This window comes from Schistocerca cancellata, chromosome 4, assembly GCF_023864275.1.
Source record: "Schistocerca cancellata isolate TAMUIC-IGC-003103 chromosome 4, iqSchCanc2.1, whole genome shotgun sequence".
Taxonomy (NCBI): Eukaryota; Metazoa; Arthropoda; class Insecta; order Orthoptera; family Acrididae; genus Schistocerca; species Schistocerca cancellata.
In genome coordinates this window covers 79,589,311-79,733,489 of record NC_064629.1, presented here as the reverse complement: position 1 = coordinate 79,733,489, position 144,179 = coordinate 79,589,311, and the positions used below count along the sequence as shown (strand labels likewise).

The window sequence follows — 144,179 nt, the reverse complement described above, 5'->3', positions numbered from 1 at the left end:
CACAAAGCCTTCCATTTGATTACCGCAGATAACAGCGTTATCACTCTAAATCACTCGTTTCCATTCATCCATTGGCCGGCCGAAGTGGCCGTGCGGTTAAAGGCGCTGCAGTCTGGAACCGCAGGACCGCTACGGTCGCAGGTTCGAATCCTGCCTCGGGCTTGGATGTTTGTGATGTCCTTAGGTTAGTTAGGTTTAACTAGTTCTAAGTTCTAGGGGACTAATGACCTCAGCAGTTGAGTCCCATAGTGCTCAGAGCCATTTGAACCAACCATTCATCCATTGCCCAGTGGAGTTGCTCCTCAAACGTCGCTTAGCGTTGGATACAGAAATGTGTGGCTTACCAGAAGCTGCTAGACAATTCTACTCCATTCTCATTCACTCACTACACAGAATGATTGCGCAAGCTCGAACTCGATGCGACCACTCTCTACAATGCTCAATGGTCCATATGAGGTTCAGCTGGTGCTGGCTTATCTGCGGTTGTTCCTTCGCGCTTCCACTTCACTGTCGCATCGCCAACGGTCGACTTGGTAGCTTTAGATGGATGATGAGATTTGGTTTGGTTTGTGGGGCGCTCAACTTCGTGGTCATTAGTGCCTGTACAAAGTCCACATTTTTAAGCAGTCCAATTTTTTTCCCTGTCCAATCCAGTCACTGTCACGAATGATGATGATGATGATTAAATGATGAGGACAACACAAATACGCAGTCCCCGGGCAGAGAAAATCCCCGACACGGTCGGTAATATAACCTGGGACCTCGTGATCGAGAGGCAACAACGCTAGTCACTAGACCACGAGCTGCAGACAGCTTTAGATGGTATGACTTCTTTACATCCCCTGGCCACCAAAATTCCAAGACATGAACATTATTGACTATATCTGGGATGCATTGTAACGTGCTGTTCAGAAGAGATCCCCATCCCCTCGCACTCTAACGGATTTATAGACAGCCCTGCAGGGGTTTTTATGTCCCAGATGGAATTGTTACTCGAGTGACATTCAGTAATTAGTCCACGTTCCGAATCACTGCGCTCTCCTGAAACACCCATTCTACTGTTACTGCTTCTCTACGGATTACACAGTACTCCCCATTTCCTTTTACAATGGCGTGTCTGCCTCTCGTGACATCTAGTGGTCTATTCCAAATTACACCGAATAGCCAGAGAAACTGGTACACCTGCCTAATATCGTGTAGGGCCCCTGCGAGCACGCAGAAGTGCCGCAACACGACGTGGAATGGACTCGACTAATGTCTGAAGTAATGCTGGAAGGAATTGACACCATGAATCCTGCAGGGCTGTCTATAAATCCGTTAGAGTGCGAGGGGATGGGGATCTCTTCTGAACAGCACGTTACAATGCATCCCAGATATACTCAATAATGTTCATGTCTGGGAATTTTGGTGGCCAGGGGATGTATTTAAACTCAGAAGAGTGTTCCTGGAGCCACTCTGTAGCAATTCTGAACGTGTGGGCTGTTGCATTGTCCTGCTGAATTTGCTCAAGTCCGTCGGAATGCACAGTGGACATGAATGAATGCAGCTGATCAGACAGGATGCTTACGTACGTGTCACCTGTTAGAGTCGTATCTAGACGTATCAGGGGTCCCATATCACTCCAACTGCACATGCCCCACACCATCACAGAGCCTCCACCAGCTTCAACAGTCCCCTGCTGACATGCAGGGTCCATGGGTTCGTGAGGTTGTCTCCATACCCGTACACGTCCATCCGCTCGACACAATTTGAAACGAGATTCGTCCGACCAGGCACATTTTTCCAATCCTTAATAGTCCAATGTCGGTGGTGACGGGTCCAGGCGAGGCATAAAGCTTTGTGTCGTGCAGTCATCAAGGAAACACGAGTGGGCCATGTCGATGATGTGTCGTTGAATGGTTCGCACACTGGCATTTGTTGTGGCCCAGCGTTGAAATCTGCAGCAATTTGCGGAAGGTTTGCAATTCTGTCATGTTGAACGATTCTCTTCACTCTTCGTTGGTCCCAGTCTTGCAGAGTCTTTTTCCGGCTGCAGCGCTGTCAGAGAGTTGATGTTTTACCAGATTCCTGATATTCACGGTACACTCGTGAAATGGTCGTATGGGAAAATCCCCACTTCATTGCTACCTCGGAGATGCTGTGTCCCATCGCTCATGAGTCGACTATAACACCACGTTCACTTAAATCTGGATAACTTGCCATTGTAACAGCAGTAACCGATCTAACAACTTCGCGTGTCACTTGCTGTCTTATATAGACGTTACCGATAGCTGCACCGTATTCTGCCTGTTTACAGATGTCTGTATTTGAGTACGTATGCCTATACCAGTTTCTTTGGCGCTTCAGTGTACATAATGCTGCGCGGGTACCTGTCATCAGATGGTTTATTTACTCGTATTCTATTCACTACGTTGCTTGCAAAAGCGACTGCCTGCATGCATGTATATGAACATTGTCCTTTCAGATGGCACGAATCTAGAGCAGTGGTTCCCATCCGGGGGGGGGGGGGGGGGGGGGGGGGGGGTAACTACTCCCTGAGGGGTTCAAATGGCTTTGAGCACTATGGGACTTAACATCTGAGGTCATCAGTCCCCTAGAACTTAGAACTGCTTAAACCTAACTAACCTAAGGACACCACACACATCCATGCCCGAGGCAGGATTCGAACCTGCGACCGTAGCGGTCGCGCGGTTCCAGACTCCAGACTGAAGCGCCTAGAACCGCTCGGCCACAACGGCCAGCCCCTGAGGGGTAAAATGAAATTTTCTAAGGGGTAAAAAGAAGAATTCGATTGCGTTACGCTTACGAAACTAAATATTTTTTTAACGATGATTGTTTTTATCACTATTTTGTGAGACTGTAATGCTGATTACTAGGTTACCAGACCTTATCTTTTTTCAAACACGAGCATTAATCGGTGGGACAATTTGGTTGATGTTAAAGCTGACGAAACGAATGTATGAACATCTACGCTCATAGTCCACTTGTTACACATGAACTTTTTACTTTTGCCATGTATCTATGACAGCAAATTTGAGACGTATACATCACGTATGCTTTAATATCTCATCAAAATGCCTTCTCTGAGTTGCAGATAATTCCCGCAACGGACCAAAAAATTGCTTCATTATTCATTTGGCAACAGATAATCCATGTAATCGACGGCACTACATAGCAGTAACTACTTAATGGCTAAATTGCTGCATGAGCTTCACAGTGTTATTATTGTCATTATTATTATTAGGAGTAGTTGTCAGACATAAATCTCTGGCAGCCTAAGGTCTTCCAATTTCTACCAGTTCAGAAGTAAGGAGCCCAGCAATGTAGTAATTTACAAACAGTAAGTGTGGCGCATGTATTTTAATTCGGCTGCTTTTAAATCGGGGTGTAGATTGCGAGTGAAGCAAGAGTCGTTAGGGGGAGGACTGGTACAGAGGAAGCATATTTTGTAACAGGTGTCTACCCCGGTGTCCATAGTCAACTTTCTTTTCTGAAAAGGAGTTACAAGTAGCACTAGCGATGCACTGCTAAGTGTCTCATCATTCTATAAAAAAAGGTTGTTATAAATAAGCAGCGTCATTAGTTCCTGATGTAATAAAACACCTACAGAAACTATCTTTCGTCATTCCAAAAATAAAAGTGTTCAGACAGAATTTTTCTTCAGCCTAAAATTTAGTTGGCACTGATGTTGATGACGTTGGTGGTAGAGGGTGTTAGGCAATATCTGAATGGACTCATGCTTAATGGTCTCAGAAGGGTTTGGAAACGCTGTGCTAAAGATACAAAGTTGTTGTTTACAGGATGAGGAACACACACAAAAAGAAAATGCATATCAGCTTGCAAGTGTAAGGTGAAAATATTCGTACCCTGTCTACATCTACATCTACATCTACATGATTACTCTGCGATTCACATTTAAGTGCTTGGCAGAGGTATCATCGAACCACAATCATACTATCTCCATACCATTCCACTCCCGAACAGCGTGCGGGAAAAACGAACACCTAATGTTCGAGCTCTGATTTCTCTTATCTTATTTTGATGATCATTCCTACCTATGTAGGTTGGGCTCAACAAAATATTTTCGCATTCGGAAGAGAAAGTTGATGACTGAAATATCGTAAATAGATCTCGCCGCGACGAAAAACGTCTTTGCTTTAATGACTTCCATCCCAACTCGGGTATCATATCTGCCACACTCTCTCCCCTATTACGTGATAATACAAAACGAGCTGCCCTTTTTTGCACCCTTTCGATGTCCTCCGTCAATCCCACCTGGTAAGGATCCCACACCGCGCAGCAATATTCTAACAGAGGACGAACGAGTGTAGTGTAAGCTGTCTCTTTAGTGGACTTGTTGCATCTTCTTAGTGTCCTGCCAATGAAACGCAACCTTTGGCTCGCCTTCCCCACAATATTATCTATGTCGTCTTTCCAACTGAAGTTGTTCGTGATTTTGACACCCAGGTACTTAGTTGAATTGGCAGCCTTGAGAATTGTACTATTTATCGAGTAATCGAATTCCAACGGATTTCTTTTGGAACTCATGTGGATCACCTCATACTTTTCGTTATTTAGTGTCAACTGCCACCTGCCACACCATACAGCAATCTTTTCTAAATCGCTTTGCAACTGATACTGGTCTTCGGATGACCTTACTAGACGTAAATTACAGCATCATCTGCGAACAACCTAAGAGAACTGCTCAGATTGTCGCCCAGGTCATTTATATAGATCAGGAACAGCAGAGGTCCCAGGACGCTTCCCTGGGGAACACCTGATATCACTTCAGTTTTACTCGATGATTTGCCGTCTATTACTACGAACTGCCACCTTCCTGACAGGAAATCACGAATCCAGTCGCACAACTGAGACGATACCCCATAGGCCCGCAGCTTGATTAGAAGTCGCATGTGAGGAACGGTGTCAAAAGCTTTCCGGAAATCAAGAAATGCGGAATCAACTTGAGATCCCCTGTCGATAGCGGCCATTACTTCGTGCGAATAAAGAGCTAGCTGCGTTGCACAAGAACGATGTTTTCTGAAACCATGCTGATTACGTATCAATAGATCGTTCCCTTCGAGGTGATTCATAATGTTTGAATACAGTATATGCTCCAAAACCCTACTGCAAACCGACGTCAATGATATAGGTCTATAGTTCGATGGATTACTCCTATTACCCTTCTTAAACACTGGTGCGACCTGCGAAATTTTCCAATCTGTAGGTACAGATCTATCGACGAGCGAGCGGTTGTATATGATTGCTAAGTAGGGAGCTATTGTATCAGCGTAATCTGAAAGGAACCTAATCGGTATATAATCTGAACCTGAAGACTTGCCCGTATCAAGCGATTTGAGTTGCTTCGCAACCCCTAAGGTATCTACTTCTAAGAAACTCATGCTAGCAGCTGTTCGTGTTTCAAATTCTGGAATATTCCATTCGTCTTCCCTGGTAAAGGAAGTTCGAAAAACTGCGTTCAATAACTCCGCTTTAGCGGCACAGTCGTCGGTAACAGTACCATCGGCACTGCGCAGCGAAGGTATTGACTGTGTCTTGCCGCTTGTGTACTTTACATACGAGCAGAATTTCTTCGGATTTTCTACCAAATTTCGAGACAATGTTTCGTTGTGGAACCTATTAAAGGCATCTCGCATTGAAGTCCGTGCCAAATTTCGCGCGTCTGTAAATTTTAGCCAATCTTCGGGATTTCGCGTTCTTCTGAAATTCGCATCCTTTTTCCGTTGCCTCTGCAACAGCGTTCGGACCTGTTTTGTGTACCATGGGGGATCAGTTCCATCTCTTACCAATTTATGAGGTATGAATCTCTCAATTGCTGTTGCTACTATATCTTTGAATTTGAGCCACATCTCGTCTACATTTGCATACTCAGTTCGGAAGGAAGGGAGATTGTCTCTTAGGAAGGCTTCTAGTGACACTTTATCCGCTTTTTTAAATAAAATGATTTTGCGTTTGTTTCTGGTGGATTTGGAAGAAACAGTATTGAGCCTAGCTACAACGACCTTTTGATCACTAATCCCTGTATCAGTCATGATGCTCTCTATTAGCTCTGGATTGTTTGTGGCTAAGAGGTCAAGTGTGTTTTCGCAACCATTTACAATTCGCGTGGGTTCGTGGACTAACTGCTTGCTGCCTACCACCGGTTTTGAACAAGTATTTTTGCCAACATATCGAGGGAAGGTTGAAGTCCCCACCAACTATGACCGTATGAGTGGGGTATTTATTTGTTACGAGACTCAAATTTTCTCTGAACTGTTCAACAACTATATCATCGGAGTCTGGGGGTCGGTAGAAGGAGCCACTTATTAACTTAGTTCGGCTGTTAAGTATAACCTCCACCCATACCAATTCGCACGGAGTATCTACTTCGACTTCATTACAAGAGAAACCACTACTGACAGACACAAACACTCCAACACCAATTCTGCCTAATCTATCTTTCCTGAACACCGTCTGAGACTTCGTAAAAATTTCTGTAGAACTTATTTCAGGCTTTAGCCAGCTTTCTGTACCTATAACGATAAGCACAACTACAACAATTTACAACTACAATTCCGACTGTTCCTTGATCCAAGCACGTCCTGTATTTGCCATGCACCCTTTGAGATTGCAGCCCACGCCATACTTTCCCAAGGCCTTCTAACCTAAAAAAAAAACTGCCCAGTCCACGCCACACAGCCTCCGCTACCCGTGTAGCCGCCAGCTGAGTGTAGTGAACTCCTGACCTATTCAGCGGAACCCGAAACCCCACCACCCTATGGCGCAAGTCAAGGAATCTGCAGCCAACACGGTCGCAAAACCGTCTGAGCCTCTGATTCAGACCCTCCACCCGGCTCTGCACCAAAGGTCCGCAGTCGGTTCTGTCAACGACGCTGCAGATGGTGAGCTCTGCCTTCATCTCGTAAGCAAGACCGGCAGCCTTCACCAAATCAGATAGCCGCTGGAATCCAGAGAGAATTTTCACAGATCCAAAGCGACACACGTCATTAGTGCCGACATGTGCCACCACCTGCAGCTGGCTGCACCCTGTGCTCTTCATGGCATCCGGAAGGACCCTTTCCACATCAGGAATGACTCCACCCGGAATGCACACAGAGTGCACACTGGATTTCTTCCCCTCCTTAGCCGCCATATCCCTAAGGGGGCCCATTATGCTCCTAACATTGGAGCTCCCTCTGTGATTGCCCGGACCTTGAAGGCTGAGAATCATCGTCTGAAACAGGGCAGGCAGCTGCATCTGGCTCAGCCAGAGACAGTACCTGAAACATGTTTGTCAGACGCACTAGGGAGGCTTTCTGATCAGCCTCCGGGGACGTCTTTCGCTGCCTGCCACGCCTTGGAACGACCTCCCAATCAACCACAGGCGAGGGCTCAGCCCCACTGTGGGCAGCAACCGGGGCAACCACAGCGGCAGACCGATCTGGGGACAGACGGGACGAGGTTGACATCCCCGTAATACCCAAGCCCGGCTCCCCACAGTGGTGCCCATTGGCAACAGCCTCAAGCTGCCCGATCGAAGTCAGCGCCGCCTGCAGCTGTGAGCGAAGGGATACAAACTCAGCCCTCATCCGAACACAGCAATCACAGTCCCTGTCCATTCTGATCAATGTTGAACAACAGTTACTGAAACACGAGTCCGTGCCTTGATAACGCAAGGGAAACATGCAAAGAATGTATGAACTAACCTATACAAATGCCTAACGACTGCGCTACAATCTGCCTGAATTTACGATTACAGTAACTAAAACTCGAAATTACACCTCCTATACGAAACTCACACGCAATGTAAGTAAGAATCTACGAAGTAAACACAGAAAAGAAGCTATATCCATATCTTTCTGCGCTGTCGATGTGCACCAACTGGGAGCTCAGGCCACCTGTCAGTGGAATACTGGTTTTCTCAGGTTAAATATGTCCTTATTTTTCGAAGCCGTGCCCTTCTAGGTCGATGCTTTTTTGTAATTTTTTTCCACTGCGTTAATTCAATCGCAGATGTCCAGTTCTGGGATGTCCATAAAATACTTGTCATTACACTGAATTTCCCATTGACAAGGTGGCCCATTGGTAAGACACTGGATTCGTATTCGGGGTCGGCAGTTCAATTCCCCGTTAGGCCAATCCGATACGTTTTCCGTTGTTTCCCCGAATCACATAAGGCAAATCCTGGGAGCGATCCTTCGAAAAGAACGCTGTCGATTTCTGTGACCATACTTCTCCAATGCTCAGCCTGTATTCCGTCTCGAAAAACTTCGTCGTGGAGGAGATGTCAAGTCCTAATCTTTCTTTGGGGTTTGTAAACTTCCTATTCCGCAAAACATAGTGTGAAAATAAAGAAAAAGGCGTATAATTCAGCGCCAGTCACCTGGATTTACTTAATTCACTATGAGTTTCGATGGTTAATCATCATCAGGTGGAAGGCGTCTTCTATCGGTTGTTATTGGTGGAAATCATTGTCGATATTGTGTACTGCATGTGAGGTGGCCACGAAGTTACGTTGTGATTTGCACTGTTTATAACATAGCGAATTTAGCCACAGAACTTATACATGTAATATAGCAGATGGTTTAAAGATATTATAGTTCAATTCTTTTATCTTGGCGGCTCGCGCATGCCCGCCCAGACGCGGGAGATTGCTGCGTTGCCAGTTGCACACGACGCACGCGCCAATAGAAGCAGCGCTATAGTATAGCATAGTTCGCAAGCTTACGTTTAGGGGGGAGCGCGCATTTCATGAAGTGAAGCCACCACGGCCGCATTAACCATTTCGCTGCTACAGAGACGTGCTCCCTGCATTCCGCGCTGTACGCGATTTTGTCACTGCACTGCTCGCCTGTGCAGACACATCGTGTTCCGACTGCTTTGACACTCTTACCATTCGATTCCACAAAAACTATTTGGCCCAAAAATTAGATTTTTACATGTCTTCTTGACTGATACTCCCCCCCCCCCCTCCATAAATGACTTAATTTTGTTTCGATGTTCAACGCAGTTATTATGCAGCATTAAATATAGTAAACCATTTTACGAAATGTTGAAGAGTTTGCAGAGGTAAAAGTCCATAGAGTATATTTTTCGTATGGTCGATTTTAGTTGCCACGATGTTGAGAACGAAATGTGGACAAGATACCTAAATTTCATATAAAATTACTACATGTAATGCTGCATAATAACTGCGTTGAACATCGAAACAAAATTAAGTCATTTATGGGGGGAAGGCATCAGTCAAGAAGACGTGTAAAAATCAAATTTTTGGGCCAAATAGTTTTTGTGAAATCGAATGATAAGTGTGTCAAAGCAGTGGGAACACCATGTGTCTGCACAGGCGAGCAGTGCAGTGATGACAAAATCGCGCACAGCGCGGAATGCGGGGAGCACGTGTCTGCAGCAGCGAAAGGGTTAATGAAGAGACAAAGCACTAGAAATTTCAAAAAAATTGCAATCAAATGAACATAATTCGTGAAGTAAGAGACTTCGATATTGTTTTTAAATAATGAAAATATTAGGCTGTACACATGGTTTGAACTCCTAACCTTTCGCTTAGAGGCCCAACACCTTAACCATTGCGCTAACGCAGCTCTTCGAACCATGGCATGCCATGAGGAGCCATGAGGACTGTAACACGTCACGCAAAATACTGACAAACACTGTTGGTATGACTATGAATTACTCACGCTTTGGCGCGTACAATAGGAAATAAACAATTACCGCTGTTCTTTATTGCAAAAAAGCGGTTCGTGAAATTGATACAAGCACCTTTCCTTGCTATCGCCTGAATTAGGAGTCTTATTGCTTGTTTGGTTTAATTAATTAATAGAATATGAAGCAATTGGTATAAAGAATGCTTTTTCCAAACTTTCCATAAAAGAAAGTCTGCTATCAAGACATTGCTTTTGTTCTATTACTTTATTTATGACTGGACATTTCTAACACTGAAGACACTCGTCCACACTATCCACTGCAGTCGAGATCTGGCAACGTCGTTCTCTGTTCATTGGCTGACTGTGTTTTGTGACGACAGATGCGCAGAACGAACCTAAACTCGGCCGCCAACATAAATGACGCGCACTTTAGAAGCAAAAAATCACGAGTCAAAGTGAAGCAGTATTTTAGCCGCATTCTGCTGCTGAAGATCGCAACTGCTGCCTGCTGTACATCAGTCAAACAATGTCGTTGTTACATAGCAAAAAAATTAGATTTTTCGCCAAACAAATTTAAAACCAAAACGTTTACATGACAGATTCATTGCAAACAGGACATTCATTAGGTGGTGTACGTACACTTCCTGTTTTACTGTGTCTCAGTGAAAAAGAGGATGTTTTATACACGTTTAGCAATAGTAGGAACTCATTAAATTACTTCTGAACGTTGCACCATTCAACTGTGTATTTCTGTTTTGTGTTTACCCAAACATGTTCCGACACCTACATTTTCACCTTCTGTCTGTCTCGATTTATTTCTGTAAAAATATTACACTAATTTCATGGCTATTGTTTTTTCTATTTTAGACTTAAACTAACACGTGCATTTTGTATTTTGTATGATTGCTCACCTGAAACTATGTTCGTTGTAAAAGTGCTTATGTATAGGTCGGCTTTCTATGCCTTTTTATGGAGTGATAGCATGTCATCTGGAAAATAGTCGTAAGAATTTGTTTAAACAGTTTTTAGTTTTGAAGCACTTTTTCGAGAGTGGAACTGTTGTACGTCCTGTACTTACATTTTCCGTACTGTTTGTGCAAACTTAGTGTGTTCCCTTCTTTGGTTGTAATTAATGCACTGTTTCCACATATTTTTAAACTTCACACTCGCCAACTATTACACGTATATACCACCTTATTCATCGAGGGACACTATGTTTTTGTATCTGATCATTTGCTCATCGTTTTGTTTCTGTCCCTTGTGGTCCTAATTTCGAATGTTTGGTGCGAGTTTTGTCGTGCGTGTGCGTGATAGTGGAGCTGAGGGGGGGGGGGGGGGGGGGGATGGAAGGGCATCGAAAAACAAGGGTTTTTAGTTAACTGAGTATTTTAATATTATATGTTTTCTTCGAGAAAATGTTTTTTTTATGATTCATTAATTGCTGCAGGCAACGTTTTGTTGCATAATGTTGAGCAATCGTTCAAAACATTTTATTACTTCTTCGTTCCTTCCAATCATAAACCTTTTTTGATATGGAAATAAACGGAAATGAAAGAGTGTCATACTTGGTTATTAGAGTGGATGTTCCAACTGTTCATACTTTAAATATCTCAATTTTCTCATTGCCGAAGTTTCATTTCCTATACAAACACTAGAAAAAAAATTCTGTTGTAACCCATCCCTTCTATGACATATATTTCCACAAGACCTCCGTAATATTTCCCAGGTGTTGTTTGACTCTTTGCAGAGTAATCAAAAAGAATCCCAGAAGACAATGGCCAGCCTTTCCGGCAGATGAAATCGATATTGCACGGCCAGCGACGTGCGCGCACTGCTTTGATTACTCTTTCATGTCTGGCGTCAAGGGCTGCTCTCACTTGTTGTCCGCGCACAGTTCAAAATCGGCTCACAAAATCAGTTTTATTCCATTTACAATAGACCAAAAATTTTAGAGAAATTCGTTCATTTACAGTAAACCAAAGGTGTTTTCATCTCCGCCTTTCATCAGCATTCGACAAACGCTGCACCCATCTGGCACAAACCTTCTTCACATAAAATGTACTGTACTCTTTCTTCTTATATACCTTTGGTATGAGCTATTTCATATACTTATAATCACCGAGTGCAGAACAGCATATTGGGCACTTTGTAGTTGGAGCATTTTTGGGCGTCTGTTATATTCATTGTCTCCAAGAAGTTGAGTTCTGCTGTCCATTTCTTCTCTCTTCATAAACTTTCGTTACTTTTGGATGAATTTTCGTTCTCGATAAACCGCCCAAAAGAAAAGAAAGAATTTTATGACGCATGACATTATAGTTTATCTATTTGAAGACCCACAACATTACCACTTTAAGAAATCGCATAAACAATACTATTTCACAAATTAAGTTAAAATTGGGCTTGCGATACTGTGCTACACGTATTAATATCACAGAAATAAAACTTCATTGACATCAACACCATCGCTTTGTCAGGCCAAGAACTTTCCACTTCGTGTTCGTACCACCGGAAATGGTTTTAGTCATTGTCTTTTTTTTCAGATTGTCTCTTTTTTTCATGTAGGGTACGCAATGCAGTTCCTTGACCTTGACGCTGACTAGACGCTTACATGGAGCTTATTCAAGAGTTATGTTCTATATTATGTGTGGGATAGCGTCCCAATTACGGTCTAAGAGATCGCCTTCCGTGTCCAATTTTCATAGCAAAGGACTCTGTCTTGCACAAACGCTAAAAAGTGGCAACGTAAGTGCTACGCTTTCGCTACTACTGTCTACGCGAATGTCGTTTTTGGTAAATCTGTGCAATCTCCTGGATATTCCAATTTGCTTCACTGTATGAGAATTTTATCTCAGCTTATTTCTAACACGAATAACAGGCTATTATGTAGTTCAACATTTAACACTAGTACCCCGTATAAAATATGACGTGTTCGCCTAAGACTAGTGTTCATGGTGGTCGCTAGCTGCTGGTATTTACTTCCCTTGTAGCTCACGTCATCAGACTGGATCCTTAACATAAATTAAACCCGTACTATCCTCACTTTTTTGAAAATAATTCTAAAAAGCCTACAGTTTTTCCCAATGTGTTATTTAATTGATTCTATCAATTATACCCGTATTGAAACTGCTGTTATATTTATTAAGGAGTGTGAAAACTAAATATGCCCGCGACCTAACTAAGGAAATCACAGTAACGCTGAGTACTGGTAACGGAACCACTGCACTAATGCACAGTCACTTATACGTTCCCATCGTGTAGTTGTTTAACTTTAAATGTGGGAAAATTTTACTGTTTTTGCTTCAGCAAATTTACGAATGTTTGAAAGTAATTCTCGAGTCTCCGTTGCGATTTTGTTGCTCGTCAAATACTGTCGGTGACGTCATTAGACAACTGACGTTCCCTTGAGTGTCCAAATATGGACAACTTATTGCATTGTACAAATAAATCATTTGACTATCGGCATTTCTGGTTCGATAGCGAGACTCAGTCCATGAAAGTTACCATCGATTAAACCTAGCTACAAGCGGATATGCTTCACATTTTCATTATCATTAGTTCTAGTATCACAACGATTTTTGGACTAATAATAAGAACTAGAGATTGACTAAAAGTTAAAAGTTAATTTTGCAGGCATTGGCATTTCAACTAACATAAGATCAAGAAGATTCATTCCAACGTACATTACACGGCTACTCTTCAATTTACAATTAAATGGCTGCCAGAGGGTTCTTCGAACCAACTTCAGACTGTATCTCTACCGCTCCGCTCGAGCTGCGCGTGGGAAAAATAAATACTTAAATCTTCCTGCTTCACATTTTCATTATCATTAGTTCTAGTATCACAACGATTTTTGGACTAATAATAAGAACTAGAGATTGACTAAAAGTTAAAAGTTAATTTTGCAGGCATTGGCATTTCAACTAACATAAGATCAAGAAGATTCATTCCAACGTACATTACACGGCTACTCTTCAATTTACAATTAAATGGCTGCCAGAGGGTTCTTCGAACCAACTTCAGACTGTATCTCTACCGCTCCGCTCGAGCTGCGCGTGGGAAAAATAAATACTTAAATCTTCCTGTAGGATCTGTCATTTCTCTTTTTTTGCGATGATCATTTCTCCCTGTATAGTTTGGCGACCATAACATATTTTCAAATTCACAGGAGAAGGTTGGTGATTGATTTTTGAGGAAAGGTCTCGCCGCGACGGAAAAGTCTTTGTTTTAGTAACTGACATCCCAACTCGCTTATCATATACGCAATAATACAAAACGAGCTACCCTTCTTTGAACTTTCTCGATGTCCTCCGCCAGTCCTATCTGGTAAGGATCCCATGTAGTACATCATTACTCTGACAGAGGTCAAAGAAGGTAGTGTAGACCTGTTGCATCTTCTAAGTGTTCTGCCAGTAAAACATAGACTTCGGTTTGCCTTCTCTACAACGTTGTCTGTGTGATCATTCCAATTAAATTTGTTCTTAATTGTAATGCCTAGGTATTTAGTATTATCGACAGCCTTAAAATTTTTGTGGCTTATCGTGTAACCGAAATTTAACGGATTCCTGTTTGTACTCATGAGGGTGATCTTACACGTTTCCATATTGAGAGAAAAATTTTTGTGGCTTATTGTGTAACCGAAATTTAACGGATTTCTTTTTGTACTCATGAGGGTGATCTTACACGTTTTCATATTGAGAGAAAAAATTTTCGGTAAGTTCCTATGGGACCAGACTGATGAGGTCATCAGTCTCTAGGCTTACGCACTACTTAATATAACTCAAACTAATTTACGCAGACACCCTCGCCCGAGGGAGGACTCGAACCTCCGAAGGGAAGAGCCGCGGAAACCAGGCGCCCCTAGACCGCGCGGCTACACCGCGAGGCCATATTTGAGAGACAATTGCCACAGTCGCACCGTACAGATTTCATATCTGAGTCATTTTGCGATTGGTTTTGATATTCTGATGACTTTAATAGACGATAAGCGGCAGCATCATCTGCAAAATATCTAAGAGGGTTTCACAGATTGTCTCCTAAATCATTTATGTAGAATAGGAGCAGCAGAGGCCTACAACGCTTCCTTGGCGAACGCCGGATATCACTTCCGTTTTACTCGATGATTTTCCATCGGTTATTACGTACTGTAACCAGGAAATCACAAATCCAGTCGCATAAGTGAAGCGATATTCCATAGGGACTCAGTTTGATTAGAAGTCTATTGAGGAACGCCTGCCGTGCGGAGTGGCCGCGAGTTTTGAGGAGCCGTGTGACGGATTGCGCGGCCCCTCCCGCCGTACCATCGAGTCCTCCCTCGGCCGTGGGTGTGTGTGTGTTGTGTAAGTCCAGGGACCGATGACCTCAGCAGTTTGGTCTCTTTAAGGGGCTCCGGAAAGGCTCAAAATCATGAAAAGTTCAATTTTTACTTTTTTGCGTTTTCTGAATCTGCAGACTATTACCTTTTAATAGATATATAATTTATTCAATTCCGAAGACTACAACTATTTTTAAATTTTTTTTTGAAATGTGTTCTACATGGGCGTGACCCACTGTGGCGCGGTTAAACTGCTGTCAAATGGTGTTATTATTAACGTCCGTGTTCATCAGGTACATTTTAGTGATGTGAGATAAAGTATGTGTTGTGGCTAACCTGTGATGGTTCAATATATATCGCTGGTGTGATTGTCGATTGTTTCATGTTTATTTACTCTGTCGTTATCTCGAAAATATTCGTAATTAATTCTGTTTCTTGAGTCTCTGTTCTGTTGAAGTATAATAATGAGTAAAAGTAAAGTTGCTGTTGCGACTTTCAATGATGGCAACATTGTAAGGTGCAAGGTATTTAGAAATATGGGAATGAAGATAGGTTCTAACATGGTACGAGCGATGCTTGCTTTAGACAAGGAACGGCTTCGGGCTGCAGACAGGGCTGTAAAGAGTCTAGAAATACAAGCAAGAGTAAACAGGAGGAGGAACAAGAGGAAGCTGGAAGAGGAGTTTGCAAAGGATGAAGATAATCCATCCTATGGACCTGGAATGCACTAAAAAGTTAATCCAATCTTTGTCGCTCGATTCCCAAAACTTTTATTTTCTCATACTAATTACATGTTTTCTAAGGATCTTCCAAACATATTTGTTTCAAACTTTCAGTAAATGTTACACGGTACCTTCTGCATAATTTAACACAGCCTTTTTCCAAAAAAAACTGTATATTTTTGAATATATAAATAAAAAATTGCAAAAAAATGTTGTGAATTTTCATTACAATTGAAAAAAAAATCATCTTTAATAACTGAACTAAAAGTTTGTAAAATCCCTGTGTTAAGTTGTAGCCCATATTCCAATAAATAATCTGTAAAAAGTTCAACTTCCTACCTCAAATACTTTGTGAGGAAAGATGTAATTTATAAGCGTTATTTTAACATTGCAAGTATAGGGCGTTCCGGAGCCCCTTAAGGAATTCACACACATATCAACATTCAAAAGCCTTATGGAAATATAGATATATGGAATCAATTTGAGATCCCCTGTCGGTAGCACTCATTACATCGTGCGATCAAAGAGGTAATTACGTTTCACAAGAACGATATTTTTTGTATCCATTCTGGCTGTGTGTCGATAGATCGTTTTCGTCGAGGTAATTCGTAGTGTTCAAACACAGTACATGTTCCAAAATCCCACTGCAAATTGGCTTTAGGGATACGGCTCCGTAATTTAGCGGATTACTCCTATTTCTTGTCTCGAGTATTGGTGTGACCCGAGCAACTTTCCAGTCGTTTGGTAGGAATATTTCGTCGAGTGAGCCTAGATGTTACAAACTTAACTCGGTTCACTCCAAGGAAATCTTCAACAAAAACTAGTGCGAGTAAGTCATCAGTTTTGTTATCTTCTTTCTCTTCTTCCTAACTTAATGCCATGACCCCAGGACTTAGTTCGTGACGCTCTTGTTGCTGTAGGTCTACAAAACGCATGCACTGCTGAGGTAAAACATTACGAGCAGCTGCCAGGTCACGTGAGCTGACGCCGACAGTGTGCTCCACGTGTTGCGTCGGTTTGGTGGCCGAGACGTTAACGTCAGTCCACCATCACGTTCCTCGAACCATTGTAGTGCGATACTCGCCTTGTGCAACGGATACCTGTCCTGCTGGAAGATGCCATTGCCGTCGGGAAAGACATAAATATGAATGGATGCAGGTGATCTGGAAAAATGTTCACGTAGCCCTCAGTTCTCATGCTACGCACCTTTGATTACTGCTGCAGGTGCTACGGAAGCCCTGCAGCCAGGCGACTAGCGCGAGTTCTGGTGTTCCCGTGAAGATAAAGCATTTTGGAATAGAATAACAGTTAGTTTACTACTGATTACGTGGTAAACAGGTGTATTAGTGTGCTTTTTAAGCGTACCATTAAAGGTTTCATTTTTCGTTACGTATTATAGCAGAAAACGCGAAAAGATCGTACAGTCGGGTTATAGTCGTATAACTGTAGCGTACCTCTTCATTATTTTACTCATATTTCCGGAAAGTAGCGCAATGTTGAAGTTGTTGTTGCAGAAACTTTGCACTGTTGTTTTTGTTTACAGGCAGTGCCTATAGGCCAAATTTGTGGAATAATATTTTCGTGTTTATCTGCAATTTAACTGACTTATTCTTAATAAACTATTGCGTTTATTATGAGTGAAAAGTGCTTGACTTGCTGCAGAATTGTTACGTCGGGGCTTTGGTGTGACGGCTGCTGTAGCCTTTTCCATGTGGGTGACTGTAGTGGCGTGGGTGTAGGGGAAGTTAATGAGACTCGTCAGTGGTTTTATAGGATATGTAGTAGAGATAGGAAGATACTACACAGGAGGGGAAAACTGCCGCCCTTCAGACAGACAAGGCCAGGGGAGATCTTGACAGGTTAAGGAGGGAGAAGGGTAAAGAGAGGTGGGAAGTGGCAACGGGCAACAGGAGGAACAGGCCTAGAACTTTGTCTGACAGCTTCGTGGTGAATGTGGGAAATAGAATTGACCTGTTGCTTCATTTAGAAGCTGGTAAGCCTCCAGCAGCTGCAGGTGTAGACAAGGCGCAACAAACTTTCAGCAGCAAATTGAAAAGTAAGAATGTAGGGAAATCAGTAAAGAGAAAGAAAGTGTTGTTGTTAGGTAGTTGCCGTTGAAGAGGTGTTGGCCAACTGTCGCAGGATGAACTACGATCGGGATATAGGTCACCACTTTTTTTAAACCTAGTGCTGGTCTGGAGAAGGTGACAGAGGATTTAGGGTCAACTGCCTATTGGCTTCTGTCTCGGGTTCTTCGGCCGACGTTCATGTAATGATTTTTCTGACGTTTCGCCAGCACGAGTGGCTGGCATTGTCAAAGCTTCACCCTCCATTGCCGGTGGTGAACTGGAGCCGAGCTTTTTTTTATAGAGGTGGAGCCCCTCCACGCCCACACCGGCATGATGGCCAACACAAAAGGTCTACTGCCATCTCTGCATAAGGGTTAGTATTCACTAAAGTGAGGTGTCGCAGGATGTGGGTACTGCGATGTTTGCGTACGTCTGGTTAGGATTAACCATTAATACGCGCTCATCTGGAGATAGATTGGTCGAAATCTGACGAAGGGTAGCGGTTTGAAGGGCAGAGGGAAAAAAGTGCCAAGGCAAGAGCCAAGGGAAAAAAACCTCTGCGAAAGTTAGGTCGGGCGGCAAGAGCAGTAGCGGTTGTCTTGCTGCCTGCGATAGGTTGTGCAAGGATAGGCTTTGTTAGTAGTGGGTATCATGCATGTCGATACCTTGACGTTGTGCGTTTGTGCTGCTCGGCGGCTGGCGCTGGGTGCTGGTACAGAGTCCTCGTTCAGCGTCCTGCAACCTGCAACAGTTATGTTTGTTATCAGTCTTGTGTCCGGTAGGTCATATACCGGAGGCACAGTGTGAGGGAGTGTTGGGAGATTGTTCGTGCATCTGTGGGCGAGCTCGTCGGTGTCCCTGCTGTGGCCTGTTGGTCGGCTCTAATAGCAGCTGGTAGTTGCCAGTCAGTGTTGCTGATATGCAGGGGCTTACCGACGTTTGTCGCTGTTTGCGTATGTTAGTTTACCATAGGTGGTTATGCCCTAGATAGCAGTGTCTTTGGTCGCTTGTGTTTCCACCTGTGGTTGTGATCGTAGTTTCCCAGAGTGAGGATGAAAGGATTGTTCGAGTGTCTCGAGTTCCTGTATAGTCGTGTGGCGTGTTTCTTGAATACTTCCTTGAGGGTATCAAGGCGGTATTCATGGTGAAGATCCACGGTGCGTGTGTAGCGTGGGGCATTGCTAATGATTCGTAGCACTTTGTTCTGTATGATCTGCAGGCGGCGCAGTCGTGTGGGAGCTGCATATCCCCAGACGGGAGCTGCGTACGTCATCAGATGTCTAATCAGTGTCATGTATAAGGACCTCGACACCCTCCTATTCAGTGTGCTTTCCCTGTTGAGCATTGGGTAGAGCTGTTTGAGCCTCGCGTGCGCTCGGTTGGCAACGTATTCGATGTGGTCCCCCCATGTAAGTTTCCGGTCCAGCCAGACACCTAGGTATCTGACTTTCTCTCGGAAACGTATTGGACGTGTATGTAGTGTTATCGGTTTACAGTGTTGGTGTTTGCGCAGTAGTTTCGGTCTGCGTGTGAACAGAACTGCTTCGCACTTGTCGACGTTTACTTTAATACGCCATCGCTCCAGCCAAGGCTCAGCTGTTCTGAGTGCTGTCTGTATTCGTGAGTTGATGTTCGACGGTTTCCAGTCTTGCGCGAGGATGGCTGTGTCATCCGCGTAGACGGCTAACGTCGTGTTTCGTGTCACTGGGAAGTCATTAATGTACAGGTTAAACAAGATGGGCCCCAGGATGCTTCCTTGGGGTACTCCAGCTTGGATACCGTGTTGTGTTGATTGTTTATCCTGCACGTTAGTGTTGAAACATCTGTTCGTGAGATATGAGTGTATGAGACGTACGAGTCCGTCTGGGAAACCAGCTTCGCTTAGTTTGCGTATGAGTCCGTTGTGCCAGAGACGATCGAAAGCCTTTTCAATGTCTAGGAACACGGCCCCTGTGGCTTTGTTCATGTTGTAGCCGTGTGTTATATGTTCGACTACGCGGAGGAGTTGTTGTGTTGTCGAGTGGTGATTCCTAAAGCCGAATTGCTCCGGTCTTAGGGTGTCGTTGGCGATGCAATGCCTAGTGATACGTTTTAGTATTACCTCCTCAACAATCTTGCTGAGCGAACACAGCAGACTGATGGGTCGGTAATTTTGTGGGAGGGAGTGGTCTTTCCCTGGCTTCCTGAACATCAGGACCTTGGCCGCCTTCCAAAAGTCAGGGAAGTGTTGGTGTGTCAGGATGGCATTCGTTAGGTGTGTGAGGTATTCTACGGCTTTATCCGTGAACTCCTGGAGGACACGGTTTTGAATGCCATCAGGCCCAGGGGCTTTTCTAGCGTTGGTGTGCTTGATAGCCCATGTGACTTCATTTGTGCTAGTACGTCTTATTTCGTCGCGCGAGGGCTGGGCTACAAGTCGTGTAACCTCCTGGTCCGTTTCAAGTGTGAATGCTGGGTCTGAAGGAACCAGATTCGGCATGAAGGACGCTGCAAGTGTTGTGGCCATAAGCTCTGCCTTCTCCGTCGCGGAGTAGGCTGGGCCGTCTGGTCCTTGTAACGTGGGAATGTAATGTTTCTCCCTGGTGAAGTGTCTGGCCAGCTGCCACACGCCAGGACGTGTGGTATCCAGCCGAGCGAGTTTCTGTCCCCATTGTTCGTTTCTGAATGTTTGGATTTTATTCCGTATTATGCCCTGGTGTCTGTTGACGTGCAGTTTATAGAACGGGCGCCTGGTACGCTGCCAGTATCTCCTGAGGCGATTCCTCATTGAGATAAGGCCCAGGATTTCCTGGGGCAGGGCCGTCGAGTGTTGTCTTGGTGTTGTAAATGGAATGGCGTCAGTCATTGCGTCTTGGACGGCAGTTGTGAGAGCCTCCACAGCCTCATCGATTTGCTGTGTGTTGTTAATTTCGTGGGTGTCAGGAATGCGACTACCAAGCGTTTCCTTGAACAGTGTCCAGTTCGCACGCTTGTAGTTAAGCATCCTGCGTGGTTCGATGTCCTGCGGTGTCTCTTCCATGTGCAGTATTACAGGCATGTGGGCTGAGTCCAGATCGTTTTCAACCGTTAGGTTGAGTGTGCATGTGATGCCCTTTATGAGGGCTATGTCTAACACGTCTGGCCTATGTCGAGCCTGTGTAGGCACGAACGTGGGAACGTCCGGCCCAAGTATAATGTAGTTTCGGCCTAGTGCGTGTTCGTACAGTTTCTTGCCGTTGGAGGTTCGTATTCGTGAGTTCCAATCGGGGTGTTTTGCGTTGAGGTCTCCAGCGGCTATTACCCGCGGTGCTATGTTGAGTACTGTGCTGATATCGCGTGTTACTATGTTTTTATGAGGATTGTATAGCGATACCAGTGTGGTGTTGGCTCCGTTGAACTTGACCCTGACGGCCGTAGCCTCTAGTCTTTCAAGTGCTGGGAGCTCGATGTTCGTGTGGTCTATGTCTCTGTGTATAATGATTGCTGTGCCGCCTCCCCTCCTGCCATCCGCTCGGTCGGTACGATAGACGCAATAACCTGGGAGGTTTAGTTGTTTGCGAGGCGTAAGCAGTGTTTCGTTCACAAGAGCGATTCGGATACCCTTTCGCTCCATGAACGCGGCCATCTCGGCTTTTTTGTTTGCGATCCCGTTGGCATTCCAAAACAGGATCTGTGTGATTGTGTTTAAGTCTGCGTTTCGGGGCTGGTGTGGTGTATTATCCATGTCGCGGCCGCAGGCTATATGTACCTGGCGCTCCAACGTCCGAGGGCTTCTCCGCGGTCATTTCCGGTGCGGTTCTCCTCTTGCTACCTGCGACGGTCGTTCGCTGCAGTACGGGAAGCCAGGATCCGTTTACCTTAAGGCTTTCCTCTTTCTTGTTGAAACTGTTCGCGTGTTTTTGTATTTCTACAGCTTATCTGAACAAGCGCGTGTGATAGTGCTTCTCTACAGCCAGAACTTCTGTGTCGGCGAATTTTATTACGTGGTCGGTCTCATTCAGTGCGTGCTCTGTCACGGCCGATTTCTCCACCTGCCCCAACCTGCAATGTCGCTTATGCTCCTTGATCCTGGTGTTAATTGATCGTCCAGTCATTCCGACATAAACTTTTCCGCATGTGCATGGTATACGGTATATTCCCGACATCGCAAGTGGGTCTCTTTTCTCCTTCGCCGATCTAAGACACCCTTTGATCTTCCTTGTCGGTTTGAAAATCGTCTTTACGCCATGTTTCCGCAATATACGGCCGATTCTGTCCGTCACTCTGGGAATGTATGGCAGAAAGGCCGTACCCGACATTTCTTTTTCTGGTTCCTTACTTCGCCGAGTGTTTGGCTCTGTTACACTTCTAATGTAATTTGTGGAGTACCCATTGCTCATCAGAACAGTTTCCAGGTGTTGCATTTCTCGTTTGAGGTGTTGCGGCTCACATATTCGTCCTGCTCTCGCTACGAGCGTACTAATCATGCCTCTTTTCTGGCTCGGGTGGTGGTTTGACAGTTTGTGCAGGCATCGGTCCGTGTGTGTCGGTTTTCGCCTTCCCTTGTGACCAGCACATCTAGAAATGGCAGTTTCTTGTCCTTTTCTACTTCCATGGTAAATGTTATGTTGGCATGGAGGCTGTTAAAGTGTCTTAGGAAGTCACCGAGCTGTTCTTCACCATGGCTCCACACCACGAAAGTATCATCGACGTACCTGTACCACACCTTAGGTTTGCAAGCCGCCGAGTCCAGTGCCTGTGCTTCGAAGAAGTTGGCCACCACTGGACTGAGAGGACTACCTATGGCGACGCCTTCCAGCTGTTCGTAGAAATCACCATTCCACGTGAAATAGCTCGTGGTGAGACATGCATGGAACAGCTTTTTGATGTCTTGCGGGAACATGGAACCGATGTGTTCCAGAGCGTCACTGAGTGGCACTTTCGTAAATAACGAAATAACATCAAATCTGACCAGGATGTCGTTTGGCGCAAGTTTCAGTTTCTTCAGCTTCTCAATGAAATGTCCTGAGTCCTTAATGTATGTGTCGGTCTTCCCCACGTGTGGCCGGAGCAGAGAGGCCAAGTGTTTTGCCAATTTATACGTTGGTGAGCCAGGAACGCTAACGATCGGTCTCAGTGGAACGTTGTTCTTATGGAAAGAGGAAAGCCTTCAGGTAAACGGATCCTGGCTTCCCGTACTGCAGCGAACGACCGTCGCAGGTAGCAAGAGGAGAACCGCACCGGAAATGACCGCGGAGAAGCCCTCGGACGTTGGCGCGAAGGTACATATAGTCTGCGGCCGCGAGCTCGGCTCCAGTTCACCACCGGCAATGGAGGGTGAAGCTTTGACAATGCCAGCCACTCGTGCTGGCGAAACGTCAGTAAAATCATTAGATGAACGTCGGCCGAAGAACCCGAGACAGAAGCCAATAGGCAGTTTGTCAACAAGTGGCCACGAAAGCCTTAACAATTTTGGATATAGGATCACTTTGCAAAGATTTCACTAAGGAAGTCACTGTGGTTATAGGGGGTGAGCCAGGTAATAGTATTGACAGAGATCCTGGTTGCAGTGTAGTGTGTGCCATGGCAAATATTGCATCAGCTTCGAAGCATGCTAGTGTTGGGTTTGTAGCTGTTCTTGGGCGCCATGACTGACCCCATTTGAACTCTTCTGTCAGGAGAGTTAATTTGGAGTTGGAACGGCTGCTTATATCGGGTGCAGGGTCACACATTGTTGTGGTTCCTGTTGATTCTCTCAGTAGGTGGTATTACACTAGGCATGGCCTTCGCCTCGACAGGAAAGGGAAGGGTAAACTGGCTGGGAAAATAGCAGGAAAGTTAAAGGGGGGAGGCTCTGTCATGAGTGATAAAATACCAGTGGTTATAGGGTTCAGAAAAGACCATTTTTCGGGTAGGGAGGACAGAAAGAAACCAAGTTTTACGAAAGGGTAGGATTGAGACAAACCTTCAGTTTGAGAAAGAAACTAAAAAACACAATTCTAGCTTATTACATCAACATAAACAGCTGTTGGTTAAGAATTTTCAATTATCAGTAGTAATTTCAACTCTACCCAATTTTAACTCAGTCAATGTGAAATGTCAGCTATCTTTATTGCATCAAAATATTCGAGGACTGAGAAGTAAAATTAATTACTTAATTATCTGCATAGATGAATTAGTGTCCTCAAACCCAGCTGACATAATCTGCCTCTCTGAACATCATAGGCTACTGGTATAGAGCTTTAAAGTGTTACAGGATTTAGGTTAGCATCTCACTTTTGTAGAGCATAAATGGAGAAGGAGGAGTTGCCACATTCATCAGGCACTGTCGTAAATTTTGCCCATAACAGCATATGGAAGCATGTGAAGCTGAGGTAGAACTTCATAAAAAGTCCTTCATAATATTAAGTGTATATCGAGCACCTGCAGGTAACTTTAATCTGTTCATAAACCACCTTGAAACTGTACTGGCCCATTTAACAACCATAAACAAAGAAATAGTCGTTGGTGGTGACTTCAATGTAGGTTTCCTTAAAGACTCTCCCAATAAGAACTTATTTGAGTCAGTAACACTATCACTCAACTTAATTCCCACTGTAAAGTTCCCAACTAGGGTAGCCAATTGATAATTTCTTTATAGAAAAGTGCAATGAAGAAAATTATATTACAAAACCAATAGTCAATGGTCTCTCAGACCATGACATGCAGTTCCTCCTGTTAAATGTTAATACTGAACAGAATATAAAATCTGTTAAATCTGAATTCACAAGGGTAATTAATAAGCCAAAAATTGAATATTTTAGGACACTCTTCAGAGACATTCACTAGAGTGATGTTTACAGTGCTCATGGCATGATTTAAAAATATAACACTTTTGCTAATAAAGTGCTTATCATACTTGAACGCTGTTTTCCCCCAAAACTAACCAAGGTCTACAAATAAGCCATGGATTACTCAAGGAATAAAGGTATCTTGTAAAACAAAAAGATAACTGTATCTGTCAATCCGAAACAGTTCTGATGTTGATGCTATAGCACATTATAAGAAATATTGCAAAATATTAAAGACTGTAATACGGACATCAAAGCAAATATATCTGCAAGGAAAAGATAGTCATATCAGATAACAAAATAAAGAAAATATGGGTTATAGTGAAGGGGGAGACTGGTAGAACCAGACATGAAGAGGGGCAAATAGCATTAAGAATAAATGATTCATTGGTGACAGATGTGTATAGGGCTGCAGAACTTTTTAATAAACATTTTATAACTGTTACTGAAAAAATGGGGTTGTCAGGTTGTGTAGATACTGCCATGGGATACCTCAGACCAGCCATTTCAAGTAACTTCCAAAATGTGATTCTTGAAGTTTTCCCGGCGTACTGAATGTTCGATGAGATTTCGGGATTGCACCCGGATCACGTTGACTTCTTGCCACGATATTTCGGCTCGCAATCGTCGAGCCATCTTCAGTTGAGTGTCCATCACTGGAGAATGCAAGTTCCCGGAGTCAACTTTATAGCAAAAAATTGGCGCGAAAACGCATGCGCATTGGCCTCCGTTACAAGAGCGTCCTCTATCGAAATTCGCGCTCTCTGGAGCTACTGTTCTATCTGTGGAGCGCAGGCGCATGCGTAAAGGTGAAAACTACATGTCTGCCCGCGTCGCTAAAAACAGATGTCAGATGTCGCCAAACGTGTCATTATGAATAAACTGTCAAATTTCAGTCCAATTTCATTTTTGCCAGCACCATCAAAAATTTTAGAAAAAGTAAAATACAATTGGCTTTATAACCATCTTATCACGAATAACATACTGTCAAAGTCGCAGTTCGGATCTCTAAAGGGTTCTGATATTCAGTAGGCTATCTACACTTACAGTGAAAATGTACTTAATTCATTAGACAAAAAATTGCAGGCAACTGATATATTTTGTAATCTGTCAAAGTTATTTGACTGTGTAAATCACAATATCCTTTTAAGTAAATTATAATATTATGGAGTAACAGGAAATGCTGCAAAATGTTTCAAATCTTATACCTCTGGCAAGAAACAAAGGGTGTTATCAGGAAAGAGACATGTATCAAGCTATCAGGCATCATCCAACTGGGAACTAATTACATGTGGGGTCCCACAAGGTTCCATCTTAAGGCCCTTACTTTTTCTTGTGTATTTCAATAACCTTTCATCAGTAACATTACCAGATTTCAAGTTTGTTTTGTTTGCCAGTGATACAAACATTGCAGTAAATAGCAAATCGAGTGTAGTCTTAGAAACATCGGTTAGTAAAATATTTGTGGACACTAATCACTGGTTCCCAGCCAATTCTTTGTCACTAAACTTTGAAAAATCACACAACATGCATAATCAAATGTTCAACGACATAAAGCAAAAATGATAGTTGTTATGAAAAGTTGCCAAATTTGACATTTTTCTTTGTTCCCGTGTAAAAATGTCGTAAATCAGAGAGCAGTAATTTACTAACATTGGTCACTTATAGTTACTGGAAGCTGGAACTAGGTTTTGACTTTTATTTCTCAAAACTGAGACTGGTGTATAGCATTAAAATGATTGTTGGTTTCCCATGTAAAGAACTATGGCTCTAGGTGTGGTAAACGAAAATACCCAACGATCTCCACTTCAGCAACAGTCTTCGTCGCCAACATGGCATTTCCCAACATAATACAACGGAAAAAAAAGCCAGAGTTGCCAACTTCACTTTTGTTTATTTGATGACTAGTATCGGGTCGGACTCATTTTCAAATATCCAGATAGTGAAACTGGTATTTCCCAAAATATAAGAAACGATCAAGATAACAAGCTTATACGTATAACAAAGCGCAAATGAACATTTACAGAGCATCAAATTGCCAAGCTCCGATCGTGCGATATGATGTGGAAACAAAAAAGAATTCAAGAATAACCCTTCTGTGGGCAATTAATAACATTACATGAGTTGTTCGTAGTTAAATGTACCTATATCGTCGATAGAACAGGAAACAGTTGTTAAAATTGACTTCAGTACCATAGTCAATGACTTTTTTGGCTCAAGGCAAGGAAATGCATAGTAAAATTATAATAAAGACACAAATACTGGAAAGAGATCTTTTCATAACTCTTAATCATGGCCATTTTTCTTTTATTTCTCATTATTAGCATACATTCTATTAATAATCTATGAGACTCGAATAACATCTGATCTTTACTATATGCCACGCTAAAACCGATGTACAGTAGCTGCCATAAACAATAAGATACAGATTTTGTTCCTGCGGTATCACGTACCAACTCACCCTCATGGGTCTTGAAATAGGTATCGGAATTTTCAAGTTTCCGTCAGATGTCAGTAGCTGTTGTGCGGAATCTGGTGGACCAATGGAACACGCCCACTGAGCCACGCGTCCAGTGGCTCCGTACCACAGGTGTCCTTTGCTGGCAGCCATGAGGTCACTCGCCTTGAGGTCCTCGCTACGTGACGCTGTGCAGACGTTGCCTAGTCACGGCTCTGAGTCCATCGTTCACACTATAGTTCAGAGAGCCTCTTTCTGGTCGACACTTAGAACTGGATTCTATTTCTTGCTGCACTATTTGTAATGAGGCTCCGCAAACTTGGAGAATACAAGTTAACTAAATCTTCTGTTTGTTGTGTTAACCTGTTCGCTAAACATTTCTGCTTCTGACCAGCATTCCTATGATGACAGTTGCCAAACCGCTCTGTAGCAAATCTCTTCTTACCACTGTGTATGAAGTCATATACAACAGTTCCAGTCTTAATAAAATTTGTATTTTATGTACCACAATAATGCATTTAATTTGTTGTGGCCGATATTTTGCCCCAGTATTGTTCATTTAATAAAATTTGCATAATCCAAAAATCTCAATAACAAAAATTGCAGGAAGGTAGTTTTGCCAGGAGAGGGGAGGGAAGTACAGCTTTCGCAGTTCTGTCAGAATATCTTTCTTTAATTTGATCCTCTAACTTGTTTTCAGCCTATATATGAAAGGGACAGTACTGACTTCTTTCAGAAAATAATATACTAGATATTTTAGAAGTGGTCCATCACAGCTTCACTTTGCCTTCCTTGCATATTTACTCACAGCAGTCTGTAATGAATTTTGTATAACTCTCATGTGTCTGTTAATCAGATCTGACAATAACAGCTTAGCTGGATCACCCACAGAGCAACAATAATCAGTTACGGGTCTTCCAATAGTCTTGTGAGCTACTTCTTTCATGAGGAAGCGACAGCTCCCAAAACACCCACGAGGTATTTCATTTCGCACAGTCACGTCCACATTATCATTCTATCCTGCATCGACGCTGGCAGTTCCAAGAATCCAGCTGAACGATGTCAGTGACTCTAACTGTCTATCCAAAGGAAGTGCCACAATGCTCACTCACTGGATTGACAGGGAGAAGTTCGACCGTCCAGATTTAAGTTTTCTGCAGTTTCTTGAAATCGCTTCTAGCTGATACAGGGGCAGTTCCTTTGAATGCGTCACCACAAATTTCCTACACATTTGCGTACAATTGGAGCTCATGCCCTATCTCTAAAGACCTCACCGTCAACAGTATGTTCCCCGGGCGCGGTGGACGAGCGGTTCTAGGCGCTTCAGTCCGGAACCGCGCGACTGCTAAGGTCGCAGGTTCGAATCCTGCCTCGGGCATGGGTGTGTGTGATGTCCTTAGGTTGGTTATGTTTAAGTAGTTCTATGTTCTAGGGAACTGATGACCTCAGATGTTTAGTCCCATAGTGCTCAGAGCCATTTGAACCATTTGAACAGTATGTTCAATCATTCTCTTTCTTCCTTGTGTCATTCTCTCCCAGTAATAATTTATCTTAGATGCCACATTCAAACAACAATGGAGCTCGTGACCACTTCCAAATTCGTGACTGGATCTCTGAAATCACTGTAATTACATTAGGTAATAAAGTTCAAATTAAATCACCTGGCAAGTTATGGATATGGCAATTAAATAAGACAATTGTATGAACCATTTAATTAATGCAGGAAAAATAGTAGCCAATACGAAAAAATGAAGATAGGCAAACCTAAGTTTATAGTGTGCTGGCGCACGCTTTCGCCAGCACACTGGTCGACGCTAGGAAACACTGTTTGGCAGGCGATGAACTGGGCGTGCCTATGATGAGAGAAGACCAAGACACGCCCCCAGGCTACGCGCCGATAACACCCCGTGGACAGCTGGGCAGCATGCATATAGGCTGCCGTCGCCGACCGAGCTGTCTCAATCGCTCAATCTCAATCTCAGTACACCAGTACATCCTGTCGGGACTCAGTTTGCATTGTACATCAATACGTCGCACTGTGCTCTAGATTTCCACAGTGATAGTCGTCGCCTCGCACCTTAGCTAACTTTGGTCATTGTACCTAGCTGTGATACGGACACGGACACGGACAAGATTCAAGAATTAGTACATGTTGATTTCTGTTAACCACAGAAATTCAGACTGGACATCTTTGAAGTTAAGTACTCAATTAGTTCCAGTAATAAAGTTTATTTTAACCATGTGTGCATTTTGTGTTGTAGTGAGAGGAAACCAGCCACCCCAGTATCATACCACCCTCTCATCATCCAGCCAGGAACCACAAAACATCACAGTAGGGCACAGCCACAATATATAGCATTTGTAGATTTATAATACACTTTTGACGATGTTGACTGGATTAAACTCTTTCAAATTCTGAAGGTAGCAAGTGTAGAGCCTTGTACCACAAGGAAGCAAGACAGAGAATGTTGTTACGGGTGGCTGGTATCCTCTTTCTACAACACAAATGCACACATGGATTAATATGGTTTCTTATTTAAATAAAAGATCATTATATAAGATTGACTTATTGTAAAACTAACACAGAGAGCATCCCAGAGAGCCCAGAGAGAATCCCAGAGTGCCCCAGAGAGCATCCCAGAGTGCCCCAGAGAGCTAAAACACCAAGAAGAATCGCTTCTCGGCTTTTGGCAAGATCAATGTGTAGTAGTAAGTATTAAATCATAAAATACAATACTAAGGCTATGCTAAACTGTCGTCTCTGCAATTGAGAGAGTATGTAGTCAGTAAACAATCGCTAGCAAAGTCGGCTGTACAACTGGGGCGAGTGCTAGAGTGTCTCTAGACTAGACCTGCCTTGTGGCGACGCTAGGTCTGCAATCACTGATAGTGGCGACACGCGGGTCCGACGTATACTAACGGACCGCGGCCGATTTAAAGGCTACCACCTAGTAAGTGTGGTGTCTGGTGGTGACACCACACTTCGCTGGTCTTTATGGTTTTCGGTTAGGTGGCGAAAAACCACGCGGGCACGCACCACTGAGTACCTCAATTGGTGGACGACTGTGTCAGAACCGCCAACAAAGACGTACAGTTGAACACCAAGGTTTTCGATTGTGATAGAGTCCATGTTTGCGATACAAGCTCTGCAGTAATAGTCCATTATAGTCACTAATCTGATTGTTATGCACTGTCGTAGCCTGTGACGAACTAAACCTGCTCTGCAAATGAACTGACAGATGCCAAACTGGATGACTGAGTGAGGTTGAGTGAGTGAGCGAAACCCTCCCGTCAGCATCGGTGACCTAAGTATATACTGTCGAGAGGGCTTTGGCGGCATGTTGCTTGTGGGCGTGTCTCTGGCCACTCTAGCGATACAGTGGTTAGCACACTGGACTCGCATTCGGAAGGACGACGGTTCAATCCCGTCTCCAGCCATCCTGATTTAGGTTTTCTGTGATTTCCCTAAATCGTTTCAGGCAAATGCAGGGATGGTTCCTTTGAAAGGGCACGGCCGATTTCCTTCCCCATCCTTCCCTAACCCGAGCTTGCGCTCCGTCTCTCATGACCTCGTTGTCGACGGGACGTTAAAAAACACTAACCTAACCTAACCTGACCTCTAGCGATAGGTGCACTCGATCCGGCGCCTGCTAATTGATCTTCGGACTTCGTCTTTGCCGGCTGGTGTGCTAGCGACAGCTTATGCTAGCACAGCAAGGACAAAATGCAGGGAGCGAAAAGTTATCTACAACTTGTAGGGAAACCAGACAATAGTTGTAAGAATTGAAGTATATGAAAGGGAAACAATAGTTGAGAAGGGAGTGAGACCAGATTTTACCCTCTCCCTGATGTTACTCATTCTGCTCATTCAGAAAGCATAAAAGAAATCAAGTAGAAATTTGGAAATGGAATTAAAGTTCAAAAAGAAAAAATAAGAAACAACGATTTGTTGATAAATTTGTGATTCTGTTAGAGACAGCAAATAACTTGCAAGAGGAGTTGAATGTAATGAACAGTGTCATGAAAAGAGATTATAAGTTGAATATCAATAAAAGTAAAACTAGGGTAATGAAATATACTCATATTCAATCAGGCAATGCTGATAATTACTCATATTCAATCAGGCAATGCTGATAAAATTCGATTAGGAAATAAACACTAAAAGTAATCTATGAGTTTTGCTGTTTGGGCAGTAAAATAACTGGCTATGGCCTATGTAGAGGGCATATAAAACGCAACCTGGCAATGAGAAGAAAAGCGTTTCTGAAAAAGGGAAATTTGTTAATATCGAATATAAATTTAAGTATTATGAAATGTTTTCTGACTGTACTTGTATGGAGTGTAACAATGTATGGAACTGAAATGGGCAGCAATTGTTTCAGACAAGAAGGAAATAGAAACTTTTGAAATGTGGCGCTACCGAAGAATTTTGAAAATTAGGTTAGTAGGAGTGATGGGTCAGTGCCGTTCCTGGCACACCCAGTACTTATACTGCAAACTGTACTTCCCTTCCCCTGGTCTTCTCCCTTCCCCCTCCCCCTCTTTCCAGCCAATTGGTTAGCTGGAAAAAGTTGGCACAGTCTATACTTATGTTGCAAACTGTGCTTCAGCTTACGTCGCTATCAAACAAGATGGCTGCCCCTATGAAGTCACTCTCAAAGCTCCCCTCTCCCTAACTGCCCATGACCAGATGGTTGGCTTAAAAATGGCGGGCAAGCTGCAGTCGCTACTTATCTACTATCACTTGTGTTCTGTTCACTACTGTGGAACATCCAGACAGAATAATAGGAAAAAAATGAGTTAAGGCGTTATCCTTGTAATTATTATTGCTGATGGTTGAGTCCAGTTGACCTACCAAACTAATTGCACTAACCCCAAATTTAAACGTTATCATAACATTACGCTATGGATCTATGTGACTAAACAAATGAGTCCAAATAATTTACCATGTTTCCACAATTACCCTGATTCTGACGAAGGAAAGCTGGGCCAATTGACCTACATACACATGACTTATGACTCCACATAGCATATCACACTAAGTGCATACCAGTATCACATTAAAAACTGCATGTACACATATGTACACTGCAGCTCACAGTCCACAATCAGTTTAAAATGCAAGATACCCCACTGGTTTTTAAAACAAACATCTACAATCACCACAGTTAGTCACGAAGCAAGGACTTTACAAATGGTTCAAATGGCTCTGAGCGTTATGGGACTTAACATCTCAGGTCATCAGTCCCCTAGAACTTAGAACTACTTAAACCTAACTAACCTGAGGACATCACACACATCCATGCTCGAGGCATGATTCGAACCTGCGACCATAGCAGTCGCGCGGTTCTGGGCTGAAACGCCTAGAACCGCTCGTCCATCGCGGCCGGCCCAAGGACTTTACACACTGCCTACACACACATCAGGTGCAGCTCGTTGAAAAGGGCCAGAGATGCCCAACCATACCACAATTTTGTGATATAATTTTATTCTGCGTATTTTTTCAGTATTATATTGAACAGTTTGAATATGATATGATTTTGGTGTAGTACGATTGACAGAGACCAGAGGCAATCAGGTGCAGTTTCCACTGCTCCATTGCAGATACACATATTGTTACTCTGAGCTGCCAGCAGCGGAGCGAAGCCTCGCTCACCCCTCCCCTCAGCCTATTCTTCCACAGTGTCAAACCTGTTTGCCTTTCCACATCCCATTCAGCCGAGGTCCAAGACCAGGATCTGGTGGCCCTTACTTCTTGCACACCCCCACTTCCGTAAACTGCAGTCACAGTGACATGACCAAGCCGTTTCCCTCTCTCTGCTTCGCTGCTTGCTGTAGCATAGCTTGGGGCCACCCTGGATGGGACCATCAGACAGACGAACTCACGCATACTCCTTCTTCCCTGCACTTAGTGAACTTTTTTTTCTCTGTCATGTTAGCACTCTCATACCTCTCCACACCTGTACTCAATATTAGGGGCCAACTGGCTTGGGCCTGTAGCCCAGATTTTCACCTGTAGGTCAACAGGATAGTTGCAAACAGCAAACGTGACCATATCTCAGTAGTGTGCCGTATTCTGAAGCTACGTGGTTGAAACTCAAGTATTCTTACAGCGATTTTAAAATTACTAAATCAGATTATTTGCTTAAAAAACCTTTAATTTATTAAGAATGTAAGAGAAGCTAGAAATCAAGCGGTCAGGTGCACATCAAACGAAAGTTTTATTCATGTCTGAACTCCACGGAAGGAAGAACACAACTTTCTGCAACACAGGGTTCTGCTAAAAGTCGTAGTTAACAGTAAGTGAAGAGAAACAAAAGTTATTTTGTTTGTATTGTCCCTTATTTGGTAGTGAAGCACAGTGGACAACAGTTGGCTGTAAGGATCTAAAGGATTTAAGTTATTGGATTAAGACACATGAGCAAAGTGAACCACATATAAAAAATACAAAATATCTGGCACAATTAATATTGTTGCTTACATAGATTCAGTGTATAAAATGTCAATTAGTAATCATAATGAATTGCTCATGACAAATATAAACCTATTAAATACAGTAGCAGAGTGCTTAACGTTTTCTCTGGAACTCTCAGATTTGTTAACACATCTAGGAAATATTAACAGTATGTTAGATGACAACTTAAACAGCTCCAGTTTTGCCAACAGTAAATATACGTCACACAATACACAAAATGAACTCTTAGAGTATTTTATGAAGTTTACATAGAAGAACTGTTTCTGTGCAGGTAGATAAAAATACAAGTATTGCGTGGAAACGTCAGTTTGTCATTATAGTGCCCTACATTAAGGGAAAGAAACCTGTGGAAGATTCCTATCCTCTGGCATAAACGACAAAAATGAATGTTATATAACAACAAGTCGGAACAGTTCCGTTATAAAGTTTATTGACTTTTTATCTGGATCCCACCAACGAAATTCAGCAAGAGGCACCACTAACATTAGAGATCACAGATAAGGTGTCACTAAAATTAAGTAGATAACACCTAGTTACACGTTTATCCAGTCGCTCTGCAGGATGTGTTAGGAAGTAACGAATGTGTCAGACTTGATGATTTTATAATAATCAACCACATCACAACTGTTTGGCCGGAAGACCACGAACAGCCTCTGATGATCTCATGCAAACTGCAGATACATGCCACGTCACCCAGCGCAGTGCAGTATACATGCAGAAGCCACAGGGTGCAACGGTCAACATGGTCCAAACACATTGGCTGTTGGAGTCGGAATGAATTGGCATAGTGCTTGCAACATCTCTCCTCCCCGTCCCCCACTGCTCACCAGTCCACACCAGTGCGCAGAGGGATCCAGCTGACCAATCATCAACTCTGAAAGTCGCCACCTCTGGATGTGGCGAGCCTGGATCGATCGTGCGCCCATGATTCATCACAACAGCGCGGTCCCTCTCAGATATGTTGCTGCCAGCACAAGCAGGTGTCCCACTCAGTCCATCAATTCTTACACCTATGATCTCATCATATTCCTTCTCATACATGTTGTGGCAGGTCTAACCCAGCTGTAGCACGCAAGTGGCCTTCAACATCCCTAACAAACAGAAGATGAAAGAATTTCCTAACCAATAGTCTTGGTACCATAATACAATGAAGAGCCAAATAAACTGGCCCACTTGTCTATAACGTCTACGGCTCCCGCGAGAAGGCAGAAGTGCCGCAACACGACGTTGTATGGACTCCACTAATGTCTGAAGTAGTGCTGGAGGGAACTGATACCATGATATGCTCAATAATATTCATGTCTGGTGAATTTGGTTGCCACCGGAAGTGTTTAAACTCAGAAGAGCGACTCTGTAGCAATTTTGGACTTGTGTGGTGCCACGTTGTCCTGCTGCAATTGCTAGTCGGAATGTCGCATTGTCCTGCTGGATTTGCTCAAGTCCGTTAGAATGCGCAATGGACATGAAGGGATGAAGGTGATCAGACAGCATGCTTACGTACATGTCACCCGTCAGAGCCGTATCTAGACGTATCATGGGTCCCATATCACTCCAACTGCACATGCCCCACACCCTTACAGAGCCTCCACCAGCTTGAACAGTCCCTGCTGCCCTTCAGGGTCCATGGATTCGTAAGGTTGTCTCCGTACCCATACACGCCCATCCGCTCGACACAATTTGAAACGGGATTCGTCCGACCAGGCACATTTTTCCAATCATCAACAGTCTAATGTCGGTGATGACAGGCCCAGGCGAGGCATAAAGCTTTGTATCGTGCAGTCATCAAGGATACACAAGTGGGCCATATCGATGATGTGTCGTTGAATGATCCGCACGCTGACATTTCTTGTGGCCCAGCGTTGAAATCTGCAGGAATTTGCAAAAGGGCTGCACTTCTGTCACGTTGAACGATACTCTTCAGTCGTCGTTGGTCCCATTCTTGCAGGATCTTTCTCTGGCCGCAGCGAAGTTGGAAATTTAATGTTTTAGCAGATTCCAGATACTCAGGGTACACTCACGAAATGGTAGTATGGGAAAATTCCTACTTCATCGCTGCCTCAGAGATACTGTGTCCCATCACTCGTGCGCTGACTATAACATCACATTCAAACTCACTTAAATCTTGATAAGCTGCCATAGTAGCAGCAGTAATCGAACTAACAACTGCACCAGATACTTGTTGCCTTATATAGGCGTTGCCGTCCGCAGCGCCGTATTCTGCCTGCTTACATATCTCTGTATTTGAATACGCATGCGTATACCAGTTTCTTTGGCGTTTCAGTGTATGTTATCCATTTATAGCAATATGGTTTCTTTCTGAGGGTGCATTCTTTCCTATAATTTCTAACGCTGACGTCAATAAGAACATTCCAATCCCTATAATATTCCACTGACATCACCTCCAATTTACCTTCCTATAATATTTTACTGCAATATTTCACTGCAAAGTAATTTCTAAGGACAGTTAATATTTACCACAGCATTCCTTAATGCTACAATATTTTGCACTCCAATTAACCTCAACATAATATATCACTGTGATATGTGTCTCTATAATTTCTAAAGGCAGCCAATAGGCTCTACAGCACTCCTTAACACCACAGAATTCCACTACAATTAGTTTTCCCATTGTTACGTAAGACACAGCCTTTCCCATACCATAATATTACGCTGTGACAATAAATTTCCCGGTTAACCCTCTAGCTTGATCGCTCAGCACCTGTGTCCCACAGCAGGGGTAGACGCCGGTGTGATCCCACAACACAAGCACATGGGCATGTGTATATATAAACTGCAACTGTGTCAAACTCAATCTAGTTCTAAACAGTTAAGCTGCATCATCTCAGTTGAAATCCTCATACAACTAATCTGGTGCCGAATGCAAGTGCACTTGTCTGCCTGGGGCAAATCAACTACACATTTACAAATTGATGCTCTGGAAGTGCCTATGACTGAGCCTACTACATTGGATATGCAATTAAATCAGTTGGCTGAAGATATTCGGTTGGGTGGGTGAGGATGAACTGGCACCACTAACCAACTACACTCGTTAATACGTGTCTATATATACATATAAAAAAAGCAACAACTCAACAACTTATATATGCACACACACACACACACACACACACACACACACATATATATATATATATATATATATATATATATATATATATATATATATATATATATATATATAATGTTATTTCTGGGAATTTTGAGTGATGTTTTGAAAGAAGCAGATATCCGCATAAAAGTGTAAGGACTGTAGATGGTATGGGCGTGTAACATATCTACACATACACATGTGTGCATGTGTGAGTGGATGTTTGTGCATGCAATTCATACATTGTCATCCTTTTTCAGAAATAGCGAGTCAATCCTTCTCTAGCACAAAAGGAGGGGGGGATTCGATTTTTTATGGACTGATAAACTGGGGCTAGCAAGAGCCCATCCTCTGACAATAATGTACCCAAGTCACAACAGGCCTTTGACACAAGTATGTCTGAGTGAATGAGGGATACACTAAATCACATATCTGATGATGACGGTGGTGATAATGAGATGCATTCATGATGGGCTGGTACTGAAACTGACGATGTTTCTTGTAAATGGCAAAAAAATTATTATACACCTACATACATCCAAAATGTTACTGTAATTTTATACTTTTGTACTTCGTTATTTTCATCCCCCGGAACGTCTGAGCCATCTCGAAGGGGTCCTGCAGCGAAATCAAAGTAGTCCAGTCCATCACACTTCCCATGGCCTGGCACATCAACACAGCCACAGTCCCTGTAAAATGGGCCTTCATTACATCAGCTGTCATGATCACCACAGCCATCAACCTCCACCACTAGTAATGAAAATACTGTGGCTGGCAGCAGTTTTCTGTCCCATGCTACTAAAAATGTTGACAGGCACCTGGCTAGTGACATGCCAGTTTTAAACTACTCAGTGCTTTAGAGGACAGGAACTCATATATCCATATGGGCAACAGTACAGTTGGAACCAAGATCAGAACCATTTCATGAATTTGTGTCTATCCATTCTGGAAAGGGAGTCTTACAGAATCCTTAGCAATCTGCACTATCCCTCCACTAAGTGTAGTGCACTGCTATTGTGTGAGCTCACATATCCTCCAAAACAAATCAGCGATGTTGAGGAGAAAAGCATTAGCTATATTTCGGCGGTGGGGGGGGGGGGGGGGGGGATGATGTGATATAGCAGATCAGCTCAACTGGTCAGTGGTTCTGAACTTTTACCTTGAGTGTCCTACAAGACCATTTTTCCAAAATGCAGGAAGGCATTCAGCCAAGTACTCTAGCTAGACATCCGTTCACATGTTTTTGACCTATTAAATGGAGCGTCCAGCTATATCCAGCTTCCAGAGGATATACCTAACAACCAAGACCAGAACAATTTGCCCATTAATGCCCAAAGTGATGAGTTTTGTTTTGCATGGACAGTCCTGATGGGCAATAGAAAATATAACAAAAATGTGTAGCGTCCAGGTAAATAATGTGTTGGTAATTATGTCTGTGGATGTTATAAAGTTGATAGTATTGATTTACCTATAAGTCTTCAAAGCATATCCACATTTGAGGGGTAGGATATTGACATATCAGTTCACATTTACAACCTGAAGGAATGCAAATCAGATGATAGTAAAGTTACGAACAAAGTCGTTGGACCTCTCCATTTTTCTGATTCCACCAGTCAACATAAGCAGCATGTACACTTTCTTCTATTCTTCCATGGCGAAAATCAACACTACTGCTGGATCAAGAACATGTCCAAATTTCTTTCCTCCCAGTTGAGTAAACATTGTCATAAATGGCATTATTGCCCTAGATGCTTCAACTCATTTATTTCGAGTAAGCATTTACCAAAGCACTTCATAGACTGGTCTTCACAGGCACCAGTGCACGTTGAAGGGTACAGTGAGGAAAACATGTTCTTAAAATTTAAGAATATCAATCACCAAGAGTGTGTCCCCTTTGTAGTGAATGCTGACTTTGAGTGCCTCCTTGTTCCTGTGCCACATGGTGAGGGTGATTCCACTGCCACCCATACCACCTTCACAGAACAGCGCAAGTACCATATGTGGTAGTGGATCATATTGTATGTTAGTATGACTCTAGTCTTAACCATTTTCAATCATATATTGGGGATAATTCTGTGAGACAGCTGTTCTCTGAGCTTGAACAACTTGCAAAGGGTGCTACTGAGATTTATCACACCGATATTCCTATGAGAAAATCACAGGAAAATGACGATTTATAAAAGAATGCAGTTAACTGTCATATTTGTGAGGTGCCATCAGTTTAAAAAGTGGGAACTACATGTAGAGTCCATTGTTATCTAACAGAGAAGTTCCACAGAGCAGCATACAATGCATGCAACTCGAACTAATAATGACCATGCCCCATACCTCTTTGTTTCATGATTTGTGTGGATATGATGCTCACTTCATTACTGAACACTTAGCTGATTTTATTGTCCTGCCTGAGAGCACTGAAAAACATATTTAATTTTCCAAACAAACATCAAGAACATTACACTCCACTTCCTTGACTTGCTTTGTTTCATGCATGTACCACTTCAAAAACTTCCTAAAACAATATATCATGATGATGTGCATCTCACTAGAACTGTGCATCCGGATGAAGCTCAGTTGTAGCTGGTCGTGAAGAAGGGGGTCTTCCTATACAAATATCTGGATTCTATTGAGAAACTCAAACTCTAACCACATTGCCCAGCATAACCCCATGTTCCAGTAATCTTACATGCAATGCAATTAGAAATATGGAGTATGAACATGTGTTGAACATTTGCAAGGAATTCGACATCTGTAATTCAAAGGGTTCTACAAAGTTTTACACGGACACAGATGTTCACTTGCTTACAGACATTATCAAGAAATTTTAGAGTGTATTCATGACCACACGCACTCCAGATCCTGCCTTTTAATACTCTGCACCCTGGCTTCCATATGACACAATGCCGAAAAAGACAGGAGTCAGTATCGAACGTTTGACTGATGTTGACATGCTGCTCTTTTTCATATGAGGGATACGTGGTGAACTTTGCCAAGATGTGCATAGGCATAAGGAGGCAAATAACCTGTGAATAGGTGAGAAGTTCAATGCATACAATTTATATGAGCATACTTTGGAACAACCTCTGCTAATCTGAAGGTTTCGATAGCTGTCCGATCCAGAAAGCACCGTATTCTATAAATTCAAAGATGTGGCTGCAGTTGCTGGTGTAGGATATGTTGTGGAGGCAGAACGAAGATATCCTAATAGTCTACACGTCATGTGCCGCGATTTCCTGTTCTACATCTACATTTATACTCCACAAGCCACCCTACGGTGTGTGACGGAGGGCACTTTACGTACCACTGTCATTACGTCCCTTCCCTGTTCCAGTCGCGTATGGTTCGCGGGAAGAACGACTGCCGGAAAGCCTCCGTGAGCGCTCGAATCTCTCTAAATTTTACATTCGTGATCTCGTCGGAAGGAAGGGGGAAGCAATATATTCGATACCTCATCCAGAAACGCACCCTCTCGAAACCTGGACAGCAAGCTACACCGCGATGCCACTTGAGTTTGCTAAGCATCTCCGTAACGCTATCACGCTTACCAAATAACCCTGTGGCGAAACGCGCCGCTCTTCTTTGGATCTGCTCTGTCAACCCGACCTGGTACGGATCCCATACTGATGAGCAATACTCAAGTATAGGTCCAACGAGTGTTTTGTAAGCCACCTCATTTGTCGATGTACTACATTTTCTACGGACTCTCCCAATGAATCTCAACCTGGCACCCGCCTTACCAACAATTAATTTTATATGATCATTCCACTTCAAATCGTTCCGTACGCATACTCCCAGATACTTTACAGAAGTAAATGCTACCAGTGTTTGTTCTGCTATCATATAATCATACAATAAAGGATCTTTCTTTCTATGTATTCGCAATACATTACATTTGTCTATGTTAAGGGTCAGTTGCCACTCCCTGCACCAAGTGCCTATCCGCTGCAGATCTTCCTGCATTTCGCTGCAGAACCAGATTACACAAAACAGCTCCATCCCCAGGCTGATAATGACGCTGGATGGTAAACAGAGGTACATCATGCATTACAGAAACCTCCATCAACAACTCAGTTTGGATGTGTAGCTGATTGGAGTCAGCCACACTATCTCCTTCGACCAATATCCCTGGTTAGAGGAATATACTGACATTAACACCAAACTGAGGGCTTTCGCAACATTTGATTCTAACAAAGATGTTTTTAAACTTATGAACAGTATGATTTTTGACAAAACAATGGATAATTTGAGAAACCGCAACGAAATTTACTTAAGAACGAAATGGGATGAGTGTTATGGCACAAAGAACTATATCGCAGGCCAAATTTTAAGTGGGCCATAATCTTCAACAAAGATTTCGTCAGTCAGGTGATGGCTAAGATTCCAGTAGACTTCGCAAAGCTTATTTATGTCGGTGTGTGTATACTGGACCTATCCAAATTCCGATTGTACCAGTGATTTCACAGAGCTAGAGTTAACTTCTATGGATACAGACAACTTCATCTATTGGGTGAAGGGTTGCGATAGATATGAAGTAATAAGGTGCCATCCCAATGCATTCAGCACATCTGGATACTGGCTCATAATCCTTATGGCATAACGCCTCTCAACAGTAAGCTTATCAGCCTTATGAAAGACGAAACAAATGGATTATTGATTGAGGAGTTTGTTGGTCTTCACTCAAAAGTGTATGTTCACTGTACAGTGACACTTGCCATTCAAATGCATACAAAGGGTGTATGTCGTGTGGCATTAATGGCTCTTGAGGTTGAAGACTGTTTAGAGCAGCTTCTCAGTGCCATTGGCGGTGCAACACATCCCCTTCCACCCGTGGTGCACCAAGTTAATACTCAATTGCAGGGCCATGTGGTGTACACCGTATCACAGCTGAAAACTGGCCTATTGTGCCATGATGATAAATAGGTCATTTGTGAGTATGGGATCGAAAACCTCTTGAACTCACAGTATTCACTCGATTAGTAGAGAGAAGGTGAACGTATTTACTTGTAAATTGTGTGTGTGTGTGTGTGTGTGTGTGTGTGTGTGTGTGTGTGTGTGTCAGTCAGTTTATTGCACACAATGTGTGTGTGTTCTAAAGAAATGTGTACTGTGTACACTTGTATGTGTCCGTCGAAAAGAAAACGTATGCTATGTACATATGTATACATGTGAATTTAGGTTTTAATTTTTGCAGCTGCTGCTAGTCATCAGTCTCTGATCTTTAGTGTAATCTGTCTTTTTAAACTGAAAAACATTTTTCAAATGAAATTGCAGCAGCTGAATTGTAAATTTTTCCCATTGCAACAACTGAAAAAGAATGATAATTTCTTTTTTCAAATGACAATGCAATAGTTGAATTGTAATCTTTTCCATGGCAACAACTGAAAAGAATGACAACTGTGAAGGCTTTAATGGGAAACACATTGAACTGCACACTACAGATTTTTTTTAATATTAGATCTTCATGCTAGTAGCCATCATTATTAATGTAAAAAATATCTCTGCACAAAAAGTTATATATATTACGAGAAAATTTTTAAGAACTCATGGTACTATTAGTTATTATTAGCATAAAAAACTGCTCCCAAAGAAAATATTGTATATGTTGTGAAAGAAATTTATTTTAAGAACATATTGTACAAAGTAATTGCTACCAAAGAAAATGCTCTGAATAAATGAAGAAAATTTGTTACCCTGTATCCTAGTTATTATTTACAAAACTGTACCGTCAGTCCTAAAGACCCAACCACATTGGCAGTTCTACCGCATGCAAATGTATAAAAAAGACACATATCAGGTGCGTGTATAGGAGATGTGACTAAGTTCACAAAATAATTATGTAAAAGTTATACTGCACACAGATATATATAAAAAAGACACATGTCAGGTGTATAGTACATGTGACCCAGTTTACAAAACAATTATGTCAAAGCTGTATAGTATATAAAGAGTGTGAGACAAACATAGACGTTCCTTTTGAACATGGGTGTCATTAAGGGGGTGTGGTTTAGAGTCCTGCATGACCGAGTAAACGAGCACAAAATACGAGATGGGGCGAGCACACCCTAACTGGATAGGCTGCCCGCACTAGTTCTAGTGACCGAGCATAGAAGCCGTGACCGAATACGTAGCACGCAACTTCAAACACATTACACGTGTCATTATCCGTGTGAGACTGCAGCCAGTACGGGCTTCTCATTTGTGGTGTCTCTCTCTCTCTCTCTCTCTCTCTCTCTCTCTCTGCAATCATGCAGTGCGAGGAAAACAGTGCAGTAAGATGTAAGATTGAAATCAATGTTTACACGTTGAAGAGACGGGAAGGTCTAAAAAGCCAAGTACGGAGCATAGTTTTGGTGGTTGTAGACGAAAACAGTGCGTCTACTGGGTACGTATAGTGCATAAACTGCTCCACATTATTGTGTTTCCAATCGCGAACCACTCTTTTAAAGAAACACAGTTGCAAGAAACCTCACAAAGATACAGCTCCTTCAGTAGTACCGGCAGTAATAAAAAATAGTATTACAGCAAAGTGTGTTGCAATGTGTGCTAAAGATATGAGACCTTTTAATGCTGTTTGCGGTGAAGGTTTCAGAGAACTAGGCCAAGAATTAATACATCTAGGTGCGCATTATGGAAAAGTTAACGTGGCAGATGTCATGCCACATCCCTCTAGTATAAGCAGACATGTCAGAGAACAAGCTGATGCGATACGAAACAGTATAATGCCTTCTGTTATTGCGGAAGTTATTAATAAAACATGTGCTGCGACAGTTGATATGTGGACTGATTCGCATAATCAGGTGCACTATTTGACGCTAACATTTCATTACATTAACACAGATTGGTCTCTTGTGATCAATGTTTTATTTACAACAAAATTCCCGGACGTTAGGAAGACGGGAGTAAATATTATAAACGAAAGTGCTCTATGAATTTAGCTGTGTAACGTACCCGTTCTTGGAAACGTTACTTTTGTATTAAAAGAGAGAGAGAGAGAGAGAGAGGCGTTGGATTTGTACAGTAAAGTACAGTGCAGCGAGGCGAGGTTAGACGCCAGCGGTGACCGGTCATGCTCGGTTATCCGCGTGTCCGGAATCCGGACAACAGACATGGCGCGAGTACGTGGCCGAGCCGAGTCATATGGGACCGGACACTAGCTGCTCGGTCCCCCCGTCAACAGGCGAGCCGTCACCGGTCAAAGATGGAGCGTTGCAGCACTCTATTAGTGTGGTTTAACGATAATGATGACACAGTTCATAGACTATTTACATGGAATTTTGCATTCCACTCAGCGCATGTTGATCTCTGGGAACAGGCAGCACGTGATTGCTGTGAATTTGAATGATGTGTTGAGGATCAGAGTAAAATTATATAACCTGTACGTCAAGAGAACCATACGTGTTTTGTCTGGATGAAGTCATAAACTAAACAATATTTCTCTCACCACATATATCATCATAGCCTTACCTGTTTAAGTCTAGAGGGGCTGGAAAAAATAGAATCAGGAAGAACTCATTAATAACACAGCGATTCCTTTAAAGTCAGTTACTTGCCACCCAGCTGGAAAGTAAGTTTACATTATTTGAAGAAGACACAACACTATTTTATTCATCTCCACACTGCTTCTTGAGCTGCCACAAGGCTGGACACCCATACGATACCAGCTGCATACTTGTAGACATTGCATATCCATGTGGTATTCTCGATGTATTTGACATACATGATAGTGTCTGTATGACTGAAAGTTTGAAGCAATGTCACCATATATAACATGATATGGATGATAATGTGCGATGTCACCAGGCCTCAATTATTCCCGATTGGTTTGAAGAACATTTTGGACAATTAGAGCGAATGATTTGGCAACCCAGATCGCCCGACATGAATCCCATCGATCATTTATGGGAGGTCAGTTCGCACACAAAATCTTGCATCGGCAACACTTTCGCAATTATGGACGGCTATTAAGGCAGCTTGCCTCAATACTTCTGCAGGGGACTTACAACGACTTGAGTACATCCCACGTCGAGCTGCTGCAATACGTCAAGCAAAAGAAGGTTCGGCATGATATTAGGAAGTATCCCATGACTTTTGTCACCTCAGTGTATTTCGGCAGTGTTCTGCTAAAGTTCGCACCTGCCAAGATTGTCTAAGAGCGCCAAGACCGTCACTGCTACAATAAAATTGCACAATTTCCCGTGAACAGCCTGACAACCAAGCAACCTAGCCTTTACTAAACATCGTAGTTTTCCCTTACACTCCGCAGTGGTAAATCTTCGGTTTAGTCGAATCAAAGACAATCATTTTTAGTTATGTACGAGAATTCTGTAATGAATTAAAATGCTGTACTTAGATTCCAGGAGGTTGCCCCCTCCTGCCCCCGCTCCCCCTTGAGGACGCAGGTTCAAATGGATGTAAGTTGCAGTAATTATGCAGTCTCCAGACACAAGTCCATGACAATAACAACAACAACAACAGAAAATTTCTAACCAAAACTTTGAGACTGGTCGTCTATTCCATTCGTTACTGGCAAAGAGAGAAAAAAGATTAAGATGTTACGACCCGTCAATGACGAGAGCATTGGTGATGGCGAACAAGTTCGGATTGGACAAGTATTGGGAAGCAAATCGTCTGTGACTTTCTCATGGAATCCATTTCGGGATTTCCATCAAGTGTTTTAGGCAAATCACGAAAACCTAAATCTGGATGACTGGACAGAGATTTAAACCTCGCTTCTCCTGAAAGCAACCCAATAGTTTTAACCACTCGGTGCACATCGGTGATGGGGTCTGCCCGTGAGAACATAGATATGTCGCGCGAGATTATTTTAAATTTATTTTCAGAGTGATTTTGCCCCCAAAAATAGGAATTGTCAGACTTGCTACTAACAATACAAAACTCTTGTTGCTTGGTGGTCGTTGGAAGCCAAGATTCAAAAATTAAAGGCGTGGTTGGGTCAGAGCTATGACCCTCTGTGTCAAGTAGCAAAGGCGGCCAAGGGCATTAGTATTGTTCACGTTCAGTGTTGTTACTTGTGTAGTAAGGTATAGAAGGCGTGTGAACTGTGTCAGTTACTGAATTATCACTGTGAAGGACACGGAAATGCCACGTACACTCCTGAGGCAGCGTTATCAGCATCTAACAGAGTTTGGGAAAGGCCACATTGTGAGTTTCTGTTGAGCCAAGTTACCAAATCGCACACTATCCAGATTTGTGAAGCATTCGGACGCGACAGTGGCACGATGTTCGACTGTATGAAAACTTGAGGGCAGGCAAACTCATTGTCAAGATTCTGGTCGGCCACGTTTGACCACTACAACGGAGGATCGCTATACTGTGCACCGAGCACATTGTAACCCCTTCACATCTCTGCCTGCCATCCGAGAACAAGTGAAATGAAATGATCGTAGGGCATTGCTGGCCAGGGGAAGTTCGGCCGCCGAGTGCGAGTCTTATTGCAGTCAACGTAACATTGGGCGACTCGCGTGCCGGTGATGAGGACAACACAACACCCACTCCACGAGCGGAGAAAATCTCCAACGCGGCCGGGAATCGAACTCGGGCCCGCTGCGTAGGAGGCGAGCACGCAACCACGCAGCGTTACAAAGCACCATCGACTGGACACTAGCAGCAGCCAGTCTAGCCAATAACCAGGCTGTTGACACCACAGTACAAGCCGCAGCGTTTTGAGTATTTCCGTCGCCAGGAATTGTGGAATGCTGACGAATGGTGCTGTATTTAGAGATTAATTGTGTTTCTGTTCTACCCCACATGGTGGCTAGAGTGGAGGTCCCATTTTCCCAATGTTTCGGTGAGTCACAGCAGTGTAATCCTGGCGTCGTAGTGTGTTGAACTATCGGGTACGGTTTCAGGTCACGGCTAGTAGTGAGCGAGGGAACTCTGACGGCACAACCGTTTGTCACGGACATTATGCAATGTGAGCATTGACCTTTTGAAAAATGACACCGCGATACTGTTGCATAAGAGGTAATACGTGAGACATAGCTTACCTCTCGTGTGACAGTACCTCGGTGCCATTTTTCAACAGGATAATAGGATAATGCTCGTCCGCACACGGCACGGGTAGTGTCTGCACGATGTCGAGGAGCTCCCACGACCAGCAACCCCCTCCCCCCCCCCCCCCCCAGATTCGTCCCCGATAGAACAGCTCGGACGGCAACTCCGTCCCAGCGGCAGTATCCGGGGCATCAAAAACCAGATACAACAGTTATTGTCCACCTTACCTCCACAAAAGGTACAACAGCTTCGTGATACTCTTCGCAGCCGAATCAGTGCACTTAGGCCAGAAGGGTTGCAACGTCATACTGATAAATGGGCTCGTACTGCCAAATTGTTTGTAAAACTGAGTCCATTTTTGTAATCGCCGAAATAACGTCACGTACCTTCTCAACCCATGAAGTTTCATTTCCTTTCCTCCCCATCTCCTGGATGTTTCACTTATTTGTCATGCAGTGTATGTATATGTGATTAGTCTTAACATTAACGAACATATTATTTCTCAGTTCTACTTATTGTACTACAATTAGAGACTGGGCTTTCTTGTAGAGATGCAGCTGTATTGCGCAGATTACTTTAGCGAGGCACTTAAGTAATAGAATGTTAGGAAAGAAACGTTAAATTCTTACTACCAGGACTAATTTCGGCGTAGCACTCAGTTGTAATATTACTGACTCCATCTATTCACCCTTCAGAACCTGAGACTGACTATACAACCATTGTGAGACTAATCGTATACACGGATAACCAAAATGTACGAATTAGATCTCGCCGGCCGGGGTTGCCGACCGGTTCTAGGCGCTGAAGTCTGGAACCGTGCGACAGCTACGGTCGCAGGTTGGAATCCTGCCTGGCATGGATGTGTGTCATGTCCTTAGGTTAGTTAGGTTTAAGTAGTTCTAAGTCCTAGGGGACTGATGACCTCAGAAGTTAAGTCCCATAGTGCTCAGAGCCATTTGAACCAATTAGATATATCTCTCTCTCTCTGTGTGTGTGTGTGTGTGTGTGTGTGTGTGTGTGTGTGTGTGTGTGTGTATGTGTGTGTGTGTGGGGGGGGGGGGTCTGGGTGTGTGCCTGTGTGTGTTTTATCAGGCCTGTTGTTTGCACATATATTTGCAGTCTCTGCAGTAAGGTTAATACGTGTGCAATGCATATCTACATCTTATCACAATGTGGCATAACGGTCGTCATTCGGCTCCAAGCAGTACTCACATTCTTTTACTTTCTTCTCTCATTATTCGATTGTGTTTGATTCAAAATTTCAAATATTCTTATTTATATAAGTGGAAAAAAGGGCCAAAAATAGTTAAAAGATTAATAAAACAATGGATACATTGTGGCATAATAAACTGGAAAATCACGCCTTTTAATGAAATGTACGGTAAATTCTTATCTGATAACAGGATTACATTTACTTTGAAGTCGACAACAATTTCCATAAATCGTGCCTGCAACGTTCTGACCTAAATAACTTGAGTTTCCAAGGTCTTATGGCAACAGAGGTTAAACGTGAACCGTTTCTGTTAAGCAATCGAAACTTAACCATTCTCCTCCAAGAAGCCAAAACAATTAATAAGTTGAGATACTGTATAATATTCAATGTTTTATTGAAACAGAGCATTGTAGTCAAATTGGCAATATCTGACTGGTCAACCACCTTTCGGAGTATTTATAACGTACTAAAGAGAAATTCGGCAAACTTTGTCTCGCAACCGGAACGATAATTAAAGGGGTATTAGCGACTGCTCGGAAGTTCTCTTTAATGCCTTTGTGCTGCGGCCGAGCAATCGAGCCCCAAATCCAGTGCGCTCGAGTTGAACACTAGCGCTGGAACCGGTTTTTGTCGCGGGGCTTAGCGCGCCTCTGACGTCACAAGTAAGTTGCCGATGCACCTGCCTCCTGCTGCAGAGGCGAAGAGCAGATGCGCCAGATCAGAGGACGCGAAATATACTTCACCCACCACGTCCGTAATTTTCGCTTACGCATAACCTCATTATCGATCATAGAGTCTCGAAGGTTGTTCTGTGTTCATAGTTCGTGATTATCGATCGAGAGACGCATTTCTGTACCTCAATAAGGCAACTAAGAGTGTGGTTACGACATAGGAGCTACGATTTTAACAAAACGAATAAATAAAAAACTTACGTCAGAAGAAAACTGCAAGAATCATTTCACAATTATTATTATATTCATTTTATTTATGTTTTGCTACTGGCATAAAACACCTCTAAAATAAGTTTTATTGCGGTTAGTACCAGTCCTATATCGCATACTGAACTCATACTAAATTTCAACTTCTGTTCTGAGTACAGGTGGAATATTTATCATATATTCAGATAAAATAACAAAACAGTGATAAAGTGGTAATTTCCTTAAAACTTCTAACCTACGTATCGCTCAGTTGTTCTGATTCTTATTAGGTCCCCATTTTACATAGCAACTCGAGTCTCCGTTGGAATTAAACAAATATATCTGTTTGAACCCTTGAATGAAACAAAATCAGAAAAGCAATAAAAATGGAAGCGTACGCGTTTTGTGTTTTCGGTCTCCTGTCTCTCCGTTACGGACGATTAACATTACTCACTTGATACAAATTGTACTAATTGTACCTCCGAAATTGCAAGACATTGGGCAAATGTGTAACAATAACTATTTTTCTCTTATAAATCAAAAACTACGCATATAAAAACTGTTTTCGTTTCCAGCGCTACTACAAATATCCTATGTTTTTATGCATGCCGGCCGAAGTGGCCGAGCGGTTAAAGGCGCTACAGTCTGGAACCGCACGACCGCTACGGTCGCAGGTTCGAATCCTGCCTCGGGCATGGATGTGTGTGATGTCCTTAGGTTAGTTAGGTTTAAGTAGTTCTAAGTTCTAGGGGACTTATGACCACAGCAGTTGAGTCCCATAGTGCTCAGAGCCATTTGAACCATTTTTTTATGCATACATGAGCTCGAAAGAGTCAAATAAAGTCCTTACACAAGTTTACAAGATTAGTAACACCATGAGTCACTGTCACAAGTGAAAATTATGTACAATATGGAAAACAAACACGTATGCGTCTGTTTAGTGCAATACATAACTGTCTGTGGTTCGCTAAGTAAGCTTTTTACCATGGCATTTATCCTACAAGTACCTCCCTCATCAGAAGTTTGGGGGCCCCCCAATACACAAATGAACGCCATCGACAACTTATTGTACTGCTTGCAAGATGACACAGTGAACGAAGAAAGAAGAAAATTTTAATCCCCTAAATAGTTAACTAATTTAATCGTTCCGGAAGACATAACACAACAATAAAGAAGTTACACAAATACTCATCACACTCAGCAGATGAAGCGAATGCTGAAAAGTAAACCCTTCCTAACCCAGCTCCTCAATAGCCTTAAGAAAGCGGACGTAGCTACAAAATCTGAGCTGGCGTTCGTTGTTTCATCTAGTATTTTCCGAAACATGTTGCACTCTCGGCAAACATTACAGGAGTGACAGCCCTGCGTTTACGAACATCAATGGAAAAGTTACCACGTAGTTTACATTTTGTAGGTACTTTCCACCTCAGGAGAGGTCTATTGCAGCCTCCTTATGCTTTGCTTTAGTTGTACCGTTAGCGGCGTGCGTGGCCTTATGTGGGCCACCGCGCTCCTTGCCCGCTTTCTCCTGTTGATTTTAACAGTCGCCCGTCAACGTGGTCACAAGAAAGCGCCTTTCTTCTCGTCAAAGACAGCTGAGGATTTTTTTTGAGTTCATATAAACGAACTCCCCAGTTCACTTCCTGTTAGGTCTTTCGGTAATCTCTGTTCGATACGTCTACCGATATTACCTTAATCTACATCTCTGCAACTACAACCAAACTGTGGAAAACACTGTGCAGTGCATGCCAAAGTGTACTTCAAGTTGTACCACGTAACATAGTTCCTTCATTCGCGAACTGGGCGCGGGGATAACGAATGCTTAGAAGTCTCTGCGCATGCTGTAAGCAGTCCCGTTTTGTCTTAGCGATCACTGTGGGCTGTGGTGCGTTCCTAGATTCCCCACTTAATATTACTTCTCGAATACTCGTAGCTACGCTTTCGCGGGATAACTGACTTGTGCCTTCTCGTATCCTGGCGGTACAGTGGTGAGCAGCGCTTGTTTACGCCTCTCGTCTCCTCTTTTCTATTAGCGATCGAGATTTTGAGATTATCTCTTCCCCATTGAAGAGTCACTTAGGCAGCGCTACGTACACAGTGACGCTGCTAGTGTAATCGTCTAGTTGTTCCAACTTATATAACTTCGTTGTAAATTTCACCCTCGAAATCCCTGTCAGGAACAAAACGCAAAATGGTGTAGGAATCGTAAAAAAATACGTAAAAGTTGTGAAACTCGTGAGTGACGGTGACACAAATAAATGATTTAAGTTTCAGACCAGTACAACTACATTATTCCGAAAGAAATGGTATTCTGTGCCACCACATAGAACAGCAAGGAATCTTCCCACGTATCAAGTAATACACGGTCTATTCACATTAACACGACCACCACCTACGTTCGACGGCAACATACAATAACCGCTCACAGACAGCAGGTGGCAGCACTAGCAGTGGAGGGTATTTAAAGCGTGTCGGGGGACGCGCCTTCGTGCGCTTTACCCACTGCTCAACCCTTCATCGCCACTTCCTCCACGCCACGGCCTCACCACGTATCTGTCCCTAGTCCGGCCGGTACTGGAATACGCGGCTGTGGTGTGGGGCAACGCGGCAGCGACGCACATTGCGACGCTCCAACGCGTACAAAATAGGGCGCTGCGACTTGCGCTCCACAAGCCGCCTCGCTACCCGGCGTGGCTGCTCCACGAGGAAGCTGGCATCCCCTTCCTGCGGGATCGCTTCCGGCAAATCGCCAGGGTGTTCTACAGCAATGCAGAACACTCTGGCAACCGCCTAATCCGTGGTCTGGGCCGCCAGGTCCACCACAGGCCGACGACTCGTTGGCCAGATCTACTGCGAGAGTAATATCTCGCAGCCTGCTGTCGCAACGAAGGGCGTCACAACAAACGACGCCCAGTGAGGACAGCTCACCACCTTAGGTCACACTGAAACATAATAGATGTCACCGCAGGAACAGCAGCTCCGCTGCTTAAACTGCCCCCACACCTGGCATAGGTAGCCAGAGTTTTTGGTGCGAGTGCGAGTGCGGTAAACAGCACTGTCGTTGTCGTAATGGGGAAAAGAAGCGATTTATCTGACATCCAAAATGCACGATCATTGGCTTTCGGGGTCGAGGTGGAAGCATTTCCAAAACCGCTAAGTTTGTAAACCGTTCGAGTGCCGCCGAGGTATACCGTGCATGCCAAAATGGCGCTACCCAAAACTGGTGGCGAGCTAACTGTGGTGCACTGTACACCATAATGACAGAGGTGAACGATGGCTGCCGCAACGTGTAAGGGCGAACCGACGTGCAACTGACCACCCAGGTGAACCGAGGGGCTACCAACAGTCTCCTCGACGACCATTCGACGAATGTTACCGTGTACGGGCCCTCGCAGCATGCGCCTTGTTCGTGCGCCCGTGCTGACTGCTGTTCGTGGACGAAGAAGGCTGGAATTTGCACGCCGGTACTGCACCTGGACGTCCACTGAGTGGCCTTTTCACACGAATCACGTTTTGTGCTCCATCGGACAGATGGCGTGTATGGCGTGAAACACCCTGCAACAGGGTCGAGGCCAGTACGAGGAGCGTTACGGTCTGGGGAATATTTTCGTGGCATTCCCTGGCTGATCTCGTCATTCTGGATCACCACAAGTATGCATGTGTCCTTGGGGACCAACTCGACCTCTACATTCAGTTCACTTTTCCTCGGCACTGTGACGTCTACCAGCAGGACACACAGCTCGCAGTGTACGTTCGTGATTCGAAGAGCACCCGGTTAAGTTTTCCGTACTCCCCTTGCTAGCAAACTCCTCGGATTGAAACCCAATCGTGAATCTGTGGGAGCGCCTCGATCGGGCTCTTCGCCAACCGACAAACCTAGTGCAGTAGGCGATGGCACCAGGGTTGGCATGGCTGCACATCCCTTCTGGTACCTTTCACAACCTCACTGGCTCTCTTCCTGCGCGTCTCGCTGTGGTCCGTGGTGCAGTTTCTCCCCATTTGGTCAGTTTTCTAGTGGTCACTTTTTTCGTCTTGTGTGCGGTTTAATGGCAGAGTAATGTGCATGGTACATTTTGTCCGTTATGAAGTAGGGAATCATGAAAGTGCGTTAGACACGTAAGACCCGTGGCTGGTAATTTAACCACTTATATCTTCGCTCCTAATTGTTCGATTTTGATTTTCTTTTTTTAAAAAATTAAAGGTCTAAGTACGTTCTACACATCATGTTATTAGTACCTTTCATGAAAATGTATCCGTGTTGGTTAAAAAAAAAAAAAAAAAAAAAAAAACCTCTGTCAGTCTGTCTCTCTGTTAATACTTGTGTACGTTGAGTTTCTGAACTGTATTATAATCCACCTCTGATTATAAACGCTCTCTTTACATTATATAGTTTTCTCACAAATGCCGCGCGGGATTAGCCGTGCGGTCAAGGCGCTGCAGTCATGGACTGTGCGGCTGACAACGGCGGAGGTTCGAGTCCTCCCTCGGGCACGGGTGTGTGTGTTTGTCCTTAGGATAATTTAGGTTAAGTAGTGTGTAAGCTTAGGGACTGACGACCTTAGCAGTTCAGTCCCATAAGATTTCACACACATTTGAACATTTTTTCTCACAAATGGATATTTTCGTTCTAGGTAGCAGAAAAGCGAGGAAATGAGTGAAATTTTGAGGTCAGTCTCAAAATCAGGTTCTTTAATACATTAATGAACGCTGATGAGGCAGTTCTTGACGCTTTGTCATTCCTGGGAAAAGACGATTTTGGTGAAGAAATGTTCCGAAATCTGGAAGCTTTTATATGCTCTGTATACTTAGGAATGCCGAAGATAACATCCCCGAAAGAATTCCGGTGGTTGTTTTTCACTAAAAAGCAAGTCGATGGATCACGCATGCCTCCAACACAAGATATGCTGCGTCGGACTATAAAAAGAGCACATCTTCAAGTCCTAATATGGCGTAAAGAACATACTGTGAACCCTGAGCTACCTACAACGATTGACTGCAGTTGTACTGTTAATGAGGAAGGGTAATAAGAGCTAATAGCGTGTGGTAATCCTTGGAAATAAACTTTTCTTTGAAATTTTAACCAAAATGGCTACGCCGGCCGCGGTGGTCTAGCGGTTCTGGCGCTGCAGTCCGGAACCGCGGGACTGCTACGGTCGCAGGTTCGAATCCTGCCTCGGGCATGGGTGTGTGTGATGTCCTTAGCTTAGTTAGGTTTAAGTAGTTCTAAGTTCTAGGGGACTTATGACCTAAGATGTTGAGTCCCATAGTGCTCAGAGCCATTTGAAAATGGCTACATTTACGTAAGCGATACTAATAACATGATATGTAAAGTGCATTGAAACACATATTTTAAAAAAAATTAAAGTGAATGCTTAGAGGCGAAGTTACAAGGGATTAAGCAAGTGCCGGCCGGTGTGGCCGTGCGGTTAAAGGCGCTTCAGTCTGAAACAGCGTGACCGCTACGGTCGCAGGTTCGAATCCTGCCTCGGGCATGGATGTGTGTGATGTCCTTAGGTTAGTTAGGTTTAATTAGTTCTAAGTTCTAGGCGACTGATGACCTCAGAAGTTGAGTCGCATAGTGCTCAGAGCCATTTGAACCATTTTTGATTAAGCAAGTGATGACTCATCATTTTTCCCCATCCGTTCCACCCCTCCCAGTCGCGGATCCAACACATCCACCATCACTTTTCTCATTCCCTATCTTATAAGGAAAAAAAATCCCATCTACAATCCTCCACCACTAAATTCTACATCGCTATCGACTAGAAAACTGTCTAATTTACCAAAATCACCTTGTATACATTAAACGAATGACCGCAGTTTCTTAAAACGAATACTCCATCTTCCGCAACCAGACACGAACTGTAAATAGTGGTAAATCTCATTATAGACGAACCTTTTCTTTTTGGCATTCTAGCGTCACCAGCGTCAGGTAGTGACTTTTTATGAATCATAAGCAGTTCCCAAACACGTGTCTCACACCAATTTTTCATTCAAGAAATCGTGCCATTCATTTGCGATCATTGATTCCTTAACTAAGTGCTCAGTTAGGATCCGCCAGCGTCTGTATAATTTCGAGACTACAGGAATGGGATATACCGTGTACTGCGCTTACAAGAATCATGTAATACGTGTCTGGCCGTTGTTTTGTTGCAAATGGAATACGGCTTCAGACACGTGCTTTAGAAGGAATATGATTTTGCCGTATGCAAGTTCCCATACGTGGCCTTTGCTGTTGGGTTTATAGTAGTCTAGATCGTCGATGATATATTGGATATACAACAAAGCATCATGTCTTTTATTCGTTCAGCGTGACTTCCCAAAATATGTGGATAAATATGTTGCTCGCCTATACCATATGTAGTCATTGTAACCTAAGATAGCAAAGTCATTAATTTCCTGATACTACAACCATTACTGGATCAGCAATCGCTCTTCTCGCAACACTGGAGGAAATTTCGCATGTTTGTTATCTATTCTTCATTGTAATTTCGTTGTACATAAATTAATTTTTTAACAGTTTTCAAATTTTGAGCGTAGCGCGATCCTTATACAGGGTGATCCAGGAGAAATTGTCAATGTTCAGGAATATTACAGGAACGATCATTCGAAGCAAAACAATGTAGTAAAGATGGGCTCTATAATGCATACCTTAGGAGCTATGAATACTCTTTCACCTTCGCTACTGTGAAACACATCTCTTCTACTGAACAAGTGCTCATACCCCTTAAAGCCGGCCGCAGTGGCCAAGCGGTTCTAGGCGCTACCGTCTGGAACCGCGAGACCGCTACGGTCGCAGGTTCGAATTCTGCCTCGGGCATGGATGTGTGTGATGTCCTTAGGTTAGTTAGGTTTAAGTAGTTCTAATTTCTAGGGGACTGATGACCACAGCAGTTAAGTCCCATAGTGCTCAGAGCCATTTCAAACCCCTTAAGGTATGCATTTTGGAGCCCATGTATACCAAACTTTTTTGCTTCGAATCGTCGTTCCTGTCATATCCCTGAATATTGAGCATTCCTCCTGAGACTCCTTGTACTGCAATAGTTCCTAACACAAAGTCAGCTGTCACTTGAGATATCTGTATGTCATACACCTGAGCTAAATTTTGCAATTAGCGTTTGAGACAGAGCACCATGCGGCGCATTTAAAAACGTTGCTACATATATTAACAAGCCAACTACACCCGTCGTTGGAAAAGTGGTACGATTGTAGTTCCAGTTAGCAATCTAAAAGCGTGACAGGAATATTTTGTTTTCGTCAACAAGTCTGAGGTATTTTTGTGCCGCCTTGGCGTTGAGTCAGACTCTTACAAAACAATGTTTCTTAATTCGTTATGCGTGAAAAGCGGTCTCCATTCGCAAAGACTGTCTTTCCTGAAGGGCTACAAATTTCAACACCAATCGTCCTGTATTTAAAACAGCTTGTCTGTCACGAAGTTACACTGCGGCTTCAAATAGTCGTGCCTCTTATCCCAGTGTACCGTCTGAGTCCCAAGAATTCTCTCCAGAGCACAACAGTTTCGTAAATATGAACTGCTTCCAACGAAATGCAACGTCGGCGAAGTGAATAGCACTCTCTACAATAATTACCTTCTTTTGAGCTTTGCGAGACAAGTCCATTTCCATTAAAGTAAATTACTGTCCATGAGTTAAGAATTTTCGTGTTCTACGAAACGAAATGAGGCACGGCAGCTAAAAGTTTGACACGTGACACAGTAATACGAATGGTATACCGGAACACCGGTCACACGTGGGGACGTGCACGGTGGCCGTCGGCTGGTTCTATACAACAAGTGAATACGGGGTGTGATGCCCTCGTATGACAATACAGAATGTACAACGGTTTGTATGATGCTTCAAAGGAATGGTTTGTTACACACAAAATAAAAATAAATGAAGAAAAAACGAATAAAAAGGCTAAGTACCCTCGGTGACAAAGGATATCGAAAAAGTGCAGGAACTGTGAAGCTTCTGGGGTTTTGGTGGATAATAAACTCATTTGGCAAAAGCCCACTGCACTTGTATGTGACAAACTGTCAAGAGTCATATATCTCCTGAAGAAAGTGAAGCAGGTGATAACTGATCAGTATCTGCTGACAGTATATTATTCACTGTTCCACAGCGATATCAACTATGGCCTGCCACTCTGGGGTCACTCTACAGGCTGCAAAAAAATTCTACTACTATAAAAAAAATCAATAAGGATCATAACATCAAGCAAGAAACTGGACCACTGCAAACCCATCTTCACACGTCTAGGAATAATGACAATTTTCAGTCAACATGTCTTCACCTGTCTCATGTTTGTGAAAGAAAATATGAAACAGTCACCAACAGGAGTGACGTGCACAATTATCTCACGCACAGTAAGGAAGGCATAAACATCTAGAGCTGTCGACTCTCTTTGACGTGGGGCACTTTTCCAACAGTAGCTACTAAAATGTTCAACCATCCAAATACTAAAATGCAGTCCTTGGACTTGGTGAAATTTCGAGCAAAGATGTCGCAAAACCTACGCCAAAAACGACTGTAGAGTTTAAATGAGTTCTTTGTCAGTGAAACAGCATATTGGACTCCCTAAATAATGCAGTGCCGTGTGAAATGAAGTGAACGTGTACTTGTTAAAAATTTCTCTCTATATATGTCATTAAGTGTTATGCTCTACTTACGCAAGTTTGTTCTGAATTACTATGTATACTTATGCTAATTGGGTTTTTTATTATAATGCTTGTGTAATCATAACCTTTAAATACTGTCACAGTCTATCCAGCCTTGACTGGCGAACTACGTAGCTATGTTAATGGTACTGTTAATCGGACCATCCCGTTTAGCTCTGCGGAACGCCTTGCGTTGTTACACAGATGCTAAAAAAATGTTCAAATGTGTGTGAAATCTTATGGGACTTAACTGCTAAGGTCATCAGTCCCTAAGCTTACACACTACGTAACCGAAATTATGCTAAGGACAAACACACACAACTATGCCCGAGGGAGGACTCGAACCTCCGCCGGGACCAGCCGCACACACAGGTGTATTCTGGAAATCAGCAGTGGTGTATTCCAACGATTCGTCCTAAAGCGTCCCGTGCACGTTCAACAAGATTTAATTCTGGAGTACAAGACGCCTACTCTGCATGTGTGATGTCATCATGCTACAGTTATTCGTCCTTTAAACCGTATGTGATGAACATTACCATCCACCAGATGGAAATATAGACCACACGCATCACAGGAAAGACGTACATACCGCTGCAGAATCTCATTCCTACAAATGGAAGTTTTCGCGGAACCCCTACTAAGAACATAACTGACGTGTGTGTTCCTAACATGATGCTGTTTTAAACAATAATACTGACGTCACTATATCCGTGGGTGGTGCTCTGCCAGTAGATACAGTCTGGGGTGACGATATCACCACATCCACAGGTCTGTTGTGTTGTCTGTATGTGTTTAGAAAATAAGTGAGAGATGGTGTGCACATAGCCAAAACATTACCATTACTGCCCATCGTGGGATTTAATGCCACCTGGTGGCGCTGGGGCACGTGACGTGGTAAGTAATGTATACAGGGTGTTTCATAATTCATGTTACACAAAAATGGTTCAAATGGCTCTGAGCACTATGGGACTTAACATCTGAGGTCATCAGTCCCCTAGAACTTAGAACTACTTAAATCTAACTAACCTAAGGACATCACACACATCCATGCCCGAGGCAGGGTATGTTACACACTTCTAGAGATTGTAAAGGGGACGTAGTAGATCAAGTTTTACATAGGAATCCACGTCCGGAAAGGTCATCCAATGATGCTACGGAGCGTCAAAGTTATGGCGCCGGCGCCTGTAAATGCAGATATATACAGGGTGATTCCGTGATGACGTTACAAACTTTCTGGGATGATGGAGAAGGATAAATGTATCAATCTGAGGTAAGGGTCCCTGAACTGGAAATGAAAGAGTTGAAAATTATAAGCGAAAACCGTTCTGATACCGCCGACAATGGAATACACATACCGGTACTGTTGTCGCTAAGATTACAGGGTAGGCAACTTTCAGAAGTGATAGTACGAACCAAAACAAGGGAAAATGTCTAGTAAACATGTGCTCTAAAATGCATACCTGAGGAGCTAAGAGCACTTGTTCATCTTCCGGGCATTAGTTCCTATGTTAAACTTGATCTACTACGTCCTCTCTACAACCTCCACAAGTGTGTAACACGAATTGTGAAACACCCTGTATAAGGGAAACAGAGGCGAATGGCGATTTATTCTAGAGACGATACGAGCCGATAATGAGGAAATTCACTGGCATAAGAGGCACTGAAAAAGGGCAGATCTTTATGGCCCAGCACCTGAAACGAGGATTTCGGAGACGGCGAAGTTGGTCGGCTGTTGATGTGCTACAGTTGTGAGCATCTATTGTAATGTGGTTGAAGAACAGTAAAATGACGATGAGGCGGCACGGTGTCGGACGTCCACGCCTCATCAGGGAACTCGGATGTCGGAGGCTTTTCCGCCCTGTAAAACGAGGTAGGCGACCTGCGGCAGATCTGACAGCAGACTATAGTGCTGCCGTAGGCACAAGTGTTCTGGTGCGCTCCATTCAATACTCACTGGAGAAAATGGGGCTCCGCACTAGATGACCTCTTCCCGTCGTTAACCGCGATTGCAATGTGCGAGGGAAAATCTAGACTGGACTATGGATCAATGGAAATGTGTCGCCTGTTCAGATGATTCGCGCTTCTTGTTACATCAGGTCAATATTTTCTCCCACGCGAACAGCTGCTCAAAACATGCACCACGCTATGCTGCTGGGCTTCCCTGGGACCTGCGTGACGGCTTTAGACGGCGTGAATATTATTGTGGATCATCCGCATCTCTTCATCGTGGTATCTTCCCCAACTGCGATGGCATCGTCCAGCAGGATAACTACCCATACCACAAGACCAGAGTCGTGCTACAGTGGTTTGACAAATATTATAGTAAACTGACATTGAAGTCTCGGCCAAAAAATACGCGTGATCTGAACACAATGGAACGCAGGGGATGCCCCTGGGCACCAGCCCCCCGCCCGTACACCGCCGGCCCACGATTTACGACAATTGTGTGACCTGTGCATAAACATCTAGTGGCAGTTACCTCCGGGAAGCAACTGAGGACCTGTCGGATTTGTGCTAGGCAGTATCACTACTGTATTGCGTTCCAGAGGTGGACCGAGTGGTCGTAATGTTTTGGCTCATCAGAGTGTGTCTCGTCGAGACTTGTATTTTTCCCTCGGTCAGTGGAATGTACGACGTACAGTACACTGACAGAAAAAAATCGCAGTACCGAAAAGGAGTTGTGCGACATATACGAAAGTTGGTAGGCGTGTTTCCACATCTGAAAGATGATCTCTATTCAAATTTCGCGCCAGTGGCGCTAGTAGCGTCATTATGAGGGTATGCTGTAAATACACTCTGTAACGGTCGTGAGTGTTAGTTACCTTCGAGACAGGACGTGGTGAGCTGATGTCAGTCGAGAATGTCTTTAAGGCGACAAAGACGCCATTATCGACAACTCATTTAGTTTGAACGAGGTCGAATAATAGGGCTACGAGAAGCCGGATGGTCCTGCTGCGATACTGCAGAAAGACTCGGCAGAAATGTAGCCGTTGTACCCGATTGCTGGCAGTGGTGGTCACGGAAATGTACGTTCTGACTCCGGAGGGCCACGTGGCACTACCGAGAGGGAAGACCGCCGTGTTTGGCGTACAGCTCTGGCGCACCTGCAGCGACAATTCGGACAGCAGTTGGCACCACTGTGACACAACAAACTGTTACTCGAAGCCAAACGCCCTGTAGTGTGCGATCCACTGACTCCGAACCACCGCCATTTACGATTTCAGTGATGTCAAGTGAGAGTTCATATTATCTAAATGCTTGCCGTGGTATTGTAAGTAGGCTGTTTATGTTTTCTTTATGTAAGTACGCTGTTTATGTTTTCTTATTGGCAATACATCTTTGATGACCCACCAATACCATTATTTCTACAAGGACTACAGTGGGTCTACACCTTTGCTGACTCACCAGTACCATTATTTCTACAAGGACTGCAGTGGGTCTGCAGCTCTGGTGGCCCACCAATACCACAATCTCTACCAGGACTACAGTGGGTCCACTCTATGATGACCTACCTACCAATATTCTTCAACACGTCGAATGACTCTGCTGTGGGTTTGCTCTGTTGTGGCCCATTACCTGTCAGCATGTCAAGAGTCAGCACTGTCTTTCCGTTGGAAGGACAACACTACTTCTTCAAGACTGCATGGAAATCCACTACTTCCGTGTGCATTCTCTTTTACTAATGAGACTTTGTAAAAAACAAAAACTGTAATTACTATTATGATGAATGATCAGGACTATCTTTATGGACTGTGAGAAAATTTTAGCTTTTGACCAACATTGTATTAATAAGTGTGTGCATTTGATATCTTTCTTACTGTAATTATAAAAAAAAAAAATTCAAATCTGTATTGGCCACTGCCCAAACCAACTTGTAAAATTTTTTTGGGGAGCATGGGGGCTATGTAAGTAGGCTGTTTATGTTTTCTTTATGTAAGTAGGCTGTTTATGTTTTCTTATTGGCAAAGTTACGTAGCGCTCTATATGAAAATCACTGGCTGTGCTGTGTGCAGTCTGTGGCTAGTTTGCATTGTTGTCTGCCATTGTAGTGTTGGGCAGCGACAGCTGGATGTGAACAGCGCGTAGCGTTGCGTAGTTGGAGGTGAGCTGCCAGCAGTGGTGGATGTGGGGAGAGAGATGGCGGAGTTTTGAAATTTGTCATGAACTGCTATATATATTATGACTAATAAGGTAAATACATTATTTGTTCTCTATTAAAATCTTTCATTTGCTAACTATGCCTATCAGTAGTTAGTGCCTTCCGTAGTTTGAATCTTTTATTTAGGTGGCAATAGTGGCGCTCGCTGTATTGCAGTAGTTCGAGTAACGAAGATTTTTGTGAGGTAAGTGATTTCTGAAAGGTATAGTTTAATGTTACTCAGGGCCATTCTTTTGCAGGGATCTTTGATAGTCAGATTGCGTTGCGCTAAAAATATTGTGTGTCAGTTTAAGCACAGTCTTGTATAATTGTTCTAAGGGGAAGTTTCAGTATCACGTATTGATGCCACCCCACAGGCATCTTCGCAGTTGGCAACCGAATTACAAGTTTCCGTCTGCACCGATAGTGGTCACGCAGGATCTGGCAGAGCCAGTGGTGGACACCTCTAGCGGCTCCGTGCCACGAGCGTGATAAGGGATGGCCAGCCGCAGCCACTCGGCCCCATTGTTCTCGGAGCCATTACGTCACGTGACACCGTGCAGACTCCATCCGGTCGTGGCTCCGACACCGCAGTTTGTGCTCAGTACAGAGCAACTCTTTCTCGATGACACCGATCAGCTGGACTCTGTTTCTTGCTGCATTATTTGTACTGAGCCTTCATTCGCTTGGAGAAAAACAAGTTAAGTCAATCTTCTCTTTACTGTGTCAACTTGTTCACCAATCATTTCTACTCCTGCCCAGCTTTCCTAAGGCGCCAGTTCAAAAAATGATTCCAATGGCTCTGAGTACTATGGGACTTAACTTCTAAGGTCATCAGTCCCCTAGAACTTAGAACTACATAAACCTAACTAAACTAAGGACAAAATGGTTCAAATGGCTCTGAGCACTATGGGACTTAACTTCTGAGGTCATCAGTCCCCTAGAACTTAGAACTACTTAAACCTAACTACCCTAATGACATCCACACACACCCATGCCCGAGGCACGATTCGAACCTGCGACCGCAGCTGTCGCGCGGTTCCAGACTGTAGCGCCTAGAACCGCTCGGCCAACCCGGCCGGCAAGGCGCCAGTTGCTGCACCACTCTGCAGCTCACCTCTCCTTACTATTGAGTATGAAGTCATGTGCAACACTTACACATCAAGAAACGTACTATGAAGTATTGGATCTACTGTCTCAGTTGTTGGGTTCATTATATTTGTCATTATTGTATGACAAATAATTATTGCAAACTGAGCAATTATATGTTAATCTGACATAAGCAGATCAAGAGAATGATTACAAAATAATCCTCCTGCAGAACGCAGTTATTCAAAACTACCATTAATTTCTAGATCCTGATATGTCAGGTTAATGCAGTAGATTTAAGTTCTACAAATGATGGTAAATTAATGGCAACATCATCAAATTTATCTATAGAAGACGGAACTTCATCATTAATGGAGCAATTATCATTCTTTCACTATCATACTGTTGCTGTACTACTATTAATTATAGCAACTGTAGATTATGCACTTATTTATAAACTAGTTACTGCTTACACAAACCGAAATATGTTGCACAGACATTTAATCGAAACTACTTGAACGGCCCTTCCTACTATTACATTAATTTTCATTGCATCACCCTCACTACCACAACTACACTACGCGATCAAAAGTATCCGGACCCCTGGCTGAAAATGACTTACAAGTTCGTGGCGCCCTCCATCGGTAATGCTGGAATTCAATATGGTGTTGGCCCACCCTTAGCCTTGATGACAGCTTCCACTCTCGCAGGCATACGTTCAATCAGCTGCTGGAAGGTTTCTCGGGAAATGGCAGCGCATTTTCACGGAGTGCTGCACTGAGGAGAGGTATCCATATCGGTCGGTTAGACCTGGCACGAAGTCAGCGTTCCAAAACAATCCAAAAAAGGTGTTATATAGGATTCAGGTCAGGACTTTGTGCAGGCCAGCCCATCACAGGGATGTCATTGTCGTGTAACCATTCCGTCACAGGCCGTGCATTATGAACTGGTTCAAAAATGGTTCAAATGGCTCTGAGCACTATGGGACTTAACATCTGAGGTCATCAGTCCCCTAGACTTGGAACTGCTTAAACCTAACTAACATAAGGACATCACACACACCCATGCCCGAGGCAGGATTGGAACCTGCGACCGTAGCAGCCGCGTGGTTCCGGACTGAAGCCCTGGAACCATTGGACCACAGCGGCCGGCACCCTACCATCGGATCGCCACATTGTGTACCGTGATTCCTCACTCCATACAACGTTTTTCCACTGTTCAATCGTCCAATGTTTACGTTCCTTACACCAAGCAAGGCGCCATTTGGCATTTACCGGCGTGATGTGTGGTTTATGAGAAGGCGCTCCACCATGAAATCCAAGTTTTATCACCTCCCGCCTAACTGTCATAGTACTTGCAATGGATCTTGATGCAGTTTGTAATTCCTGTGTGATGGTCCGGATAGATGTCTGCCTATTACACATAACAACCCTCTTCAACTATCGGCGGTCTCTGTCAGTCAACAGACGAGGCCGGCCTGTATGCTTTTGTGCTGTACGTGTCCCTTCACGTTTCCACTTCACTAACACGTCGGAAACACTGGACCTAGGGATGTTTAGGAGTGTGGAAATCTCTCTTACAGTCGTATGACGCAAGTGACACCCAATCACCTGACCACGTTGGAAGCCCGCGAGTTCCGCGGAGCGCCCCATTCAGCTCTCTCACGATGTCTACTGAGGTTGTTGATGTGGAGTATCTGGCAGTAGGTGGCAGCGCAATGCACTTTTATGAAAAACGTATGCTCTGGGCGGCGGGGTCCGGATATAGATGAGTGAACAATCCTACCTATAAATACAGAAGTTCGAATCTTAACTAAAATATCGGATGTTTTACATTCGTGAACAGTACCTACACCAGGAGTTGAAACTGATGTTACACCTGGATGATTAAATCAAGTAACATTTACAACAAGCTCTGTGTGCTAAACTTCGAATCCTGGAGACCCCAAATTCTTAAATTACACATTCTTCCTACAACGCAGTATACGCACAATAAGTAAAATTTCTTTAACTGCAGCCCTTGCTGGTGTTGAAGTTCTGATAGATAACAATCTATAAATGAATTTGCATATAACTTTTCGAAAGAAATTACCGCCATTTGACTGTAAATTACTATTCATTAATTTCACACAATCATGGTTTATCGACATTCTCAATTGCAAGTCTAAATGTCACAAAATGATCGACATGCCTAAATGCTAAGTCATCGATGAAATAACATGCATCTTTGCGAGTAGAACAGGATAGGAATTGAGCAGTAGCGGTACACGGTATCCCCCGCCACGTACCGTATCTATGTTGACGTAGATGTAGACCTGGTCTTATAAAACAGTCATCGTATTAATGGATGTGAGTACACGTCAAAAACACATAATAAGGCTGACCATTGTGCACAGTGAATAAACGTTAACAATCTGTAATGCGTATCGACGTCATGAATGCAGGTCACAGCACTGTGTTGGCTGCCAAATACGCATTACAGTTTTTTAACTTTTATTCGCTGTGCACTCGTAGCCAGTAATACGACGACTGCTTTATAAGACCAAATATATGTCTTTTAGAAGATGGCATGTCGTTAAGGCGTGTCGGTCATTTTGTGACATTTCAGCTTGTACATGTGATTGACTATAAAACTGAAATCATGGCGGTGTGAAATAAATGAGAGGTAATTTACAGTCGAATGGAGGGAATTTCTTTCAAAAACTTCTATATGACTGTGGTACCCATGCAGGAAAAATCATTTGTTTGCATATAACGTCCGTAACTCTGTTCGCAAACGATACAGTTTTGTACATGAAAGCGATGTCATGAAATTGCTCAGAAATACAGAGAGACTTGAATATGATCAGCACTTGGTGGAAAGATTGGTAGATACTCCTAATATAAATAAATATAGTGTAACCTTTTTTTAATTCGGGTATTGGTACCTCAGAAACATACTTTTGGAAGTATTTAACAGCGTCTTGACGTGATGAAAATCGTTCTCACACGCATTCTTGTCCTTCATAAGGGAGCAAAAATAAGTCGCCAGGCGATAAATCACGGGATACGGGCAATGACACGTTAATTCGATATTTGCTCCATCAAATAGTTAATTGTTTCAGATGCTATGTCGCAGCTGTTATTGTCATGATGAAGACCGATACGACGATTCCTGATGTTTGCTGACTTTATCGATGACTGGTGGCAAACAAATTGTCGTATGGCCATCAGTATACGAGCTGTCCTTTGATCTTCTGAAGTACGACATATCCAGGACAACCAAATAAACAATCGAACATTTTCTTGGAAGTTTTTCACGAACGAACCACTTTTGTTGGTTTCGGTTCATCTCGAAACTTCCAAACAGTTAACTGATGCTCAGTTCACGATTTTTGCAAGTACGCTGTCGGAAAATAAAATCGCAAAACTAAGGAGTTTTGCAACATAAATGGAAGTTGGTGTCAATTTTTGTACATCTGAAAGATGATACCTATTCAAATTCCGAGCCAGTCGCTAGTAGCGACAATACGATGGTGCAAGTTTGCTTCAAATACGCGCTGTAACGGTCCTGAACGTTAGTTAACTTTGAGATCGGATGCGAAAAGTTGATGTCAGTCGAGAATGACTTTAAGGCGACAAACACCTCACGTAGTCCGAACGAGATCGTGCAGTAGGGCTACAAGAAGCTGGACGTTCTTTCTGCGATATTGCAGGAAGACTTGGCAGCAATGTGGTCATTGTACATGTTTGCTGGCAGCGGTTGTCACGACAAGGTACAGTCGCAAGAAGACAAAGGAAGGAGGAAGACTGGGTTTGACGTCCCGTCGACGTCGAGGTCGTTAGCGGCGGAGTACAGCTCGAATTGTTTCGAGGATGGGGAAGGAAATCGGCCGCGCCTTTCAAAGGAACCGTACTGGCGTTTTTCTGGAGCAATTCAGGGAAATCACGGGAAACCTGGACGCAGGTGTGAACCGTCGTACTGCCGAATGCGAGTCCGGTGTGCTAACCACTGCGCCACCTCGCTCGGTCGCAAGAAGACCGCGCTCGGAACTTCGACCGTAGATACTAGTAGACTGGCCTTGCTGTGCAGAAGCTATACGGCTGGTGTGGCTCCAACATAAACCACGTGACTGTTGGCAAAACGTGGCGGGATTTCAAATCAGCGGTCTGCCATCCTATGTTTGTATCGGATTTTCCCCACATTTCTCAATTGACTGCCGAACGCTTCCAACAAAAACTACTTTCTTATTTGTGAAAAATTATGCCAGAACTACATTTGACCTGGATTTGTTCAAAGTACCATTTATAAAATCTAACAAATACATCGAACGCCACTCTGGTGGGCAGTGGGACGAAATTACTATAAACTATCAATTATAGTAAAATGTCGTTAAAATTCTTTTAAACAGTAAGAGTGGGCTCGTGTCAAAACTTTAAACATTGTATTCGCCACGTTTCGAGCTTTAGTCACTTATAAAAGAAAATGGGCTATGGGAATTATGTCAATTATAGGTGTCAAAATTGTTTACTTTAGGAGCAGGTACATTTTAGAGTATCAATTTTAGGTGCACTTCAAAGGTTCAGTTCCCACTATTTTTACAAAAGTTTAAACTATTAGTTTCCAAAAAAAATGATATTTTAGATAAAAGGTGAGACTTTGCAGTTTCAGAAAATAATTTTGGAGCCTAGGTTTAAAAATAACAGACACTGTAAATACAAATTATAGATATACATTGTACATAATAACTAACCTATCAAAACACTTCTCCTCGAAGTGCTTCGAGCAAAGGCGCGTATGTGCAAACGGCTTAAAGTTTTTCCGTTTCAAGGCCTGTATCCAAAGCTGCCTTCGGTTTTCATCCTTACAGAACCTATGAGTAGGAACGAGAAACAGTTATACTTACTTCTGTAACCGAATCATCACAGATACTTTCCAAAATGTAATATGAGTCTGAGTTTACAGGCATCACTTTCAACACTTTAATTTACGTGATACTCTATTTCAAGTGTAAAAAACATATAAAAGTCACTTCAGCAGATTTCAATAAACGCATCTGCACTATCTTAGACACACTTACACGTGAAATGTAATGCCATTTCCCCGACAAAACGCTGAGTACAGCCATAAGCGCAACACGAAACAACCATGTTTTGCCAACATTCACGTGACTTCAGCCCAGAGATGTTGGAGCCACGAAAATGACGTCACGGCCAGTCTATTATATTTATGGTCGAAGGCTCGGAACGGCCACGAGGGACGAACATCGTGTTCGGTGTGGGGCTCTGGGACATCGTACTCGAGTTGCAGCAGCATTTGGCTCCGCAGTGACACAACCAACTGTTAACAAATCGGTTACTTCGAGAACAGCTTCAAGCCGATCGCCCTGTAGCGTGCATTCCACTCACACTTACGACTTCAGTGGTGTCGAGAGAGAGCCCGCTGGGGGGCAGGATGGAAGTCTACTGCGCTTTCCGAAGAAAGCTGATTCCGCCTCGGAGCCAGTGATGGCTGAGGATTTCGTATGACACCAGGAGCACCCTCGTGGCTATTTCACGAAGCCTGGCTGCAGATTTGTACTTCAGTCTGGTGATTCGACCTGTTGTGTTGCCATTCGTGAGCGTCATTCCAGGGGGTGTTTTCCAACAGGATAGCGTTTTGTTGTAACCAACGTGCTCTACAAAGAGTCGACTTGGTACCTTGGTCTGCTCAATGACGTGATCTGTTTCCGATCGAGCACATACGGGACGTCATCGGATGACAGCTCCGGCTTCATCCACAAACAGGATTAACCGTCCCTGTACTGACCGAGCACGAGCAAGTGCAACAGGCACACTCCATCTCACAAAATGACACCCAGCATTTAAAGTAGCAGCAGTTCACATTTCCAATGGCTTATCTCGTCCTTACGTTAACCTGTGATCTTTCAATGATAATCATTTAAATAACTTACCTACACAAAATGTATTCCCGAAATTTCATTACATACATGAATTATTTTTTGTGTTGCGATTTTTTTTTTCCTATTCGTCTCCTGTTACGGTGTTGAATCCAGATTTTGCATTACCTCGGTCAAATATTTTTTAGCATTTCCTGTTTTTGAGCTTCGGTCAAACAGCGCTGAATCCACCAGAGAGAGGGCTTTTTCGCTGCCAAGTATTCGTGCATAATCTAATATACTGCAGTCTTCGAAATGGCTCATCTCACAGCAAGTCACGTTTTCTGCAACGAAAACCGACTTTGGTCGACCTTCACGAAATTAATGGCTGACAGGATGCCGGCCATGACAAAATTAAACAAACCAATTGTAAACAGGCTTTCCTGAGCGTGGTTTATTAACAAAAACCGAACGACGCGATTAGAGAGATTGTTGTTGAGTTACAAAGGGTGTTCAAAACGTTTTGCACAGTCGTCTCTATTTTTTTTATTTTTTGCCGAAGGAGAATGTAATTTTTTGTGAATATACTTCGTACATTTAGCTATAAGTTGGCGTATAAAAGTATTTTCTTTTATCTACAGGTGGGCCATAATGGACCGTGAAGTAGATGTCAGGTTGCGACAACGGTCGCTGATGGAGTTGCTCTTCAAGACCGGCGATGACTGCAGCATCGATTCATAGGAAGTTGCTCCCTGTTTATGGGGAGGACACAGCGGATCGCAGGAGTATCCAGCGGTGGTTGCAGAGGTTTAAAGAAGGTGATTTCTCTCTACTGGACAATTCACGAAGCGGTAGACCATCGACGGCAGTGAGTGATGTGAATAAGGAGACCACTGATCAAATCATCCAAAATGACAGATGTGTGACCACACGACAGCTTGCTGAAATGACTCGCTTGTCATTGGATAGTGTGGTATCAAGACCCACAGACCACAGCTTCAGGGTCAGCTCATCAGTCCGCCGCTCGTGGTCTCGCGGTAGCGTTCTCGCTTCCCGAGCACGGGGTCCCGGGTTCGATTCCCGGCGGGGTCAGGGATTTTCACCTGCCTCGAGATGACTGGGTGTTTGTGTTGTCCTCATCATTTCATCATCATCCAGGAAAGTGTCGAAATTGGACTGAGCAAAGATTGGATAATTGTACGGGCGCTGATAACCACGCAGTTGAGCGCCCCACAAACCAAACATCATCATCAGCTCATCAGACTGCCAGACCCCATACAGCCCTTATGACGCAGGAGAAAATAAGGAAAATGTGTTGGAAAATTGTTCCTCATCCTCCCTGAAATGCAGACTTGGCTCCGTCTGATTTTTACCTCTTTGGTTGTGTGAAGGCCCATCTGCGCGGTAAAACATTTATATCATGAGAAAGACCTTATTTCCTGTGTCAAGCGGTGGTGTAAAAGTCAATCCTCAGAATTTTACCAAAGTACATTTATGTCATGGTAAGAACGTTGGGCCAGATGCGTTACAGCTGATGGAGGCTACATTGAGTAGGCTTAATGTATAGCTAAATGTTCCAAATATGTTCACAAAACATTTCATTCTCCTCCTGCAAAAAATAAAAAAAAAATAGACGACTATGCAAAACTTTTAAAACGCCCTTTGTACTTCACCAAAATCGTAAAAAGTTATCCAACGAAAACTTTCAAGTGAAATTTCCATTTTTGACACAACACTATTTCTTTAAACAGTTGCTGTAAACTATCTACTCGACAAGTTTCTGAGTTGTCATTTTTATCAATAATAAAGACAAATATTAAAATAACAGTTATGTCACACATCAAGCTCGCCGTTTGTAAAAACTTAATAGGTGACTATCCTATTTTAGCTCATGATTTCTGAATCTGAGGGAAAAAGGTCAACTTGGCCTCCAGTATATTCTTTCATTGGCCATGTTCCGTAGGCCCACCACGTAGTAATAATTTTCCGGGAGCGGAATGAGTCAAAAAATACATTATCGCAAACAGTAGTTATTATGGAATGACATTGTATAGTATTTTGTTGTCATTGATGCTAGACTATTTGGGTGAGTCGTGCACTTGACTGCTGCAGAATAACATTCTGATAAAAAGAAAAAAGGTGAAAAGGGGGGGGGGGGGGGAAGGGTGTTTGCTTTCCTAGTAATACTATCTAGATGCTTATTACCGGGTAGCGGTTAGTAGTGACTTCATGCCGATGTTAGACTTACGGTCTACAAGAACTTCCCTTGCCATATTTATAATGCGAACTGTGAGAAAGGGTTCTCATCATACTGCGTTTGTTATTCTCCGCAGTACTAACAACAATTACGACTGTCATATATCAGATGCTGTCAAGATGGAGTGATGTGGCTTAGTTACGAAAGTCTTAATTCCATCAGTTCTATAATACTGTGCCAAAGCAACACTTTTTATAACGAGAAGTAAAATATCGAATCATAAGTATCAAACCCCACAAATGCTTTAAAACCGGTATTTTGGAAGACCGAAGCAGTAATGAACTTCTCATAGTTTCGAAGTCAGAATGATAGAAGTTGCGAAATATTGTTAAAGACCAAACCACAAGATCGAAATCCACACAGGTCGCGCAAGTGAAATGACTAAACCTCAGCCGCGCGAATGTCCTAGCATTGGATTACATGTTAGGTGTTCAGGATGTTTCCTTCATTTTTTAAATCGAAACTTATCTTTGTTGCTGTAATAGTAGGCGTTTTGGTACTAGCCACATGAAACACCATTTCAGCAAACACCTATTAATTGTATCTCGATTTTTAACGTCCTAAAGGTGAATTATTGTTATTGTTGACGAGATCATTTTCGATCATTGATGTTCAATATTGTGACGTCATGGGTCACGTTATGTGCGCAGGTGCGATAGGTTGCCATAGATTTTCTTGATTGTGATTTTTAATCAAGTACGGATATGGTCTGCATATACCCCTTTGAGTTTAGTTCTAGTAGATATCCGCAAGATGGCAAACTACTGCGCGGCTGCGCTCTCCGTAGCGGTTTCTCATTGGCCAAGCAAATGGGCTTAGCAGTGCCATCTACGAGTACGATATTGAAGCTATACAGTAAAGGGACGGGGCAACGAAATAGCTTTCACGTATCTGCTGTGGCCGATGTGTTTTTTCGTAGTATCTGGGCCCTTGACGTAAAGGTTTGGCGAGCGTTATGTGCGTGTGAAGGTTTTGACATGGACTTCTGTACACTGGAACTCAGAACTCTAAGTTACTTTCCTAGCATGGGTAAATACGTTTTAGCGTTAGCGTTCCTAGGTTTTGTTGCATCTTCACCAAACGCCACGCCGGGATCTGTATCGGCAGATGGAGGTGAGTTAAGAGTGAAACAGGTTAATGGCGAGCTCTGAGATTCTGAAATCTGAACACATGTGACACTAGAATAATCCTGGTGTTTTGGAAGTAAATCTCAACTTACTTAAGCATATTATATGAAGAGCACACTTACAAACATCAAGCGTGTTTCTTATTTCGTTAAATATGACAGCAAATTAAATTTACAAAACGTATTTGACAAGAAGCGACGAAATGTTTGTTATGAAGTTAGCCGCAACTACTTTTGAGACATTTCCATACCTTAAATAGTGTCGAGTTTTCTGTCATCTCATCTTCATGCGGTCGCCATGTTCTTTCATTTTCAGATTTCGGATTTTTTAAACCCTACCGAAAAACTCGTCTCACAGGAATCTGTTGTCTTCAGTCAGTTTTGGACTTATAGTTAACAAAGATTAATGTGTATGCAACGAACGGCTTCAAAACTCATGACTAAATCGTTGGTAACTGGGTTAAAAAAAAGGGGGGGGGGAACCTTACATTTTGAATTTGTACGGAAATACCACATGCCAAACAAAATGTCAATGCAAAAAGAGAGAGACCTAGGCAGTATCAGCGTGTTTGGGCAATAGCCGTACTGCTTTTTCTGTTTCTCTGGGCTTCCGAATTCACTGTGGTAATATCTCAGAGTGAAACCGGTGATACTGATGCGAAGCTGCAAATTTTGTCCAGAGGAATAACATGATGTGTGAGATTTGCGGAGTGGGCGATTACTTTCAGGGATGGCTTTGTTTTTTGAATTATTGATCTATTTTAGTAGCTGTTCTTGTTTATGATGGAAGAAGTGAATGACGAGTTATAGGCAGAGTGTGTGTGTGTGTGTGTAAAAATGTTACAGTTGAAACTTTTAAAGACAGTGTCTAACACAATGCCCAAGTTATTGTGTGCTCAAGTTACTGTACTTTGCGGTAACCTCTTAAGTCAGAAACGTACATAGTACTGGATTACCCGTTTAGAGCGGCATTTAATATGTTAAGTGTACTCAGCATCAGATACTCCTATAATTCTTACATGGGTACCACACTATCAACAATGACGTTGCCCTCATATAGTGTGAACAGTATTTGTCGTTAGGTAAATACAAGAAATGTCATAGTAGCATTGCATTTTGGAATATTGAGCCTTAAACAAAATGTTTTGCTTTAGAATTTATACTTGTGTACTATGAAAACGTGCAGTTTAATTGCTGTACCACATTAAAGATTTCCACAAAAAGTGTCATTTTTGATATGCTTTGTTGTGCTAAAGTGTTGAGATATGTGACCTCAGCAGCTAAGCACGTTTCCCATTATTTCTGTAGAAGCCGGAAAAAAATTCCCACCTTTTCCTTCTGGATTGAATTATAAAACATTAGTTAGATACTGTTTTTTAACCCCCCTTCCCCTATTGTTTACATGTTCCATCAGTGAGCTATAGGCACTCTCATTCTCCCTCCTTCCCTGCCATGCATGCATTTCCTTGTGTCCCTGCGCATCCACACATTAATCATTGCAGTTTTTTGCTTGTGTGTCCCTGTTTGCTAAGTTTTTCTCAAATGCTTTGTTAGATGACGATATAGAAAACGCTTCATAATTAAGGAGTGTATGTTATCTTCGTCAAGTGAGTTGGCTTGACAGTACTGTAGATCTAAGTACCCCTGAATACCGTAGATCTAATTACCCCTGTCTGATCATTAAATACTCATGCTGTATTCAATCTAAGAGATCACTTGGTCATGACAGCAATATATGCTGCTGACATATTGGGGAGATTCTTGCAGTTCAGTATGACATGATACCTAAACGTGCAGTATGTCACAAAATCACAGAGCTTTGCTTACTTGTAGTAGACTATGTTGTAGCTGGAAATATCTTCTCATCATACTGAAGCAGCCATCTCAATTGATTTGTGGCAGTCTTGTATTCTCAGTGCAAGGTGGCGCTGTGCTTGTATGTAAATACCCATCTTGTTTTGTTTGTCTGTGTTTAAATTGAGCTGTGCAAGTAAATTCCAAGTATTTCAGAGGGGCCAAAAATGATTGTTCGTGCCTTCCTTAATCAGTTGAAGAAATGATGAATCTCAAATGAGGAACTTAATCCCCATTTCCCCCACCTGGTGCTAGATAATTCACAAATAATTCACAAAAAGTAAACCGTTCTAATGTACACCTACGTAGTAACGGGGAATTGGGCCTATTCAGTTAAGTACCTCCCATTCCTGTGATGGCATATCAAGTAAGGTCATAGTGTAATATTAGTGGGTTTGTCTGTGGACAGGAAGAGAGATGTGAACTGCAAACAGAGACTACAGGTATGTCGGTTTACATATGGATTCATATTGGTTGGAACTTTCTGAAGTTCTTATGTGGGTCAAGAGTAATATTCAATACTAGTGATCTGCTTTGACCTGTGGCACATTTTGTTTTTTCACAGTTTAGTAGGTAGCTGGTGGAGCCAGTGAATGTGAAACCAGTAAAGCTGGTTGTGGTAACACTGATCAGTAGCTTAGCCCATTTGAAAACATCACCACAGATATGATGTTATAGTCATAGTGTTGTTTACGTTGTTTCTCAAGTTTCCTATGCCGCTGGTCAAAGCAAATAACTAGTATTGAATATTCCTCCTTATCCTAGTAGGTTGTTTTTTTCTGTTCTCACTTTTGAGTGCTCTTCAATTGATTACCCTTTTGAAGGTTCTGTTCATTCTGAATAATGAGAAATGTTTGATAAGAGTTGTCGGCTTTGACCAATTACATAGGAAACACACGACAAAATCCGTAAACAATATAGCAACTATTACATGTTATTGGTGGTTATTTTCAGATGGGCTATACTATATAGATCAGTCTCTCACCACAACCAGGGTTTTTTTCCGCACTCAGTGGCTTCACCAGCTAACAACAAAACTATGAATATATGCACCAAAACATTGACATTGCAGCAGCCAGTGACATTACGTCACTCACCAAAACTAATGTCTCATATTGAACATTCTTGTCAACCCTAAATTTGTATCAGTTCTTACAGAGTTCCACTTTTATTACATACTTTTTTCATAGTGTTGCTGAATTACTTTTGCATTATCATCACAAATAAGACACAGCAAGATTATCCATCTTAACCTGTCCTGAATATGAAAATAGTCAGGTTGCTTATTCTGCTTTGGCTAGGTGTACAGCCCATTCAATATAACTTGCTGCGACCTTACCTAAGTAAGAATCAAGTCATGCTCTGTGCCTTAGTTTGTGAAATATTTATTGCATTTGTTTTGTTGAAGATAGCTTTTTCACGTTTCTAAATTTGTATCAGAGTAGGCTAAATAAGTATTGTCCAAAGTTGTACCAGTTTACATAATCACATTCTGTTGTGAGAGAGAAATTTTATGTTAATACTTTAATTTGGGTGTTGTATGTCAGGCCATCAACTTGAAGAAAATTTTTGTACATTTTTGAGGTGTTTCATGTGACCTCAAGGTAATTATTGACAGTGCAAGAAAACAGAAAGTATCTGACAGTATTGTGTTATTGTAACTGATTTGACTAATCAGAGTAGCCTACTTCAGCAGTGTTGGTAATTGTAAAGTAGGCCTGACAGCAGACATCAAATATTATTTTCATCTTATTCATTTAGTTGTGTAACCAACCCAAGATACACGAGGTAACAAGTGTATCTGATGGTAACAAGAAGTGTCATTAAGTACAACTGCCAATTTCATGTCAAAACAAGAGAAAGTATAGCGTTGGGGTCTCGGTTGACCCTGCTTGGTAGTGTGAAGGTTAAGACTGACTTTACATCTGAGTGAAATAGGGTCTACCCAGTTTGATATAGATCTCCAATGGTCTTTCTTACTTGCTTACGAGTTGTGAATTGCATCTGTCAAGGTCACAGTTGATGAAAACTCGTCCTGACTAATTTGAGTTAGTACTCGCATCTCTTTGGAGGGGGGGGGGGGGGGGTGAGATCAGAATTTTCAAATGTTGTGAATCTTGCATTATTACTTCAGAACTATTTATCTCAATCATGCATTATTACTTCAGAACTATTTATCTAGCTCTTCATAAAGCTACTTTTATTAACCAGCAGTATTCTTAAATGCCTTCTAACTCCCTCCACCTGCCCCCTCCCTTGTTGTTACATTTTCTTCCATTTATTTTCGTCAAAAGACTCATCTTAAATTGATCGTGTAAACATTCTTAATTTTTTTCCGTGGGTGGCTCTATTAATGACGATAAAATTAAGTATCAGGTGTTTAAATTTAAATGTCGCTACAAAGTAACACTTTTTATAATAATTGGCTAAAGCTTAGCTACTAATAGTTACCTGCTTGGTATGAGAGTTGTATACATAACATAATAGGATTCTAAATTGTGTAATGTATTGACTGTGAATCTTAAATTCAGGCAACAATTGAAGTAAGTTGACTCTCCATTTCCCGACAAAGTAATATTCTTGCTTGGAGTCATTAAACGAGTGTAAATTCAACCATATGCCCATTGTGTAATTGCTGTGTTACTTCACTGATAGCCTTCGTGGTATCTCTTTCTGAGGAATTTGCACATTTATATACGCAAGCAACCACACTCAAGTGAGTCATGGTGACATCACAAGAACCCAACATTGTTCTTTGTATGGTCCTAGTGGAGATAGGAAGTTACCTTCCTTGTACACAGTACTGAGTGTGTGTTTGTATGATGATAGGAGTGTTAGTGCTGTGGTTCTGCAGTTGTCCAATGTGCAAACGATGAAGGATCGGAGTGAATGAAACCTATTGGCAATATATAGCCTTTCCCATTCTGTTAGCATCAAAGGACTGGCCACCATCATGTTCTCACATCATAAGACACTGTTCAGAAGTTTTGTATGTAATTACTCTGTGACACTGGTAAGTAGCCTGGAAAGAAAGAACTATTCCTACTATGCTTCTGCTCGTGTCAGCATAAGGTTGATGATGATGATGATGATGATGATGATGATGATGATGATGATGATGATGATGGACTACATCCCCCACCATCTGCAGCTGGGTATGTCAGTCAAGTGCCTCCACTCATTTGTGCTAGGCACTATGGCTGTGGAGACTGGGTAGAATTAATTGGAACCATTCCAAGTGCAATTTTTCTGGGGAAGATATTTCATTATGATGCTGCACTAATTTGGGATAATTACATAATGCACACCACTACAAACATTAATATAATTCCAAAGTTCAAATCTCGTGATTGAAATGAAATGTGACTGAGAAGTTGCAGTGTGTCATCCCTTAATATTTCATTTTCCTCATTAAAAAACCTTTGTAAAATCAGGTCATTAGAAACATTGGGGGGGGGGGGGGGGGGGGGGCTTTTGAGATGCTGATATGTGGCATATCTAATGCTTAAAGCAGCATTAGAGAATCCTAACCACTGGGTTCAGCAGAGTTTGTTACCTAAATCCATTCAAAAACCCCTATTTATGATGATGTTGCAGAAAACATTGGTGCACTGCTGAATTCCAGTGCAGTTTTAGCCAGTCTCCTCACACACATTTAAACAGATACCATCAGGATTGTCAATCCTTACATCAGTAACACAAGACACTAAAACAGTTCAAATGTGTTAATGCACAGAAATAAAGGCGTAATCTTTCAGCTCGCACACAACAGGCCTACCCGTAAAGTTAACATGGTGTGGTGTCAGGAGGGGCATCTGGTCAGAGAAACAATTGTCAGTTTCACTGGAATTAACTAGAAAGTTGTTTAATTCCACTTGGTAAATGGCACTCTCTGACTGGTGACTTTTAGAGAGCTTAAAATAATGTTTCTCTACTTGTAGTATGGTGACAGTGTAATGTGACTTTTTGTAAAGTGACAAACACTATACAGTAATATGTTTTGTAAGGAAAAACTGCAAAAGACTTCTAAGAACAATTTGAAATAGTGGAAAACAGTTGGCTGTCAGTACTAAGTAATGATGGACGATAAATTAACTATGCAGGTTGTTTCATTGTGACTGGAAGTCATAATATCAAAGCAAAACCAACAAACAGTTCTTTTAATCTGTCTTAAATTTATCATGTTTAATTTTCTGGAAGAAATTTTTCATTTTATAGAATCCTATGGTAACCATTTATTAATGTTTCCTCTAAGGTTTGTTGTTCAGATATGTTGCTTAGGCTCTCACTTTCCTCCCTCATTGTGGGTGTGCTCAGATGTTCCAAGGCTAAATAATCTTGTTTTTAAACTGAAGTGAAAGTGACCCTTGATGACCCTTCTCAGCTATGTAGCAGACTTTGACTCAGATCGACTACTTTGCCTTTCATAAGCAACATTAAAACATCCAAGTCATCAGAATTCAGTTTGAACCTCTACTCGGTCAGTAGACAGAACAATTGACAAAATGAAAATGGAGTAAACATTTGCCTTCCTCATTAATTTTTTTCTTTGAAATATATTGGCAGTCAGTTGTACACCAGAAAACCCCCAATTCTTTAAAGAATTAAACTACCATGTAGGAAACAGCTTCAAACATCTGATTACTTTGCATATGAGTTAACGTGTTAAATACATAATGTTAAGCATGTATGTGAGATAAAGTTTGGACAAGGTTTGAAATTATGCCTAAAGATTGTTGGAAACTGCCAAGTGCTCTCATTATGAAACACTGGATTTATATAATATGGGTAATTTGTGCTCCATTTTAAGCAAAAGCAAGTTTTTTTTTTTCTCCACGCAGTTCAGTGTTCGTGACAGAGCAAGGTGGCGCAGTGATTAGCACACTGGACTCGCATTCGGGAGAGTTGCAGTTCAAACCTGTGCCCAGTCAACCAGATTTCAGTTTTCCATGATTTTCTTAAATCACTCTGGGCAGATCGTGGGATCGTTCTTTTGAAAGGGCACTCATCCTTGACACAGTCAGAGCTTGTGCTCCATCTCTAATGACCTCAATGTCGACGGGACATTAAACCCGATCTGCCTTCCATTCAATGTTCATCATGTCATATCTCCTGAACTATGTTTTGTACAATATAATTCTGTTGGTACATTCAGTGGTATATGTTGATACTGTCTGCAAACTGTGTTGTGAATAGAGTTGGTAGTAAATAAGTAATAAATTTAAAGTTCACATGTCATGCTAAAATGTTACTATATGAAAAGTAAAAATGTAGTAAGTAATAAGTTTTCTTTTCCTTTAATTATTTTGTATGGGAAGGGGGGAGTCAGTGAGAGAAGTTTTGTACAGGTTAGAAATTGTGCAAAATTCATGGGAACACTCAAGTGCTCCCATTATCAAGTACTGGACGAATAAGTTCCGGGTATTTGTAATACTTATTGTGTTAAACTTTTAACATAACAATATACCTCTTAATGAGTAGATTGATAGATTTTTAAATATGGTCAGTAATTATGCGAAATATTGAAAGCCATGTTTTTGTTGCCCCCTGGAAGCTGTTAGGTAGGCAACCTGCTACTTTACCAGATTCTGGGATAGTCACTTAAAAATATAGATAAGGAATTCTAGGTCAAATTTGTAGTCAATAGTGAACTCATATTGGCATAATCCATATCGCTTCAGGCAGGGGGGCTACCTTCATAGTCTTGGATGTGATTGAATTTAGCATATGTTAAAATTCAGGGGTAAGTAAGAAACATGTATTTTTTTATCATCATCATCATCATCATCATCATCATCATCTTTTAAGACTGATTATGCCTTTCAGTGTTCAGTCTGGAGCAAAGTCCCCCTTATAAAATTCCTCCATAATCCCCTATTCAGTGCTAACATTGGTGCCTCTTCTGATGTTAAGCCTATTACTTCAAAATCATTCTTAACCGAATCCAGGGACCTTCTCCTTGGTCTACCCCGACTCCTCCTACCCTCTACTGCTGAACCCATGAGTCTCTTGGATAACCTTTCTTCTCCCATGCGTGTAACATGACCCCACCATCTAAGCCTGTTCACCCTGACTGCTGCATCTATAGAGTTCACTCCCAGTTTTTCTTTGATTTCCTCATTTTGGACACCCTCCTGCCATTGTTCCCATCTACTTGTACCTACAATCATCCTAGGTACTTTCATATCTGTAACCTCAACCTTATTGACAGGGTAACTTGAATCCACCCAGCTTTCGCTCCCATACAACAAAGTTGGTCGAAAGATTGAACGGTGCACAGATAACTTAGTCTTGGTACTGACTTCCTTCTTGCAGAAGAGTCGATCGTAGCTGAGCGCTCACTGCATTAGCTTTGCTACACCCCGCTTCCACTTCTTTCATTATGTTGCCATCCTGTGAGAATATACATCCTAAGTACTTGAAACCATCCACCTGTTCTAACTTTGTTCCTCCTATTTGGCACTCAATCTGTTTATCTCTATTTCCCACTGACATTACTTTCTTTTTGGAGATGCTAATCCTCATACCATAGTCCTTACATTTCCGATCTAGCTCTGAAATATTACTTTGCAAACTTTCAATTGAATCTGCTATCACAACTAAGTCATCTGCATATGCGAGACTGCTTATTTTGTGTTCACATATCTTAATCTCACCCAGCCAGTCTATTGTTTTCAACATATGATCCATAAATAATATGAACAACAGTGGAGATAGGTTGCAGCCTTGTCTTACCCCTGAAACTACTCTGAACCGTGAACTCAGTTTCTTTGTTTTCGTGAGGAATTTGTCACTTGACACAGTGTTTTGTGAAAAGGACTGTTTGAAATGTCTTCTGACTGAGGCCACAGGAGAGTGAAGTGTGCTGACTATATGAATATCTATAAAAGTGATATATAAGAAAAACAAAAAGACTTTGTTCAGGTTGGGAATAAATGCTCTCATTTGAAGATTGTTTTAAAGTGAAGATGTGTCCAGTGACAGATTTTTATGTTCTAAATGTTTTGTCAGAATAGAACAATGATAGTATCTGAACAAGGTGAAGCCTCCCATGGTGCAGATTTTGCATCAATAGAGGAAGAATTAAATACCCAGAATTAGTCAACTACAGAAGTAGGTGTTAGTCCTGTTAAGAAACCATAGTCAGTGAAGTAGCGCAGAGAAATTACTAAAGCTGTGGGTGAATACACTGCAGTAAAACTGGCCACACTCTTCAAAGTAGAAATTCCATCTTCAGAAGAAAATGAACCAAAGGACTCTTGCCCCTCTTGCCAGAATTTTTTCACGGATATCAATTCAGTTGTTGAATATTGTGCATCCTACAGTGAAAAGGTAAAAGTTTTAACTATTATTCCAGAGACATTTTCAAAGAAAACAATTTTGAACCATGTTCCGTCAGTATCAAAGTACATGGTAGATAAATCAAGAAATGTGAGGTCTGTAAAAGGAGTCTTTAGAAGTCCAGATCCCTATTATGGTCATCCTGTAGAAGCAGCTCATGTTCAAACAGTGCAATCGTTTTAGCTGTAAGACAAATTGTTCTTGCCAGAGTGCCAACAAAAAAAAAGACACAAACTGTAACAGTTGTGAAAGTGAAGAGGTACATGACTCGTAGTATTAAAGAAAATTTTGCAGTTTATAAGAGCAACTATACAATTTCACATATTGGAAGATCAAAATTTTATGCATGACGGCGTAAGTGGGTAGTTCCACACCCAATTAGAGACTCTGTTTATGTGTGTACTGCACAAATTTTGAACTTTGTGTGGTAACTTTGAAGAACTTACTGGAGCACATGACATAGGACGCCTTGGTTGGGCATGTGAAGTAAAGTGAGAGACTTGTTTGTTTCAAGACTCCCCTGGAAAGGGAGGATTGTCTTTACAGACACTTGGCCTTGCAGAAATCACACATGTGACATGGGAGGAAAATAAACTAATTAAGAAAACTGTTGCCTTTGACAGTTTCATTGATGAACTTCAAAGCAGTAACACACCAGCATCTGAAGAAATTGCAACAACACATTGCAGAAGTGAAAGGGTGTGTACAGGCTGAAGAACTATTTTTACTGCTTCACTGTGATTTTGCTGAGAACTGGTCTGTAAGTTTCTGTGAAGAAGTAAAAGGGTATCATCGGAGTAATGACCAGGTTTCAATTTTTACAGGAGTGACGTATTTCAAAAGCAAGACCGCAAGTGTTGCAGTTAAAAGTGATGACACAGGACATGACTCAGGACATACTTTGCTAGCAATGCGCAAAATTCTTGAACTGAAAACAGGAGCAGAGAAGATCATTATTTCTGATGGTGCTCATACTCATTTTAAAAATCGTTACAAGCTGTTTGAATTGAGTAAGTCACTTGTGCCAACTGACTGGGTATGCAGTGCTACTGGTCACGGGAAGAGGCTTTGTGATGGCGTAGGAGGCTTGCTGGAGCACATGCTACAAAACATAATCTTTCCAGACCAAATACAGTTGCAATTTAGAATTCTGAGGATTTTACGAGAGTTGTGAAATCTTACACATCCACAGCCCTCATTCTTTTGTCCAAAGAGGAAATTGAAGAATTCTGTGAGAAGAAGAATGGTCTAAACAAACTACTCATGTGACAGCAATTAAGAAGACACATTTTTGGACTCAAAGTGATGGGCGAACTCAAGTTGCATGCACTTTAAAGAGCAAGAAAGAAGAAATTTTGTTCATTCAGAAACACCTCAGAAACAGCAGGATAATATTCGGATTCACAATCTGAGAAGGGGGATGTTTGCGGCATGTGTGTATGATTGTAACTGGTGGATTGCAGAGATTATAGACACCAGTTGCGAGTTAAACAAAATTGTAGTGAACTTAGTGCTACCACGTGTACCAGCTGCTGTGGATATAGGTTTCCAACTGGATGGCAACACCACCATCAGTGTTCACTTCTTGTTTACAATGTTTTGAAGATTGTAATTGCTCCAGTTCCTATTGGTTCAACAGGAAGACATCATTCTATATCAAAGGAAGATATTGAAGCAGTGGAATGCATTTTTAGTTCATTGACTGGCTAATTTCAGTACAAAGCAGAGTGCACAGAAGTTGTATAAATTGAAACCTTTAAGTCTGTGGACCTTTCACATACTTTTTGGAACCATTTAAAATGCTTAAATATGAGTCTCTTACTCATCTTTCAAAACTAAAATTATGTTAAATAAGGCTAGGTTTTGGTTTTTATAAGTCTGTTATGTGATGATAAAACAGGTTTTATGTATGACAAAAATTTCAATTGTTTATAAAACCTGTTTAACCTAAAAGTGGAAGCTCTTCTTTTCAGGAAATGTAGAACTGTGCGGTACTAATCAACAACAACAAAAAATCAAAATTTTATGGATTGACATTTTTGAAAACAAAAATTTCCATAAACTAGAAAAAAGTTCAGAACGCTATAGTAAAAGAACTTTGACAGATAGTCCAAGTGATGGATTTCTTTGCAGTCATAGAGCAATTATCTTTCAAATAAAAAGAAAAAAACCAACAAAACATCTAGAACTGTTCCAGAAATACAGCATTTTAAATTTTTTTCCCAAAATGCTTATCTTCAAAATGGTATGCGCAGTGTCATCTTTGGAGGGCTGTATCTAGGAGCAGAATTTTTTTTGGAGAAAAAAAAGTGTGTGTTCCTTACTTAGTCCTTCATTTTAACATATGCCAAATTCAATAACTCTGAGACTATGAAGGTAGGATTTTTTCCTAGCCTGCCTGAATTGATACGGACTATGCATATTCCTTTATTCGGCATTTGTGCTCGAAACTTCATACAGTGATGTTATGTGGGGTGATGACGAGAACAAGCAAGAACTGGCTCTTTGAATTAAACTGAATTATTTGACAATGTCAGTGTCTTAGGCATAGCATTGTACACGAAAAAATGTTACTTTTGCAATCAAGTGATCAACCAGGTTGTCATCTTTTAGTGAAGTTAAAAATTTTTATTATGGCTTTGTTTGTAGTTATAAACTACTTATTTTCATTTGAAGGAGACAAAACTGTCATTAACTTATGAGCCAGGTATGACTTTTTTTTTGGGGGGGGGTGTAGTCAGGTTCAGTAAATTATTTGTGTAGTTAAAGAGGCTGTCTAGCTGAGTACCTGGCATTGCCTGTGTACATATATATTCCAGTCTCCTGTTAGTCCATCTCTGCCACCTCTCTCTCTCTGACCATCTCCTCCTCCTACCCCCACCACCCCCTCTGAATTCCATCTCCTCCTGCCTCCTCTAATTGCATCTCCTCCTCCCCCCTCTTAACTGCATCTCCTCCCACTCCCTGTAATTGCATCTCCTCCTCCCCCTCTCAGTGCCCATCTCCTCCTCTGCCCTTTCTCTTCCCATGATATCATGCTCACTGCAATAGGAGGCTCATTGTTTTACCATCACAGCATTTCTTTCCAGATGTAGACTAAATTTGGTTTAAATCATTCCAGGGGTTTAGGATGAGCTTTTAGCTCACGGCTTTGCCATTGTATGCACATTTCAAATATATTTCACATGTATTTTCATAATTTTTGTGCACCTCAATATTTGACGTCATATCTCCTTAACTATGTGTTGCACAGTGATATTGTTTTGCAGGTATATCTAGTGGTTTATGTGGTTACTGTCAGGAAAATGCGTTGTGAATAGAGGTAGTAGCAAAGAAGTAATAAATCAAATCTTCATGCTGGCTGCGGCAGTTTTTCACTTTCACGCTTCTCTTTGTTTGACATCGTACATCATGAACTGTGTAACACAACAATATAATTTTGCATGTATATTCAGCAAAACATGTGATTACTGTGTGCAGAGTATTACAAATACTGTTCGTAGTCAAGTTGTAATAAATTAAAACATCATGTTTTGTATGGCAGTTTTACTGGATGAATAGCGAAAATGTTGTAAACAATTAACTTTTTTTCCTTTCATCATTTTGTGGAGCTCACAAGTGAGTAGTAGTTTGGTAAAGCTTTGAAATTGTGTTACATATGTTGCAAGTCTCAAAGTGCTCTCATTCTCATATACTGGATGACTAAAGTATGGGTATTCGCATGTGGTGGGCTACACTGCTTTTTCACCCCTACATCTTTGATAGTTAGGTGGTTCTTACCTCAACAGCAATGATTTCCAGTTAGTAAAACAGGAAATGACTATGATAGAACTATCGGATTAATAAGTCAGGGTTGCAAAATATTAACACAAATGAGGACAGAAAAATGAAAAAACTGGTAAAGGCCAACCTCGAGGTAGATCAGTTTGGATTCTGGAGAAATTTAGGAACATATGAGGCATTGCTGACCCTAGAACTTATCTTAGAAGATAGGTTCAGGTGAGATGAACCTACGTTTATAGCCTTAGAGAAAGGTTTTGAAAATGTTGACTGGAATATTCTCTTTGAAATTTTGAAGATTGCAGGGATAAAATACAGGGAGCAAAATGCTATATACGTGTACAGAAACCAGATAGCAGTTATGAGAGTTGAGGGACATGAAAGGTAAGCAGTGGTTGAGAAGGGAGTGAGACATGATTGTAGCCTATCCCTGATGTTATCTGATCTCTTCATTGAACAAGCAGTAAAGAAAATTAAAGAAAAATTTAGAGTAGGAATCAAATTAGGGAGAAGAAATAAGAACTTTGAGGTTTGCCGATGACATTGTATTTCTGTCAGAGACAGCAAAGGACTTGGAAGGGCAGTTGATCGGAATGGACAGTGTCCTGTAAGGAAGATATGGGATGTATGTCAACAAAAGCAGAACAAGGATAATGGAATGTAGTCAAATTAAATCAGGTGAAGCAGAGGCACTTAAATTAAGAAATGTGATACAGTGTAGTAGATGAGTTTGTTATTTGGGTAGCAAAACAACTGATGATGGCTGAAGTAGAGAGGATATAAAATGTAGATTGGCAGTGGCAAGAAAACATTTCTGAAGAAGAGAAATTTGTTAACATTGAATATAGATTTAAATATGAGGAAGTATTTTTTTGAAAATATTTGTATAGAGTGTTGCCATGTATAAAAGTGAAACATGGATGATAAACAATTTGTATAAGAAGAAAAAAGAGGCTTTTTCAATGTGGTGTTAGAAAAGAATGCTGAAGATGACATGGGTAGATCACCTAATTAATGAGGGAGAAAAGAAAGTTGTGGTGCAGCCTGCCTAGAAGAAGGGGTTGATAAACAGGACACATTCTGAGACATCAAGGGATCATCAGTTTAATATTGGAGGGAAGTGTGAGGGGTGTAAATTATAGAGGGAGACAGATGAATACAGTAAGCAGATTCAGAACGATATAGGTTGTGGTGGTTGTTCGGAGATGAAGAGGCTTGCATGGCATAGAGTAGCATGGAGAACTGCATCAAACCAGTCTTGGACTGAAGACCACAACAAGACGTGATGTTTGTACCAAATTTGACTGAAATCTGTCCAGTGGTTTAGGGGGAGATGTGGAACACGTAAACACATAGATACATACATACGTACATTTTTGTAAAATGTATGGATATATGCCATTACAGTGTTTGCTTTATTAGTCACAGTAATTTTACAGTAGTAGATGAACACACTAGTTTGTTTCTCTCTCTCTCTCTCTCTCTCTCTCTCTCTCTCTCTGTCTGTGTGTGTGTGTGTGTGTGTGTGTGTGTGTGTGTGTGTGTGTGTGTTAGACAAGTACTAACTTAATTAAAAAATACTTTTCCAGTTGGTACTGTTAGTTAGCAGTGTGTGTAAGACAATCATACTTAATGTTAATGATTTTCAGTTCCCAGATTAGAGCTACCCAGCTTGGAAAGTGGCTACCATGGGCTTGTAAAAGAGAATGAAACTATTGTAGAAGTGAGACCAAGAATTAGAGCAACTGGTGCTCATATTTGTGAGTTTCGAATTGTGAATAAGCACCATGGTGAAGCTCCATTCAAGGTAACGTATCTTCTTTACACTGTAGCTTTCTTGTCAACTAAAATAATACTTAGAGTAATAATTTATGTAGGTGTCAGTGTAGTGTGCTGTATCTTTCAATTTGCAGTTGAAATTTGGAACAAAGGTGACATCCTTCAGGGTATGCTGTTCTTTCTCTCTGCCTTGTTTTGCTGTGTTGCAAGAATCAGTACTAGAGAAAAATGATCCCTATCATGTAATTTAATAAATTTATCAAGTACTATGTTGAGTTCTGTGACTTAATTACTCATCAGTAATTCAGGAGACTCCTAGGTAGCACTAACTTAAGTAAATATAATCACACAAACTGTCGAAGTTGACATCAGACAAGGACTTAACTGTATATAAAGTTATGTTCTTCCATTTGACTGGTGAAGTCTCCTACTCATAAGGTATGCGCATATTCAACAAAAATGGGGTGGAGGAAGTTGTATCGTGTTTTTGCTGTAAGTCAGTCATTTTGCAAAATTTGCGGGATTAGATGCATCGTAAAAGTAAAAGATTTAACTTCCAAAGCAGCTGTATGTTAAGATTTAATTATAACTGATGCTTAATACATAATTTAATTTGGGTATTTATGTTGTGTAGATCATCCTGAAAAACCAAGGTGAAGCTGAACTGCGTGCTAGGAAAGCCTTGAACTGCGAGAAGAGGAAAAACTATAAGTTTGACATCGCTGCTGTTAGCTGTTCAGGGAAAGTGTCTCAAAAGTAAGTACTACAACTTTTACTCTGAACTGTGTGTAGAGTTTTAAAATTTTGATTGTGAATATTCAACCACTTAACTCTGAAAGAAAGCACCTTGAGAATATATTTTTGTGATCCTTTAAATTTGGTTGACCTATTAATGTTCTTTAATGCGAAAGGTAGACTGTTTTGAAATATCACACATCTGAATTATTAACCCCAATGCAGTGAAGCTTTTGTCCTTGTGAGAAACTGCTTTCTTTGCGAGTTAGTAACCCACGCACTTCTATCTCCACACTGCCCCCATATGTATTAAAATTTTTTGGAAAGCGTTCAGAGAAATAAATTTTGTGTTTGAATTTGTATAAATAGGCAGTAAAATCAGTTTGAATGATGTGACCTGTTTGGTTCTTATGTGAAAGACCATAAACAGGATTTTCCCTCTCTCTAAGTCAAGAAGTAACATTCTGAATTTATATATGGGGTGTTGGGGAAATGAATGCTTTTATTGGTGTCTGAAAACAGGTAGTAAACAGAGTTACATCAGTATTCAATTCCTTGTAGACTAATAGTTATACCTGTTAAGAGTAGTATGTTTTTAGGTTTGTTATTATCTCAAAGTATGCATGGCACAAGTAAGCCGTTAACCTTCTACCGATCACATGTTGTGTTCCGTACAGCAACTAGATGCGTACTGACGTGAAAGCAGAAAAACACCGCAACTAAGGGGTGGGGAGGGGTAGGTGGCAAGAAGATTGTCATGATGATATCTGGCACCAATATTCAGAAAAGCTGACCAGAAATGATGGGCACTGAAAATGAGCGAAGTACAACAGTGCAACCGGTGGAGGTTAAATGTTAATTTTACCTGTGGGACGCAGGTCAGATATTTATTGAAGTGTGAACGCAAAATATATATTGACAAGCATAGTCCACTTTGCTGTGCAGTTACAACTGTGCAGAAAACATCTGATAATAAATTGTGACGTGTTTGTGGGAAGTCAGAGAAGAAAAACAACTAACACACTGAAGTTAATACAAATTATGGTACCAGTGATCACAATTCTGTACCTGTATCCTTAACCCCCTGTATTTAATTGTTAACACTCAAGCCAGGAATCATCATAGGCACTTGCACATCATGAGCACCTGCATTGGTGATAACCCAATCATAATAATCACAACAGTTGCAGTTTAACAGGTAAAACTGTGATACTCTGCATCTACTAATGACAGGCAACACTGCAAAGTGTAGGCATTTCTATGCTGACACACCATTAAGATCTTTTTCTGGAAGTGCACGAGTCGGAATAAATCGGGAACTATAAATTCTGTCTACAGAAAGAAAAAAATATGTAAAGTGATACATGAAAATATTTGAAAGGCTATAAATAATTCAGTGCATAGTGTGTTTATTGTTTATCAAGCCAGTGAAAGGCAAAGGAATGTGCGCGTGTAAACATCAGGTAGCATCTTGTAACAAAACTGCTGGAAACCCACAGGAAGAAAACTGTATTATAGGCTTTGTTTCATTGATTGCTTCCAGTTGTATCACACTGAAGGTTCATGTTAAGTGATTGTGTGTGTTTGAAACACAATAGAGGTCTGTTGTCAACAATATCCGAAATTTTAATTATTTTTGACAAATAATTCCTTCACTAGAGCAATGTAAATAAACTGCATTCCTGTTCCTGTTAGCCACATAATCTAATGCCAGTAGGCTAGACGTGAGCATGCAATGTACCATCTTGAAAGGTTCAAATAACATTAACAGATGGCTTAAGCCTTAAAGTTTATAGGTGAGGACCACTTGTTCAGATTAAAGATTCTGGTTCTGTTTTTCCCTACTGACAGAACTAATTATTTATAGTACTGATACTTGGCACTATGTGGTTACTATCAGTCTCTAATCAAATGATGATCCTAGTTTCACCATAATCTTTCTAGTGTGATACCACTGAAGCCAAGTTTGCTCCGTTACATGTGAAGTATTTGCAGTGCATGCAGCCTTAGTTTTCACTGTAAATATTAGATAGTTGTAATTATAAACACTGTTGAATATGTACTTACTGTACCAAAAGAAAAGAATGGCATCTATTACATGGTATTAATGTTATCTTTGCACAAAATGCTGTGCACAATGCTGTAACTAATTTTTCATCTTTTACCCAGTGAGATAAAAATTATGACAAAAGGCGAAGTAAAATTTGAAAAAAAAAATTTTTTTTTCCTTGACTACTCCCTGTTCTGGAAAAAAAATTGTGATGTGTAAAAGGTGGTGGGTAGGAGTTACTGATTCATATCTGTATGTTCTTAAAAAAACTTATAAAAGATGAGCATGAACCATATTTACAAAATAATTTGTGATGTGACTCTAAAATCATCTGTTGAATATGAAACTAATTAAATTAATTTTCTTAGTGCCACAGTTCACATATCGGTTGTGGATATTAATGAGTACCCACCAACATTTTTGGAGCCTTCATATGTAAATCAGGTCGACGAAGGTAGATTGTATGAAGAAATAGTTCGTGTGGAAGCAACTGATAGGGACTGTACCCCAAAATATGGAGATGTTTGCAAATATGAAATCCTGACAAATGACCAGCCTTTCACCATTGATAATGAAGGTATGTAAAAAAATAAGCATTTAAAAATAATATATTTATATAGTGGTCCATAATAGTTGTTCCTTGAATCAATCACTGCTATTAGTCTAATAATTTTTGGATAACACTAACCATGTGCAAAATTCATGGAATGTTTTTTTTTTTTTCCGTAATCCACTGTAATATTGATTTTGGAGAGCGCTAATGATGTCAAATTTAAATTTGAGTAGTATACATTAATCTAGTCATCCGAGTGATCTGCCATGAAAAGTATAGTTTATGGCCTTAATATTACATGTGGATAGTTTCGGAACCCTCTCTCTCTCTCTCTCTCTCTCTCTCTCTCTCTCTCTCTCTCTCTCGCGCTCTCCTCTCTCTCTCTCTCTCTCTCTCTCTCTCTCTCTCTCTCTCTCTCTCTCTCCTCTCTCTCTCTCTCTCTCGCTCTCTCTCGCTCTCGCCGCTCTCTCTCTCTCTCTCTCTCTCTCTCTCGCTCTCTCTCTCTCTCTCCTCTCTCTCTCTCTCTCTCCCTCTCTCTCCTCTCGCTCTCTCTCTCTCTCTCTCTCCCTCCCTCTCCTCTCTCTCTCTCCCTCTCCTCTCCCTCTCTCTCTCTCTCTCTCTCCTCCCTCTCCCTCTCTCTCTCTCTCTCTCTCTCTCTTCGCGCTCTCTCTCTCTCTCTCTCTACTCTCTCTCTCTCTCCTCTCTCTCTCTCTCTCTCTTCTCTCCCTCTCTCTCTCTCTCTCCTCTCTCTCTCTCCTCTCTCTCTCTCGCGCTCTCTCTCTCTCTCGCGCTCTCTCTCTCTCCTCTCTCTACTCGCGCTCTCTCCTCTCTCTCCTCTCTCTCTCTCTCCGTCTCTCTCTCTCTCTCTCTCTCTCTCTCTCTCTCCTCTCTCGCTCTCTCTCTCTCTCTCTCTCTCTCTCTCTCTCTCTCTCGCCGCTCTCTCTCTCTCTCTCTCTCTCTCTCTCTCTCTCTCTCGCGCTCTCTCTCTCTCTCTCTCTCTCTCGCGCGCTCTCTTTCTCTCTCTTTTGTATTATGATTTATAAGCACAGCATTTGTATAGGCACTAAATGTTTCTTGCAATTTGCAGGAGCAATTCGTAACACAGAACCACTAGATTATGAACGAAGTCACAACCATATTCTATCTGTTGTTGCTTATGACTGTGGCATGAAACAATCTGTGCCTGTCATGGTAACAATAAAAGTGAATAGAGTGTGCAAACTTGGATGGAAAGGTAAGTTTTCCTGTTTGTATTATTGCACATTGTAAATGAATTTTCACTTTCCCATCAACTGTGAGTTCTGTTTCAATGAGACATCTTCAGAATTTCACGACTGTGTAACAGTCATTTTATCTTTAGCGCTAAAAGATATTTAAATGAGAAAAATTCTCTTAGAGTGTGTAATGTTTGTCATAGTTCTAAAAGTAGTTAGTTTCACCATAAATCTTTGCTAGACTTCAAATAGTGATTAGTTTTGTTTCCACATATATGTATACCTCAATCGGTGGGTTGTCTTCAAATTTAAGTAATTGGTTTATAGTTTTACATATAATGTGTGTATAATTGTAGGTATCCCTGAAAGAATAGACTATGCACCTGGAACTGGTCGACAGGATTTATTTCCTGATGCTGATTTAGAATTGTGTGATGTGCCCTGCAATGTTAGAAGTGTTGAGGCCAAACTTAGTCTTGCTACTTCTCATATTGGAAAGGGATGTGACAGAGACACGTACTCTGTTCAGAGCCAACGTAAACTTTGTGGTATGTATGCAAAAAGTTTTTCGTAAAATAAAACCTGCTCTGCTACTAATACATCATCAGAGGTCTCATTTGAAAGTTTTTAAGCCTCCAAAACAGAATTAGACCAAATATGATAAATGTTGAGTTCCTTTACAAATTATGGGAAATTAAATTCTGGTGTTTTTAAACCTATGGTGACTGCAGGTAATTGTAACTTCTAGTGCTTTTCTAAAACGGGTAAAGCAGAAATTTTAGATGCACTTTTAGTGGCAGTTATTTATTATGTGCAGTTGGTGTGAAGACTTAAGAGACCTAAATTGTTTTGTTTCTTTGTTTGAAAGCAACAGTGTAAAACTTTTAGAGAAACTAATACTGAGTGTAACTCTGAAACACAAATTGTCATATCAGAAATACTTCCAATAGTGTAAGTTGACTTTTAAATTTTTTGAAATTTTTGTTGACTATAAGATGTGCAAACATACGACATAATGTGTGATTTGAACTTCTTGTTCTTAATCTGTAACTGAAGCATTATCTCTACCTGTCCAAAAACTTCAAAAAGCAGAAATGTTTTTATTTTTATGTGGAGATACTATTGGAAAAAATGTTTGAGTCCATAGTATCTCTCTTTATATAACCAGGATACTGAAAACATAGGGAGTAAATTATTGTTAAGCACTCAGCCTGAAAATTTGAACTATAGTCCTGGTTCTGGCCTTAACATTTCATTTAAGTGTGTAGATCACAGTCGTGTAAGACATGGTGTGCCAGTTTTGAATGTTTCGAGCAGAACGGTATTCACAGTTCTGTGTATTTAAAGAGCATCCCACACTACTAACCTTTTATTGTTGCAGGTGGAAATTGTAGGTGAGATGAGTGTGGAATAATTAGTTAGTTAATGAACTGTTGCACTCCATCTTATGCTATGGTGTAACACTCTTTTTAAGTGCTATGAGCAAGTACAATAAAGGAATGTTGTCCTGTGATAGTTTTGATTCAGTAGTGTATTCCTACAGGAGTTATCATCATCACAGTTAAGGTGAAAGATGAGAGGTGCTCTTTTGTCTTCAATTAGCCAGATGATTTGTTACATAAGCTGCAGTGTATTGGCTAGAAACTCAAGTAACACAAAATACTAATTGATTGAGTAGATACCTTTATTATGTGGTTGTCACCTCAAATTTATATAAGCTCAGACTTATGCTAAACAAAACTGAGGTCCTTCTCCATGTTCCGTGCCCATTTCCAGCCTATTTACTGATTTCTTTCTTTTTTAAAATTTCATGAACATTTTACCTATCACTAAAATCGATGTATTGTGCATATCTTTATAAGACCCCTATACACACACATTGTTTTCACGTGGTGGTGGTGGTGGTCTGTCACAATGTAATTTGTGGATAACTATTATCGTAAAAGTAATTGTGTAATAAAATGTCTTTTGGGTGTCAGTTATTTAATTTTAATATTTGCTATTTGTTCATATTACACATTTAATAATGTTAAAATATTTGCAGGAGCAAGTATGGAAAGTATTGATTTGTTGCCAAGTCCTGGAATAGGATCTGAATGGACAAAGTCTCTCCCAACAGATGAAGGAAGAGAGTCAGATCAGATTTTTGAATTTGATGGTGTTAGCTCTGCCGTGACTATTCCTTCTGATGTCATGGACCATAATTTATCTCCTGTTTTCACTATTGCAACATGGATGAAGCACAAACAAAATCCTGACCAGGATAAACATGTCAAGGAGCACATACTCTGCTCAGCTGATGACCATAGTACGTCATTTTAATTTCATTAACTTTATTTGAATAACCAGCTGTTGCTGCACTGATCAGTAATATACTGGCTTAAAACTGTGTTGAAGTAATTTTTCTTTCAAGTGTCTTAATATAACCATCTGTGAGCTTATCATAATGTTGTGATTCAGTTGATATTTCATCAAAATAATTTACCATTAAATATTTTATAATGTTGCAATTGATGATGCAAACTAGTTAAAATTCATTAACATTTTTGTGGTGTCATAGCATGAAAGACATTTAATTTAGTAGGTAGTGTTCATGCTGGTTGTAGAAAAGCTGTTTGATGACGAATAGCTAGTCAGATCAGTCTGCGCCATGTATTCACAGTTTCTGCAATGTTAATCTTTGAGCAAATAAAACAAGTAATATCTTTGAATTTGGATTTTTAATGTAAATTATATACAAGATCTAAATTTTGTTGAAGAAATTCGTCAAACAATCCAATGTTGTGCCTATACAAATGTGATACTCCAGAAGATATTAAGATTATAACCATAAAACTACCAAAGAACTTTCTTGGACAATAGAGTTGTGTTAATGTAAAGTATTTAACATTGTAAAAAAGCTTTCAAAATAGCAATTTTATTGCCCAGATCACTGTTGATACATATTGTGATTACTAGTTTCAGCAAAGTTGTATTGCCATCATCAGACACGTGAATTATAAACCAAAAGTGTGGCACAGTGCCATCTGGCCATTGAAAACATGAAGGTAAACACACAGAAAAGTAATTCCCATGCAACACTGAGTACACGAAAATAAAAGCCATACCTATGTCAGCAAGGCACAAAGGTGTGAAGTACATCAGAAAGAACACATCCACTGCTGTCAGATGTGTGTATGTTGATAACCAGGAGCTAGTTAACACACAGTGTGGCAACAGTGGATGTACTCTATCTGATGTATTTGACACCTCTGTGCCTTGCTGATAGAGTTACGGCTTTTATTTTAGTGTACTTAGTGTTACAGTGGAGTTTTCTGTGAGTTTATATCCATGTTTGCAATGGCCAGGTGGCAATGCACCACATGTAGGGGCTTTATAATTCATGTATACTGTGATCGGAAGATAGCAATATAACTTTGCTGAAACTAGTAATCAGGATATGTATCAACAGTGATGTGGGCAATAAAACATCTATTTTGGAAGTTTTTTACATTGATACAGAAACTACTCCCCTTAAAATGTCAGGTGATTATATAACATTGCTTTCAAAAAACAAAATTTACCATAGTAGTCCTTCTGGGTACATATAATAAAAAGAATAGATAAGAAAGATGTCTAGCTTCATAACATGTGTCGACTGTCTTGGTTGTTTAAATGATTATTCTTAAAGTATTTGTGTGTGTGTGTGTGTGTGTGTGTGTGTGTGTGTGTGTGTGTGTGTGTTTTTTCAAATGGATCAACTGAAATGCTGTCGTATAATTCTTCGGCTTGGGCAATCACACCAGTGTAAAATAATTGAAGTTACAAGAGGAATCTGCTACTACACTTCCAGTCTTCAAGGTATGGTTGGCAAAATGCATATGTGCCCATTATCTTCAAAAATCCACAGAAGATTCAATGAGACAAAAATTATGATTAGGTGTGCAATGTGGTATAGGGTAATTAGTGTAAGTGTGTGAATTACCTGAGGCTTTAGGTATATTAGATGAGAGTTGTATATTTTACATAAAGAATTATCTACAAGAAAGCTTTGTGCAAGCTAGGTGCTACATTTATTGAATACTGGCAAAAATCAAATCAAAAAATCAATTTCTTAGTAGCGTTCATGCTGTTTAAAAAGATTCACCAATGCTTTGTGCAAATATGGTAGTGAATGAGCTGTAATAAGCCAATAGCCCTGTGGAAAGAGAAGCTATCAACTTAATGTACCATGAAGTTTATGACCAAAATTTTCTGGGATAAAAAAGGATTTTTGTTCTTGATTGCCTATATAAGCCGTCTGGAAAAATTGAGGTAGTATTAAAAAAATCCACTCCATATTCAAGATTCAGCAGCTGCCGGCTACCATCTATTCCTACATGTGAAGACCTATGCACTTGGAAAACATTGCTGTCCAGTGACACAGTTACGTCTTATGTTGCGTGTGGATAGTTTATAGATGTGGATCAAGTTTACTGACCTAAAGAGTGTCTTCATTGAAATAGAACTGGAGTTTTTACACACAAAATATGCTTTCACTCACAGGGTGAGAACTTTTCACTAGGCATATATCAAAGTGGACAATATAAATGATAATTTCCTCAAATGATTTACAATATCGCTTAATGTGTTGTGCTTTGCTGTATTTCTGTCTCTTGTTACAGCAGGAACTGAAAATTGAAATTGTCTACTAAATATGTCAGAATTTTTTTTCATATCTATAAATTCATGAATTGTCTTTTTAGAAGATACTTTCTCAGAAGACTTAAGACATTATAGCCAAAAATGTGTCAGAGACAATACAATCATTCCAAAGACATTTAAGGTCTTACAAAAATAAAGTTAATGACCTTACTGTTTAATTAACCATATTAATTTATTGAAGGTTTGTATACAATATATCTCAATCTAAAATTACTTTCATTTACAGATATGAATAGACACCATTATGCTTTGTTCGTCCGGAACTGCCGTTTAATCTTACTTCTTCGTCGAGACTTTTCTGAAGGAGATCTCAATATATTTAGACCGGCAGAGTGGAGGTGGAAATTATCTCAGGTGTGTACCATTCTTCATAATTTTTGTGTGTGTTGTTTGAATAGGCAGTCCAAGTGAGTAAAAGGTTTGTAATAATCTATTGTAGTACAGGGATATTATTTTATAATTTTATACTAATGTGTGTTTGATAGATCAACTAACTTAAGGTTAGATGAGCAGAAGCAAATGAAATAATAATCCCAACAATTTTCCAAGTCACTAGCTGAAATTTTTCTGCAGTATACAAAGACTTGCTATATTAATGTTATTGAAAGAAAATCCATTATTCTTTACATAGGAAATATGACTTTTCACTTTTCTTTAAAGAAAAGAAGTAAATGGTTTTTATCACAAGTAGGTGAGACTCGTATATATACTGTGTGTACTAGAAATCAGAAATGAGTTCCGTATACTCTCTTTAAACTCTCCAGTGAGTCCTGTGGCAGCATTTCCAAACTTGCCGTCCCATTGTGCTCGTAGCCTCGACCCTAAAGTCCCCACCTGTGCCCACTTCTCACTCAATTCTGTCGTCAGGTACAAGTGGATGCGACTCACTCAGAAAAGAGTGAGTACACAAGTTCGCAAGTGTGATCGTGGGCTTGAGGCATTTCCACTAAGTACATAACCTTTTTGTAAGAGTTTTCCACCCTTAAAATGTAAATTCCTTTCACACAGTCACGATTTTAGCTATAACCATTTTCAAGTGCAAGTTGACATGTTGCAAAAGTCTGGCAGTGCGAGGCACATGGGAAACTGCAATCACTTTAAGTTGGCATATTTGAATCATTCGGTGTCAAAGGCATGCAACAAATTATGCATGGAAAGATGGTAAGTTGCACTATCTAAGAATCTCATTGTGTTCCTAGAGAATTTGTGTTCTATTGTTTGAGCTCAGGTATCACTGGTGAAGCATGACTCGAACTGTTCAAACAGGTTGTTACTGTTCAGCAAATCTCGGCTTCTGTTCTATCTTTTGATCGGCCTCCAATCTAGTGACATTTGTTGGTACTATATCCAAACCTACCTTTGTGTTTGTAGGGCACTGTGGATTTTAACAGTCTGTGTACTGGCCCAATAAGTGGAGTAAATGAGTTTATAAATACATAATGATCAGTGATGAATATCATATTTAAATACAATAGCACGTTCTACGTGGAATCGTACTGCTGTTTGGTATGGAATATTTTATAACAGCATTCCACGCATAACACCACAGAGCACCCTTCGCACTAATAACGTGTCTCCTTGGAACATACTTTTCCACATTCTTTCTGTGGTTTTGAAGAAGAGACATGACATACATGAGAGGCATATATTTTGCTTGTGGATGGCAAATGTTACAGGAAATTTCTCTATCAATTTGCCTACAGGTCTGTTTTGGTTTCTTGGAGCTATTGCCATATGATGTTGAGCCATCTGTGTAGCAAGGTGTGTAATGAAATCAGTTATTGTAATCTTCTTGGTCTGAAAGGAATTGTGTAGTGAAAATGCATTCAATACTCATAGTAAGAGCAAATTAAAAAATAGCTTCCACCACAGTTTTACAGTTCTGTGCATGAACGTATTGTACTGCAGCTGCTAGTCTCAAAGGTACTCTCCAACCTTGGTCATTTTATAATCTAAGATTTGAAGTGGCTTCATTACTTCAACTCCCTTCCTTTTTGTGTGTTATGCAAAAGTGGACAATGAATATACATCCTTTGTGTCTCCTACCACTTCATTGCCAAGACTTTTCCTTTACATCTTTTTGTCATTTCACCCTTCTTCAATTTAGCTGTAAATAGATCTCTAAGCATTGACTTTCTGCTTTTATTCACAGTCCCTACAGTACCGATACCTTCGTGAGATAACTGCTCAGAGAGTTCTGGACTAGAATGGAATCTATCTAAATAAACATTATGTCCTTTGTTCGAGCAATTACCGCTAGACATCAACCTCATAACAACTGTTGAAGATGAATTGTCATCACTGTTGTGTTTTCCAGCGTAAACTTCGAAGTTTATGACGTAGTCTCTGTTTGCTTCAGCAGGCGTGTATGACTTCAGTCCATACTTCTGTGATTTATTCTGCATGGAAGTACAAAAACTGACTCAGCCATGAAATGGGCATATACCTTCATCAGTAGTCAGTTTTTCAGGAGGGCAATAAGTTGGAACGCATCTCTCATTCAAATTATTGTAGCAAGGAAGCACTTCGAAAACTATATAAAAGCTTTGTTCTCCTGGTTTCTTTTGATCAGAGTTGACAATACCTGCACGAAACGTAAAGACTTGTTACCTGTGGACAAAAATTACAGCTGGAAACATTGTTAGTGCTCCTGTGATATGGTAATTTTGGCCTACGTGGCATGCTCGTATGAAACACAATGCCCAAGAAGCATCTAATTTCAGCAAGAGAAACTGGCTTCCAGGAATTGAGTACTGAATAAGGTTTCTTTCAATTGTTTGTGATGCATAGAGATTCGTTTGTGACTGCAGTTACTTTATGTCATCAGTTATGACTATACTAACTCAATCAAGCACTGAACTCAAGCAGTCAGTGTCTGCGAGAATTTGTCTCAGAGTTGTGTTGACTGGTATTACTGGACCAGCATCACATTCATTTGTGGAAGGAACAGTAGCACTATACGTAATGTCATTATCACTACTGCAGCTCTCGGATGAGATTAGCAAAATACGCTGGCCTGTAGAACCTGAGGGCTTGGCAGTTTTGGAAGGGCATGCTGCCCGTAGAATCTATGGGCTTGGCATTGAGTGTGTTACTAATAAAATTAACCGTGAAACCCAGAGTAAAGTATCTTCTTTGTTATGTCATATGTAACAATAGCAACTAATCATTAAATAAGTATTTACAGTCGTTTTTCTGTCAAATTCTCGAGCTTTCACTTGGTGTGCAATTTAGTAACGTCTGATCGTTCTCAAATACGAGTATTGGGACAGTAATTGCAAGGAATTAGTCAGTTTCTGATGAGGTATTTCTTTGCTCAGGCATGTAATTTTTTGTTAATTATCTTCATTCTTTCATCTGAATGTAGAAATATGAAGTAAATTGGCCAAGTACTTTTCAAAATGATAGGTAACAACTTCTGTTGTTCATATGTTTTATGAAACTTCCTGGCAGATTAAAACTGTGTGCCGGACCGAGACTCAAACTCGGGACCTTTGCCTTTCGTGGGCAAGTGATCTACCATCTGAGCTACCCAAGCACGACTCACGCCCCGTCCTCACAGCTTTACTTCTGCCAGTATCTCGTCTCCTACCTTCCAAACTTCACAGAAGCTCTCCTGCGAACCTTGCAGAACAAGCACTCCGGGATAAAGGATACTGCGGAGACATGGCTTAGCCACAGCTTGGGGGATGTTTCCAGAATGAGATTTTTCACTCTGCAGCGGAGTGTGCGCTGATATGAAACTTCAGCACTTGCCCGCGAAAGGCAAAGGTCGCGAGTTCGAGTCTCGGTCTGGCACACAGTTTTAATCTGCCCGGAAGTTTCATATGAGCGCACACTCCGCTGCAGAGTAATCTCATTGTATATGTTTATGTACATTCATGTGCCACATTATGGGGTACCTTGTGATATCGTTTCAGACCACCTTTTGACCAGCATAGTGCAGCAACTCGGTATGGCAGGGCATGGACTCAACAAGCTGTTGGAATCCCCTGCAGAAATACAGAGTCATACTGTGTCTATAATTGTGAAAGAGTTGCTGGTGCATGATTTTGTGTACCTACTGACCTCTCAATTATGTCCCATAAATGTTCAATGGGACACCTGTCGGGCAATCCAGGTTGTCAAATCATTCCTCGAATTGTCCAGAATGTTCTTCAAACCAATCACGTACAATTGTTGTCCGGTAACGTGGCACATAGTCATCCATAAAAATTTACCATTGTTTGGGAACATGACATTCATGAATTACTGCAATTGCTTTGCAAGTAGCCAAACATCCAGAGGATCTAGTCCGTTCCATTTAAACACAGCCCACACCATTATGGAACTACCACCAGCTTGCTCAGTGCTTTGCTGATGAATTGGGTCCATGGCTTCCTGGGTGTCTGCGCCACACTCAAACCATACCATCAGCTCTTACCAACTGAAATCAGGACTCGCGTGATGATGTTGCTGTTTCCTGTCACCTAAGGTCCAGCTCATATAGTCACAAACCCAGGGAGGCGCTGCAGGCGATATGCTGTTAGAAAATTCACTTGCATTGGTCATCTGTTGCCATAGCCCATTAATGCCAAATTTTGCAGCACTGTCCTAATGGATGCAATTGTCATAAGTCTCACATTGACATCTGCTGCTATTTCGTGCAATGTTGCTTGTCTGGTAGCACTGACAACTCTATGCACATACCGCTGCTCTTGGTCGTCAAGTGAAGGTTGTCGGCCATTGCATTGTCTGTGGTGAGAAGTAATGCCTGAAATATGGCAATCTCTGCACACTCTTGACTCTGTATATCTCACAGTATTCAGTTCCCTAATGATTTCTGAAATTGAATGACCCATGCATCTAGCTCCAACTACCATTTTGCACTCAAAGTCTGTTAATTCCCATCATGCAGCTATAATCGTGCTCGAAACCTCCTTACATAAATCACCGGAGTACAAATGATAGCTCTGCCAATGCACTGCCCTTTCATACGGTGTGGTCGTGATAGTACTGACATCTAATATATGTGCTTATTTCTGACATTTATATATGTGCGTTATCGATACCTTGACTTTCATTTTTACCTTAGTGTATGTTAAAAAACATATAGCTTATTTGTGTCCAAATGTTCATTAGGGGATCATGTAGAAATTTGAAATAAATTGAATCAAGAATTTTCATCGTTTTGGTGGCAACCTTTTCCCTTTATAGATTACATACATATTTAGATGACGAAATATTATTTAGACAGTGATCTTTCTCTCATCTTGAAAGCCAAGTGTGCAGAATTTCATGAAAACTGGAGTAAAACTGTAGATTTGTATGAATTACAAATAAACAAGTGGACATTCTTCTTTATATATAATAGGTTTTTTGCAATATTTGGTGTTTTTTTTCCCCCCACATTTGGTGTCAATTTTTGCCAAATGCAGTTTTTTTCCAAGTGCAGTTTTCTTGCCAAACTCTCATCATTGTTTTGCAAAAATTTGTTTTTTTTTTTGCCACATTCGGTGTTGTTTTTTATGCATTTGGTTTCATATTTTTGTCAAACTCAGTGCTACTTGTGCAAAATTGGTGTTTTTTACTAAATTCAGTGTTCTCCTTTTTGCCATATTGTGCCAAATTCAGTGCTATTTTTTCCCAATTTCTGTATTTCTTTGACAGATTCTGTTTTGAACTGTATTTTTGTATTCAGTGGTTTTTTAACATTCAGTAACTATCATTTACAAATATTAGTAACAGCTGTCCTCAGATTTATAAAAATTTTTTATGGCAAAATTAAAAATTTTTCCGTGTCTCGGAAAAATTGCCATGTCACATTATTTCACTGAAAACCACTAATTTCATGTTGATTTTTGCATTATTGTTATCATGAAATTTTCCTGTCACTGTCTATCACTCATTTAGTCTCACTAATATTATCTGCAAGTTGCTCAAACATATGGCTAGCTGGCATCTGTGTTGGTACTTTTTCTCATGGTCTTTTGGCTCCATCCCAGGATGGTTTTTGCCAAGGCTGTTCTACTGCTGACAATTTGGTCTGAATTGAGTCTGCTAGCCAGTCAGCTTTTGCCTAGCATCAACACCTTATTGCTATCTTCTTCAACTTGCAAAAGGCTTATGACATCACATGGCATCACCGCATCCTCATTACCCTACATGAGTGGGGTCTCAGGGGTCTGCTCCATATTTTTGTCGAAAACTTCATCACACTATAGAATTAAAGTTGATGCTAATCGCTGTATCCCACATATACAAGAGAATAGGGTCCCACAGATCTCTGTAGTGTGGCTGCTCTTTCTAGTGGCTATAAATAACCTAGCTGCAGCTGTGGTGTCTACAGTGATACTGTTCCTGTGGGCTGATGGATTTATGTATTTACTGTTGCTCCTCAACTGTGGAATTACACTGCAGGATGACATATATAAGGTGCAGTTCTGGGCTCTCACCCTGGTTTCCGGTTTTCAGCCACCAAGACATGCATCGTGCGCTTCTGTCACTGTTGTACTGTACATCTGCACCCACAACTCTTAACTCAACGACTAGTTGATCAGTGTGGTGGAGTTTGACCACGTTTTGGGACTGGTCTTCAGTGCCTTGTTGATGTGGCTTCTCCATCTGTGCCAACTTAAGCAAACATGCTAGTTGCACCTTAATACTCTTAAGCTGCCTCAGTAACACCAGTTGGGGCAAAGACTGCTCTACACTTTGTGTGTAGAACAAGAACCAAACAAGTCATATTTCAATCTGTTTTTATTTATTTTTCTTTTAGCTACCAGTTTGACGAGTCAGGACTGTGTGCTTCAGCATACTTATCGACTCTTTCTCTCTTACTGAAGCATGCAGAAGTGTATGGTTAGTCATGCCTTACTGTTAGTACGCAAGGCAAGTACATGAGCTTTCTAGAGAAGCTACAGTTAACGGTACCCCCATCTACAGTCGGTATCCTGAAAGCCAAGGAGGCCAACCTGTGTGTTCTTCCCTGGGATGTCAAAGTGACCTGAGGGTCAACAACTAAGTGTCCAGCTTGCTAGAGGCCACAGAAGCAAGCTGAGGCCACAGAAGAAGATAGATGGTCACAAACAATGGGTGTTCAGGGTGGTAGTGGTCAATAGCCTGAAGAAAAACTGGGGGTGTCACTGTCGATTAAGAACATCTTGGCTTGGCAGTGATGATGGTGATAGGTTTGTGGGGCACTCAACTGCATGGTTATCAGCGTCCGTACAAATTCCCAACCTTTGCTCAGTCCAATCTCGCCACTTTCAGAATGATGATGAAATGAGGAGGACAGCACAAACACCCAGTCATCTCGAGGCCCGGGACCCCGTACTCGCGAAGCGAGAATGCGACCGCGAGACCACGAGCGGCGGACGTCTTGGCGGTGCAAGAATGAACTTGGCTGAGGGCTTAAGCACACTTTTGAACCTACAAATACATAAAGGATGGCTAGATACTGGTGGCAAAAAACAATGGGATCAACAGTGTGTTTTGGTCCAAAGGGTAGATTGAGACAGATATGAGGAAGGGGCAGACAAAATGGGGCTTATGTGACTGCTCCCTTGTAAGAGATGACAATGGGAGTAGCTGTAGTTTGGAGCAGATACCCTGTGTGGTGTTTGCGTTAAAGCAATGGAAGGAAGGAGGGAGGGGATGGGAGGGAGGGAGGGAGGAGGGAGGAGGGGTACCCACACCTCCACTATTAGGCTGGGCTGGTTCAAAAGGCACCTGTTTCTAGTTGGACCCCACAATGGTGCACAGAGTCCAGCATCTGCAACACTGAAGATGATGCCGAGCTATATGCCAGACTCCCATAACCGAGACAGGACAGGACTGGAACTTTGTAGAGTCTTCTAGGATCCATCACTGACTCGGGACAGCTGCTGATCAAACAGTGTGTAGAAAAAGAACCAAATAACAGCTTTATTTCAATCAGTTATTTATTTTTCTTTAAGCTACCAGTTTCAGCACTTCACTGGTGCCATTGCCATGCCCCTATGCAACTGAATTGACGTACCACAAAGCTTGGTGCAATACAAGAAGAGCCATCAAATCTGGATTCCACGAATATTCGTCCGAAGAAGGCAGCTAAAAACATGTTATCTTTGACCTGTTGTCTCTGACTGGCCATCTACACAGTTACTGTTGAACTGTTCGGGTATCCACTCCAAAAAAAATATTTATGAAATCCAAATTTTTTTATGTTAGTTCCTGGTGTATTACACCAAGTTATGTGGTACTTCCATTCACAGTGTGCACAGATTCTCACGGAATCTGGATGTATTTGACGGCTCCTGTTGTATCGCAACAAGCTTTGAGTGACAAGTGTTCACTGCACGTACAGGAGTCAAAGGATGGCACCAGTGATGTGCCAAAATTGGTAGCTAAAAGAAAAATAAATAAGAATGGCTCGAAATATGACTCGTTCGGTACTTGTTCGACACACAGTGTAGAGCAGTCTGTGCCCCAACTGGTGTCAATAATTGGAGACTTAGAACCCCTATTGGTGTGCCCTGGTTTCTCTGAACGAACTGTGAACCGTAACGGAGACCATTACTGTGTGGCAGTCTTCCTTCTATGCTTCTCGCAGGGAATCTACTGTTGTGTCGGCTTAGCATTGGGAATGAGGATCCACTGACGGTGGCCCACACCTTGCTGGAGTGCCCTAAGTTGGCCACCTTACGGTAAAACCATAAACTTGCTGACGTACTACCTCTGGTGCTAGCAGATGACACCAAAGTGGCTTATCGGGTTTTGTTTTGCCAGTGAAAGTAGTTTCTTCTCCTCTCTGTGACATAGAGCACATTAGCCTCGTCGGCCCCTTGAGGCGTTGGGAGTGCCCTGTTGCCTGCTCTGACCCAGGTGGTCCGTGGCTGCCCTCGGTGGTCCAGCCTGGCTCCTGCCCTTCCCACCTTTTTAATTCTTTCTTTCCCTTTTTTTTATCATTGGTTTACTGCCTTAATGTCGTTGCTCTCTTTCACGAGAATTTATCAACTTGTCTGTGTTACTAGTTTTTGTGGGATAACAGAGGGTATGGAAGCGCCAGTCAGATGCAGAGGGTGCGTCTCCCATCGTATGACTGTGTCCCAGGGGCCTCCAGCTGCTTTATGTGTGGGACAGCTCTCCTGCCTTCACCCATTTACCCCTCTCTCACTTCTACTTGCTTCTTTCTCTTGGTTTTCTTGATTCTCGGATATAATCGGGTTCGTCAGGCTTTGTCTTCTGCATCCTGCCTCTCTGGGGCTATTCCCAGCTGGACATATCTAGGATGGAGGGACCGTGCATTGGATGAAATTTGTATGTTTTTCATGTGACTTTTGGACTACAGCATGAAACTTACTTCCGACTTCACCTAATGGAACACATCTGCAATAGTATACTTTGCTTCAGTTAATTTTTGTCTTACACCTTTCACTGTCTCTCAAAAAGCACCATATTTAAAGGCCATTTGAACCTGACAATTAGTTGTTAAGCCTTGTTAATGCTACTTTACAGCAACAAGATCATATACTTGCCTTGCATACTAACAGTAAGTAATGACTAGCTGTACACTTCTGCATGCTTCAGTAAGAGAGAGAGTTGGTAAGTATGCTGCAGCACACAGTTCTGACTTGTCACACTTGCAGAACTACAGCAGAAATGAACTGATGGTGTAACAGTGGTGCCTTGATTTATAAAGTATGCAACCCTCAACATTAGACTTGTGCTCACTCTATTTCTGATCTCTAGTCCGTACACAAAATGTATAGCAATAGTTTCCTTTTCAAGGCAAAAGTTTTAAACTTCTGGAAGGGCCCTTGTGTTATAAAACTACTAAATTATATTTGTGACACGTAATTGTCTGACATTCTTACAGTACAATTTTTTCATTGTATTTATGTTATGCATTCTTTTTCTTTAGCAACCATCTAATTATCTCAGATTACACAGAAATACTTCAGAATTGATGTTTCCCAGTGTTGAAAGTGAGATGGAGCTATAACACCAAACTCTTTATTTTCATGGATGTGATCATTTTCAGCTTAATGTTTATCTCAGCCTAGTTAGTTAACCTTAGCATGGCATTAATTACGGCATAGCATTGTATAATGGCAGAAAAAGTTCGTTTGAAACCTTTATTATATATCAGTGTAACAGGTCGTGGTCTTGCAGGTTTGAATAAGGTTTAGGAACAGGCACATATAGTGGAGTTCACAAATTAATGTATATTCAGGTCAGATCTGGAGAAAAGAATTTACAAGAGTCTGAAATTTATTTATTTGTATATTTATTTATGTGGGGGGGGGGGGGGGCAGACAGTGTGTTTATTGGGACGTATTACTCACTTCTTGTTGTTTGAGATACAATCATATAACAATCATAACTGATTCCAGTCATACATTGGCCATCCTCAGCTTTTATTTGTGTGTAAAACTAGTTAGTATTATTTTTATGTTATGTGATTGCGTTTAAAATAATAATCAAATAGTCTCCACTTGTGTTGTTAGGGGTTAAAACATAGGTAAAATGTCTAAAGCTTTATTGATTTCAGCATACTTAAAATTTTCATGGCAATACAGTTATATGCACTGTTTAATCTTGTTAATCAGGTGTGTGATAATGAATGGCATCATTATGCAGTGTCTGTAAAATTCCCTGAGGTTACCCTATATGTGGATGGTCAGATGTTCAAAGCAGAGAAGAAGAATCCTGAAATCATAGATGATTGGCCACTCCATCATACAAAAGGCATCAATACTACACTCACTGTGGGAGCATGCTGGCAAGGTAAGGTCGACAGTTCTATTGTTACTCCCCATCCCAGCCTTACTAAAATTGTTTAATATAATAAGTTGATGAACTTGTAACTCTGTATTACCAGGTTTTTGCAGATTGCGTACTGTTTTGTGAGATTGCAGTTACAAGAGCAGTTCTTTCATATAAAGTTACTTCATGTTCAAGTAAATTAATCAGTAATTGAAGATCAGTTTGCACACCTAAGTGCAATGCTGGGAACTTTCCTCTAGTATTGCAATGCCATTGCTTTCCTTTTGTCAAGTAATGAACTGATTTACCCAGAGTGTGAGAGTTTAATGCTGATTTAAAACCACAGTGCATATTGCCATTTTTTAACTTATGCTAAACTTAGCCAGAGTTAAAGTGTCTCATTAATTTCCATAAAAATTGTTACACCAACCAGGGACAAAATTCAAACTCCTTGGAAATATAATAAAATATGCAACCAACTGGTACATACGTACATACATATATTCAATGTCCCTCAGATTAATGTGAACACCCATCAGAAGCCTGAATAACCACCTTTTGCTGTGTGGACCACTTCGAGACCTGCAGATAGAGAGCCAGTGAGGGTCTGGAAGGTACTGACAGGGATGTGTACCTATACTCACTCCAGTGCTGTGGCCAGCTGTGCTACGTTTCCCAGTTGATTATCCGTGGTGCGTGCTGCCTGATCGAGATGGTCCCACAGATTCTGAATTTGGTTTAAGTCCACGGGAAGTTTGATGGTCAGAGGAGTATGGTAAATGCACCCTGATGCTCCTTGAACCACACACACTACGAGGTGTGTGACATGTTGCATTGTCCTGGTCATGGATGCCACTGTGCTGAGGAAAAATAAACTGCATTAGGGGTGGACAGGTCCTCAAGGTCAATGTGTACTTACGTTGATTCATTGTGCCATCGAGAATCACTTGGAGAATGCCATGAAAACATTCCCCGGATCATAATGCTCCCTCATCTAGCCTGTACCCTTCAGACAATTGTTACACGGTGCTCGCATTCAGATGTTTCATGCCATACATGCCAACAGCCATTTGTCCGATGTAGCATAAGATGTCATTCATCTGAAGAGGCTACCTGTCACCACTCAGTGGGTGTCTAGTTCCGGTATTGGTGTGCATATTACAGCATTCGTTGTCGATGAACAGCAGTCAGCATAAGATGCATGAATTGAGTGCCTGCAATGGAGGCCCATACGCAGTAACATTTGCTGAATGCTCATTGAGGAGACACTGTTCGTAGCCCCTTGGTTCATCTGTGTGGTTAGTTGCTCATCAGTTGCATGTTTATTTGCCTGTACGCATCTCTGCAGCTGTCTTCACTTCTGTCATCTATGGCTGGTTGTGCACCACAGTTCCTTCGATGCCAGTTTTGGATACCACTGTTTTGACATGCACAGTATACTACAACCACAGCAGCACGTGAATAGTTTACAAACTTGGCCTTCTCAGAAATGCTTCCACCCTTGGTCGGAAAGCCAATGATCATGCCCTTTTGGATGTCAGATAAATCACTCCATTTCCTATTTATGAGAACTGCAGTGTTTTCTGAATCATTCGACCACTCCACTGCTAGTGCTGCCACCCATTGTCGGAGAGTGGTTATTGCATGTTGATGTCCAACGTAGGCAGTCGTCGCATTAATGGGACAAGAATGTGTATAAACCACATACATTTAGTTTATCATTATGGAGAGGTATTATTGTAAGACCTCCAGGTACAGGTGGGATTGACAAAAGCATGTTTGGGAATGTAGAATATGAGATATTTATTTAAGCAGATATGGGTAACATTAAGCTCACTTGATGAAAAAATAAAATACTGATAATAAAACTTTACAAGTGGAATGTGAACCTGTAAATTACTGTAATTTCTCATCTCTTCTTCTTCTTCTTCTTCTTCTTCTTCTTCTTCTTCTTCTGCTGTTATAGTAGACTGTTTGCACAGTCATAATTCACACAGTCCATGTGAAATATGGTAGGTGTGATTTCCTTATGAGGCATAATAATCATAAGAAGTAAATGATATGTTTATTTTTAACTATGCCATCACTTACATAAGCACTATTGCTACCTGAATGCACTCACAGCCACCCCAAAATCTATCAATTACACCAGAAGCACACCCTGGGTGCTTGTGATATCCATGGTACCTTGGAAACATAGTTTTCTCATAGTAATTTAAATGTATGGGAGTTGGTTACCCAAAATGAAATATTTAGACTGCCATGTAAACAGTATGGTTTATTTCCACTTTAGCAAACCATAGATGTTTCTATGATCAAAGATATTTCATGGAACTGCAGCCTAATGCAAGATTGCCTCAGAAAAGATCCCGCATGCTTAGGCCATAACTCAGTCCAGTTTCTATAGTGTTTTTCATAATACCTACTTACTGTAGAAAATGTAACTGTAGTTCCACATTAACTTTTTGGGCTTTAAATGTAACTCTGCCCAACCTTATGTGCCATAAGTTTTGTTTCATATCCTTAAAAATGTCAAAACCGAGTTTCTGTACATGAGAGTCTATGATGATCTCACATAGTTCACACATTCCATATAAATCTGTAAATTTTTTTAATATTTCAGCTTTTCAGGCAATCAGTGCTAAGTTACATTACCTTTTGCCTCAGAAATGAACATTCAGACTGATTCTGTCTTCAGTTACTTGCACTTCTCTGCTGGTTCTATCTTTTTGCAAGGCCTGTGATTATTGCTGTTTACATACTAACAATTAGAATGGTTGCCAGACATGTTGAGAAATCCTCTGGCAGACAAACCAAACTGGAAAACCTTGCCTGACTATTCTGTAAGCTCTGTTTAGGGATGTGTGGCCATTCACTGTGTGGTGACAAAGGAGATGTTTATCACTGAAGTAGTTCCAATATTTGTCATCACATGGTTAGTTGTGGAAGTGCTTAATGTGACCCAAACAACAAGGAAAATCTAATTGTGCTGTGATGGCCTCGTATCATAATGTATGACAACCACTTCCCTGAATTAAGATCTGGATTGGATTAATTACTTCTATGAAACAACATTGCCATCAACTTTCAAAATAAGTTAAAATATGTTTCCTAGATCTTTATCGTAGCACGTAATGTACCTTTCCCAGTATTGTTTTAAAAAGTAAAGCAGCCTTTAACCCAGAAATCGATTTTACAACAGAGTGCTTTGCTAGGTATTATTTTAAGTGGTATGCCAGTTATTAGACAACCTTGGAACTACAGTGCAACATGCTATTTTGCACATTAACAAATATATTGCTAGATGTAAAAAAATATTAGTGTCAGAAAAAATTCTAGGACTGGCTCAAAATTCAACCCTGGACCTTTGGATTTGTAATCTGATACCCACTTTGCTTAACAATGCTTATGCATATAAAAGAATTGCAAGTTCCACTGTGCTTGTAATTCCATATTCAGCTGTAGCACTTTTGTAACAAATCCCACATCTTGGTCTGGATCAAACAGTCCACTGGTAAGAGATGAAGAAAGATTTCTTCTGTTCCTCATGCTTAATAGAACACAATCAACCTTCCGGTGTGCAAACCAACCTTCTGGCTGCATTACCTCATAACAGTATTACTACAGGTGACATGAGTTGTCCCGAAAATAGTTTTGCATGCCCCAAATAACACATTTCTTTAACCCAGAATAAGGGTGAGTCACAATGGTAGTGCTAGTAATTACACATTTGTATCATTTCAGAGAGAATAATCCCAAAAGAGAGGATTTCTCTTCTTGCTGAAGAACTCTTGTTCCACTTGGCTGATCCACAACCTCATGTGTGCAGTTTTCTTGATCTTGGTTGAATGCCAAACTGTTTTGATCTCAGTGAAATATTAACCTCATAGCCTGTAAGTCACTGAGATTGATGCTTTCCTGTGTCACTTCTGCCATTGTTTTGCATTATTCTGTTTCCTGTTTAGTTCTCAAACTTGGTTGATATTGCATGAAAGTCTTCAGATAATTCGTTAAAACACTCCTTCTGTATCATTGCTTGGCAGTTACTGTTATTTAAGAAAGGCAGTAGTGCTGCTAAAGCAATAAAATGTGTTGTGATATTTCTTTAATACCTTGAATCATAGGTTGCAAGGAAAGTCATTCCTGGGATAAATATAGCATTTAATAACCCAGATACGAAGTGAGCTTGGCTGGAATTTTCCCTATGACATATTTTTACTCAAACTTTCATTATATACTTCAGACTGCATCTTGTTCTCCAGGTTCTGACAGCAAGATGAAGCATCATTTCAGAGGCTACCTAGCAGGTTTATCAATACTTCTAAATAAGACTGAGAAACCTGAAGTTCTTAGCTGCCTTCATAAATGTAAAGAGAGTTTAGAGGTACCTGCTATGGAATTACTGGAACCTGGAATGGAGCTGTTGACAAACAGTGGTGAGTAAAATAGGCAGCAAATTCAGTAATAGGGTTTGAAACTTTGCTTGAAAAATCTGTTCAGGAAATTTTAGTATTACTGCATGATTGATTCTGTTAAACTTTTTCGACTAACTTGATTTTCCTTATTTCCAAAGCAGATATTCTTCATTCAGTGCTGAAACGAAATAGTGAGCCATGTCTAAAAATCTTCAACAGTAGTAACTTTGTTTCATGTTGTGGCATTTGAGCAGCTTAATTAGAAACACAGAGTCACAGGCAATGAATTTTTGTTTAGCTGATGTCATGTCTACAGGGCAAGGGTTACAAGCCTTATCTCAAGCAAGAATTGTTTTGTGTGTTCATATTGAAGCTCTGAAATTTTTAATGTCTTTGTATGACAACCCCCCTTTTTGTTTACCACAGCTCATCATATTAATTTTATTAAAAGTATCTGTTAACATGAAACATTTTGTGTCATAAATATGGTTTATTGGTCATTAAGTTTGTCTTGGGTGTCTTATTTTATGTACACAGTTTAATCTCTTTTGCAGATTTGACAGAACTAAGCATTGAAGGTGATAACAAGACTAATCTTGTTGTTCTCTTGAGAAAAGTTGGTTACACAAATCTGAGACAGTTTCCCACTGCTGGCAGACGCAATTTGCACCTTTCAACTGTTGTGATGTAAGCATTCAGCATATTTTTGCTTGTTTTCGATTACTTGGATTTCTATGATATTCCAGTTAGTGTTTCAAAAGTATTTCCAGTTGTTCATATGTATTCTAATAAATTAAAATCTTAAGAGAAAAATCTAATAATACAGCTACATATATGCCAACTGATAGTATCCCTTTATTTCTGAATTTGTTAGCTTCCGGTAGTTAAACATTACAAGGTGGTTCCATGATTGAGAGACAATGTTTCAAGAGTGATTTAAGAGTACAAAAATTGAAAAAGAAAGTACATAACCTGTTTGGTTATTTAAAAACACAAGAGTAAAAAATATTGTAGAATATAATGCAAATGCAGGGTGTCAGTATAGTGCTACTGAATCAGTTTCAGCATTGGCTACCAAAGGCTACGGTGTGATAGAATCATCAGTTGTAGCTCTTGACTGATTTTGGTAGGTAATGCACCAGATCTCTATCTCCAACATGTAGTTTTATTGAAGCTGTCATCTTGTGGACATAAAGAGAGCACATGCAGATATGACATAAATGAATTTGTTGTACATCTATACTCTTTAAACCACTGTGAAGTGCGTGGTAGAGGGTATTGCCCATTGTACCACGTATTAGGGTTTCTTCCCATGCCATTTGCTTATGGAACATAGGAAGAATGACCACTAAGGTAAATACCTGTGTGCTCAATATAGGTAGTCTGAATCTAGTCTTTGCAGACCCTATGGGTAATAGATAAGGCAAATGCCAAAGTTCATTTTGTTGGGAAAATTTTGGGAACTTGAGCTCATCTATAAAGGAGACAGCATATAAGATGCTAGTGCGACTCATTCTTAAGTACTGCTCAAGTGTTTGGGATCTCCACCAGGTTTGATTAAAGGAAGACATCGAAGCAATTCAGAGGCGCTGCTCAGTTTGTTACCAGTAGATTCAACCAGCACAGAAGTATTACAGTGATGCTTCATGAACTCGAATGGGAATTCCTGGAGGGAAGATAATGCTCTTTTCATAAAGCACTTTAGTGGAAATTTAGAGAACCGTCATTTGAGGCCGACTGCAGAACGCTTCTACTGCTACCATCATAAATTTTGTGTAAGTACCATGAAGATGAGATGGTGGTAGTTAGGGCTTACATGGAGGCTTATAGACAGTCATTTTTCCTGTGCTCTGTTTGAAAGTGGAACAGGAGAGGAAAACGACTAGTAGTGGTACACAGTCCCCTCTGCCATGCACTGTAAAGTGGCTTGTGGAGTATGTGTATATGTAGACTACACACACGTCAAAAGTTCAATTATTTTGTACAATTATGATGACACAAGACTGAAACAAACCATTTATGGTGGTGCGCTTTATCGTTGATGCACATTGTACTCTTACTAAGGTAAATGTTCAGATTCTGATAGTTCCTTCAGATGGAGGTAATATCATGTGAAGAACTAGAGAAGATCCCACCCAATAATGTTAGTCAACAACTTGAGTTGAAAGCTATAATGATCAGTAGTATGAAAATACTAGGTGGCATAATGCACCACCAACAGAGGTGGTGCAGTGGTTAGCACACTGGGCTCGCATTCGGGAGGACGACGGTTCAATCCTGCATCCGGCCATCCTGATTTAGGTTTTCCGTGATTTCCCTAAATCGCTCCAGGCAAATGCTGGGATGGTTCCTTTCAAAGGGCACGGCCAACTTCCTTCCCCATCCTTTCCTAATCCGATGGACCGATGACCTCACTGTCCGGTCTCCTCCCTCAAAACAACCCAACCCCAACATAATGCACCTCTGGGGCAAAGGCTCTATAATCTGTTCAGACAGTTCTAATAACTCGTGTATTTCTCCACATGTTTTGTCTTCTAATTAGTGACAGATGTGAATGGTTCTGGCTGACCCTAATTGCTGAAGTGTTGGGTAATGGCAGTAGTTTTTACCAGTACTTCGCAGTTCTGTACAAGTTAGCAATATTTCTTAATACCTGAATGAGAAGTGGTTTATTTTGGCTTTCAAATTTTACTGGAGTTTTTCAGATATTGTGCAACTTTCATGCATTTGTCATTTGTAAAATTTGTCTCATTGTACACAATGGCATTCATATAATTTTTTTGTTCTTGTATGTTTTGATTTATGCAAAATTTTGTTACTCTTTCTTTGATACTCATAAAATTAATATCCTTTTTCTCAGCTGTGAACGTGAGCATTCTGTGAAAGTGCCTAGTGTAGAAAGCTATGTAATGGTCCTTCAGCCACAGCAGCCAAGCATAGACATAAATGGAACAGGAAATGTTGCCCGAGAATATGAAGACTTCAGACTTGGTGTGCGAGTATTTACTGATGTGCGAATCACTGTTGGTCAGACAAAAGGCCAAAAGCCATGGAAGCATGGTGAGTTTCCTTGTGGTGTTCTACTCATGATATATAAAAGCAATACTTAATATCAAGTATTAATAATTGTTTCCCAATTATTTATTGTTAGTAGAGAGAATTGTGATAGTTATTTTCATAATTTTTTGTCTTCTACAGGCATTGTAAACAGTGTGGTGGCACACCTGTTGTAGCATAACCTTTATAGTAAAATGAATTCTTTGAAAACTATGTTTTGCTGTTTTGATAAGTTTTCTTATGTGGGAGCAATCTGATGTGAGCGAAGGAATTTATATGTTTTATGGTATATGATGGCAATAGCTCAAAATAGCCAGCAATTAAAATGACTAGACGATGAAGATGTCAAAACTAGCTGTTGAATAGTCATACTGCATCTTCCAGGGGGTCATGTCTTGCTTTGTTGATTAGGTGAATGGTTTTATTTATTAAGCCATTGGAGATTGTTCCACAATATGTATCTTACATTCTAAATGTATTAATCACATTATTAATGACACATTAAACCAACCAAACGGGGTACTGCTTTTCGGGTATATCCTTTCCAAAAACATAAATGCAGTGTATCAAGCTTTGATGAGCAGCATCTCATAATTTGTAAGGCAGTCACATGGTTTGCTTGGCTATAGTCGAACAGTGATAACAGGTATTCACACATTACCATTTGGCTTCTAAGATGGTGGTTATCAACAGTTACTTCTATGCTTGTCCAGCAGAATCAAATGCTTTCCTGGTTCAATGTGTAACACACATTGAGCTCAGTATACAATGCCTGTACTTCATTTATTAAATGCCACTACAGTTACCCATTCAGTGCAAACAGCATACATCAATAAATTGTTAATAATTTCTCATATACATCTGTCTGCCATGAGCTTGTAGTTTGCACACTGTACAAAAGTTAACTACTGCTGTCCATGGATATATTAAATTTTTATTAAGGTAGGAGTATGAATTTCAGTGAATAGCTTATGTCTGTGTATGGTAGCTCTGTAATACTGCACTTAACAGTTCATAAAAGATTTTGCAGTGTTTGTCACAAAGATTTTGCTTCAATTTCAGGAGAACCAATCAGTGTTATCGAGAAACAGTTGGACTCTTGCACTGTTTCAGTCTATCCGCCACTTAACCCAGATCATGAAACAGTGACCCTCCCAGAGAACATGCTAACACAGTTTGGTGTTGTTGCCAAGGTTACAAAAGATGGTGTTATGGTGTCTGGGGCTGACATGATATACAATTATGAACAGGTAATGCCACCTCATCTATCAAAGATCAAATGGACTAAGTTAGAAATTTGGACACTAAAGTTGCTGCTTTTTTTTTTTTTAACAGAATTAACATGTGACCTCCATGTACATTCTTATTTTAGGTTCTCCGTCAGATACAGTACACTAATAGGAAGCCTGCATATTACCTCAACAGGGTGTTCAAGCTGACATGCTCAGAAATGAATGGGAGGTTTATGAGCAATGAATATGTCCAAACTGTAAGTTATCTAGTTTTCTCCCAAGAATTTGTTAATGGTTCTGTTTTTATGAGTTCCAGTGTATTCTACAGCTCACCGGTAATACTTGCACAGTGTCTTAATCACTGAAAAGCACTATCCAACATATTTACAAGAAAAAATAATTTACATCCATACATAACAAAATAGCAACATAATGGATCATACAAAATGAAACTCAAACATTTTAGACTACTGTATGATATGCAAATGTTTGCTCGTGCTGTCTGTGAGGAGCATAAAAATGATGAAGTAAGAAGTTTAAGGTGCAGTCAAATGAAAAAGACAGAAAAAAAGAAAGTAAACTGTTTATTATTTCAAAAGTAATTGCCATAACTGTTACATTTATCCCACTGTGAGACAAGGTAATCAGTGCCTTGGTGGAAAAATGTTTGTGGCTATCTATGGAACCACGATTGTATCCAGCCATGCACTACTTCGTCCAAAGCAAATCAGTGGCCGCAAATGTCTTTCTTTAGGGCTCCAAAAATATGGAAATCATATGGGAGGAAAATCAGGACTGTGGAGGATGAGTAAGAGCTTCCTAGTGAAACTTCTACAGCATAGCCGAAACAACAGGCAAGTCCCCTGAAGGAAAATCATGATGAGCTTTTTCCTTGACTGTAAGGCCTGCTACTCACTGACTTCCAGGAATATAGTGCCATGCCACAATCAACACACAGCAGTATGTGGACACTTTTCAAAAATTGAATCCCACCATGAAGTCCAAACGCCCGTGAATGTTGCTGGACAGCATCATGCTGTTGCAGGGCAGTGCCCACCCACATATTGCCAAGATTGTTCAGAGTACGCTGCAGAAGTTTCACTGGGAAGCCCTTATACACATCACCCATAAAGTCTTGATCTGTCCCGAGCAATTTCCATATTTATGAAGCCCTGAAGAGACATGTGGCCGTTGATTTGCTTCAGTCAAAGAGATGCACATCTTGGTACCATCATGGTTCCGTAGGTGGCTGCAAACATTTTCTCATGAAGGCATTGACCATTTCGTCCAGCAGTAGGATAAATGTAGTAATAGTTATGGCAGTTACTTTTGAAATAATGAACAGTTTACTTACTTTTTTTCCATCTGTCTTGGGTTCATTTGAATGCCCGTTCTAGGTGCAGTGTTGTTTTGTTATTTTAAGGCAAGCTGTTGTAGAGTTGCTGTTCCTACTTGTCAGAAAATGGCATATTAGATGATTACTGATTCCAAAAGGGAACACATCTTCATCTATATAAAGGAATGCTTTCACAAAATTACATTTTTATGGAGGATGTAAGATGTATCATCTGATGTGGATATTTTGACAGTGAACAAAGCAGATGAAGAATAATGAATTGTAATGGAACTTGAAATGTTGTTATGAGGGAGCTGAAAATGTAGCATTTATTTTTGATTAAATTAGTATCTAGTTTTTTGGCTAAATAAGCACATTTTTTATAAACGATTAGATGCACATTTGCCACACAACATACCTGAACCGGGAACTCATAGGGAAAAAAAAATAATAAGAACACAGCCACACATCAATAAAGAGGCATCCAACACATGGCTAAGAAAAGGCAATATATACAGTGAGACGGAAGGATTCATGATTGCAATACAGGATCAAACAATAAACATCAGATATTACAGCAAGCATATTATTAAAGATCCCAATACCACAACAGATAAATGTAGACTTTGCAAACAACAAATGGAAACAGTAGATCACATCACAAGCGGATGTATAATACTAGCAAATACAGAATACACCAGAAGACATGACAATGTAGCAAAAATAATACATCAACAACTTGCCATACAATATAAACTAATAAAACAACACATTCCCACATACATGTTTGCACCACAAAATGTACTGGGGAATGATAAATACAAATTATACTGGAACAGAACCATTATAACAGATAAACCACCACCACATAACAAACCTGACATCATACTCACCAATAAAAAGAAGAAATTAACACAACTAATCGAAATATCCATACCCAGTACACAAATATACAGAAGATAACAGGAGAAAAAAATTGAAAAATACATCCAACTGGCTAAGGAAGTCAAGGACATGTGGCACCAGGATAAAGTTGACATTATACCGATTATACTATCAACTACAGGTGTCATACCACACAATATCCATAATACAGCTACATCCAAACGCATATATACAACTACAGAAATCTGTAATTCAGAAATCTGTAATTATTGATACATGTTCAATTACCCGAAAGTTGCTAAATGCAATGTAATATATACCGTACGGTTAAAAGTAAGTCACGCTTGATCAAGGTCCGCGTCACTTTCCATTTTTAACCAGACATAGCGTTTGAGAAAGGAAAGAAATAATAATGTGAATAAATAGTTTATATTCTGTATAGTAAGAAGTTTTTGAGTGGAATATTTGCTTTTGCAAAAAATTAATCCTCCCCCCCCCCCTCCCCTTTCCTGTAGCAGAGCGATTATACATCAACAGTATACATTACATTGGATGCATAAATATGGCCAGTAATCTACATTTTGGTGAAAAGTTGTAGTTTCGAATGAATCGCTGGCTGTAAATGGGACTGCATAAGCATTCATTATGTTGTAAATACTAGGTCTTTCCACATGGTTGTATAAAGTTGGTAAATGGGAGTTGTTTATGGGTGAAATACTGTTAGGTACCTCAGTCGTCTAGAAATCGTACAATTTTCAGGTATTCTCTGTACCAACACCTGTTCTTGGAAGTTTTAGAGGCTTATTTTTCCTTCAGCGTGCAGTGGATATGTATTCCACCAAGATAGCACATTGCCCTATAGCCCCAAAATTTCAAAAGTCGTCTTTAAAACCCAGTTGATGCCGTATTATTCCTGGTCACTTAATTATTGATAATATAATGTAAATGGACAGATAAAAAATCTACTCACCAAGCGGTGGCAGGGGAGCATACACACAAAAGGATTTAACTTCTACAAGCTTTTGGGAGCCAGTAGCTCCTCTTCCTGACAGAAGAGTTGAAGGGGAAGGAAGAAGTGCAAAGGAAAGGGACTGGAGAGGTTTAACGAAAAGGGTACTGTTCAGAAAAGTCACCCAGAACCCCTGGTCACGGGAGACTTAACGGTAAGTCTCCTCTGACCAGGGGTCCTGGGTGACTTTCCTGAACAGTACCCCTTTCCCTGAACCTGTCCAGTCCTTTTCCTTCATCCCTCTTCCTTCCCCCTTCAATTCTTCTCCCAGAAGAAGTAGCCAGTGGCTCCAAAACCTTGTAAAAGTTAAAACCTTTTGAGTGTGTTCCCTTGCTGCCACTTGGTGAGTGTATGTATATTATCAATAATTGATTATTTTCGTTGTTATGAACACTTAATTAAGTAGCCATGTCACTATCGTACATACTCAAATCTCAGCCATGCTTTTTTCTGGTTTTTGGGGTCCAAAAAACAGCCTGCAGATTAGAATCAAGTGCAGAGGAAATGGAAGTCCTGAAAAATTGTGCTAGGAGCCACCACGACTAACTTTTGCCATTGAATATATGCCAACGCTACACAGACATGCTTTGCAGGTCAAATATTAAAATTCTTTACATAAATACCAACAAAGCATAAGGCTGTAAGATTCTGTGGATCATTCTGATTTCACGTATTGTTTCATTAAATTTTGTGAAGTGCTTGTGTTAGTGAACCATAATGAAGCACTTTCATTATAGAGCCAAATTCAAGAAGGAAGTTATTTCTTGTGCAGAAAAAAAGTTCTATTCATGTTACATGTCCGACAGGTCTGCGATACTGTACGGGATTAATGAGAGTAACGTCAGATAATGGCGACTGCAAATAGACAAATTATTTGAATTTTCCAGTGCAGGGAAGCCTTTAGTGGGCCAAAATGTGGCTGATTTGCTCTTGAAGTAATTTTAAACAAGTTTGTTAAGGAACAGCGTCAAACATTCCTGCGTATGAGTGGTGAAACTTTTAAAATTAAGGCACATGAAATTGCTAGAGTGCAAAATACTGAAAATTTTAAGGCTAGTCGCAACTGTAGTGCTCTTTTTATGAAGTGCAGTGGTTTTTCGCTTCAGATGCTAACTTCAGTTGCCCAGAAGCTACCAAAAAATTACAATGAAAAACTTGTGGAATTTCAGTGCTTCATAATCAGGCAACGCACTGAAAACCAGTACCTTCTTGGCCAGATAGGGAATGCTGACCAAACTCTCATATATATTTTGACATGCCATCAAATTATATAGTTGACACCAGAGGAAAGAAAGATATAAGTATTGTTACGTCAGGGAGCGGAAAACAGCTGTCTGTCATGGTTGCTTGCACAGCTGATGAACATAAGTTACCCCCATTCATAGTTTTCAAGCGAAAGACTACTGAAATTGGAAGTTTTTCTAAAAACTGTGATTCTACAAGCAAATGAAAGTGGGTGGCTTTTGGAGGACATGGTGCTGGAATGGATTAGACTTATATAGAATCTAATTGGTATTTTAAACGTTTCGTAAAATTTTTATTATTGATAAAATTTTGTTTTCTATTTCTGCTTTTAATTTGTAAGCTGCTTTTTTTTAAAACTGTTGCTAGTCATACATTTCAAGTCTACTACGAAAATCTGTTTGGCAAGCCTGTGTGGCCAACGCTACATCTTGATGTGTCATTACCAGTGACGAGCTGATTCCTGTGAACTGTGAATCACGTACATTCTTTGCTATAAGAACACACAACTGTAAACATTGTGCCATGTATTCTTCGATTTCAGCTTTTACCTCACTTACATTCTGTCCGCCTAACGAACTCGTGTGAGACAACAGCAAACGTGGAAGAATATACAAATCAGGTTATGTTTACATTTGTATTATTCTTGTGCAGAATAGTAGTACAGTCAGAAATGAAGTCTGTCAGCTCACTTCTAGTATTTATTTTTAAATCTTCTGCGACTATAAATAATGTCCGAAAGAGTAAATTAATCTACAAAAAACCATGCTTAAGCGACTGTTAAGCATACGACTCGAACCAAATTACTGTATCTGTATCTTCATCCATTCTGTCTAATTTGTATGTCATATTAGAATGAATCAACATTTTTTAGATTTTGAAGTGCAACCTACTTTTTCCTCTTGAATTTAGAGTCTCATTTTTCAGGTGTGGCTTAGATTTGGGTAAATACAGTAATTGTAAATGCATGACTATGTCATCTCTCAGCTGCCTCGAGGGTACAATGACCGTTAACACTAATGGCTTGTGGTGGTCTCCAATCAAACCAGCCCAACAGCCATTGCCATGTGGTGTAATTATTTACAGTCATAATGCAGAGTAGATTTGTGTATTGTGATATTGGTATTAATAACTTCTATGTTACAGACTATGCCATACCTCTCAAGGAATCGCATACAGGCCAAACAAGCAATGAATTAGAGGACAGAATCACCACTCAGTTCAGAGTCACAGACCAGAAAAAAAAACAAAGACCTACAAGGGTGAGGTAGAGTAAGTTGTAAAACATCTGACGAACAGGAAAAAGGGAACCAATTTAACATACAGGGTAAAATGTTACACAAAGAGAAGTGAATCTAATGAATGGAAAACAACAATAAGGTAGTTTCCAGGATATGGAAAATAGAAAAAGTTTTGAGGTAGCAAGTGAAGATATAGAAAAGTGTGAAGGCTGCCTAGGAGGGATTTGGGTGCAAAGGGGCAGTGGTAGGCTAGGATTCATATAAATGATGGGATGAATTGGAGTCACTTTTACTATCTGGCTGTTTCAGAGGAGGGAGTCTGTTGGGGAGCTGTCTATCGGTCAAAAGTAAAGAATACTCTTAAAGTCCCTAGTGTGCTGAATAGCATACATTGCACCTGGGTGATGATATAACATTGGCAACAATTGGACAGTGCGAGCAGTCTCTGTGAACGATATACCCAGTTAATTATGAGCTTGTGCCTAATTTTCTGCGTGTGTTAACAAATACATTTCTTGCTTATGCGAGTGTGATGCTCTTTGACACTGTCTTTTCAGTGACCAATGACACGGATTTCAAGTATATCATTAAACAAGAGTCTAGCACAGCTTGTGTGTGGAACTTGAGTCAGGAATATATGACAATAGTACATAAAAATGTCTGTAAACCAGCATTTATCTGAGCAAGTAGTGGTTATTTGAACATTAGCCTGATTGTAGTATTCCTTCAATTCATTTCGTTAAAACAGCTTCTAATTCTACTTCAGAATGATGTGATGTGTTTAGAAATCGTCTATCTCGTTGAAATATTAGGGAGCTAGTAAATAATGACAAGTCAGCAGATGATTATGATTATGATGATGATGATGATGATGATGATGATGATGATGATGATGATGATCCTCTACCCGACCTGACTCCTCTCCCCTCCTCCCCGACCCGACTCCTCTCCCCCTCCACCTCCCCGACCCGACTCCTCTCCCCCTCCACCTCCCCGACCCGACTCCTCTCCCCCTCCACCTCCCCGACCCGACTCCTCTCCCCCTCCACCTCCCCGACCCGACTCCTCTCCCCCTCCACCTCCCCGACCCGACTCCTCTCCCCCTCCACCTCCCCGACCCGACTCCTCTCCCCCTCCACCTCCCCGACCCGACTCCTCTCCCCCTCCACCTCCCCGACCCGACTCCTCTCCCCCTCCACCTCCCCGACCCGACTCCTCTCCCCCTCCACCTCCCCGACCCGACTCCTCTCCCCCTCCACCTCCCCGACCCGACTCCTCTCCCCCTCCACCTCCCCGACCCGACTCCTCTCCCCCTCCACCTCCCCGACCCGACTCCTCGCCCCCCTCCACCTCCCCGACCCGACTCCTCGCCCCCCTCCACCTCCCCGACCCGACTCCTCGCCCCCCTCCACCTCCCCGACCCGACTCCTCGCCCCCCTCCACCTCCCCGACCCGACTCCTCGCCCCCCTCCACCTCCCCGACCCGACTCCTCGCCCCCCTCCACCTCCCCGACCCGACTCCTCGCCCCCCTCCACCTCCCCGACCCGACCCCTCGCCCCCCTCCACCTCCCCGACCCGACCCCTCGCCCCCCTCCACCTCCCCGACCCGACCCCTCGCCCCCCTCCACCTCCCCGACCCGACCCCTCGCCCCCCTCCACCTCCCCGACCCGACCCCTCGCCCCCCTCCACCTCCCCGACCCGACCCCTCGCCCCCCTCCACCTCCCCGACCCGACCCCTCGCCCCCCTCCACCTCCCCGACCCGACCCCTCGCCCCCTCCACCTCCCCCCACCCCGTCCCGCCCCTAATCCTCTCCACTCCTCCACCCTCCCCTGCCCCGACCTGACCCGACCCGATTATCTCACTCTATCCCACATGCCTGCATTATTGGTTCTCCCTTTTGTTATTGGACGTCTGGTTCTATAACTTTTTGTCATTCTTATAATTGATTGAGATGTATAAGTACAAAATTATCTTAGTAGTATAGTAGTTTTCTGCCTCAATTTGCTTTCATTTGTGTAAAAAGGTTTTAAGTTTCTATTATAGACTGAATTCGGAACCCCCTCATAATTCTTTGTACTCTGGGGATTTATTTATGAACTATATAGTTTTCATTAGATTTAATAATTTAGCACTAAATAAAGCAGTCACAGGAATTAATTTTCTTTTTGTTTAGTTGACTGTTATTCATCCACGGCCACCTGCTAACAGAGGACCAAGTAAAAATACTGAGTCAGCAAAAGCTACAGTGGAACCAGCATCTGTGCAGGACTCTCTATTGAAGGAACAAAAAGATCAGCATGCTTCTGCTGCCGATGTGGCTGTGGCATCTGAACAAGTGCAGCAGCCACTGCAAGGGCATGCACATGTAGACAAACATCACGTAGAACTTCGCCCAGTTCAGACTGTTAGTGATGTCTACCTAACTTCGGGAATGGACTCCACACAAGCAGCTGTTGCTGGTGGTAGTAAGTATAGTTGTCTGTGAACAAAAGAGAACGTGTGCATGCGTGCATATAACCTAAGTGAAACTTTTCATCACTGAGATGCTGGCTTGATTTGATTGCACATTTTGCAGTAGAACAAAAAAAAAGTTAGGTTTGATAGGTTTCTTGTCATAGTCCAGTTACCTTTGGTTCTTGTATCATTTAGTGTATTTTCCTTAAGATAATTAGAAATCAAAATCGACAAAGGAACGTTGATATTTGGTTTTCAGTGATAAATTAAATTACATCCATAATGTATATGGCAGGAGTCACAGTGTGCTGTGTGTTATAATACTCCCACAGCAATACAGGTCAACACTCTATGGTTATTTATTTTTTGTAAATCACTTGGCAAACATGATGCCCTTATGTTCAGAATACTTATTACATGGCAAATTAAACTGGTAACCTGGCCACAGTGACAGCACTGCCATGTTCGTACCTGAGAAGCAGGGAGGGGATGTGGCAATAGTGTACACTCCAGTATTCTTAACACTTTGCTGTCCGCACGTCTCGTACAAATTTATTGGTGCCGGCATCGCTAATTCGAATTACTTGACTTGTTGCCGGCCATTCTTGACATTATCAAGAGATTATAAATTGTTACATTTTACTAATCACATCGCATCGTTAGTTCTCATAAGTTCTCAACCGTGTTCCCATTCTTTCATGAAATTTCAAAGATATACATACCTAAATAAATGAAAAATTTGTTTCATACATTTGTTTATTTACATTGTCTTTGGTACTTAGTATTTCTCTTTCATATGATATACAACAAAACATTCTCTTTCATATGATATATAACACAACAGTCTCCAAGATGTAACGCAACTCCACAAGACTTGCACATTAAGTTTGCTTTTTCTTTTTTTTTTTTTTTTTCTTTTTTTTTTTTTTTTCCCATTTCAGAAATACGTAGGCCTATTAGTTGATATTGCTTTACATTTTACATGACCGGAAAGTCTGTCAACCGGATCATGATGAGACGTACATGATGTAGTGGCAACCTCCAAGTTTTTCTCCACGCATTCATTGTAAATAATTGTATCGTCCCTTTTGTCCGCCGTGATGAAAGGGCACAAGTACTTATAAAAACAAAAAACTTGTTGACGTGTGTAACTTATTGTTACCTAAACAGAACACCAACAGAATGCAAAAGATACTAAAGTGGTGTCGCCGGTCACTGCGCGGTACCATGCTCACGACACCACTGTGGTGTCGCTGGCCGTTGACCGTTGTTTCGTGCCCAACACCACTGTGGTGTCGCCGGACAGCAGTGTGTTAAAAGTGGATGACTGACAGCCTTTAGAGTCTTTTAATGTCACAATACTAAAATCTAATATAACTGCATAAGCAAATTTACCGAATGGTCTAATGGTTCATGTGTTCAGCTAATATCACCGACACCAGAGGTTCAATTATCGGCAACTGCTTAAAGTCTCTCGTGGAAACGCCTGCAAAGAAGTCCACACAGTCTTGTGCGGCCAGCTGAAAAGCTACTTGAATATAAAATATATGTCTGACGACTTTGCATCAATCATTGGGAGCAATCTGAAAGTTATATTATTCTCGAAGAATCAAGTTTTCCAAGATTTGGTAGCAATTCTTTTTATTACTGTTACCAGTTTAGACAGATCTGTGTTGTCATCATTGGGTCTGCAAGTTACAAAAACAAACATCCCTGTTGAAGATGGCTCAGACATGCACTATTTCATATTTAGATGTACAGGTGCTTGTTACAATACTGAAAGCCGCATAATGATGTTGCGTCAATTTGTAATAAATAGTGGTGGGGAACAACTGCGTGTTACAAATAAAATAACACACAATTAAAACATGCAAGATATTTTGCTGATGTACTTTGTGCCTACTTATACTGAAAGCTAGAAAGCGCAAACTATGAGCACTTTATCATATGTATGCTTCAAATCCCACAGTACATGCACCTTTTTTTTTTTTTTTTTTTTTTTTTTTTTTTAAATGGATGCATATTCTCTTATAGCTTAGGAACTATACCACAAATTCCACAATATTTTTCAGTAATCCGCTATGCCGTTACACTGACACATTAACCTGTAATTTTTTAATGAATGCGCTGTACTTAGATCACAAGCACTGCATCACGGACAGATATGACATGGTGTAGTTAATTTTACATAGTGCAAAGAATACAATTGTGTGAACCTCATAGTATTTCGTGGAGTGATATTGTATGGTCCATGGCTATGGCCTAATTTGTGTGGCTTATAGTTATCTTGATGACGTGTTTGTCAAGACTTTTGATATGACTCTGTGTTGATTAATAATCTGAACTATGTGAACTTACTTTCTAAAAATGACTGTTTGTCATCCATTACATGTAAACATATGATGTATATTTAATTGTAAATTTTACTTTAAAAAAATAATGCTGTATATTTTCAAAACAGAATGTTGTTTAAAATCTGTGATTTAAAATGTTACTGAAATTGTCTTAAAAATAATTTTAATGAGCTTGAAAAAAAGACATAATTCCAGCGTGGTACATGTATCGATTTATAGATTATGGGACACCACTATGTAAACAACTTAATACTTATTTATCTGAGAAATTTTATACTAGCTGCACTCTGTGAGCAAAAGTATCCAGACACCTTCAAAAACATGTTTTCCCTATTAGTGGCATTGTGCTGCCACAAACTGCCAGGTACTCCATATCAGCGACCTCAGTATTCATTAGACATCGTGAAAGAGCAGAATAGGGCACTCCGCAGAACTCATGGACTTTAAACATGGTCAGGTGATTGGGAGTCACTAATATCATACATCTGTAAGTGAAATTTTCCACACTCCTAAACATCCCTAGGTACACTGTTTCCGATGTGATAGTGAAGAGGAAACGTGAAGGGACATGTACAGAACAAAAACGTACAGGCCAACCTCGTGTGTTGACTGACAGACCACTGACAGTTGAAGAGGGTCGAAATGTGCATTCGGTAGACATCTGTCCAGACCATCACACAGGAATTCAAAATTGCATCAGGATCCACTACAAGTACTATGACAGTTAGGCAGGAGGCGAGAAAACTTGGGTTTCATGGTCGAGCGGCTGCTCATAAGCCACACATCACGCTGGTAAATGCCATACAATGCCTCGCTTGATGTAAGGAGCATAAACATTGGATGATGGAACAGTGGAGAAATGTTGTGTGGAGTGACAAATTACGGTACACAATGTGGCAATCCGATGGCTGGGTGTGAGTATGGCGAATGCCCGGTGAATATCATCTGCCAGCATGAGTAGTACCGACAGTAAAATTTGGGGGCGGTGGTGTTATTGTGCGGACATGTTTTTCATGGAGAGAGCTTGCACCCCTTGTTTTGCGTGGCACTCATACAGCACAGGCCTTCATTGATGTTTTAAGCACCTTCTTGCTTCCCACTGTTGAAGAGCAATTCGGGGATGGTGATTGCACCTTTCAAAACGATCGAGCACCTGCTCATAATGCACGGCCTGTGGCGGAGTAGCTACACGACAATAACATCCCTCTAATGGACTGACCTGCACAGTGTCCTGACCTGAATGCTATAGAACACCTTTGGGATGTTCTGGAACCCCGACATCAATACCTCTCCTCAGTGCTGCACTCCATGAAGAATGGGCTGCCCTTCCCCAAGAAACCTTCCAGCACCTGATTGAAGATATGCCTGCTAGAATGGAAGCTATCATCAAAGCTACGGGTGGGCCAGCATTATATTGAATTCCAGCATTACCGATGGAAGGCGCCACAATCTTGTGAGTCATTTGCAGCCAGGTGTCCGGATACTTTCGATCACAAAGTGTAAGTCACCATCATGGTTTGAGCCATTAGTGTATGCTGGGAAATCATCACTTTTATCTTGTACATTTTAACTCTGTGTTGTTTTATTTGTTATATGCTGATTTTCTGTGCCACTTTTAACAAAAATTTAACACATCATCACTATGTGACTTCCAGTGTTACACGCGTGTACATCTAATAATGTTACAAGCTACTGTCTAATGTTGAAGTAGTGTATACAGTGGCTATAAGAAATCTTATATGTTTGACCCTCTTCATTTACGCTGTTTGTTTTTGTACCTTTCAGAGCAAATGATGACCCGTTGCTCTGTTGGAACCGGTCACAGTAATGAAAAGAACTGCTAGCGATCTTGGCAAACTTGGTTCTTCAAGACTAATATTGAATAAAAAAATCAGTGAAATTGACATGCAAATCACCGTAGTAGTAGTATTACATTTAAAGACTTGCGCCAGGAAAGGTGATACACAATGTTTGTTTATTAGCAACAAATGCATCAACCATTATTTATTTTGGGTTCAGAGAGATGCTTGATGTATTATGTCTATGGATCTTCTTCTTTGCAAGATTCCAGACCAGTTCAATAGGATTTACTAGATGGTATGGCAGTAGGAGGTAGGGAACCATTGTCGTGCAAAAGTTTGAGAAGGTTGGTGCTCTTAATCGATCAAAAAGTTTGCCTTTCATTGTCTCTCTATATTTTTAATTATTTACTGTCCATTCTTACCTGATAGTCTGAAGTTTTCTTCTTATCATCATAGAAAAGAAATGACAATGAAGTGAAACCCTGTGTTCGGAACAATGAACAAATACCTGGTACTGCTGTTTGACAGTACTTGTTGGATGCTGTCACTTTTCTGCGTTTATTCACAGTATAGTGTATATGAAAAAGGACTCGTTTATTTAGACTTCTTTTGAAATCAAATCTGGTAGATGGTATAGATTTTTCTTAGTTTCTTTGCTAGCCTGTAAGTCCAGTTTTGTGCAGCAAAAGCAGTGAAGTTTTTGCAGAGAGAGTTTTCCTTTATTGTTCATAGTACCACAGAAATTGCTGACTAATAATGCATTTACGTATCTCAAGTGAAATACTTAGATGCGTTTTACTAGTTCTGTTTTGGGGCAGATACTTAAATCCTGCTCCACTTGACATTATGTCTCTCCTTTCATGATTTGCACACCGTTGACTTGCTTCAACTTTTCTTTGTCAAGGTTTGCTTACACCATCTGTCACTTTCGCTGTTGGCACTATTGCACTTTTCTGGTTCTCATTGTCACTAAAATTAATTATGATAGCAGCAGGTTTGCAAAGGTATTTTCCAAGATCACTTTTCGTGCTGCACAGCTTTGAATTGGAATGTGACTATACCCAGTCATGTGACTATGTTGGTACCTGCTATGGCAGGATTATCATTTTATCTTACCGAATAACAACTTACTTCCTTGTTTTAAATCAAAAGAAAATTAAAGCATGTCTTATATTTATCAGCCATTTATACATAACACTTCATAGATTAAAACGACATACAAACTGGCTTCAAATTTTCCGAATATAATAAATTTTTTCATTGTTCTCGAAACCCTCTGTGCAGTATATAACTGGTGTCACTCCATATTTCTGAATTATGCTAACGTAGGTGATTTGTATTTTCCATTACCCACATGCTCAGTATGACTGGCAGTAATGGGTATGTAATTTTATGTAGAATACATTTGTAAACCTCCCAGTAACATGCAATACTATGTAGTTTTTGCAGGATAGTAAGAGCCTTGTTCTACTTCCATGGAGGGATGTTTTGCTTAATAAACTGTTTTGTGTGTGTGTGTGTGTGTGTGTGGGGGGGGGGGGGGGGGGGGTTGATGTCTTTCGTCTTAACATAACCATGTAGTGTCTAGTCTGTGATTAGAATTCTTAATTAAAATGTAAATGAATTCCTTGACTTACAGCTTGAACTTCATATACCACAAAAAGTTGTAATTTTGTCACCTCATGTAACAAGAGGTTGTACAGTCTGACCAAATGGAGCATCAAATTGATAGGGTACAACATACTGCATATTTGGCTGTGCTCCCCAGTATTCAGTGTATGATAAATGCAAGTTGTGAGATATTGACAGATTTTGTAACAAATATTTGTAAAACTCCAAGAAAACTAGTCTTAAAAGCTTCCCGGTCTGCTGTCAGACTGTGTCCAACATTATGATTTTCTGTTACGATTCCGATGTTGGAAGATGTTGTACATGTTTCCATTATGGTGCATTCTGTACACTTCATTGTTGGAATTTACTAGGCGCATGGCAGCACTTTGTACAGAGATCTGACAACTCAAACCGTTTTGCATTTGCATATTTCTAATACCATATCATCTGGTGGAAAATGTGAGTGATGATTGTATTGGCAGGTGGCTTATCATTGTATTTGAGGACAAAGGAAAATTTAGTGATGAAAGTGATTGGGGAGAAACTTCCACAATGTGCCATGATAAAAGTTCTAGTGAATCAGTATTTACTGGTGGACACAACATGTAGCTAGTGTCAGAAATTTATTGTGATGGCAACAATGATCTCATGAAGTTTCCTGTTTGTGTCACAGAGCAAAGTTTCACCATTGCTCATGGAGTTTGAACAAAATCCGAACTTGAGTATTTTCAGCTCTTTCGCTGAAAGTCTAATTAGTAAAAATTGTGAATGCTAACAAATGTGTATGCAAAGAAAAGATACAGAAAGTCACTCCATTTACAAAACACTCATTGTGCACTTGTGGAGGACTTTTTCAGTAGAAGAACTGAACACTTTTCATGGTGTTATATTGAACATAGCCTTGAATTTGAAGGCCAAATTAGTTGACTATTTTACAGAAGACTGGCTACAATGAACGCTATTTTTCAAGGATGTTTTTTCTCACCTCCATTTTTCTCAGATATTTCGGATGCTGAATTTAGTTCCACCTGTCACAGCTGAATAGTGTCAACATTTGAGAAGAAGCAAGGTGAAGAACTATCCTGATGACATTGACAAGAAATGCAAAGAACTTTATTTACCAAAAAGAAATGTGGCTATAGATGAGAACTCAGTAGGGTTCGAAGGAAGTATTCAAGTGCTGCCTACAAAGGGGGTTTAAAAGTTTTCTGTCTTTGTGATTCAGAAAATGTGTCTCTTCTTTCTCACATTTCATATTATGGAAAGACAACTACAGAAAGTCTAATTCCTCTTGATTTACCTTTCGCAACCCGAATAGTGGTTCATTTGGAACAGTAATTGCTGGCTTCTGCAGGTGGTTCAGGCTGTCAGATCTGTACTGACAAGTTCTACACGAGCCCTCAATTTGCACGTATAAAAGGTACAGTTATGCCTTGTAGGAAGGATTCTCCGTGCGATTTGAAAAAGACAAAACTTGCTGAATATGAGTTATGTGCCTATCAAAGTGAGATGAAAATAGGGTCTTTCATTCCATGACAAGATGTTAATGACTACGTTGAGTTCGTTCTTTGGTCCTCAAGCCAAATTGACCACTCTTTACAGGAAGAAAGAGCCTGTGCAGTTCCTGAAACCTACTGATATTTTGGAAGACATTAAGTGTATGGGAGGAGTTGACAGAGCTGGTTGGTACTGTGGTTGCTATTATTTTATAAGGCAGTCTCACAAATGGCAGGAAAAATTATTATTCTGGCTGAATGAAGTTCTTATAGTGAACAGTTATATTCTTTACTCAGTAGACAAAAATGAACGTGGAAAACTGCAGACTCACCTTTCCTACAGGTAGTTGGCCAGGCGAGAAGTACAAATTCAAAGAAAAGAGAAAGACCATTATTGTCTTGACACTGAGGAAAGACTAAATGGGAAAATGCATTTTACAATGTGAAAAAAAAAATCAAAGGATTGCATGGTCTACAGCAAATGCAAGGAGAAAGGAGGAAGAAGAAAAAAGATTTTCTGTTACAAAACTTTCCAGAGGAAGCCTGTACAGCCCATGGGAGAATGTTTAAGAAGTATCATACAGAAAAAAATTGTACACAAACACCAATATAGTTTCAAAGAGTAGTGTAGAAGAATAGAAAATTGTCTAAGTGATCTCATATTGCATTTTACTTTTTTTAAAACCATGCTGTTGTAACATGTAATGCCTTGTAATCTTACCCATGTAAAATAAATAAGAATTGGGGAGAATGCAGGGAGTAGAAAAACTGGATTGGATAAGGTTAAGGTGATGAATGCCAAACACAGGGACAATGTCTTTGCCCAATCATATTTGAAATATAATTAACTCTGTGGGATGAAGCAGAATTGTAACATCACTGTAATATGAATTGTGGGTGAAACTGAATTTGCCCATGAAAATTGTAGTGATGACACATGCATACTGATGCAGAAGCAAACTGAGCAAGTTTTAATACCACCTCCTACTTCATGTAACAAGACAGTAAAATCTTGAATCATTATTTGGAGAGTAACATGTAATCCTTACTTTGTTCCAGTTTTAAAACAGTTGTCATTTACATGGCATTTTTTGCTGTAACTCAGTCATGTAAACTCACATTCACATAGGCATAATGTCCTTTACTTAAAAGTTAATTATGTGAAAGAAATAAATGTTGCTTACTTAAAACTTTCGCAGATTTGAAATGTTATATAAAATCCGAATGGCCTTACTGAAACAACTGAGTTGTGATAATTTATTAATGTTTGTGGAGGATTCTTCCAAGTTTTCAGTACCATTGCATGGAATGAAAGAATATGAAAATCTGTCTGAAAAGATTATATTATCTTTTAAAAAAATAGTGTACATAAACATTATTTTAAGATTGTTGAGGTTTTGTTAATTTTTTGTTTGTCTGTTTGTGTCACAGGTCATGCAGTCACCATTATCATAGTTGTCTGTGTGGGTTTCTTATTGTTCATGATTGTGTTGGGAGTAATCAGAATCCGTGCTGCACACCATCGGGCTACACAGGAGGAAATTGCGGACACTGAAATGGCCTGGGATGACTCTGCCCTTACTATAACCGTCAATCCAATGGAGGTATGTGCAGTTTTTAGAAACCAAATCAAAAATCTCAACTTACCTTGTAAACACTGTATCAAACAATGTGCAATGGATTGATGTTTCATGAGGTTAAATTTCTCACTGGAACATTAAAAATCAGATTACTCCACTATGTGGCACAGGTGGCGAAATAGTAGAGATCTTAGTTGTTTGCAGTGAAGTAAATTTCTCACAGAGTGTTCTTTGTGTGAGAGACCTAAAATAGGTGAAACAGTTTTATTAGAATGGCAGTTTATCTGTGTTGATGCTTTTGTTGAAGTAGCACTATTACAAATGAAATACTGTTTTATGTAGTGGTTCTTATCAGTTGCTGTTGAACTGAAATTTTTCAGCTGAAAGGAGTCACTATTACAAGAGATTGGTGTGTCACTAATGAATGTGTACGTCAAAGTATCCATTTAATTCAATGTGTTAAATACACTACTAACTATTTGATTTATAATAAAGGATTAGGATGGACTGATCTGTCATATCAAAGGTTTTTTTTAGCGTCTTCTGTTTTATCTTGGGTTTTATATTGTACCATTTTTGTAACTTCCATAGTGGAGATGGTCATAAGCAAAGTGAGGAGTAAATTTTCATTGTTTTGAGGTGAATACGTAGAGTGATAAAAGATCTAATTGACAAATTTCATAATATTGCTCTTTATACGTATACTGTCTCATTGCGAAAAAAAGTGAAACAACAGCACCATTCAAATTATACAAGGGCCTAAAGTCACTTATATTTCTTTCCCATTAAAGGATCTTCACTGTAACGTAAGAAAAGCTCAGATTTGGTTACTATGATAAAAGATAGTACATGGTGAAGTCAGAAAGTCTGTTTCATTGTCATGATTTGCGTTTCCAGACTATCACATTTTGTGAATCCTTTTTGAATAAAAAATTTATGAAAATCATTACGCTAATTCTAGAATCTGAGATCAGTGTCTTTAGAGTAAATAAGAGGAGGCAGCTCGGACATCGGTATTGGAGTGTCACATACTGAGAGCTTCATACATAACATTGCAGTCTCTGTTGGAACACCAGAACCACAGTCTTGCTGTGTCTGGAGCATCTCAGTACCTGCTCATTGCACACCATGTACGAGTATGTCTGGACACTGTTGACTTAAAAGACCAACCGTTTGTCTCTCATCTTGTCTTGGTTGATATCTCCATTGTAGAATATTAAAGAGTGGAGGAAACAGTTGATAAAAGGTTTGTTTGCAGAAACTTGTAACACTATTGTACATTTTGTTTCTTTGGATATTTTTTCTGTGCTGTTTATAGTACCAAAGCTCCACTGTCTGCTCTCTTGAAAATAACAGCTTATCTGGGTTGAGGAGAATGTAAGTGTTATGGCACAGTACACAAACATTGGTTATTGAATTTGTTTATTGGTAGGCTACAACATACAATGACATGAAAGTGCCCGGAGGCAATACAGGGTCAGTAAACTAACAATTTCCACATTTTGAGGGCTGCACTATTAGTAACAGTTGACAGCAGGGCATAGACTGAAGCTGGGAGGCTCACATTGGTCTAGATATAGACAAGTGTACAGTGGTGGCTCTAGTATTTTGAGTCTGTGCTCCCAGCCAGTGCTGTAGACTTGCACTGGAGACCTACACTGGAGCCTCTGGTGGGACCCCACTGCCCTTGGCTGTGCGGAGAGGTAGGTGTGCAACCTCCATCTCTTCCACAGCTTCCCCCCACCCCCCCACACCCCCACCCCATCCCCGCTCTCATTAAAGATTAGCGACTTCTAACTGTCTTGGTAAATTTGAAAAGGGCTGATGCTTCCTGTGCATTGCATTAAGGTATACAACAAAAGATCTTTCTTGAAAGAACAGCTTTTTGCTTGGATGATTGGTAAGCCATCTTTAATCCACATCACTTGTAATCTCCCCCCCCCCCCTCTTAAGCCATGAATTAATATTTCTAGTTGTACTCCTGATATATGCCAGCCTGAAATTCATGCAAGTACTATACTTTTTTATGCTATATACCTCTGCATTCAAAATGCTGGAATATGCCATGAATTCGAGACAAGGAATCACATCTCCTAATGAGCATAAAAGGGGGAGGGTGATAGACTGTCAACCAAATTTTTTTTCCTTAATAAAGGAAAACTATCAAATTTTGTACCACAGAATAATGTAAATGTTTACAGCCAGCTGTTGTTTACTAAATTTATAATTCAGTGTGTGGAGTAACAATTTTAGTAAAATTTGGGAGAAAAGTTTGGAATCTGAGGGTTAAGTTTGTGTTTAAAAGTTTCCTTCTGAAAAACTGATACCTCTCATTGTGTAGTAAAATTATATGTAGCATGAATAATCTGATGGTTTTGTGACTGGACTTTGTGAATAAATGCTGTGTGAGTTGTAGCCAGTGTTTCCACATATAACCAGTAAATCTTAAACCCATTTCACAGGAATGACTTTGTTGTCTAAAGGTGACTACTCGTGATAGGTATGCATGACATGCCAGTGTGTAAATCAGCTGGCAACCACAATGTAAGTCGATCAACAACAGCAATTGTGTATTGGTTATGGCATCTGTGTAGCTCTAAAATTCTGAGTACACAAAAGACATTGCATCTACAGCAGATGTGTGGTTGCTGATGCTCTTTGTATTACAGAACCCATTTAATATCATCTACATGTACGTGATTACTCCACAAGCCACTGTACAGTGTGTGACAGAGGGTTTGCTGTACCACTGGTAGTCATTTTCTTACCTGTTCCAGTTTCAAACTGAGCAAGATAAAAACAACTTTCCATATGCCTTGTACGAGCCCTGATCTCTCTTATCATTGTAGTCCTTACGCAAAACGTACATTGGTGTCAGTAGAATTGATCATTGTGCAGTCACCTTCAAATGCCAGTTCTCTCTCTAAATTTTCTCGGTAATGTTCCTTAGAAAGAATGTTGCCTTCCCTCTAGGGATTCCTATTTGAGTTCATAAGGATTTTCTTCATACTTGGGTTTTGCTCAGACCTGCTGGTAACAAATCAAGCAGCCCACCCCTGAATTGCTTTGATGTCTTCCTTTAATCCGACCTGGTGCAGATCCCAAACAAACAAACAAGCAATGAATGGGTCGCACTAGTGTCCTGTATGCAATCCGTTTACAGATGGGCTACACTTTCCTGAAACTCTCCCAATAAAATGAAGCCAACCGTATGCCCGTACACTGCAGCATCATTAAAAAACAGTTGCAGATTGCTGCTAACCCCATCCAGCACATCATTTATGTATTCACAAAATAGTAGCGGCCCTATCATACTTCTTTGGGCACTCGTGGTGATACCCTTGTCTTTTGAACATTCGCTGTCAAGAACAGCGTACTGGGTTCTTTTACTTAAGCAGTCTTTCAACTATTCGCATATCTGGGAACCTATTCTGTATCCTCATACCCTCATTAACAGTCTACAGTGGGGGCACTGTGTCAATTGCTTTCTGGAAATCTATGTATATGGAATCTGCCTGTTGTCCTTCATCCATGGTTCACAGCATATCATGTGAGAAAAGGGCAACCTGTGTTTTGCACTAGCGATGCTTTCTAGAACTGTACTGATTAGTGGACAGAAGCTTTTCCCTCTCAACGAAATTTTATTTGAACTGATAATATTTTCAATAATTCTGAAGCAGAGTTGTGTTACAGATATTGGTTTATAATTTTGCAGGTCTGTTCCTTTACCCTTCATATATACTGAAGTCACCTGCGCTTTTTTCCAGTCGCTTGGGACTTAGCACTGGTTGAGAGATTCACGGTAAATGCGAGCTAAGTAAGGGCCAGTGCCATAAAGTATTCTTTGTGAAACTGAATTGGGATTCCATCTGGACCTGCAGCTTACTTGAAACTCTTTCAGTTGTTTTTCTACACCAGGGTTGCTATGTCCTCCATACAGGAGTCTGTGTGATGGCCAAACAGTTTGTATAATTCTCTTGCATGAACAATTTGTTAAATGTGGAATGTAGAATTTGTGCTTTCATTTTGCCATCTTGTGCTGCCACACCAGACTGGTCAGTGAATGACTAGATGGATGCCTTAGACACACTCACTGATTTTATGTAGGACCACAATTTTCCTGGGCTCTCAGCAAGATGTTTTTCTAACATATGATGGTGGTAGTGCCATCAATTCTTTTACAGACGTATAAAGTTCTATTAACTTTTGCCTGTCATCATTTGTACCTTCTATTTTGATCTGAGAGTGCAACAGACTGTTCTTCCTCAGCATTTTCCAAATTTTGTTGTTAATCCCACATGGGTTTTTCCATTCTTAATCCACTCACTCGACACATACTTATCCGGAACTCAAATTAAAATCCATTTAAACTTTGCCTGTAATTTCTCTATGCCTATCATTTGCAATTAAATGTCAGTTTATTGTCTTGAGTAGGATGCTAACAACAGCTTATTGCTCTTTGCAGCAGAAATAGTCTCTAGCCTTCTTGATTGATTAACTTTTGTAACCATAGTTGCCATGATACCACGATCACTAATCCCCATCTCTACAGTAAAGCCATTGATAAGGTCCATCCTTGCTTGTAGCTACAAGGTTGAAGATATTTCACTTGCGTGTGGGCTTCCAAACTAGCTGTTCAAGACAGTTCTTGGAAAACTTGTTCAAAAGCACTTCGCAATACTGTCTATACCCCCTGCAGTGAATACGTAGGCATTCCTAATCTACACGCGATATGTTCAAGTTGCCTCCAAATAATATTGCATCTAGATATTTTTGCGCTACTAACTGCAAACTTTGTTTGAACGTCTCTAAAACTATCACAGTTGAATCAGGTAGTCATAAAAACATCCAACAATTAACTTGTTTTCATCTGGACATTTTATGCGGCCAGCCATTAAAGAATTTTGCAGGTAACTTCACTGTTGCACTCAAATTTCTCAAGTCATTGGTACAATTCCAATAGATGTGTAATTACATGTATTTTATAATTGTGTGGTATTTTGCATAGAAAGAGTGGACTAAGAATGTCATTGTAATAGTGACACATGCTTATCAGAAAGTTCAGTTTATCACAATGAGATAATTTTATGTCTCCAGCATTCTGTCTGATCATAATGTTATGGGTAGGTGCAGACAGATACATACAGGTGTAGGGAAGTGTCATGGAGACATCCTGTACTTTGTAGCATATGAGAGGTGAGAGGTTGAAGTAGGTGGCAACTATGTAGGTAAGGTTCAGAACTAAAAGAAAAAAGGGTCCTCAACAAGTTTCTGAATTTGTTATGGTATTCTGACTACAATTAACTAACAAGCTTTGCTGTCAATAACAAATCTACCCACCTCTCCTGCAGTCTCATTGGTCATTCTATTCCTGCAGTACAGTGGTAACTTTAGCACTGCTTCTGTTGTCATGAAATCTCTGTGTTCACAAAATATTGAAACAGTTAGTTGCATTTATGATTAAAATGCATGTTGTTAGATGTACAAGTAGATGATTAAAACCCCTGTAAGTAAATGATATACTTTTTTATTTATATGTATCCTCCTCTATCCAGATATAGGCTCCAAACTGAGAAGCAGACAACATTAGGCACACATGAAGTTTTGTTGCCGTTTGTAAACACAGATGATAACTTGCATCAAAGAAGTCTCAGTACAGAAATAATCTGCCAGGGGCACTGCAATTGGCTTGACATGTTAAATGCGTTACAGAAATAGAAATCCAAAGATGTCAAGTGCTATTTCTTGTTTGAACCCAACTTAAAAATTTGTCTTATTTTCGCAATTTTGTATTTTAATTTTTAGACTAAATTTTTGATGTTCATGATAAAGTTCAACATGAAATGGTATTGCAAGATACATGTCATGTTTCATTTTTCTGAGTAACTGTATTAATAACATTGTTTAAACTTTAGCAACTGGATGGCTCGGCACAACCACCGAGGCCTGGTGGTAACAGCAGTAACAATGCTGCGTGTGAAGATGACGACACATCTGATGATGGTTCGAGCTATCGTGATGATGATTTAGACTCAACGGATGAGGAAGAGGAGGAAGGTGGGGAAGGTGGAAAAATTAGAGATCTTGAATGGGACAATTCCACACTTGCTATTTAGATCAGTATCAAAGTAAGTGATTGTAAAATCTTTTATCCTTCAGATACGTTTGTCTTGTAGGTAGATATTATATAAAAATCTATAATTTTTTTTTTTTTTTCTTTTTTAGGTGCAACATTTCCGTGGAGAGGAATCAAGAGGCAAGCCCGATGTCCTCAGTTCTTGTTCTCAGATATCACACTGAAAAATTGAAAGAGAATAATTTTCAGTGGCAAATACACACCATTATTAGCATTTAAATTCAGATGTCTAACATTTCTGCTGGGTATGAGATTCTTGTGGATGATGGTTACTAGTTTCAAAGGAAAATAATTTCCTTCACACGGGTTACCTGATTAAGATTGTAATTTAAGAGTTGTTCGAATAATTGTACTTACACATTCCTTTGCTTTTGGTTGCATTAATCACATTATGTTTTCCATTTGTGCAGCTTTATATAAGCATTTTTATTAACCCCAGTTCTAGCTGGATGTTATCTTTATCTGGGGTGTCAAGTTCTGCATTTACTTCATAGTACTATTGTTTGTTTGGTCCTTATGTCAGGTTTGACTTGTGACCCTTCTACAAAAGTCTCCAATTTGTGATACGTACTTTAGAATTATTTTAGGAGAGAAGAGAAATTCAGCAACATCCTAGTAGTGTAATTACAGTTTTTTTAGTTAAGTGAATGTATAAGAGAATGGAGTTAATCACGGGGAAACTTAACAGATTTTGAACCAGTCATTAGTCTTGTCAACCTGTAGCTGTTACTGTCAGCCCAGTTAAAGGCTTCAGAGCAGTTGGTGTGTAGATACAGTGTCAACACCTGCCAAGATATCTTCAGTATATTGTAGTGTGTTTCAGTGAACTGCTTAGGTATTGAAACTGTGTGTTGCTGGACTATATATAAACACTGCACAAGCCTGCTTCCCCACTTTCAGTGGTCTCACATTTTTCTTTTTTGCATGAATACAGTAATTATCATCAGGAACTTTCATTAACGGGTTTTATGGAGATTCTTCTCTGCCTGTCGGAACAGAAGTGATTGTACACTAGTTAGAACTAAGGATCATAAAAGAACAGAATTCTTAAAGTAATGAGTGGAAATGGAGTTAGATGCCAGGGTATTACGTGATCTATGTCCCTAATGAAATTTTTCAAGAGCAGAACAGGACAGATTTGTTAAGTATTGTTATCTGTAACAACCCATTGTTGTACAGTGACACATTTGAGTTCAGGAAGGTTTGTTAGGCCCTATGGAGGAGAAATGGGGAAGACAGATTGCAAAAGAAGTTAAATTTTCAGTATAGATTATCCTCGGCGTATTATATGTATGCTACTCGCCCACAGGTATATACAATTGCTCTTATGATGACCATAGCAAAAGCAGCTTGTTGATTAAAGAATAGAAGTGATAAATATGTTGAAGGAAGTGAGGAATAAATACTTGGATAGAAGTCCTACAACATTAATTAGAATTTTCACTGGTAAATATAAACACCAATTATAATGACTGACTAATGGTGAATGACCAATGAAACATTATAATGGAATTATTTTAATCATTTTGTAAAAAGTATTTTGATATCACTTTTTTCAGTTATGTAGTATTAACTGAATGGAGAAGGAACAAAATTAACTTTACTGTAATATCTCAATTTTTTTGGGAGAGTTAAATTGTAAAATCATGAATAGATTATGGGGAGAAAATGCCAATACTCCAATTTCAGCTTATAATTGTACTATCAACTACTTCACTGCTGATAAACTAGTTATTGGTATATATTGCATGTATTGTACCTTTGCTGATTCATCTGTGCAGTGGATGTTGCTGTCTGTTTTTTTCTCTCCCCTCTATTGACTATCATACTTGGTTATTGAAGGGATTCTCTTTTGTACAAAGACAGTTTGATCACTTTGTGTTTGTGACTTTGCTAGCAGCTTATACACAATGTTTGTTAAACTATCCTTTATCATGTCTGGTTCTTTTGCATTTGTGCTCCTTCACTTGCCCTTGTAGTATTAAAATTTTGTTATAGTGAGTGGTCTTTGTTGGATAGAAAGGGCATATGTTGTTAGCTGTAGCTTTTTCCAAGTGTATGAGAGTATTTTCAGTTACAATGCATCTCATAAAAATACACAATGTGAACAGTAGCGGTGTTCATTATTTCGGTATTATTGGACTTTCATGTTTCAGAAAGACAGACCTTGAGGCTTCATTATGCAAACTGTTGCAGTTGGAATGAAATTCCACAGATTGTCACGTTGGTTTTCTGTCTTTAATACTCTTTCCAATTTTGCCATGAATTTGAGGCTAAGAAACATTCGCACAAAATTCCCTTGATCTATTGGATTTCAGATTGATGTATGGTACAGCTTTCTAAATCTTCGTAACTTAATTTACTGCTCATAGCAGTTTTTAAAGCATTTGAAATAAAGGGTCTTGTCTTTCAGTCTACCCTTGTCCATATTACTTGCCCTTGTCTGAGATCCGTCTTAACAGTTGTGTGATTATCAGTACACTGTCACATATTTAACTTTTATTGTTACATTCAAGTAAATATTCCAGTTATAGTGCAAATACACTATTTGACAAAGATATGCACTTTATGAAATTTAACAGAAAAAGGGGAGGATATAGTTGAATTAAAATTTTTGGAACTCTTCCTGAACTTCGAATCACGAACTTGAGGTGTTCTTCCGATCACGCAACCTACTGCCATGTTTTCTTGTTATGTACTGCCATTTAGTGCCTATTACGTGGGCCAATAGACAGTAACATGTGCCATAAGTAACAGTGTTTTGCCAAGTTATTTTCTAAGTTAGTATCATAGTTTTGAATGAAAAATACTCGTGGGAATCTTCTGTTATTGCTCTTAACTGTAATTTCTAAGAGATGGTATAGGTATGGACTGGAATATACATGCAGTAAGTTTAACATACATGGGAAATTAATTTATTGTACGTTTTGAGTAAAGATATTTGGGTGTTTGTACTTCACAAAAAGAACAGGTTGGCACGTTACTTTATTTTACAAGATTAGTGGCTGTACTGATTATTCTGTGACATTGTTACTAGGAAGAGGTTCATTACTGGCCTGTTAAGAGTTGTAATTTTGTAAGCAGAGCATTTATTTTGTACTTCTGAGACTATTGCACTAACCACATTGTTTCTCTAACAATTTGGTTAAAGATCATCATAGTTATGTATGTGGAGAACAAAAGAGAAACTAGTTTTGAAATGCATAGTAACTAATTATTTGACAGGTTTAAGTTTTTTCGGTATTGTCATGCTTGCATTAACTTGAGTTGATTTTTAAGTATTAATTTCAGATGCCCATATGATAGGCTCATTGTTTATATCACATATTTCCTCTAACCATTAGACCTATATGAAGTCTAAACATTAAGTCAAACAGTTTGTAGACAACTTGGCATACATGTTGACAGCTTCTTTCCAGTATTTCTTTATATTTTAGACTGTAATTATTTATGGTCATGAAAGACCAAAAAATGAAAATGTATTACATGGAAATCCACTTTTATATATTTAAATGTAATCTGTTAGAAGAATGTGTGTTTATGACACAAAATTTGTGCTGTAATATTCTTAATTGCATTATTGTAATAGTTTTTCTGTTAATTTTATGTTTTAAGCCACTTCTAATAAGCAGCTACTAAGGTTTGATGTACTTAAGGTTTCTAATATTACGATCACCTAAAATGTTCATTTGACATGCACTGGTTCAGGTTTCACATGTGATAGTTTCACAGCCGTATCCTGACAGAAAGCCTGTCATTAAAAATAAGTTGAGAATTTTTATTTAATACATTTTTTATTTGAATCATGCCCTTTTTGTTCTTTGCAAGCAAAACTTTGTGTAATTTTAAGAAATAACTAAGATGACTGAACATTTGTGATCTGATGGTCAAAATTTTTATAGTGGATTTTTGTGTGTGTTGTGTGTTATTTTTGTGTGTGATTTTAATTTTTATTTGTACAGATCAAGAGTAAATCACCAATAATCATCTCAAACCAGAGTGGAGGGAAATCATTTTCATACTATCCTCACTGAGAAAGAATTCAGTATTGTTAGAAGCACACAGGAAACCATTATTGTGTGTGCTGTTTCCTGCCTCATAATAGTAAAAGCTACAAAGCATTTTCTTCCTCCTGGCAGTATGAAAATTGTTTGGTACATTCCACTCTGAACAAGAGGTTTCCTCTGCAGCTGGATCTGCTTTATCCCTTTTTGTGTGGCAGTGTTTGTGTTTAGTTTGGCTGTATATTTGACTGTACTGGTGAAGATCATATATTGACTGGAATATTGGTGCATTTAAGGTACATAGAATTCGGAGATCACATTTCATAATGGTCTGCAGAGTTTTCATTTTCAAATCAACATATCATTTAGCTACTTTAAAACAAGTCTTATAGCTGTACTAAGACTAAACTGGATTTAAACAAATAAATATAAATATCTTGTAGACCAATTTTTCAGCTTTGGAAGTTGAATGAAGAATTCAGCTGGAATTGACATAGTGCTATAGTGTTGAAGATCAGTGCACTCTTACACAATTTCCTGGCACAAAATATGGTGGCTTAATCCAGAGGATTTTCACAGTGTTAGCTCCATAGATTGTCACACATGAGCAGAGGCAAAAAGAGTAGTGCACCATATCCACAATAATCTGTCTAAAGGGGAAATTGAAAAATGGTAGTTATTAATTAGGGGAAAAAACTGCCTGTTGGTTTTGTGAGACTTACTTGTATGATCTTCTGCCATAAGTGTTAAGACTGCATAACATGTCGATTCAACCATCTGTCTGTATTCTGAGTTCACGTGTTACTGTCCATTCATTATAAGATGAATTAATCTTCACATAGTAATGACTTGAATAGATTTCAGTGGGCCATGCTTTGGACCAGTCAACAAATCTCACTTCGCACTTGAACTGATTGGGTGTACAAACATTGAGACTTACATACAGCACTCTGCATGAAATTTAAGATCTCCAATAAACTTGCTGTTCCTTTTGTAATTGGAATGCTGTAGTGGTCACACAAATAACGTTATGATTTTGAATTAGGCTAGACTGCATTTGTGATGTGATGCAAAACTTTTGTTTTTATTGAACATAAGGAAATAATTTCAGACAGTGTTTGTATATTTTACAAATAATATTAAAACAACTGCATAAAATAAATGTGTGTGTGAGAGACATATTCATTCTGTTTTATATTTCCTATGAGAATGTGATTACATAAACAGTAAAATGCATATCATGGTAATGAAAATATGTGTATACAATTTCCCAGTATAATGTCCAAAAGCAATATGTACATAGAACATTTCAGCATTTTCTCAGAAATCTGATTTATATTTTGTACAGAATTTTTGTGCCACACTGTGTAACATAATGAATTACCTGTTTGTTTTTTCAAAGTTGTTGCTGTTCTTCAGAATGAAACAATTTATCCAGTGTGTTACTTATAAAAAATTTGTAATGAGTGTCCTTTCACTGAAATTTTGAAGCATTTTATATGCTTTGGGTGGAATATGTGAATAAAAGTATGGTTGAGAGAGAGAGGAGGAGGGAGGGAGTGAGAACTATGAAAATAAAACACCACAAATTTAAAAACAAACTTGAAAATATTCCAGTGTTCTGTTGTTAGGTATCTCAGTGTTGCTAGTGATGTTCTCAGACTGTTAGAGACATGATCTAAACAAAAGTTAGGTTTGCTAAGCCAACTTATATGGACTGATTAAATTGATGACAATGATGTAAGGGTT

At 40.7% G+C, this 144,179-nt stretch overlaps 1 protein-coding gene across 1 annotated transcript; it reads left to right on the top strand.

The window, feature by feature from the left end:
* Positions 1 to 71,633: 71,633 nt before the first annotated feature.
* LOC126184801 (calsyntenin-1) lies at positions 71,634 to 143,611 on the top strand. The gene is made up of 18 exons (XM_049927386.1): positions 71,634 to 71,842; positions 86,480 to 86,637; positions 87,244 to 87,365; positions 89,763 to 89,971; positions 91,035 to 91,181; positions 91,518 to 91,709; positions 93,206 to 93,469; positions 96,071 to 96,198; positions 106,416 to 106,593; positions 110,835 to 111,008; positions 111,542 to 111,674; positions 113,848 to 114,047; positions 115,107 to 115,294; positions 115,417 to 115,533; positions 123,167 to 123,458; positions 132,142 to 132,314; positions 138,206 to 138,418; positions 138,516 to 143,611. The coding sequence occupies exons 1-17, from the start codon at positions 71,707 to 71,709 to the stop codon at positions 138,404 to 138,406; spliced, it is 3,012 nt and encodes a 1,003-aa protein (XP_049783343.1). The 5' UTR covers positions 71,634 to 71,706; the 3' UTR covers positions 138,407 to 138,418; positions 138,516 to 143,611.
* The last annotated feature ends 568 nt before the right edge of the window (positions 143,612 to 144,179 follow it).

Excerpts from the sequence above, each read along its gene's own strand:
- LOC126184801 (XM_049927386.1), top strand. The coding sequence starts at position 71,707 with ATGGACTTCTGTACACTGGAACTCAGAACTCTAAGTTACTTTCCTAGC. Across the intron at positions 71,843-86,479 it reads ATCTGTATCGGCAGATGGAG|TTCCCAGATTAGAGCTACCC; the intron begins GTGAGTTAAGAG and ends AATGATTTTCAG. Across the intron at positions 106,594-110,834 it reads TGTGGGAGCATGCTGGCAAG|GTTCTGACAGCAAGATGAAG; the intron begins GTAAGGTCGACA and ends CTTGTTCTCCAG.